This window comes from Anomalospiza imberbis, chromosome 12 (genome assembly GCF_031753505.1).
Source record: "Anomalospiza imberbis isolate Cuckoo-Finch-1a 21T00152 chromosome 12, ASM3175350v1, whole genome shotgun sequence".
Taxonomy (NCBI): domain Eukaryota; kingdom Metazoa; phylum Chordata; class Aves; order Passeriformes; family Viduidae; genus Anomalospiza; species Anomalospiza imberbis.
The window spans coordinates 1299456-1421351 of NC_089692.1; the positions used below are offsets into that span (position 1 = coordinate 1299456).

At 43.4% G+C, this 121896-nt stretch overlaps 2 protein-coding genes and 1 long non-coding RNA gene across 6 annotated transcripts; 2 read left to right on the forward strand and 1 right to left on the reverse strand.

Moving 5' to 3' along the window:
- The first annotated feature begins 21823 nt into the window (after positions 1 to 21823).
- CDH5 (cadherin 5) lies at positions 21824 to 35581 on the forward strand. Its single transcript, XM_068202440.1, has 11 exons — positions 21824 to 22047; positions 24264 to 24552; positions 24639 to 24755; positions 25453 to 25617; positions 26015 to 26202; positions 27934 to 28187; positions 28765 to 28907; positions 29881 to 30005; positions 31506 to 31614; positions 31894 to 32139; positions 32934 to 35581. The coding sequence occupies exons 1-11, from the start codon at positions 21859 to 21861 to the stop codon at positions 33425 to 33427; spliced, it is 2319 nt and encodes a 772-aa protein (XP_068058541.1). The 5' UTR covers positions 21824 to 21858; the 3' UTR covers positions 33428 to 35581.
- LOC137481001 (uncharacterized) lies at positions 24867 to 41501 on the reverse strand. Of its 4 annotated transcripts, none has more exons than XR_011003247.1 (3): positions 41093 to 41501; positions 32580 to 32764; positions 24867 to 25792 (listed from the first exon to the last, which is right to left on the reverse strand). It is a non-coding gene; the product is annotated as an uncharacterized lncRNA (long non-coding RNA). The 4 variants fall into 4 exon arrangements; XR_011003248.1 differs by having other exon boundaries at positions 32678 to 32764; positions 41093 to 41486; XR_011003249.1 differs by lacking the exon at positions 24867 to 25792 and adding an exon at positions 29926 to 29997.
- A 19244-nt stretch (positions 41502 to 60745) lies between these two features.
- Positions 60746 to 112542, forward strand: BEAN1 (brain expressed associated with NEDD4 1). The gene is made up of 5 exons (XM_068202600.1): positions 60746 to 61196; positions 62359 to 62433; positions 99314 to 99523; positions 101598 to 101739; positions 112278 to 112542. The coding sequence occupies exons 1-5, from the start codon at positions 61166 to 61168 to the stop codon at positions 112540 to 112542; spliced, it is 723 nt and encodes a 240-aa protein (XP_068058701.1). The 5' UTR covers positions 60746 to 61165.
- Positions 112543 to 121896: the final 9354 nt, after the last annotated feature.

Below are 121896 nucleotides of genomic sequence, written 5' to 3' on the forward strand. Positions count from 1 at the left end.
TGGGAGAAGGGTGGCATCAACCTGGGAGTGGGGTCCATGTGGTTCGTGTGGAGAGCCTGTGGAGTCTCACACAGGATGTGTGTGCAGCTGGAGCCCACATCTGGCACTACCCAGCCCAGCACAGCTCCCACACAGATCACAGGGTGTCTCAGCCACTCCCAGCCAGGGAAACACAGGGAACATATGGCAGAGAGAGCTGGGCACAGCGAGGTGACACCAGCTGGGCTGGCACAGCAGGCCAGGCAGGACCATGACTGTGGCACAGGAGACACAGTGGGTGTGTGTGAGTGTTTGAGTGTGTGAAGGATGAACTTGAGCCAGCAGTGTGCCCTGGTAACCAAGAAGGCCAATGGCACCTGGCCTGGCTCAGGAATAGTGTGGCCAGCAGGAGCAGGGAGGTCATTCTCCCCCTGTGCTTGGCACTGGTGAGGCCACACCTTGGGTGCTGTGTCCAGTTCTGGCCCCTCAGTTTGGGAAGAACGTTGAGACGCTTGAGCGCATCCAGAGGAGACAACAAGGCTCGTGAGGGGCTTGGAACACGAGTCTTGTGAGGAATGGCTGAGGGAGCTGGGGTTGTTCAGCCTGGAGTAAAGGAGACTCAGAGTGACCTTCTATCTCTACAACTCCCTGACAGGAGGGTGAAGCCAGGGGAGTCGGGCTCTTCTCCCAGGGAACAGCAACAGGACAAGAGGACACAGCCTTCAGCTGCACCAGGGGAGGTTTAGTTTGGACTTTAGGAAGAAATTCTTCACAGAAGGGGTGATTGGGCATTGGAATGGGCTGCCCAGGGAGGTGGTGGAGTCACCATCCCTGGAAGTGTTTAAGGCAAGACTGGATGTGGCACTGGGTGCCATGGTCTGGGTGACAAGGTGGTGTTGGGTCACAGGTTGGACTTGATAATCTCAGAGGTTGATTCTGTGACTCTGTGACTCCATGTCTGTGTGTGGTTTTGTGTGTTTGTGTTTTTGTGTGCTCCACAGCACAGCCAGAGAGCTCCAACCTCGCATGGCCACACCGGGGGAGGAGAATGAGCTGTGGCCAGGGCACACCAAAGTCAGTGCCATGACTTCACTTGGAATGCACACCTGGAGATTGAATCACCAGGGCTGGAGCAGCTCAGAGTGAGGAAAATCTAGAGACTTCAAGGGGCATCAAGGAAAGCATTTGAGATATGGGTCATGTCACGTCCTGTAAACACCATTTCCCTTCAGGAACTGGTTTATTGGCACTCACTGGAACAAAGCCCCAGTGAACCACAGCCCTTCTCTGGCAGTTTACAAGTGGATACAGCTCAGAGGGAGGGACAGTGGGGTGAGCAACAGCCCTGAAAGCAACCCCAACAAAGTGTGTGACCTGCCTGTTGTGGCACCCTACTCTTTTCACCCCACTACTGTAAAATCTTCCTCTCAAGAATAAACTCCTTCTGCACTTGAGTAGCCACATGAATCCCAGCACATCAGAGGTATTTGTGTGCTGCAGCTTTTGGGATGACAGCTCTTCTCTGCCTGGAATTGTTATTTAGTATATAGGTTGCAGTTCAAGCAATAATCTGACTTTTTATGTCCTCTGAAGCTCTCATAGAACAGTGAGAGGCATAAAAATTTGGGTTCAGACTTCTTTAAAATAAAAATAATCATTATTTCAACCAGTTAAAAATCTTTTCTGTTTTAGAGGTTTCTAGCAGACATTTAACTGCAAGACAATCAAAGAGCCAGTACTGCTGAGTGCAGGGACCTCTGCCCCTGGTCACCCCAGCACTGAAGCCAGGAGCTTGCCGGCTGAGCCATTAATGGGCAGAATACCATGGGAAAGCCAGGGGCAAGATGTGCAAACAGTTGTGTAAACAGTGCAGGAAGAAAAGGGAAGAGGCCATCAAACCCCTGCTTCTGTCTGATCCCTCACAGCCAGACATGAGCACAGGGTTTGGAGCAGCCACAGGTGGGGCTCACACAGGGAAGCTTCAGCTTCTGCTGCCCCAGGAGCTCCACATCATCCCCTGCACACTCTGCTTCTGGGGTTATTTTAATTAATGCCACGGACTTAAGAATGTTTGCACTGCAGACTTTACCAAAAATTAAGAAGGATGGATGTTCTCCCTCTGCTTTCAGATCTTGCATAGCAGAGAGAACCTCTTCTACACCAAAACGTGAGCCTCCCATTTCCACCAGCAGTTGGAGTTGAAAGCTGGGCTGCTTCAAGAACCAGAGTTCATGAATGAAAGGTGACAATTTTCGTTGTTTTTGTTTAGGAACAGATTGCCTTTGTTTGAGTTTATATTTTAAGGGGCATTCCAATTAAAACAGGTACGTTCTTCAGGTATGTTCACTGAAATTGAAGAATGTTTATCAAAAACATTTGTGGAAGACTTTTTATCAGTTTCACACCTCTACACTTGACCTGCTCTTCCAGCTGGAATCACGTGTAAAGGTTAGTGTGCTAGAGCTAGCCTGCAGGCTTGCTGTTCCAAACCCCTGTGGATTGTGTCTTCAGTGAGCACATCAAAGGGATTCATGATTCCTTCCTTCAGTTCACTGGTGACGCAGTTCCATTTTATGGCTTCTGCTCAGGCTCTTACAGTTTTAGTACAATATGGGTGCATTTTGTACCATCTATTCTTTCCTGGCATTTCCAAACAAGGCAACAATATCATTTGGTACCATTCCATGCTGAACATTTTAAGAAAAAACCTCTGAAGTCATTGGTCTTTATGAAGCCAGAGGTCTCATTAAGGAGGATGGGACTAACCCTTCCAGGAGAGATCTGGTGTAGTGAAATGAGTGTGGTACAGCCAGAACAGCGCTCTGGAAAACATCTCAGCAGATGCTATCACACCTCCCCAGCAAACACCCAATTCCACCAGCTTTAACTGAAATTCTTCAGCAGGTTTTGTTTTGTTTTGTTTTGTTTTGTTTTGTTTTAATTCACCTGAAATTAAAAACAAATCAGAGCTACATTGCTTTAAGAAACCTGACAAGAGGAAGCTGAGTCAGAGTGGCTCCAGGATGCGCACTTCAGGCTGTGACAGAAAGGAAACAAGGGACCAAGTGGAAATGACTGAGAGCACTGCACTGCCCTGATTAAAGGCCCAGAAATAACAACACGAGGTACTGCAGAGATTATGCCTTCCACACAGAGCAGGAATTGTTTTTTTTTAACCTTCAGGTAATGGTCCTGCCAGAGAGGCTGCAGACATCCGTCAGATACAATTGCACATTTCAGATGGGAGGGATTTTGCACTGATTAGCTGAGCTGCTGGAAATTAGCATTGGGGTTTATTTTTGTAACTGAGAGCCTGTGCTCTCCCCTACCCTATTTTCTAACTAGTCAGAAAAGTCCTGACACAGTATCACTGCTCTGACTGACCTCCCGGCCTTGGCACACCTTCCCTCGCCCAGCGCCTGTAACGTGCTGGGTTTAGCAGGACAGACAACTAAATCTAACTTTTATAACTGTTACAAAAGCATTCTTGGGCTGTACCGGTGAGGGTAAAACCCTTCCCCAGTGAGAGTCAGATAGTAGAATGAGAATTAAAAATTAGTTGCAGCTGTGTCAATAGCTGTCTTTGGTTTTGATAACTGTGCTTATCAAGAAGGGCTTATAAATCTTATGGAATTTCACCATAACTCGAATTACTTGAAGAAAAGGGAGAAAAGGAAAATTCTCACTTAGTGGAAAGTACAGGGCCACTTTGTCCACTTTGCTGGGACTTGTGCTGGTTAGGAAAGCAATGAACTTGTTCCTACAACTGTGTTTTCCATGAATTCTTTGAGGAGAACTTCCCAGAGCACTGATCAGATGAGAGAGTGAACAAGCGACACAGTGCAAACCTGAAACCAGCTGTAGCCACGAGTCAGCCTGCCCTGCTGGGAGAAAGTAGAGTAACTGGAAAGGAAAAAAAAAAAAAAAAAAAAAAAAAAAAAAAAAAAAAAAAAAAAAAAAAAAAAAAACTGGGAGAAAGTAGAGTAACTGCAAGTAGAGAAACTGGAACTCCTGATCACTACATCAATATTCTCAGCAACAGATACAATCTAATTCTGAAGAAAGGTTCTTTAATCTCACATTCATTCTATGCACTTATCAACCCAGTAACTTACACAAACCCCCCAAGGGTGTCTGTGCACAGCTAGCACAGATTTAACAGATTTAATGTGTAAGTGAGGGCTGTGTTTCTGCCCATTACAACACATTATTCCTCTCAGCAGTAGCAAGATGACAGTTATTGCTTCAGATTCCCAGGAATGTCAAATCCAAACTATGCAAAGCACCTGTAAAGCAAAGTTGAGTTCTACCCCATCATTCAAGAGAGGGAGAACTATTTTAAACTTTACTAGTCTGGCAAGTGGCTCAGACTGTATTTCAATAACACAGGCTGAACTCAAAGTTTCACAGAAAGAGATGCTGATCTAAACCAGACATATCTGACCCAGGTGCCACAGAGCCCCAGAGCAGCAGCTAATGAACATCTGTGGGAAAAGCACTGGAAAGAAGCAAATGATCCAGTAAGGGCAGCTGGATATAGCATGGAAGAAAACTCATAAAGCAGAGCTGAACTGAAAAGGGTTTGATGCCATTTGGAGACAGGAACGGCAGGAACACACCATGAAATGACGAGTAAATAATTACCACTCCTTTTGTTCTGCCACCATCTCCATCCATGAGTCACACAGACAGTGTGTCCTAATTCATTTTTTACCTGTTCCCTTCAATTCCACCAGTTGGACTGTTAAATAATATTTCATACCCAAAATCACACAACTAAAAGGTAATTATGTCTGCCAATGTTGTCTGATCATGCAAAGGATTTTTCTCATTAGCAGAACTTACTGTGAATTAATAATATTTGTGAAACATTACCCTCTGGCTTGCAAAAGGCATGAGCCACCAAGGAATTTTTCCAAAGTCTTATGATTTGGCCACAATGATAAAGTCTGAAAGTCTACGATCTATAAGAAATCCTGCTTGGCAGCATTTTGTGTCAGCAGCTTTAAAACACGGTGCTTTCACGGCCTAGGAGGGACAGCAGGGCAAATGTCTGGGATCAACCAGAGGGCACAGGGCACTCTGAACCACCAGGAGCTCTGCTGCTGGTGGGAAGGGGCTGCTAGAATTGCTTCTGCTTTCCATAAAATCTCAATGGATCTTTCCTCATAACCAGAAAGGAAACCTAAAGAACCAGTTCAGCAGAGATGAAATCTATAAAGCATCGTGGGAAAGTTTTAGATGGTAAATCAGTTCTCTAAAATTTCAGTGGAAGAATCTTCCTCTTCAACTTACACAAGGTTTTCAGTTTTCTATCGAGCTCTGATGCAGAGCATGTGAAAAGGCCTTTAGAAACTTTCTTACTTCTTGCCTTGAACTTTTTGGGGGAGAAGAAGCAAATCAGATAATAGGAAGGTAATTTAGCAGGCATTGAAACAGACCTGGACAACCTGAGCTGTGGCCTCAGGGCACACAGAGAGAGCCCTGGGGTCTCTTCTTTTCCCTCTGAGCAGAGGGATGACTCCCTTCCCTCCTCCTTTCTTGAATGTCACCCTCAGTCCCAGCCCCACACGGGGACATCAGAGGTACAAGGGGCTGGAAATGCAGCTGGAGCCACTTGTGAGGGCAAATCTTATCTGAGCCCCCTGTCTGCTGTGGGCACCTGATTATCAGGGAGCTGCATCCTGACCAGAGATCTGCACTTCCCTGGAAAACCCCTATCAGCATCTCCCTGCTCCTCTCCCAGCAGTGACACAGCTTATTTAACAGCTCATTTTCCTGCAAGGAAACTGGACTTTCTGAGCTCCTTACACAAGACTGAAAAATGTCTCCTTTTTTTTAATAATTAATGTAACAAATTCCTTCAGAAGCCACTCATCTTCACTGCTGTACACCGTGAAAAAGTGAAACAATCTGACCAACCTCAGCCTTCTGGCAAGGCAGGAAATCAATCCCACCACCTGTACTGGACTGTAATGACAAATAGGGGCAAGAGAGTGTTTAACTGTGGAATAATATTAAAAATTTAATTCAATAATTAAAATTATTAAAGTCATACTTAAGATACATTGAACATTTGCCTACATTTATTATAAGTGGTTCCAAAGACTGTGTTTTGAGTAAACCCCACACTTCTCAGTTTTCTTCTGCATTATTTAATGAAAAAAATCCTCTTTCATTTGTAGTGCACAATGCCAAGGGCTACACCCTTGTGTTCAGTTTAACACTGAAGCTTCCCCTTCTGAGTGCCCTGAGTGGTCTCCAGACTTAGAACTCAGCATAATCAACCAACAGACCAACTCTGGTGTTTCTCTCATGGGCAGTTTCCTTTTATTCAGTTCCCTCATTAGAGTCAGCAACAAATAAGTAGATAGAGCAATAATAAGGCTAAGTTTATCTTGTTTCCTCCACTCCCTTTTCTCACTGCATTACTAAGACTTGGAACAATAACAGGATGCCGGGATGCAGGATGGGAAAGGCTGACTCCCAGCTGGAAAACCTTGGAGACTGGAGAGCTGAACACTCCCAGTATTGCTTAACGAAAAGAGAAGTGGATTTTACTATTTGATCTTCATTTTTTGTATTTTGCTTAACATTTTGGGATACTGTTGGGTTTAGTTTGCCTGATTTGGTAGCACACCGAAGCTCCTCCGCCTCCGACTCGGGTAAGAGACAAATGTTATTTTCTGTCCTTCAGCCAAGAAGCTCATTTCAAAGGGTTTTTTACCTCCACCCAAATTATTTTCTAATGTCTTAAATAAGTTAAGAAATACCAGCAAATGGGCTATGAATTTTATACATATCCACCAAATCTTTTGGGCCTTACACTGATGGCACCCGCACCAAGTACAAACGGCAGAGCTGTTTACAATTGACACTGAAAGAGGAAAATCTCTGGCTTTGATGGGCTATACCATAACATTCCCAGATTATTAAAAAAAAAAAAAAGATAAACATTTCATGGTTTTTTGAGTATTGCTTTGTAATATTTAGATTGTGTTACTGATGTTCATATATAATGGAAAAGAGGTGGAGATTATGCTGCCAATTGCACCTGTAAAGCCTTTAGGAAGGGATTTTTCTCCTGGTGTGGACAGGTGCAGCTCCAAGGCTGTTTGCAGTGAGCAGAGGTGCGCTGGGCTGGGATTTGATGCAAATGTTTTATTGAAGTGGGGTGGATTTGGGGTCTGTCTGCAAGGTGGGTGACCTTCATGTGCCCAGGGCCAAGAGGCAACAGCCACCATGTGCACTGGCCAGCTCTGGCATATCTGTTTAAAACTGAGAGGGGAGTTTATACAAACTCAGGTCAGTGATTTGGTTTCCTAATTCCCAAGTTTAAAGAGTCCCAGGTACTTTAACACCATAATTCTGGAGTGCCAGGTTTTACAGACCCTGTACTAAAAGACCAGTAATTCTTATTCCAGAGGTTTCTTGATCTCAGTGGTTCAAAAAGACCCATCTTTTTTCTGATGGGTTATTTTATGAGCAGTGGCTTGACACAAAAAGTTGTTTGAAAAGGCTTTTATCTTGTCCTAGAGCAGGTGTAGCTGGTCCCTGAACTAACAAGCTCGCTGTGCAGCTTGCAGAGACAAAGCATTTATGTATAAGAGATGAGCTGATAGTGGTTTTTCTGTAAGAAATCTATTCTGCAATAGTGGGACTGTCAGTGTGCACAGCACCTCACCGTGTTGGCTGTCACACTGTAATAAAGATAAAGGAAGGAAAGAAATGCAAGGGGAAAAAAGATATGGAAGAAGATTAATTTCTGTGAGCAAATTTCTTCCATTCTTAGCTCCCAAAAACATTCCAAGTTGGCTGTTTCTGCAGTTAACAAAGGTATAGTTAATCAATGTTTCCCTGCCTCCTGTGAATATAAATCATTAGATCAGCATTTGTAAAAGCACACAGTATTATAGATGTTCATGCAGGAAAATATATTAGACAAAAGCAAGGATGCTCCAATGATTTACAAAAGCTTCTCATCTTAGGTTAATGTGTGCCTGGTAACAACAACCCATATACCAGAAACAAATCACAGAAATGCTGACTTGAAATTTATCTCTGGTATCTCCAGGAGTTACTTTTTGTCCTTAAATAAAGGGTGACCCATGGGAGAAAAGGACACAGGATGCATTTAGCATAGGAAAGCCTTAGAATAGTACAGTATGCTAGAGAGAAGAATGTGAATTTACAAGTAATAAAACAAATTAATTTGAAAGCAAAGGATAAACTCAATTAAAAAATCATTCCTGATTTGCCCACAAAGCCACAAACCTGGGTTATTTTTCAGACTGCTACACCTGCACTGCAATGCAACAGGAAGCATTTCCCAAAGCTTTGCTCTTTAACAAAAGACCATAAAAGTGTTCTTTGAACATTTTTAAAACAAATGTTAACACTGAAATTGAGTCCTGGACACATGGAGCTCGCAGGATGTGGGACACAGAGGCAGGGCAGAGTTAACAGCTCTGCTGCCAGCTTTGCCTCACATCCTGCTCTGCTGAGGGAAACTGCTCTGAAAACAGGATAGAGGTAAAAATCACGGGGCATGGTCCAGAAACTGCTCTGATTCACAGCACTTATGGAACAAAGGACTTCACTGTCCCTCCATAAATCAATTCCTTCAATTAATATTTCAAATTCAAAATAGAAAAAACTTTAATAAAACTCTCTTTTCTTTTCTGGGTATGTGTCTACAGAACTACAGGCATAAATCAGGCCAGAAAATACTTTTTGTTTTCTAAAAAAGCAGAGGTTCACAGAATCAAGATAACTGATTATTTCTGGCAGCTGAGCTTTCTGTAAGGAATCCTCATTGTATTTTCATCATAATTCCAGGTTTTGCTCAGATTCTACAAGTTTAATTCAGAGGTTTTGATGTTAGCACCAAGAAGAAAATAAGAGGTTCCCATTTGTGAGAAATTTGTTGGGCATGAAATTACTTTGGTGTCTTTTTCTTTTTTTTTTAACAAATGGGTTTCCCTTGTTATCCTTGTGAGTTTACAAACTGAAAACCCCTCAGAGTTTAGCACTGGTGTGAGTGGTTTCCCTGCTCCCCGGAGCACAGCAGACAGGGATTATTGGTGCAGACTGGAGATTTGCTGGGACAGAGAGGTGCCCAGCCCACAGCCACCAGAACAGTTCCCAAACAGGCCTTGGACATCTGCAGGAGAGCAGAGCTTGGTGAGCCCAGAGCTGGACACTCTTTTGAGTGATGATAAAAGGTTTTTTGTGGGCTTCCCTTCAGGGCTGTGCTCTGCCAAGAGCCGTGCAGGTATAGCAAACACAGAAAACAAACACTCTGGTGTCATTGTCATGGCCAGGAGCCACCAGCTGTGCTGCTGAGGAACTTCCAGGGATCCTGCAGCAGAGCCTGGCCCCAGCCCAGGCACAGAGTCCCTGCAAACCCAGGGGTCCCACCAAGAAATGCTGGGAATAACCCTGTGCAAAATGAAGGCATGGTTTAGAAATGAAGGCACACCAGCTCAGGAAACTCCCCTGTCCAGACATCCAGGGGGGACTCAGGCAGCCCCACTCCCACCCTAGACTGTCCCTGCTGGGGCTGGAGCCCCTTCCCAGCTCCAGGACCCAACAGGTCCCACTTGGATGCCTACACACACCCTCTGTCACACCAGGATTCCTTCCCCGTTCCAGCCCAGGTCTCCCATGGCAGTCTCAGATATCTCATTCCATAAAGCCATTTATTCCCAGTGCAGGAACACAGAACAGCCCGAGCTGGTGCCTCCCAGGAGGGATCCCAGCCAAGGAACCCCAGGGCTTTTATCCCCTCCCAGTTCAAGAGTGCCAAAGTCTGGCTCTCCCTGCTGAGCCCTGGGCTCCTGCCACATCGCTGGCTGTGCCACAGCTCCCTGTGCCCTTTGCTGTGCCCCTTTCCTAGGGCTCCAACCATCCCCAGGGCTCTGAGCTGCCCCCAGAGACCTGCACAGAGTGAATTCCTCATCACACCACTGCACCTCCTGAATTCTGCCTTGGAATATGAAAAATTAATAAAAAAATGTGAAGAACCTGTTTGCAGTTCTTCAGTGCAGGAATACAAATGAGCCCCTTTCATTTGATTGTCACTCCTCTGCATCTGAATTTCAGATCTGTCAATAAGAATGGAACTGCCTGGTTTTTGAATGCAAGCTTTTGCTGAATATGCAAGTTCTGTCATCTCCTGAAAGGGAAGTTGTTTGTGCCATGGCTCTGATCTGTGCATTTGGTGCTGTACGCATCTGTTGGGCAGGCAGGGATATCTGGGGCCCAGCCCTCCCAGGTGCAAATTAGGACATTCACAGAACCTGGAGCAGCTGAAGACCTGGGATTTCCAGGGCTGGCAAAGACAGGAGAAGGGCACAAGGGCAACCTATCCCTCCAGGGCACTGCCTACACTTCAGTTTTGATGCTCTGAGAATACCCCTGTAAAGGTTTATAATCTGTAAACCAGAGTCAAGAGCTGAACAGACACTCTGGAAGACTTTTCTCCAGACAAGTATTTTTGTGTGAGACAGAGAGCAAAACTCTTACAATAGATTAGCAGCTGCATTTGATAGCTTTATCGAGTAACATCCACAGAAATGCAGAAGTTATAGTGAAAAATGGCTGATATTTCAGAGACATGCAAGCATGGTTACCTGCACAAACTAGGGAAATGGCACAGGTACCTTCCCAAAGAGCAGCAGAGAGAAAAGAGTGTTCTTCTGCCCCAACATTGCTACCTGAAATGCAAGGACTTACAGAGCACCATCATAGTTAGAGGTAGACAAAAAGGCAAAAATGTTTTCAAGTCCTCATTTTTGAAACCCAAAGATGTCACTTTTATTGTCCCAGTTGTCACTAAGACCCTTCTGTTCCTGTTGTTTCCCCAGCCTCCTCTGCCACAGCTTGAGGCAGCAGAGGCCTCTGTTTGTGTCACACATCTGTTACAAAGCTACAAACAGCAGTGACACCTCTGCCTTTGCCCATTTCCCTGCAGCACTGTCTCTCCCAGCCCCACCAGCAGCACCTGGAGCGTGCCCCTGACACCTGGCAGAGCTCAGCAGGGACAAGGTGGGTTCATGCAGCACACAGGGCCCTTGGCCCCATTGTGCATGACAGTGGGAAGGGAAATTCCACTTCCACCAAATTCCTTCTCCTGCCTTTGTCCATGTTTCTAAGCCATGCTCTGGTAGCACCAGTCTTCCTTTTCCCCTTCCTTTAGCGATGCTATCTGCTGTGAATCTGTGCTCTGGAAATCCTCAAGGAGCACAAAGCCTGCTATACAGTTTGAGGAGACCAAGGGCCTGGTGCTGCTGTCCTGCAAATGATAGGAAATCCTGCCATTGATGGGAATGGTTCCTGTGATGGGTTCAGCTCCATCAGCAGAATCTCCAGTAGCACAGAGCTTTAGGTTGGCTTCTCCATTCTGTTGTGGGGTAGTCCCTGCCTCTACCTCCAGCCGTAGATCTGAATTCAGAAGGGATTTGCATGCTCTTTCTGGCTTTTGCTGTCATTATCTTTCAGATATAAACAGTCTGTCTGCAAGAGAATCAGTATACCCATGACTTGATGATCTTAAAGTCCTTTTCCAACTTTAACAATTCTGTGATTCTATGCTAGGATTAGGCCAAGCAATCAATATTAATCACAATGTATCAGAGTTTTCTACACCTCCTCTAGGAACCCAAAGCTACAATGAATTTGTGAATATTGTTAATTTAGGGGTTTAGGCTCTCATTAAAGCTTAAACAATGATTGCACATTTTAGTATCACTCAGATAGTCAGGGCACTCCAGACACTTACCCAGCACACAAATTAAGAAGGGAGGGCAGAAAGCAGAGCAGGAGAGCTGGAATGCTTTTTGCAGTGGGTTCATTTTACAAAGACAAAAATGTGTTCCACAGGGACAGAACTTTCACAGAGCTCCATCCTCTGTAGCACCATTTAACAAACCCTTTGCTTTGTACCCTGGACTTGCCAGCAGCAGCTTTGGTAAAAGTTTAGGATTAGAACAGATACTGAATTACTGAGTTGCACTTGGACATGACTTCACTCACAAACAGGAAGAAAGGGACCCATTCTCTGTGGAATATATTATCTCATTTTCCTGCTGTGAAGTGATGAGCTGCATCACCTGCCAAATATGGACTGACCTTCTTCAGATTAAGAGAAAGGGTTTAGTCACACCAGAAGGGGTTTTCAGTGCCTGTGATTAAAACGTGAGCTGTGGCAGAAATAAATGTTCCTCTTACACAGCCTCTGAAGAGAAAAAAAAGTTCCACCACAGCTTAAGAAATATCTTTGTTAAATCACAACCACTCCCACATAGAAACAAATCCACTCAGAAGAGAGTCACACAACTTACAACAGCTTTCCTCATCTTTTTAAGCTTACCTGTGTCTGGGGCCTCTATTTTCAGGCTCTCCAGCTTTCCTTTATCAGCAAATTAAAGAGGAAATTTGCTGCCCTAGTTTTATTTTGATTTAAAGATGGAATTTTCCCGAAGAGCTAAGCTGTAACTAAAACTAGTGGAAGACTCGTGGTAAATTAACAAGAGCAGTTATAATATCATTTGCATCATCTCACAACACATAATACAATGGAAGTCTTCCAGGAAAGGACTGTAACTATAGGGATGGACATAAAAGGTCTTAATTAAGCCTGGTCTACAAGTCTGTTGGATAAGGGCAGGAAATAGAGAAGAATGAACTGACATTTGAATGAGACGTTCTAAAAAGGGAGAAAAATACAGAACACTAAACAAAATCTATCCAGTCACACCCTGACTTTTTAGCCTCTTGCCCAGACAGACAACAAGAGATTTATGTATATGTGCATGCTTTCTTTATCTTCCACAACATTAACTTTCAGAGGAAATACTAATGAATTCAGCTACCCCAGAGAACACTTTGGACAAAGGAATGAGCACACACAGGCAGCTAAGCAGGGTTTCTCTGCTGCACATTACTATCAGGGCAATAAATGCCAGTTATTGTGACCTGGGTACAATGCTCATGTTCCACACAGGTACTTTTGCTCCTGAGCTTTTGTTAAAGAAAAACATGGAGAAAAAAATCTTATCTGCTGTAAACACAGCTACGTTGTACTTTTTAAAAAATCATATTTTTTGCAAGTGGTTCCTCAAAGGACAGGGACTTTTCCTTAATGAGGAAGGCTCAGCTGGACCTCTGTGCTAGGAGGCCTGTCTGATATTAAGGATTTATGTGGAAGCCAAGGGGAAGTGGAGAAAGCTCTTCAATATATTATAAGTACCTTGTATTCTTTCAACTTGTCCAAACTCTGGAACACCCAGTGGCAGCTTCAGCCAAGCTCCGTAGAGCTGAGCTAACCAGGGGAAGCACCGAAACAGACCCAGTCTGAAAGGTGCACACCATTTATTGTAGGCAGCAAAGCTCCTGGTCAGAGAGACTGGAGAAATCTTTTCAATGATCACAAACACCTCCAAGATGCCCAAACTATTCCACTTCTGCACCGGAATGAGCAAATATTTTTTGGAGGATCCTCTTGTCCTCCTGCTCCCCCAAAATCAAACAGCATCGGAGTGGGGGTGCTGGGGATGAGGGGGGCTCAGGAAGACTCCTGCACCTCTCTCTGTCCCACTGAGCCACCTCAGTCTGGCATAAGCAAAAGGAAATTGGCTCAGATGAAGCAAGAAAAAAGCTGGATCTACAGCAAGGTAAATATGTCACTGAGACTGAGAGAAAGCCCTGCCCAGGGGGGTACACCTGGTCATCCCTGGGATTTGCTTTTGGATACAAGGAAGGGAATAAATTCTTTGCCTGTCTACAACACTGGCACTTCATCACTATTTTCACCATCTGTTTTTATCAATAATTAATCCAGATGGCAAGTATCTTCCTCTTTATCTTGGACAAGGAATTTAGAGGGAAATGTCTGCAGTTCCAAACTATGCATGCAGGGTGATCCCACCCATCTTATCAGCTCACTTCAGAGCAGAAGGGCTGCTCTTAACCCAGAGTTAACCCCCACAATGGCTCTGGCTTCAAAAGCATTTGACAACTGTCACCACAAGACATGTGGCCAAGAGCAAATTTTCTGTCATTTGATTGTTTATTTCACCCCTGCAACATCTGCCAAGTAAATAAATCATACCAGTCAGAGGTATTTTGGGATTTCTGACTGTAATAAATGGAATGCTCTAAACCAGAGAGCACAGAATCTGTGTGACAGTGATGATGAGGTGAGAATATTCTGTGCCAACCCCCAAACTCTGCCTGTAGGTTTGAGCACATTCCCTAAACACCAGAACACCCCTGCTCCTCACTCAGCCCTCATAAACCTGCTCCCAGGGACAGGGGCTGTAAAAAGATACAGAAGAACAGGGACCTTAAACTCCATGGGATTAATGCTGTCAACAACTATGGGAAAGCCAAAATTTTCTGTTTATGGTGATATCTTTATTTGCTATGAAACAAAATCAAAAATTGGTTCAATAATTTAATCACAAATATTTCAGCAGCTGTGTTTATACTGGGCACTGTGCTTAAGCACATTTTATCCCTCGTTATATTTTGGACTGCCATATTTGTACATGAAGTAAAAGGCTGTATGCATGGGAAGACTGGACAATACCACTCATTCAAAGGACTCTAATGCATTTTGGGAATACTTCAGGGAAAGTAAAGCATTATGTCACTATAGGAGAAAGTGACAGAGCCCTCAAGCAGCACCAGAACATTTCAGTGCTTCGTGCTTTGTATGTGTCCCATTCCAAAGTGGTTCTCATCAGCGCCCAAGTGTCTCTACAGCTTCTGTGGTGACAGCTAACATTATCATGAACCATGAGCAAAGCCAGGGATTCTGCACCTGGCAGGAGACAGACCTGCCTGCTGAGAGTGGAAAACGAGGAAGATTGTTAAAGACTCACTCAGACTGAGTGTGGCTCTGACAGACCTTCACCTATTTCTCTTCTGGGCAGAAGGCCAGCAGATTTACCAAGATGGGATTTCTTGCTGGACATACCAGAATGATCACAGAAAAACAGTCATCCCCTAAAACACCAATTAGCTGCATCACCAGTTTAATGAGAAGAAAATCTGTACTGTCACTGCTCATTTTAATGACTCCAAAGCATTGTTTTACCTCCATCACATATGCCATCCACAGCAAACAACCCTCAGTTCAAGAGTGCACTGTCATCTCAACAACAGAAGTATTAAAGAATTATTAATTTACCTAGTCCAAAAATAGTCCTTCCTTAAGGTCCATGAACAGTCCAGTAACTGAAACATTAACATATACTTAATTTGCTTCTCAATTACCAGATTTACAAGAAAGAAACTCTGATTAAAAAGAGATTACTACAGATTGACAGGAAAATTATTTGATTAAAAATGAGAATAGGAATCAAAGCTTGTGCACGTGACCTGCAGGAGCAGCCCTGCTGGGGTGGCTCATTTTCCTGGGTAAGATTTTTGACATGACACAGAAAAATACATCCTAGATTTTCTTGACCCAGGTGGAAGTTGCACACTTTTGTACAGACTCTCCAGGTCTTCTTTTATTAGATCATGTAAGGGATTCATTTCCACAAACAGAAGAGTTTCAGATTCCCAGATATATTTAAATCAACACTATCCACAAAAGGCTACAGGTACTAAAACAACACAGGACAACCAGGCACAATCTATCATCCCATCTCTCCCAAATATTCCCAGGAACAGAAATTCTTTGAGGTTTTCTTGAATTCTAACAGAAGCCAATTTCAGAGCTGATTCTGAGCTGTACAGGTGTAATGTAAAGGGAAATCAAGATCTAAGCCAAGCAAATGTGTATTTGTGAACAGGAAATTGAATCTGAACCTACACCAGAAACACACATTCAATAAATTGTACCCATTCTTTATCAGATACAAATCAGGCAGGAGCACAGACAGCACCCTCCAAACTGCAAATATGCTTTTGAAAGTTTTTAGAAAATGCATATTAAGGGAAGGCTAACTAGAAATTGAGAGAAACCAGCAGAGGTTAAAAATCCTTCCACCTTTGAGATTTTGGGCTTTGGTACTTCACTGTCTGACAGGACCCTCTCAACTCAGTCAGATTTATCAGCAACGAACAAAAGGGATCTTCCTTCCTCACTCATTCTGTTTACAACCAAAATCTTCTTGGACCATACATTTCTGATTTTCAGCTCTCACTCTGCCTTCTCTCAGGATTCACTGCAGCACTTTAAACCAGCAGGGCACTCACTAAAATGTAAGCAGAGCTGTCAGGATCTCTGGGAGGACCCTTGGGTAGATTCATTTTTGCTGCTCATCCATCTTTAGGGCACAAGTTGTCACTCACTGACTTGGAGAGTGGCTTTGCTTCTTTGAATAGAAAAAGAAAATTAAAAAAAAAAAAAAAAAGAGGATAAAAATAAGGGGAAAAATTGAAAAAACCCACCAAATGAGGTCTTGCCTCCCTCATTTTCTTCCCAGTTCTGTGTCTGAGATAACAGAAAGACTTGGAGCACAATTTGGCTGCCTGCTTTCCACCAAGGCAATAAACATTTAATGTATACAAAGCAAGTATTTACAGGTCTTTTATAGTCAAATTTCTTCATTTCCAAAAGAGAAATCTGTCCTGGCTGAGGACTCCATCCGCCCATGAGGTCAAGTTGTATTTTGCATTATCCAGGAGAATCTTTCTGGTGAGCTGAACAGGCAGGAAAATAAGTCATTAATAAATTTTCCCCAGGCCTACCAGAAACTTGAAGCTCAAATCACAAAGCAATTTCAGATTAGAATTAATTCTCCTTTTCCCTGGAAAGAAAATATGAGGAGCCCAAATGGGAAGTGCTGAATTATGTCCTCACCTGTGTTTATACACTGCTGCAGCACCAACACCAAGAACAGAGCAGCACCAAATGCAGCACGAGTGTTCTCACAACACTGATATTTTTAAAGTAGCAAGTTTGCTTACGATATTGCTCAAGCGTCTGTTCATTCAAAGGTGCTATCCCAAGTAGAAAATGTCATTTTCTAATCGGCTTTCAGGCAGACATTTGCACTCCAGATTGTTTAGTCTTCACAGTGGCTATTTACTTCAAGGTACCATCACTGCATACAAAATGGCATTTTAGAACCAGTTCCAGGCAGGCATTTGCACTCCAGACTGTTGGGTCAGCAGTGGAAATCACTTCTCACATGCATAAATCGACACAAGGACAATCAAAAATCCAGCCCCAGGTAGTCAGGCACAAGGCCTGTTGAAATCAGCTCAACAACATGGAAAGGAACAAGCAGCAGAGTGTTCTCAGGAAAGAACACTGCTGTGCTTTGCTGGGACACGTGACAGACACAGAAACACCGAGTTCTGCCCGGCCACAAATTACATCTGAAAAAAAAAAAAAAAAAAGATTCCTCTGAGTCAAAATTGCACGATTTCCTTAGGCAGCTGTTCTCAGTGTCACTGAGGTTTGAGGACCTCCCCAGTTCCTGTTGTCACCGGGTGCCCTCAGCTCCTGAGCTCCTGTCCCATGGGAGCCCTGGCAGCGGCAGGAGCACGGAGGGGAGCGGGAGCAGAGGTAACAACACAGTGGGGACACAGTGGGGTCACACCTGATGACACAGCTGGGGACACAGCTGGGGACACCTCCTGCTGCTCCTCTGGGAGCTGGACACCACTGTGGGGACCAGTGCTGAGGGAACAGCCACAGCTGGGGACACACCTGGGGACACAGCTGGGGACACACCTGGGGACACCTCCTGCTGCTCCTCTGGGAGCTGGGCACAGCCACGGGCAGCAGTTCTGAGCCGAGGGAACAGGGACACCAAAACCTGAGAGCATTGTCACTCCTGGCCCTGGTCCCTGCCAGGACACCACAGACACATCTCAGTGCCCCTTCTGGAACAGATAATGCTTCTTATCTGCCTGCAGGGCTGTCAGAGACATGAGGAGCTTTATCAGCCCAGGTTTGCAGAGCCTCTATGGCCCCTGAAAGGCAACATTAAGTATTGCTAAGGCTATTTTCTTTGAATAATGTTTTGCCTGCTCACCAAAACTACAGCACTGCAAAGAAAAAAGATAATTTATCCCCCTCCTGTGTTTGGTGTGTTAACTTTCTGTTCCTTAGGGCTTGCTGCATTTGCTCATTTACTCTTACCCATCCTATAGATGAGAAATTAATGTTAAAATGGATTCTGTATGGCCAGGCTGTTCAGAGTCATTCTGCTCCCTGAGACCAGGTCAGGTTCTGCTCTCTGTATCTGCCATGGTTTCATTGAGCACAGCAATTTTGGAGATATTTAGATAGTGTATCAAAGTATATTTTTTCCATCTGAAAAATAATTTTTCAGTGCTGTCTGCTCCAAGAAAAATTATTTTTTTTGTATGGGGTTTTTAATTTTCAATTAGATGAATCATTTAGATTCTTACTGGAATCATTCAGATTCCAGTAAGAGAAAATAATCTTTCATTTCCAGCCTTTCTCACAATCAGTTATGCAAATGATCTCAACAACACGGACACGACCCTTTTAAAAGGTGTTGGTTTTCTCGTGCATGACAGCCACTTGTAGCAAATTTCTCTCTCAGGATGTTCATTATCACCACTCTACCATTATCCATTTGGGTTTTCTTGGACACTGAAAAATTCTCAAAGATAAGCATAAGGTTTTAGTATGATTGACCAGGAAAATACATAATTTCAGAGGCACCTGTCCCTCATTTCCTAAAATCTCTGTAGAGAAGCCTGGTTGAACTTTTGTTTAACATACAGGCACAGAACAAATTTCTTTGCCAGCTACACTAACTTTGCATAAGGATTAATACACACTTTTAGAGCTAGAAGTAAACTAGGTGAGAGGCAAATAGCAGAAAAAAACAAAACCAAAAAACTCCACAAATGTTCATAAGATTATTTCATCCAATGTGGTTTCATTATGTGGAGACTGTATTTACATCAGCTGTTCATCACCTTTACAGTTGATTACTTGCCAAAACAACCTGTAAAATGCAAACTTTTAATTAGTACAGTGTTGTCTCTATCTCCACCCGACATTTTTTAATAATTACTCCCAGTCTGGAAGAAGAAACTGCACTATATGAGTCATGTGTCACACAAATCACTTTGAATACTGGAATTTCTCAGTTAACTGTCTATAGTACCCTGCAGACCAAGAGTTATTTGCTAAAATAATTCATCTCATCAAATGAATAATATGGGTGGGAGAACCCATCATTTGCTGGAAGAAAATTTAAGAGCAAAGCAAAAAACTCAGCTGCTTGAATAAACCACTCCCTGCTAACTTTCAGGAACATTTATGGTCCCTGATTAGACTAAAAGAAGCTGGAGCTGTTGCACTAATCAGCCAGGGACAGAGGGCTAAGGGGGCTGTGTGAGGCCAGAGCAGGGCATGGACTCGTGGCAGCGCCCCAAAGATCCACCTGCACTCCCACCTGGGCTGGAAGCTGGGGGGTCCTTGCTTGAAGGGGTGAACCTGATTCCCATCCCTCAGTCCTGGCTGCCCAGCAGACACAGAAGAAAGGAAAAGCTGATCCCTACAGGAAAAAAGGAAAAGCTGGTCCCACCTGTTAATAACCTCAGAAACGTTCTTGCTCCTGGTTCTGTGGGAATGCTCAGGCATGGCAATGTCCCCTTCTGCTGCTGCCTCTGGCACTCTGGGAAGGAAAACTGTCATGGCCAGAAAAGAGCATTTAGTACAGCTCATCAGGAGCTGGCAGCCAGGGAAAGTGGCCTTCCCACCAGGACTGAGCCCTCATGCCACCGCTGCTCGCAGGGCCCGGCTCTGTGTGTGCTACCAGGGAAGGGCATTCCTGAACATCGTGAGGAATTCAGTGACAACAGCAAGGGCTGCCACGTGGAAAACGAGCACGGTGCCCTGGGAAAAGTGTCCTCAGGGTCAGCCTGTCCTACAGGGCAAGGCACTCCCATGTCCCTGCAGAAGAGTGAGCAAAGAGCTCCAGAGTGCACTGCCATTTTCCCAAAATGAGCAGCTTGAAAGTTGCCAAAGGTGAAGCAGAAATCAGGTTTTGCAAGCGGCTCTCCAAGCTCAGTCTGTGTTTGAGCTGCACTGCCAGAGGGCAGCCAAGGACCTCCAAACTACTGCCAAAGGAACCTTCACTTCCCAGGGAGGTTGGACAAATATTAACAAGGAATCCATTAATCGGGAGTTAAAGGAATTGAAACCTCCTTAAAACTACAAACACAAAGATGGGCATGCTGAGTGAAAGGGGCAGCTAAATGTCAGCTGAAATGCACATGTATGTAAACAGATTCAGTCAGCACTTTCTGTTTTAAACCTTCCAGGCAGCAGCTCAGCACTGCAGGACAGCTCCACTGAGCACAGGAACCACAGAAAAAGGTTCTTGAAACACTTCAGCCTGCTCCTTGGCAAAACCACAGCCTGTGCTGGTTGGCCTTGGCCAGTGGCTTCCTTTGGTTATTGTGTTTTGTAGTTTTATGGATAAAAGTCAGACTTATGCAATCAGAACAGAATCATATTGTTGCCTTCCAGTTTCCAGTTGCAAAATGTTCATCTACACAAGTAAAGTATAGAAAAACAACTAAATTTTACTCATTTTTCTAAAAATATTCAAAGTCAAGCTAGGGGCATAGAAAGAAAAAACTAGCTAAATCAAAAAGCTTTGTTTGAATCCAGGAAACTGTATCAAACACAGCTTATCTATCAAAAAGCAAATTCAAAGGCACCTTATTCACTTCCTACCCAGCCACAAAGGAGGAACGTTCCACAAGTTATGTACAACAATGTGAGAGAGAGAAAAGTACAGCAAAGCAACACTTCATGGTAAATAAAATCTTTTTTACTGACATTGATGCTGCACCATGGGATAACACTGATTGCCTGGTTACCAAAGAGTAATTTTGGAAACGTCTCAGCACCTTCCTGATGAAAATATTAATTTAATCTCACATCCAGCAGCCTGTGTGATGTCAACTTCTCATCACAATTAGCGGGTTTATTTTTGATGTGCATGCTGACAGCTCCTAAAAGCTAATGGAAAGTCATTTATGTGCAATTTAAAGTCTGATTGCTTGAGTGTTAAAGTTCCCTGACAGTCCTTTATATCGGGAATGGGAAATTTAGTAAGAAAATTAATCAGCTTTGATAACATTAAAATAGCTCCTCTGATATGAAACTCAGGCCTAAAGTTTGCTAATATTAACACAGGATGCAAAAATATGGTTTCACCTGAAAATTATTTCATGAATTATCACTTTGCAGATGTTAAAGTCTGGGAATAGGGGATAAAGGAACTTTAAGTCTCCAAAAGCTTCAGAAGACAAGGAGTTGATCAATAGATGAGCCCTTAAAGAAAGATAATTTGCTATACCATACTTGGAATGGATTGAAAATTTCACACTAATAACTTTTTCCACCAAAAAAATACCAGATTTTATTCTAAATCAATATTTTCCATGGCAAAATTTTGACTACAGCATATTTTGTGTCGGGGCATGCCAAAACACTGAATTTGGATTTGTCAGGCCTGAACATTCCATTTCAAGTGGAGTTAACTCAAGCTCAGCTGTGGTGCCAGGCTGCCCTGGCCTTGTGCACAACAGGGAGCTCGGCTCTGAATCTGCTCCTCAGAGCAATGACAGTCACTCAGGGGGATGCTGGCTCTTACACCAGCATTCAAAGCTCAGTTTTTAATTAATTGAAATACTTTGTCTTGGTTTTTACAGTTTTCATTGAGCTAAAACTATTTCATAGAAGGAAGAAGCCTTCAAATTTTGATGCTGAGGCAAATGAAAAGAAACAAAGTGATCAAACTTCCCTATAGAAGGAATGTCCATTTGCACTTCCACATGTGCTCCCTCTGCTGAATCTGATTCTGTTGTTATTTATATTTTTGTATTTCTATATTATTTTCTAGGCTACAAAGGAAGATGAGCCACCTTTTTCTGCTTTTCTCATTGTTCTTGGCTCCAGCATTTGCTGATGGAGTAAGTCAGAAATCAACCCAAAACCTTTGTTCAAATGATGTCAGCCACAGACGCCAGAAGAGAGACTGGATATGGAACCAAATGCACATCAAAGAAGAGATTGATACACCTTTGCCACACCATGTTGGCAAGGTAAGCAGCAAACTGTCAGCAGTGACTAAAAATAGCAAATGAGGATCTTGAATTGTTTGCAGTCTAGGCAGGAGAAATGAACAGGAAATAGAAATGGGACTTAATACCTACATATTAACATGTTAAAATCTTCAAAATGTGGGCAAAGAGTAAATGAAGAACAGTGCCGTAGGAATTTTAATTCCTTTGAAGAATACAGGTAAATTTAAGGGAATAGCAGGTCTGGAGATTCCAAATGCAGGAACAGCCACATAACCTGCAGGTGCATGGTTAGGAAGGAAGTCTGGTGCCTGATGCATGTCAGGATTTTTCTGGCAGCACGAGATTCTTTCAGAAACCTCAGAGATCAGCAAATAAAAACAAATGTATTAAAAAACAACAGTTTACATCTCTCAGCTTGTACTCAAAGCACGAGTGCTGTGTTTTGAAATACAGTTACACAATCAAAAAAACAAAGAATTTTTAAAAATACTAACAAGAATTGATCTGCTTGCAAACTCATTTTCCTCAGGGCAGTGCTCATAAAAGTCTATTATCAACTGCATATGGCCCAGGGAAAGTTCTCCCAATCCAGTCTTTCAAAGGGATGTGACACTGCAGATAAATGCAGCTGAGCATTTCCCTGTCCTGCATAGCACTTGCATCTGTCAAGGCTGTCTCAGCAGAGTCCAACAGGCCGTGCTGGCTGCTCTGGGCTGCCAAAAAAGCACCACAGAGTTAGCACAGAGGCCACAGGGTCCTCTCAGCTCCCACGGGGTATCTCTGCCTCGTTTCAGACCAATTCAGCCCCAGACTGAGGAGCAGCTTCTATTCCTGGAGCTGTCTTAAATAAGAGTAATTCTCTTTGTCCAGCTCTGGGGTGTTTCAGCAGCACCATCTCCTGAAGACTCCTGCAGTGGCTGCATCTGCAGCACTGAGCCCTTGATTAACCCTTTAACGAAAGGCCCCAGCAGCAGCGAGGCAGAGCTGAGTGACAGCTGCAGGAGTGTGCTGACACATCTGGATTTTATCTTGCACTACCTCAGTGCTTTCCTTTTGTCCTCAGCACCAGAAAAGGCATTCTGAGAGGTTTATGCTTTTTACACTAAAAGGTACATAAAAATTGATAAAGAAGGCACAGACTATCCCATCTTTGACACAAGGGTGGGGTTATCTCTCATGTGGCATCTCCAGACTTGTGAACTGCTCTCCAGCAGTTGCAGCAGCCAGAAGCATGGTTAAGGAATGAGGAGTGGAAATATTAATGATACACTTCAAAAGAGAAAACCGAAATTTAAACAACGCTCAACAGCAAATGACAACTACAGGATAAATCAAATCCTGAACACCCAACAGGTGACATTTATAATAACATCAGTAACAAAAGGCTGGAAGTACTTGGTCAAATCCAGTAACCCTTGATAGTTAGCTGGCTGAAATAAGAATGCTGATATAGTGCATGGGAAATTGTGGTTTAAACCTTCTAGCAGTGACCATGTATGTGTGAGGGTATAGAAAGGGAAGCATCATTATATTATCTGCAAATCAACTAGTGTGCAAAAGCATTTAGAATTGGATTAAACTGTATTTTAAAACTGATTAATGCTCATTCCTCTTCTCACATCCCCTTTTCACTGCATATAACCTTAAATTTTAAAATCTTGGGGTGGAAATGTAACCTTCCTGTCATAGCATGAGCCTGAAGACTGCCTATTAAAGGATTGTATGTGACTGAGCACAAGAAAGCTGTCAGCTATTGCAGGAATTCTGCTAAATGCTAAGGAATAGAGGCTAATGCTGAATAATATCAGGAGCTGTGAATACAGATATGCTCCTGTAATCCTGTGAAACTGAGCAAAACCCCCGGTAGGTCCAGAAAGTTGCAAACAAGAGTAACTCAGACTGAAGACTGAAGGTGGCTCATGTTATTTAATGCAGTTAATTATTTCTAAGTGTTGGCTGCATGAACAATTTATACCTTTAGGAAATATGAGGTATGATAAAAAAAAGCTTTGGTCTGTATAAGCAAGGAAGTTTCAGTGCGGGTGCAAGTGTCATCCTATAAACCCAGCTGCTTATAGGATGGTGCTGCTCAGTGCTGCCCCAGCTGACAGCAAAAGTCCTGAGGGTTCCCACTGGGATGAGGAATTCCTGACTGTGTGAATCCTCCGGGAGAGACTGCTGCACCCAGCTGCCAGAGCCCACCTTTGTCTCTCTGAATTACACTTTCCTCCCAGATCACATCCAGCGTAAGGAACAACAACGCCAAGTACATCATCGAGGGGGAATACGCCAACACCATCTTCAAGGTGGAGGAGACCAGTGGGGACGTCTATGCCTTCGAGAGGCTGGACAGGGAGAAGAAGGCAGAGTATGAGCTGACAGCCCTCATAATCGACAGAACAAACAACAGGTCCCTGGAGCGCCCCTCCAAATTCATCATCAAGGTGTACGATATCAACGACAACGCCCCCGTGTTTGTGCAGAAGATGTTCAATGGCTCTGTCCCAGAAATGTCACCAGTAGGTATGTCCTCCAGCACTCACCCCCCTTCATGCTGGCCTTAAAAAGCACCACTTATATTAATATGCACCTTGAAAATCCTTCTTTAGGAACCTCAGTCACCAAAGTGACAGCTGTGGATGCTGATGACCCCACAGTGTCAGGTCATGCCACGGTGACCTACGAAGTCACCACAGGAGGTGAATATTTCACCATTGATGACTCTGGTAAGTAAAACAGACAAATGTCCTTACACTTTGTTCATACCCTACCCTTTGAGGAAAACACAGTTTTAAGGCTTTTTCATTCTGGAAGAGAGGAATAATAATTCAAAAATATAATTTTAAACATAATTTAGAAAGGTTTTTCATTCACACTTTACAATGCCACTGTCTGCATCTGGAAATGTACTAATAAAACCAGGATATCAGCTGCCATGAACACAATGAGAAGATAAAAGGTCATTTTTTCCCACTTATGGAAAGATTGACCAGGAGCTAAGAGGAGTTCATGTTTTCAGTTTAGCATAGATACTGTTCCAGTGACCAAAAAGGAAAAGGGAATAAACAAATTCTGAAGCAGCATTCAGTAATCAATAATCATTTGCTTTCCTAAACTTTCTAGCTTAAATTTTGCCCAATTTTAAAACCAATGTCAGTATCTCTTGTAACCACACTAGTTTGCTAGAGCAAAGACCGCAGGTAAAGAGGCTAAAGATCCATTAAAAGGAATATTCTGCATGAGCTCTCCTAAATATTCCATCATGCAGAAAAATTTCTAACATTTCTTGAAAAATATCACTGTAAAATTGATACTTAAAGCTGAACATGTGGAGATTAAAAAAGATAAAAATTTGCCATCAAAATTGAAGAGCTGTTGGACATGCTGCAAAATCTTATTGTATATAATATTATTTTTTCACAGGTGTGATTTACACCAAAGAGCCTAATTTAGACAGAGAGACCAAGTCAACGTATGAGATTGTTGTTCAAGCCAAAGATGCTCCGGGTTTCTCTGGGGATTCCAGCACAGCCACGGTGATCATCACTTTGTCCGACATCAATGACAACTTCCCAGTGTTCAAACACCGTGAGTGCCACACAGCCCCTGAACCACCCTGGAACCAAGGGCTGGCACAAGCACAATGAGTTCAGCTCATGGTCCAGCACAATTCAGCTTTCCTTAAAAATGGCCAAAAGAACTTTACATGTTCAGAAGCTCTTCTGTGTTTCAGCCAGAGCCACTTTTCCTGGGCGATGCCCACCTAGAGCAGAAAATGAAAATCCGTATGAATTTCATCCCTTTGCTAAAGATCTTGACAATTTGGGATATTATTTAAACTTTTACATGTCTTAGAGATACACAATACTAAATTCTCAATGAAGTATTTTTATGTGCATCTGTCAAGTAAGAAGAGTTTTGACTAAGTCCTAACTTCCATGTACACATGTACACGTTCCTTATATATTTTTCTTTTTTTTAATAGCATCATTTCACTTTAAAGTTCCTGAAAACATTTCAGTAGGAGGAGAAGTTGGCAGAGTCAAAGTAGAAGATATTGATGAACCACAGCACAGAAATACAAGATACAGCTTTATCCAAGGAGAGTTCAGGGACACCTTTGACATTGTAGCAAACCCATACACAAATGAAGGAATCATCAGGCCAAAGAAGGTATTGTTCTCCATAACAAAGATGATTATTGTGGTTTTCCATGTGTAACAAGTGATTTTTTTGGTTTAGGACTAGCTGCAGGGAAAAATGGAAACACATGAAAGTCAACATGAAATATATTGATCCTGAACACCAGCTCTCCGAGCTCTGGGAGAAGAAGAGCTGGTGATATCTAGTTCTTCTCAACCTCCAGACCTGAAAAACTCCAGAATTACTGCAGAGGGCAGTGGGGGCTGTGTCAGATATTTAGGTTAGGTGCTTTGGGTTCCTCTCAAACTTCAAGTGGCTGGATGCTTCAAAGAGGCAGTGATTTAAGAGTTGAACCAACTGGCCAAGACAAAGAATCCTTCCCTTCTGAAGGCAACCTGAAACCAAAGCAGAAAATGTGAACAAGTCCACCTGACTTCCTTCCTAAAAGTCTTTTTGTAGTTTGGCATTTGCTGCAATCCAAGCCACAGCTCCCTTACTTTCCTCAGGGTGAGGAAAGAGCTTTTTTTTTTAAGAGCTTCCCACTAATTTCTTATGTCTTTAAGACTTTTCAAAGCCTTTATTAGGGTCTGTTCTTTGTTTTTTTTTAAATTCTCAAACCCACATGATTTGTACCAGGGGACTGCTGCAGAGCATTGCTAAACCAAGACTTCATTGATTTCATTGACTTGCTGTTGAAAAAAGAGGAGAGAGGACTATAAATCAGCTCCTGTAATCCTCACATTGACAGGAATGTGTTTTTCCCTTCCAAATGTCTCTCTGTAACTGCTAAAACTAGAAATGTCATTAAGAAGAGAAAACTTTCAGGAAAAACAGTACCAAGGATTTCAAGACTGGCAGTAAAATCCTTGGCTCTAGTCACACTGGGTATGAGTAGCTCTCCTTCACTGGGTGCAGCTCTTCCCCAGCTTCCCAGGAGTTGGGAATGCAGTGCCTGCCCAAAGGAGGAGCAGTCACAGACCCCACACACCCTCTCAGAGGGATTTGGAACCAGCTCTTCCTCTAGCATGCAGTGGGCAAAGTTCTCCCTGTTTTCAATGTGATTTTGGCTGTGCACATGTCATAATTTTAAATACACAGCTATGTGAGATAAAATGTCAGCTGCTGGAGAAGTCCCATCACTTCCCCTTGCAATGTCTACTCAAAGAGGAGAACAAGAGCCACCATAACTGCTGTGCATCTCAGCGTTCATAGAATCTCAGGTGGTAGAACAAAGGAAACTTTGAAAGGAGCATTTCTTACTGCCTGAGCTCCTGGCCTTCCTCCCATTGTGTGATTCCTTTTGTAGTCTCAGGCAAGGGGAAAAACAGGGAAGAGGATGTCATTTATCACTGAATGCCCCAGCTGTCAGCCAGTGCAGATCTGCAATCTGCCTTGAATGCCTTCAGAACACAAAGCATAGCCAAGAGGAGAATCTCTTCCCCAGCCTTTGGGGGACAGGAGCTAACCAAGTTTTGGGAGTTACAGATTCATGAAAAAAAATTATTTAACCCAAAAGAAAATTATTTTGCTGAAGTTAAACTACTGGATGAATCTGTTCCACACCAGAGGTACCTTGAGCCACGCTATGATAGAGAAGTTCAGCTGGGAAATGCTCTCCCATGAGTCCAGCCAAGATGAAATTTGGTGACATTGCCAAACATGAAATAGAGCACAGATCTTAAATCTGCACAGAGAGCCAATGGAAAGTTTGCTTAGACATCACCAATGAAAGAATATCTGTAACTGTCTTTTTGTTTTTAGCCCCTGGACTTCGAAACGGTGTCAGAATACAGGTTTAGCATCGAGGCCACAGACCCCACCGTGAACCTTCGGCATTTTAAACCCGGCAACCCCCGGAGTATCGCAACTGTCACCATTGAGGTCACTGACGTGGACGAGCCTCCTGTCTTCACCAAACCCTCCTACGAATTTAAAGTGAGGGAAAACCACGCAGAAGTAAAAACACTTGGTTCAGTTCACGCCGAGGACCCCGACGCAGCTAAACGGAAAATCAGGTAAGACAACACCAGCTTTAGCAATTCTATTTGAAAGTGCAGAATCCATTAAGAGCACCAAGAATTTGACAAAGAACCTAGAATTTGGCCCTATTTTTTTAGAATATGCATGCCAAACAACACCAAAAAAAATATTCAATTTAATTTTTCCAGCACTGCAGCCATGGATATATATGCTCACCAAAAGCTGAACATAAATTTCATTTACCCATGTAATTACCACATGGACTTACTGATTTAATATTTGCACATTTAGGGAAAAAATATAAAGTTGGATATTTTTACATGGTTATAATTTATTCTTTTTTTTTAATTGTAAGAGTTCTCTCAATCATCTGCTTAGAGAAGAAAATAGACTTCTAAAAGAGCAAAGTACAATAATATGGAATCTCTTCCAACAGATGTATTTCACTCTCCCAGCTTGCATAGTTTTAGGGCAATATTCTCATCCCTCCTGGTCAAGATATTAATGTAATTTGTCACACAAGAACTCTCTGACCTTCCTCTGAGAAGAAATGAAATTAAACACAGCATTACCAGCCATGCATTGACATATGTTGTGTTAAATAAAATCCAGATATATTCAACGTAGAGCAAATCCTAATGGAGACTACGTCAGGGTATCCAATAATGGAGTTATTCAACTTCCCAAGCCTCTGGACAGAGAATTCAGCTCCTCATACAACATCACTGTGGCAGCTGTGGAGATCCTTGAAGATGGTAAGTGCCACCCATTTCCCAGTTTGAAAGAAATCTGGGTACACCTTTCCAGCAGGGCTGTCAAAAAGGAAAGGCACAACCTGACAGTCTGTCCCTGCTGAGCTAGGAATGAAAGGAGTGCTTCAAGGTTCGCATCATCTTCTTCCCAATCAAGCAAGTCCCTACAAATAGGTCAGAGATCATTTCAAGATTTGACCCCTGGCTTTGCTTAGCTCCTGGGAGGCAGGCCAGTCCCAGCTTGGTTTGACATTTCACAATATAGACATGGGCTGTTCTGTGCCTGTTCCTTTAGTGTCAGAGAATGATGCTCAATCCATCAGCATGCAGTGGGAAGAATCAAGAAGCCATAATCTACAGTCATTTTACTCCTGAAAGATCCTTGATGATTTAACCACTATGAGAGGTTTTAGGAAAACATCTAAATCTCAGAGGAAAAGTTTAAGTTATGATGGAGCTAGAAATTCTTTATCATGTGGAGTATAGTAAAAAAGGCAACCCCAACAGGGAAGAAGAAATGATGATGTCTGGTTCTAGATTAGAAGGTGGAAGGATAGTTTTATTTAAACTACATTATATTACATTCATATATTATTTAAAGAGAGTATTTTATTCTCTATATATGCTTCTTATTTACTTATTAACTAACTGATAAACTAATGACTGCTTGTTGAGAGATTGAGATACAGCTGGATTTGATTTGTTATTGAATTTAAATAACTTTTACTAGAATTTAATTAAGTAATCACTTCAGGTAAACAATTTCTATATCAAATTCTACATGGGGAAAACAAAGGAGTAGAGATAGATTCTCTTCTTCTCTCTGTGTTTCTCCTGAGAGACAGAATTATGTCTCTCTGTCCAGAGAATGTGAATGCCATGTCTGGAGGGCACAGAAGGGGCACAAGGTGTGGGAAGGGGAGTTCAGCCACCACTGGGACTCCAGGCTGTGACCTGTACCCCGCTGTCATTCCAGGCCGACTTTCCGACAGAGAATCACACGCCCACGTCCACGTCATCGTTGATGATGTCAATGATAATGCTCCAGAACTTGTTTCTCCTGAGGAACCCCGAGTGTGTGAAAATGCTGCACCTGGAAAGGTGAGACAGGGAGAGTTTTTCCCTGAAACCTGAATTACTGCTTGTCAGCTCAAGTGAAAGATGTCATTTAATAAAAGTGAGTCTCAGTTTTCATGCCAAAACACCCAATCATTTCACTGATTTCCAAAACATCAGTGGTCAGGAATATCTCTTAAGGATATTGCACTGCTGGAATATTGACTTCTATCTGCTTGGACACATGGGCTGCACTGCTCCTCTCCCCCCAGGCTCTCACATCTGTGGATTAACAGTTGAGCCATGAAGGACAGTCAAGTTTGCACAGCAAGAATCAGCAACTCAGTTCTATCACACAGATGCTTAAATGTGATACTGAGGAGGAAACCATTTCAAACTAGTAAGAGAAACATTGCTGCATGGAACAATTTTTTGTAGTCATAGAGTCCATGGATCTGCACACACAAATTGTTACTACTTGGCACAGTGTTGGTATTTTGGATTTACGTGTTTGGCCTCAGACACAAGTGTTCAGCCCATACTGTAATACTTGTTTGATTAAGACACTTTGTGTCATGGTTTAGGGGAGGTGCTCCCCAGTTTAGTGTTCCCACTGAACAGTGGGAAGCCCCAAACCACACGTCATTCACTCACCCCCTTTTCCCCTGCAGCAGGACGGAGAGGAGAGCTGGAGGCACAAAAGGGAAAGATCATGGGCTGAGATAAGAACAATTTACTGGAAACAGCAATGAGATAAGAAAATGAACAGTAATAGCAACAATATAAATAACAAAAAAATATATATAGAAAAAAATAGAGTGCAGAGCAGCTACACCACCCAACGTGCTCCCTCTGGCTCAGCACCAGCATTATCCCACCACTCCCTCCACCACACCTGCTCAAACAGAAGGAACTCCTTCTCCAGGAAGAGTTCCTTTCCTCTCCCAGAAATGACATGAGATGTTCAACAACCACTGCGCCCCCTCCCAGCTACTGGGAAAAAAAAATTAACTCTTTCCTGGCCAGAACCAGGACATTTTGTCACTGCCTAGACTATCTGATAGAACATGCAAGGTATTAATGTCACCTTTAGTTTAATTTTTTAAATACCTTTGGGATATAATCAGACACGTTTTTTGTATTTTATACACCTAATGTACATCAGGTTGAAGATTTCAAAACCTAAGCATGTTCTTCAAGCATGGCAATTTCAAGGTCATTCCAAGAATGACAGTCACACCTCAGAGTAGGCTGAGGACTTTGGAAGACACCATCTTAGACAGTTCAATGAGCCATATGTTTTTTAAAATGAGGCTTTTTTGTGCTGTCATTATACAAAATTTGAAGAGGCAAAACTGGTCTTTTTGAAGATCCACAAAGAAATTTCTCACCTGGAAAAACTTGAAGAGGAGTATTCTGAGATGTCTGCATCCTGCCCTGAAACTGAAGGGTTACACAGGACACACAGCCCAGCTCAAATACTCCACATGTTTTTTCAGTGGAGGCAATGTACACTGAAAATTGTGACCTCTTCCATCCTCGCAGGTGATTGTCAGGATTTCAGCTGTTGACAAGGATGAAACATCACCCAGAGGTTTCTTCAGATACTCGCTGGCCACAGAAGACAGCAACTTCTCCCTGATTGAGAACTACGGTAGTGTATCCCTGCAATGCCCTTCCTCAGCTGCAGGACCCCAGGGCTCAGGAAAGAGAAGGTGTAGCACTGACCTGTAGTTGGTCTAGCTGAGCTAAGTAACTCTTTATTTTTAAAGGCTGAACATACTGAAAAAAAGTATGTTTAATGAAACTAAACTTTCACTACGTGCCTGAAAGGCTGGCACTGTCTAAGGGGAAGAGGCAGCAGCTGACTAGTAATCTGTGAGGACAGTCTGGTGGAGATTATCACCTAATGGGGTGTCCTTACTTCTTCCAGACAACACGGCTAACATCACTGTCAAATACGGACAGTTCAATCGGGAACTTGCCAAATTCCACTACCTGCCTGTCCTCATCTCAGACAACGGCGACCCTGACCTCACCAGCACAAACACCCTGGTCATCAGTGTCTGCAAGTGCAATGAGAAAGGCAACTTCACCTTCTGTGAGGAGAGGGCAAAGCAGGTTGGCGTCAGCATACAAGCACTGGTGGCAATTTTTATCTGCATCTTCACAATCATTGGTGAGTATCTGACTTTTGGAATGTTCTCTGCACTACAGTGTGAGGATTGTTTTGTTTCTTTAGCTGAGATCTACAAAAGCTTTGTGGCTACAAAATGATCACGAAGCTAGAAATGCTGTACCTATTTGATTCATCTCACGTGCTCTTCCTCTCTGGCCTGTTAGAACAGCTTCAGCTGCAAAGCTGTTCCTCTAGACAGGCTATTGCACACATGTATAATATACTTGATTTACTGGTACCAGCCTCATACACAGCTATAAAACAAGAAAATTAGGCTGGAGCAATAACAACAGGATTCCTGGTTCCTATAGCAGAACCAGTCTGGAAACCCTTGAAGCAGTACAGTGAACATAAATACATTTGTAACAAATCAGCAGACCAGTACCTGTTTGCTGCATTTGAAATCTATCAGAAAAGATAGATTCTATCTATCTGAGTACCTTTTCCTTGCCTGAGAACTTGCCTGTCTTACAAGTACCACATAAGCAGCATGTGATGCTTGGCATTAAGAGTTCAAGGCAGTAGTTGATTCAATGACCTTGTGACACCATGCATTTGTACTTGTGATTCCAGCTCAAGAGTCAGGGGGACAATTCCTGTCTAGACTGAACTCCTTCAACTAATCCTACAGTTAAATAGAAATTTTAACTATTTTTAAAATAAATATATGTTAAAAAAACACTCCAGAAAAAAAAAAAAACAGACACTTCAGACTATGTTATGTATCTTAAATGCAATTTGTTTTAGTGTGTTACTTCTCTATTCACACACACTCATCTAAGTTTCCTTTGCAGTAATTGCATTGCTGATTCTGCTGAGAAAGAGGCACAAGAAGGACCTGAGCGGGCTTGGGAGGAGCGTGGCAGAGATCCACGAGCAGCTGGTCACCTACGACGAGGAGGGCGGGGGTGAGATGGACACCACCAGCTATGACGTGTCCGTGCTCAACTCCGTCCGCAAGAATGGCCTCAAGGCAGAGGCCACTCCCTCTCCGTATGCACAGGTCCAGAAACCTCCTGGGAACATCACCCCTGGAGCTGGGGGCATGGAGATGATGATTGAGGTGAAGAAGGATGAGGCTGACAATGACAGGGATTTGCTGCCCTACGACACCCTGCACATCTATGGCTACGAAGGCGCCGAGTCCATCGCGGAGTCCCTCAGCTCTCTGGGCTCAGGCTCCTCAGATTCAGACATTGACTATGACTTTCTCAATGACTGGGGACCCAGGTTCAAGATGTTGGCTGAGCTGTATGGATCAGAACCAAGCGAAGATTTTGTGTATTAAGCTCAAACTAGCCATGAGTTTTCTCTCTCCCATTACAGATAGACACCAAGAGACTGCCAATGGCCAAAGAGGAACTCACAGCTCTTCCCTCAAGCCGTAGTAGGATTTCAAACAGGCATGGAAAAAAACTGCAGTAGGGTTAAAAAGACACACAGAGATCACCCATATTAACTTCCCCCAGCACTACTATCCTCGCTAACATTCATTTTTTGCCCCAAAATTCCTGCTCACTGATCTGCTCAAGTCTTCCAGAACACACCTCCTTACCCCATCTTCCCCACTTCTCCTTGTTTTGTCCCCAGTTTCTCCCTCTAATCCTCTCCTCCTGTGCTGTTTCCACTCACATGCATCCAAGGTCACCCTCCGCTGGGAGAGAGAGGCTCAGTGGCATGGGGAAGGGATGTTTTAACCCCCCTGTATCTCCAGCTGGCTGCTTTGCCTGCCCCTCTTGCAACATCTTTATTGATATTCCACACTTATGCTCATCCAGCAGAAGAGAGGAGGAACATATGGTCTATCACTTAGTATTAGAAATTACTCCATCACTCTCAAAAAGAAGCATTATTTTTTCCTTCTTTCCCTTCTATTAATTATTTTTGCTTTATAGCCTTCTACCACATCTATGAGTTACTCAAGATAAAATTAGACAAGATTTTTAGACACACAATCTGGTTTCATCTGTCATTTTTAACAGCCTGATGACAATTTCAGGCACATTTCTGGCATGCTAGAATTTGCTCTATCTAGCAGCAAAATTGTTTTTTCTCTCTGTAAACAGGATCTCAGTGTTACTCAATGGAACATATCCTGCAGGGCAGGAAATGTGGAGATCAGGGGAATGTCAAGAGTCCAACACTGTAAATCTCTCTAGATGGAAATATAGGTCTCTCTAGGTTTCTTAAGAGGTTGAATAGGGGGTTTATTCACCATTACTGAAGCAATAGCATTTTTTCAGGGACAAAAAATGAAGGGTCTCATTACTGTGAAACTGTTGTGCTTTTTTTCTAAGCAGGTACTGTAAAAGGAGTATTTTCCACCTAGGAAAATACTGTAGACTCCCAAACCAGAAGGCTACACTCCCACACACTGGGCTGCATAAAAGCACCACAAATGTAATGACGGTTTGGAGCTGCAGCCACCACGTCCCTGGAAAGGGACTGAGTTCAGTTTCCCACCTGGTGAAGAGCCACAGAATGACCAGAATGAAACTTCCCACACTGGAAAGGACCCAGCCAAAAACATTTTGAGAAAAGCGGGTCCCTTGGGACCATGGCCTGTCTCTGGCTTCCAGCAGTGCAGAGTCCTGTTGCCTCCAACAGGAACAGAGCCCTACTACACAGATCCTCCACTGTGCAGGATCTGTGCTAGAGCTGTATGTATTAGTTTAGTTGATTTGAGTATTAAAATCTGGTAGCTAACCAAATAATACTAAATCTTTTTTTTTTTTTTTCTTAAACAAGTATAGTGGAACCTCTCAAATCTGCTTTTTACTTGTTCACATCATCTCCAATTCACACTCCCTTCCCACAAAATGTTTTCTTAGCAGGAAATAACAATGCACAATAATGGTCTCACACTGCTCCTCCCTGCTGTAAAAAGTTGTCCAATGCAATACTTGTCTGGACACTAATACAACACCAACATGTAATCACTCAAATTTTCAAATACGAACTAAAGGAAAACTGAGGAGAATTCGGTCCATTGGTCAAATCAGCCTTAGAGCCTATCCTTTGTTTTTAAAAAGTACATTTTGGGGTGATAGCCTTGGTTTTATTTTGAATGGGCTCATTCTGTTTTGCTTAATCCAACCAGCAGTATGTGCTCCAGGGGTTCCACATATTTGTGTATTATAAGGAATGCTAACTAATAATACTCACAGTTTAAGGATTTTGTCAGTACCTGTGCTATTGGCTAGCAGCAGGTAAAGTTAGTTATAAAATTATTTAGTGCAGTAAGTCAAGTACTTTGGTAGGTATCAGCCAGATTCTATTACCTGGAATTGCTGTTTTTAAGCCTGATTTTTGTAAAGTTATTTTAAGGAACACTGTATCCATTTCCAATGTATATGATGTTTGCACTGGATGGTTTCTTTTTATATTCTTGTACTGTATTATGTTGTTTTTTTATTACATAAAAGCCAATCTCAAGTTTGGATTTTCTGTGCATTAACGAGTTTCACTCAGGAGACAGTATCAGGCTTTATGCCACAGTGCAGCCAGCCTGGGCACCAACTCGCCACCGAACTTTCTGCAAAGGCAGTTTTCTCCTGCTCCTGGCACAGCTGCTGGCAGAGAAAAGCCCCAGCAGTGGGTCGGAAGGCCGGCCCAGCAGAGCTTCGGGCTGTCAGCACCCGGGGCCAGGGCGGCTCTGAGTCACCGCGGAGCCTCCGCCCTGCTTTCCCGCCCCTCGCATGGGGCAGCGGCGCTCAGCACAGCCCCAGAGCCGGGGAGCGTGCGGGAATGGGAGCGACGGGAGCCCGGCTGAGCCCGGCCCGGCCCCTGCCTGTCCCGCTGGCCTAGACTGCAGCAGGGTACAGAACCCGAACCGAACCCGAACCGAACCCGAACAGAACCCGAACCGAACCTGAACAGAACCTGAACAGAACCCGAACCGAACCCGAACAGAACCTGAACAGAACCCGAACCGAACCTGAACAGAACCCGAACCGAACCCGAACAGAACCCGAACAGAACCTGAACAGAACCCGAACCGAACCTGAACAGAACCTGAACAGAACCCGAACCGAACCTGAACTGTACCCGAACAGAACCCGAACCGAACCCGAACAGAACCTGAACAGAACCCGAACCGAACCTGAACTGTACCCGAACAGAACCCGAACCGAACCTGAACCGAACCTGAACAGAACCTGAACAGAACCCGAACCGAACCCGAACTGAACCCGAACCGAACCCGAACCGAACCCGAACAGAACCCGAACCGAACCCGAACAGAACCCGAACCGAACCTGAACAGAACCTGAACAGAACCTGAGCAGAAGCCGAACCGAACCCGAACCGAACCCGAACCGAACACGAACCGAACACGAACAGAACCCGAACCGAACCCGAACCGAACACGAACAGAACCTGAACAGAACCTGAACAGAACCTGAACAGAACCCGAACCGAACCCGAACCGAACCCGAACAGAACCTGAACAGAACCTGAACAGAACCCGAACCGAACCTGAACAGAACCTGAACAGAACCCGAACAGAACCCGAACCGAACCCGAACCGAACACGAACAGAACCCGAACCGAACCCGAACCGAACCCGAACCGAACCCGAACAGAACCTAAACAGAACCCGAACCGAACCCGAACCGAACCCGAACCGAACCTGAACTGTACCCGAACAGAACCCGAACTGAACCCGAACAGAACCTGAACAGAACCCGAACCGAACCCGAACCGAACCCGAACAGAACCCGAACAGAACCCGAACCGAACCCGAACAGAACCTGAACAGAACCCGAACCAAACCCGAACAGAACCCGAACAGAACCCGAACAGAACCTGAACAGAACCCGAACCGAACCGAACCGAACCCGAACCGAACCCGAACAGAACCCGAACCGAACCTGAACAGAACCCGAACCGAACCCGAACAGAACCCGAACAGAACCTGAACAGAACCCGAACCGAACCTGAACAGAACCTGAACAGAACCCGAACCGAACCTGAACTGTACCCGAACAGAACCCGAACCGAACCCGAACAGAACCTGAACAGAACCCGAACCGAACCTGAACTGTACCCGAACAGAACCCGAACCGAACCTGAACCGAACCTGAACAGAACCTGAACAGAACCCGAACCGAACCCGAACTGAACCCGAACCGAACCCGAACCGAACCCGAACAGAACCCGAACCGAACCTGAACAGAACCTGAACAGAACCTGAGCAGAAGCCGAACCGAACCCGAACCGAACCCGAACCGAACACGAACCGAACACGAACAGAACCCGAACCGAACCCGAACCGAACACGAACAGAACCTGAACAGAACCTGAACAGAACCTGAACAGAACCCGAACCGAACCCGAACCGAACCCGAACAGAACCTGAACAGAACCTGAACAGAACCCGAACCGAACCTGAACAGAACCTGAACAGAACCCGAACAGAACCCGAACCGAACCCGAACCGAACACGAACAGAACCCGAACCGAACCCGAACCGAACCCGAACCGAACCCGAACAGAACCTAAACAGAACCCGAACCGAACCCGAACCGAACCCGAACCGAACCTGAACTGTACCCGAACAGAACCCGAACTGAACCCGAACAGAACCTGAACAGAACCCGAACCGAACCCGAACCGAACCCGAACAGAACCCGAACAGAACCCGAACCGAACCCGAACAGAACCTGAACAGAACCCGAACCAAACCCGAACAGAACCCGAACAGAACCCGAACAGAACCTGAACAGAACCCGAACCGAACCCGAACCGAACCCGAACTGAACCCGAACCGAACCTGAACTGTACCCGAATCAAACCCGAACCGAACCTGAACAGAACCCGAACAGAACCTGAACCGAACCCGAACCGAACCTGAACTGTACCCGAATCAAACCCGAACCGAACCTGAACAGAACCCGAACAGAACCTGAACCGAACCTGAACTGTACCCGAACAGAACCCGAACCGAACCCGAACCGAACACGAATCGAACACGAACTGTACCCGAACCGAACCCAAACAGAACCTGAACCGAACCTGAACCGAACCCAAACAGAACCTGAACCGAACCCGAACCGAACCTGAACTGTACCCGAACAGAACCCGAACCGAACCCAAACAGAACCTGAACCGAACCCAAACCGAACCTGAACAGAACCCGAACTGAGCCCGAACCGAACCTGAACCGAACCTGAACCGAACCTGAACCGAACCTGAACAGAACCTGAACCGAACCCAAACCGAACCCGAACTGAACCCGAACTGAACCCGAACTGAACCTGAACTGAACCCGAACCGAACCTGAACTGAACCTGAACTGAACCAGAACCGAACCTGAACCGAACCAGAACAGAACCCGAACCGAACCTGAACTGAACCCGAACAGAACCCGAACCAACCCTGAACAGAACCCGAACCGAACCTGAACTGAACCCAAACCGAACCCGAACAGAACCTGAACAGAGCCTGAACAGAGCTAGAACCGAACCTGAACAGAACCTGAACAGAACCCGAACTGAACCTGAACTGAACCTGAACTGAACCTGAACTGAACCCGAACCGAACCTGAACAGAACCCGAACTGAACCTGAACTGAACCTGAACTGAACCCGAACCGAACCTGAACAGAACCCGAATCAAACCCGAACCGAACCTGAACAGAACCCAAACCGAACCTGAACCGAACCCGAATCAAACCCGAACCGAACCTGAACAGAACCCAAACCGAACCTGAACCGAACCCGAACTGAACCTGAACCAAACCTGAACCAAACCTGAAAAGAACCCAAAACAAACCGGAACTGAACCTGAACCGAACCTGAACCAAACCTGAAGAGAACCCGAACCGAACCTGAAGAGAACCTGAACCTGTACAGAACCTGAACAGAACCTGAACTGAACCTGAACAGAACCTGAACCTGAAGAGAACCTGAACAGAACCTGAACTGTACCTGAACAGAACCTGAACAGAACCTGAACCTGAACAGAACCTGAACAGAACCTGAACAGAACCTGAACTGAACCTGAACAGAACCTGAACCTGAAGAGAACCTGAACAGAACCTGAACTGAACCTGAACAGAACCTGAACAGAACCTGAACTGAACCTGAACAGAACCTGAACCTGAAGAGAACCTGAACAGAACCTGAACTGTACCTGAACAGAACCTGAACAGAACCTGAACCTGAACAGAACCTGAACAGAACCTGAACCTGTACAGAACCTGAACAGAACCTGAACTGAACCTGAACAGAACCTGAACCTGAACAGAACCTGAACAGAACCTGAACAGAACCTGAACCTGAAGAGAACCTGAACAGAACCTGAACTGTACCTGAACAGAACCTGAACAGAACCTGAACTGAACCTGAACAGAACCTGAACCTGAAGAGAACCTGAACAGAATCTGAACTGAACCTGAACCTGAACAGAACCTGAACAGAACCTGAACTGAACCTGAACTGAACCTGAACAGAACCCAAACCTGAACAGAACCTGAACCTGTACAGAACCCGAACCTGTACAGAACCCGATCCTGCACAGAACACCCTGGGGTACACAACCTGTACCTGTACAGAACAGTCTGGGGTACAGAACCTGTACAGAACACCCCAGGGTACACAACCCTCCAGCTTCCTTCCCCAGGACTGGCACAGGACAGACACAACAAAACACATCGGTGCCAGAAAATGAAATCACCCCTAAATTTGCAGCTTTAGGCAGCACCACCTTCTCTCTTTGCTGCTGTGACTACCCCAATATATTCCCAAGACTAATCTAGCACTTTACAAAAGATCACATCCATTTTCCCCAGATCTGGCACTTATAATTTACAAAGCCCAGGATAAAGTAAAAAAGATCAATTCCTTCACTGCTAATTGCCATGAGCAAACACCAGATCAAACACACTTTAGCACAAGTTGTATTAAAAACACAATAGATGTGCTAATTATGCTATAATTAAATGCATTTTTCCATAGAAAGAATTTGATTAAACAGCTACTTGCAACTTGTGGGAGAGAATTTCACAAAGGTTTTCATTATTCATTTAATTAATATGCACTTGAATCTCTTATTCCTAAAAATATATCATAAATTATTATTTTATTACATTCAGATCCAGAAGTTCATGCCATTTAATAAAGGTTTTTTTACTCCCACCCCATTAGAACTTCTTATGAAGCAATGGATTGTGATGAGAATCCTTGATATGTATCAAAGCAGCAATGAAAAGCTGTTTGAATGTGAACACCTGGCACACAGTGGCACATCCCAGGTAGAGCAGGTGAGGTAAGGTCCCCTTATTAAGGCAAATTTACACCAGTCAGTACAAGAAAGAGCAATTCTGTGATTCATTATCCTACTGCACTCCAGTGCTACTACAACAGCAAACCTAGTGAAACCAGAAGGATTGGTTACCAGAGGAAGTATCAAATCGTCATTTCTGAGCTCTTTTTCTTCAAGAAGTGCATTCTTCCTTTCCTCCTTTCAGCCACAAGGGCTTGGAACATCCCCAGGAGGGCCCAGGCAGCTTGGCAGTGACACCTGCCCTGCACAGGAATTGTCACCTGCCTGGGCAAGGCCTCACTGGTTTTTGGAGCTCAAAGTTCAGGGTACAGATCCACCTCTGTGCATTTATTTTACATCTTTTCACTCCCTAGCATATGTCACATGCAGGGGAAATGCTCTGGAGGCAGTAAATATGGTGATGTACTCTCTTATTTGGCTAAAAATAATAGTTACACTTATATTTCAGGTGAGGTTATAATAAATAATCACCATCCTTTCTGACTGATTCTCCCTTTTTTTTTCCCTTTTTTAATAAAGGTTTCAAGTTTGAGAGAGTAAGAAATAAAACTCTGTTGGCTTTACTTCACAAACTTTCTGGAATGAAATACATCACCAAGGTGATATCCTTCTCATTGAAATCTTCCCATTTCCCAATCTTAGTGTACCACAAGTCATGAAGTCCTACCAGGAAATGAGTAAGAGTCTGATCAGATCACAGTGGAAGAGTTAGGCTGAATCCTCTCCATAGAAAAAACACAACAGAAAACAAAACAGCAAAGACATTCTTTCAGGCTGCATCAGAAGATAAGGAAAATAAAACAATACCAGAAAAATGTTTTTATGAGCAATAAACACACACAGATCTTTGCTGACCTCTCTCACCTTCCTTGGTTCCCGCCTGACCTAAAGGAAAAGGGAAAACCAGTAGCTCCTTCCACTTATCCTCAGTGAGGAGCTGTCCCACCTGCTTCCCCTCAAAACTCTCTTAATTCATCCGGTTAACCCCTTCATCAATGCCACAGTCAGTCCGAAATCTCTGGAACTCCTTAATTCCTCATTAAAAAAGGAAAGCCAGTGCTCTGGGTGAAGTCACCAGAACAACCAGAACAAAGCAGGACAGAGTTCCCCAGGCAAACACATCCAGCAATCGCAATCCCAGTGGAGTGTGCTAAAAGGCCAGAAACAGCTGGGCTGCAAATGGTCCCAGGAGCTCTCGTGGCAGGCTCAGGAGCCCAAAGCCTGGCCTGCAAAGCAGAGCATTCCCACACGGGGAGGGTCAAAGGCAGCCCCAGGTGCCCCCTCTGCTCTGCCCCACGGCAGCTGGGGCTCAGGGACCACAGACTGCTCTGCGCTGGGCCAGTGCAAAGAGCCTGAAACACAATTCCCAACTCCTGCATTTCAAAACGGCTTTTCTAAACAGCTGTCTGGGCTTCCCTCTTCCCCCTGAAATTCAGAGCAAACCTGAAGAACCTAAAAAAGCCAGAGGCCTGAGCTGCACTTGGTGTGTCCTACAGCACTAATGTGTGGAATCCCTGGCACTTCAGGGAACTTGAGCCTTGTCCCTGCTCTCAGCATCGGGACACTGCCCTCCATCCCCGCTCCTGGAACACTGCCCTTTGTCCTGTGACCCCGATCTTGGCCCCAGGACACTGCCCTCTACCCCATGTCCCTGCTCTCAGCATCAGGACAGTGCCCTCTATGCCGTGTCCCTGCCCTCGCACCCGGGACACTTCTCTTTATCCCGTATCTCTGCTCCCGGGACACTGGCCTCTATTATTTATCCCTGCCCCTCGGACACTTGCCTTTATTTCTTTATTCCTTTTTTCCTTTATCCGTTTTATCCCGACCCAATCCGCGGCCCCGCCGCAGCCACGCGGGCTTCAATGACCGCCGGTGGCCGCCAGGTGGTGCCCGATGGCAGCGCTGGGCACGGCCGCGTCTGGCGCTTCCTGATGGATCCCGCATGGATCCCCCTTGAATCCCTGATGGATCCCGCATGGATCCCCCATGAATCCCTGATGGATCCCCCACGGATCCCCCATGAATCCCTGATGGATCCCCCACGGATCCCCCATGAATCACTGATGGATCCCGCATGGATCCCGCATGGATCCCCCATGAATCCCTGATGGATCCCGCACGGATCCCCCATGAATCCCTGATGGATGCCTCATGGATCCCCCATGAATCCCTGATGGATCCCACATGGATCCCCCATGAATCCCCCACGGATCCCCCATGAATCCCTGATGGATCCCCCACGGATCCCCCATGAATCCCTGATGGATCCCCCACGGATCCCCCATGAATCACTGATGGATCCCGCATGGATCCCCCACGGATCCCCCATGAATCCCTGATGGATCCCGCACGGATCCCCCATGAATCCCTGATGGATGCCTCATGGATCCCCCATGAATCCCTGATGGATCCCACATGGATCCCCCATGAATCCCCCACGGATCCCCCATGAATCCCTGATGGATCCCCCATGGATCCCCCATGAATCCCTGATGGATCCCGCATGGATCCCTGATGGATCCCCCACGGATCCCCCATGAATCCCTGATGGATCCCCCACGGATCCCCCATGAGTCCCTGATGGATCCCCCACAGATCCCACAGATCCCCCATGAATCCCTGATGGATCCCGCATGGATCCCCCACGGATCCCCCATGAATCCCTGATGGATCCCCCACGGATCCCCCATGAATCCCTGATGGATCCCGCATGGATCCCCCATGAATCCCTGATGGATCCCGCATGGATCCCCCACGGATCCCCCATGAATCCCTGATGGATGACTCATGGAACCCCCACAGATCCCCCATGAATCCCTGATGGATGACTCATAGATCCCCCATGAATCTTTGATGGATCCCTCATGAATCCCCAATGGATCCCTCATTAATCTACGACGGATGCCTGATAAATCCCCGCTGGATCCCTGCTGGATTTCTAATGACTGCCTGCTGCATTCCCACTGCTGCCTGCTGGATGCCCACTCTGCTTCCCTGTGTGTCACCTCACATGGACCATGGTCAGTGAAATCAGGAACGCCCCAAAGGTCATTCCAAATGTTTCATTCTTTAGTGCTGACTCCACAAAAATCCTCAGACATTTGTGGAAGCCAGGGAGGCTTGGATTTCTGATGGAGAAGGCAGTGATTCATTCAGGCAGCAGTTCTGGAGGGCATGAAGGGCAAGGGAAGAGCTCTGGGGAGGATGCCATCTCCAGATGTCTCCTTTAATCAGCCTCAGTCCAGACCATCCTTCCTGGGGCACATTTGCCTGTTTGCAGGGAGGAGTCAGCACCAAATCCTGCTACTCTGTCACACGACACTGCAATCTGGTTTGGGTGATGAACATGTCCAACCCTACTTTTTTAGAATATTCTCTTTCCAAACCAAACTACAACTATTAAACAGGATTTTCTGAAGCAACACCAAATAATTTTTATCTTTGGTGACTCTTGGTTCTGTTTTGCCTTGAATGAAAACATTTGGTTAAAAGCACACACCCTTCCACTAGTTACAATTTTTTAATTATTTCTATGTTATAACCACACAGCAAGACATTCCCAAGTAGCCACAGAAACAAACCGGTAACAAAAAATGTACCAGGAACCTTTCAGTGATCACCTAGAAGTTGGAAGTATTCACAGAAATCCTGTCACACAATTACAGGTTAATAACTACCTGCAAGTCAAAGACTTCTTGCAAGTGGATCCAGTTCAGCAACTTAATCAGGCTCCATCCTCGCTCCTGCCCTCCTCTGCACAGATTAGTGCAGCCCTGTTGATCCAGCAGCTCTGCCAAGCTCTCTTTGCCTTTGGGATCCAGATCACCTGAAGATCATCAGGACCAACTCCAGCTGGTCAGCCACAAAGAACAACAGCAAACACCCAGGTCAGTTTAAGCTCTGTTTATGACATTTCACTGGGCTAAGGAAAGGACAAAGGTTACAAATTAAGTGATTGTGCCCCAAACAGCCCTGAACAGCAAGCAGAATACAAAGGGAGGAGGAAAGAGAAACAGCAGCAGGTGAATTTGTAGGTCAAAAACAGGAGAGGGGAAAAAATGTTATTTCTCCCTCTGATCCAAAAAGTTCTGCTGTACACAGGTAGCAAATTCCCTGTGAGCAGAGCCAGCCCGGAGGGACACAGCTCCCCCACTGTTCAGCAGCTGCTCAGCTCACACCTCTGCTCCACGGGTCCCATCCTGCCCCCACAGAGTGTCCATGGCCCGGTGAGCAGCACCCTGAGCAGGTCCCACCCTGCCAGAGCTCCTCTCCAGAGCAGCAGCTGCCAGCAGCGAGGGCTCCCCCCAGAGCTGCTCTGCTGGCACAGTGACAGCACAGCTGACACCTCCAGCCTGGCCAGCAGGTCCTGGCCCTGGTTGGCAGCCTGGGCTTGCTCCAAGGCCACCAAGGGCAGGTTCTCTGCACACGCTCCCTGACGCTGGGGTTTGCCATGCCTTGGAGCACAGCCTTCCTGGCTGAGGAATTCCTGCTGGAACAGGAGGGAGGATGGATAATGGCAGATGATGTGGGTGTGAGACACAGCTGGGGAGGACAAGAAGCTCTCCTCTGTATCACCCAGCTGGGCAAGGTCCATCCACACGGACACTGAAACTGCCCAAATGTCACTGCTGGCTGCTCCAGCTCTGGGGCTGGGTAAGCTCCCACTCCTGCAGCATTTTGCCCTTGCAGAGACAAGCGGGGCCCTGCTCTCCATGGATTTCCGAGCCTGGGAATAACGTGAGTTCTGCAATTGCAGCCAGGTGAGGACCCAGAGCAGCAAAACCCACAACTTTGTGACCAGAGCAGCCAGGACAAGGCTCAGATGCCATGGCCAGTCCTGCTGCCTCCTAGAACTCAACAGCAACTGCCAGCACAAGCAGAAGGCCAGGCTAGCAGGGATCTACCACGAAACTCAACTGTGTGAAAGAGCTGGCACCAAGGAATACACCTGGAAAGCCAAGGGATAGACACTGGGCAGTCAGAAATGCCAGGTGGCATGCTGGCAAAAAAAACCCATTTTGTCACTCTGTTTACTTGGCAGTGCCCACTTGTCACCAGCCTGAGAAATCCCATCTTGAACAGCCTCAGATCTGCCCCTCAGGGCCTGCCTGGATCTGGCAAAGCTGCTGCTCAAGCCAGGCAGAGAAATCACCTGGAGGAAGTGCAAAGCATTAAACCCTTCCTGAAGGACCATCAAAGAACAGCCAGCCCACTCTTCTTTCTTCACTGGAAGAGCTTCGAGTTAGCTGGGAAAACAAGCGATTCTCTTCAATCCTGGTAAAACAATCTCCACAATCAATTCCTTCCTATAAATAGGTGATTAAGCATCAACCCTAATCAGAACTGGGCTTCTTGGATTTCATCACCACTTCTGGATTTTCGTGCATGCTGATACAAGCCAGCAGACAAGGCTGCCTGTGGGCAGGGCTGGGCTGGGTGTGACCCCTCTGCTGTCACATCAGTCCCTCCTGAGGGAAGTGGAAGCACCACACAGCCTTTTAGGAGAGGGGGATCTGGCAGAACATTAAATGGTGACCAAACTGATTATGCCAAGCTGGCTGCCTTTGGTATTTTAGGAGGAAATTAGAACCTATAAACACTGTGCAATAATAAAGCTGTTGGCAAGAGCAGAACTTGGGGCTTGTACCCTCGCTGTGACACAGAATTTCTTTCCATCGCAGGTACATCAGGTAGGCCAATTTTTGCTTTTTCACATCAAGTGTTCAAAGTGGAATTCCCTTCTGAAAGGCCCTTCCCTTTCCTGTGCCACAGGAGCCACACAGACACACTACAAGGGTTAGTTAACATGCACCAAAGCATCCTGAATAAGGAATAATCTCTTATGTTTACTCATTTTACAGATGAAATTTTTAGTACCACTTATCATTTTAAAGCAATTTCCAGCCACAAGAGAATTTTGCAAAAGTTCTACAGAAACATGTAAGCAAGATACGCTCCTGCTCATATTTACAGCTCTGTATGGCATGTACAGCATTACTCCACTGCAATTAATAAAGAACCTACAGCACAACACAGGAGAGCAACCTGCACCTCCACAGGTCCCTGTGACCAAGGGTGAGGGGTAACAGTTCACATCAGGGAGTGTTAAAACAAGGCAGTCACACACACATCTGGAAGTTAAAATTACTGTCTTGGCCATTTATAATCCATGGCATAGCCACAAAGAGTATTTACAACATGCAGGAAAACACTGGTGAGAAATAAAGATAATAAAGATAATGAGATGCTAAACATATGAACAAAACACCTCATGTGGCTCCTTATGGGAGGGAAAAATATTTACTTTTAGTCAAGGGATTCAAGTTTCAGTGCCTTTTCACTCCTTTCATTCTGCCTCTAAGAATCATGTTCATCTTAGCTGTTTGTAGTACCACAATAAATAACCAACACTCACCTGTTTTTCTTGTGTAACTAAAACAATATTTTTTTTAATTTCTACCCACCTCTGATGTTCTCAATCACCAGGTTCAGAGGCCTTGTGTGATTTGCCTGTCCTCCTCTAAGCACAGCACAACCACTTCATCCCGCAGGAATAAGTCTCTTAATGAACTCAAAAATATGTGTTGGCTATATTGGTGTTCAGATGCTCATTTTCCCACAGGACAGTCTGCAAGGAGTCCACATGGCCACAGGCCTCTGGAATAAATACAAATATATAAATATATAGAATATATTATATATATATATATATATATATATATATATATATATATATATATATATATATAAAATATATATATATATATATAATATATATAATATATATATATATATATATAATATATATATATATATATATATATAATATATTATATATATATATATATATATATATAATATATAAATATATTACTCTACACAGCTGTGATCTGAACAAGCCTCCACGATTAGAAGAGCACAGTTTCACATCATGATGTTTGGACAAATGTTAAATCACAGCACAGCACATTGCAAGCACCAGATGAAGATCTGAAAGCTGAGTTATAGGGCCCTGAAGATGGGTTAGGCCCAGAAATGCTGGTGGAAGCTGAATTACAGAGATCCTGCTGTATGGAGCTCTGCTGGGCAAGCTATTCCAGTCCTTTCAAGAATGCTTTGCTGCAATGGGAACAGCCTGAGCTGCAACAGCAGTTTTGCAACACAGAGAACATTACAGCAGCTGATCCTATTCCTTCCAACAAACTAATTTCAAAAGTTTTTTTCTGCTGATCCACCTATCACTTGCCCTCGTCTCTAGAGACCACAATTGTCTTTTTTCTGCCATTTTCAGTTAGTTGTGATTTTCAGATTCAGCTTGGATGAGCTTCATTCAATATCAAATAAGTATTTGTTTCACATATTTCATACATTTGAAGAAACTGAAGGTTTCCTACTGAATGCTGTGCATGTGATTGCACTGCACCTAGGAAACTCTTCTCTTGCTAAGTAACAAAAAGCTGCAACACTTACCCTACCAAGGAGTCTGAGAAAATTAAACTCCCACCAGAAGCAGCCAAAGGAAGGAATAGACAGAATGAGTGGGGGACATCAAGAGAAACACATTTCATCAGGCAGTGGTGTGAGAAACAACACTCACTTTTAAAATTTCAAAGGTTTATTAAACCTTAACAAAAATACAATGAAAGGACTAAATAAGGAAAAATTACAGCACTGAGAGTATGGAATAAACCACCATGTGTTCATTTACAAAATGGATGTGATGCCTTGTAAAGGCTGACCTAGAACAGAGACTAGACAGAGCTACAGGATAAAGTAGGGATTTATTTAGAGGCCTCAATAGATCCACCTTGGGCAGCACTACCCTAAATAGCCAAAAAAATGGACAACCAGTCACGGGGTCTCTCACTTTTATAAGTTCTGCTCTATTTGCATATTGGAGTTAATTGTCCAATTACAGCTTTAGCCCATGAAGCCCCATCCTTCTTGTTTTTCTCTCTTCAGTCCATGTTGTTTGTGCTCTTGGGCCTGAGATCTGGATCAGCTGTCTTTGGGTCCCCAGCTGGAGAAGGAATTGTTTTGTCTCCCTGCACTGTGTAGAGAGCTCACCATCCCCTAATATGAAGATCAGACCCACACACTAAAGCAGCACAGAACCTGAAACATATAAAAGCTAAAACCTGAGGCATCAGATGCTCCACCTTTTATACCTCTAGCTCCTCCTAAAGTCTTGTCAGTGACTCCTTCCTTGCTGTCCAGGGGTGCAGATCACTTTCTCACACCTTGATTTGGTGCTGCCATAGTAAGAAGCCAACCCTCCCCAAATGCCCCAAATACCAAGGCCATCCCATGATAACAATGCAAGGGGGAGGACACATTGCAGTAACATATCTATACATCTACAAAACTTCTCTTAACCTACACATAATGTTCACCTGTTAATTGCAAGAGCAAACCATCACCTTACTCATCTGTAACAGTGGGAAGCCAAAAACGAATGAGAGTCCTTTCTTCTGAGAACACAGTTTGTGCTTGCGCAGCTTGGAGTTTGTTATCCCTTCATCCCACCTTTGCAAACAGGGAACTGTTCCCTCCACACAGGCCCCCAGCAACTTTCTCTGCCCTTACACCCCTGCCTTTTCCAAACAAGAGCCCAAACCCCTCTTCTTGTTGCACTCTACCCATCCCAATGAACATCATGAGGTTCTTATCTGAAGTGATTAAATCTCCTTTGTTTTTCTACATTCTACAGAAAGAGACACTCCCTACAGCTGAAAACTGGCAGCAGAGCCACAAGGAAGCCCTGCCCTCTTTGGCCACATCAGATCCCCAGAGTCAGTGACAGCAGCACCTGATCAGAGCCTCCCAGCACAGATTTGACCTGCAGAGAGCAGATCTTTTCAGTGTCCATCAGCTTTAATGTTCCAATTGACTCATCTTCGAAGGCAAGATGTGATCCAAGCTGAGGTTTGTATACAAACCTTCTCATCAACTGTCTGCATTTATCCTCAGCCTCTTAATGCCATGTTTCAGTATTAAGACATTTTGTTTAATCCCATCTCTAGCTACAGCTGTTCCAGGATTCTGATTTTTCTCACAAGTAATCCTGTTTTTCACCTAATGGGCTAGAGCTCTAGCCAAAAAAAAAAAAAAGGTAGATTATCAGCTCAACTAATTGCTTATTTTTTAATAAAGCATTCTAAAACATAAGTGATAATTGTGGGGCTATATATATACCTAAGGAGTAAATACGGTCATATCACTTGAATTTTTCTTAATGTCATTTATAAAACCCCTTTACTGGCTTTTGCATTTGTGACTGTTAATTAGCCTTTGCATTTGCAACCGTTTTAAAGTTACTAATTTAATTTATGAAAAGTGTTCAAGTAAATGAAATAAATATTAAAAGGCCACTATAAAGTTATACCAGTTAACCTGTATGTTCCAATTAAATGTTTAATAATTTTGTTAAAGTAGTTAACAATTTTAAAAAGCATGATCACTATTTTTATAAACGATTGTTCTTAAATGGATTACTGTTGATACATTATTTGTAAGTTTACTGATCTTTTTTGAGTATCTCACTTTCAGAGGTCGCAGTGCAGTTTCCTCTCACCACCAGCATGCAGCACTTTACAGAGGATTTCTCACCCCCTCCAGGAGACTTGTACCTTGACTCCATAGTGACTGTGCATGCTAATGAGAGATTTTCCGCGGAAAACCTCAGCGTTATCATCCACCCCAATGACAGTGAACTACTGGAGAGGAGATCTTCCCTCCCTTCTATTAGACCCAGTCACCAGAGACTATGGGGCCGGAGCTGCCAGCATGGGCGGAGGGCACCGAGAATATAAAAGGAGTGTTATATGTGTATATGATAATTCGTGCAAATAAAATTGTCGTATATTTTATAGTTATATACTGTTAAGATATACTCTTATAAGAAGTTTTTAAAACACACAAGCCAGGGACGGGGATTGCAACACAATGTCAAAACCACCTAGACAAGGGAGGGAGGACCTCATTTATAATCAAATGAACGTGGCCAGCCCAGAGATAGATCGTCCATCAAAGTGATCTGAGGAACACCCAGACAATGCATACGTGATAAATATCTGAGATTGAGATAGCCGGACCCATCGGGGAGATACATCTCAATACCGAATTCCGGAACGCGATCATGGGTGCTCATCACTCTCCGGACATGTTTCGTTCAACTTGCCACAGAGAAAGAGCTCCACATGAATATGTGCAGTCCAAAAAGGAAGAAAAGGGACTCTGCCTCGGACAAGAAAAAGTGTATAAAAACTGTATAAAAATCGCTCCGACAGGACAGTTGGCGTGAAGCATAGGGGACCCTCTGCTGTAGCGGTCAGACCTGTGTCTCACCCAGCGCCAATACCCAGGCTCGGCACTGACCCTTTTTATTAGATAGTGGCTTTTTGTTGTTATTTTCTAAATTTTTATTTGGACCATTTAATAAATTTTCTTTAATTAATAAATTGGAGCATTAATTTATAACAAGGAGTAACCTGACTGGAGGAACTGTCTCTTGTCTGTGGCTTTTAGGCTGTAAGCTAGCTACAGCAAGGGACCCGACACTGCAGGCTTCGGTCGATTTCTCTTTTTAGGGACATTTCCCACAGATTTGAAGGCAGATTCGCTGCATTCACTGCAGTGCGTCGGGTTCTTGCCTTGGGGCCAAACGCCAGTTCAGCCAGGGGATTCCTTAATCCTTGGACCCAGGATTTTTAATTTTTCTTTCTCCCTTTTTAATCCTTTCCTTTTATTTTTCCCCTTTTAATAAACACCCTATGTTAGTTCAAATCCCCGAAGTGGTGTCATTTTTATTGCACTTAACTTAGCAAAGTAAAGCAAAAATACATTATTCATATATTAGGTTGTCTCTTGTCTTGATACACCTTTTTTCTTCATTGGCAATTAGTTCCACTCAATGGCAGGAAGATAATTTTCATAAACTGATCACTTCAGTGAGGATTTCTCAGTGAATTAATGGAGCTTAGCTGTCTTTATATAATAAAACTTGAAAAATTGAATGTCAAAGAGAAATGTGTACTTTTCCTGTGCCTTGTGTATGCTTCTAAAACCATGTGCAATCCCACATAACAATGCCTGGTTTCCCTCTCTCTGGTGCCTATTTCAAGCCCTCCCAGGGAAGCACCATGCAATTCCCAAATCCAAGTTCACGTCCAGAGCCTCTTGCGTGGGGGAGGACTGTAAATAGATCTCTTTGCAGCAGCACTAGTCCCTTGGGAGCAATAAATTCCCCTTCTTTCCTCCCAACCCTCACAGGGCTGTGTCTGCACCATTTAAATGCAGCTGAATTTAGGTCTCCAGCGAGGGTAAGATCTACACCCAGTCCCTCACGTGGGGCAACTAAAGGAAAAAGAAAGGAAGAACATGTACAGAAAGCCCTAAGTGGGTAGGACACACTTTCATTTTGTTGCTAGTTTGTCGTAGATGGATAGAAGAATTCTAAAATAAAGGTCTTATGAAATCAGGCCTTGCTCTGCTCAAATTGCCAAAGCTGGCCTGGCATTCCTTCTAAGTGCAGCTCACAAGCAATTTCTAAGTTCCCATGTGAAGCTATTTTGCAAATGAGAAGTTTCTTTAACACACAATCTATTCTAAGGGTGAAAAACAAGTGCACCTGTGTAAATAATAAGATTTGACCCATGAGAACCCACAAAGTAAAACTGCAAACATATCTAGAGTGAGAGAAAATTTGATAGACATATACAATAGCCCTTACTGACCAATGAACTGAGTTTAACTGTATCGCTGACCAGTTAGGTTTAACGCAGTGCCTTCTGATATTTCCTACATATATGAGCTTTATGAATAAAAAATTGGCTTTCTGCATGACAGAAATGGAGTCTCAGCTGATTTATTCCAACACCAGTTCACATTGTCAGATAGAAAGTTATTTGGAAAGCAATAGGAAAGCACTGTAATAACAGTGTCCTCAGCGTGGCTCCCAAACCCATTCCTCGCAGCCCCACGGGTTCTCACATTGATCACTGCAGCCAAAGCTGCACTTAGCTCCAGACTAAACACCATCAGGAGGCAGGGTGGTAAATAATACGTTTTCCATGGGCTTTTGACTGAATATGTGATCATTTAATGCATTTCATACCCTGAGAAACAGCCACGCACACAGCAAACTGGCAGCTGCACTCTCCCTGTATCACCTGGGGCTTAACTCAGCCCCAGAGAACCAGCGTCAGTCAGGGGAACAAGGACCTTGGTGCCCCATTAGCAGCACGCTTTGAGGTTTTCCTGCTGGGCTCTGGGCAGTGCTGGCTCCCAGTCCTTGTGTTTATTTTCCAGGAGATCCACAAGCAAGAGTCATGGTCACTCTGCTGTGGCACTGCAAGCAACGTTAGCTCCACGTGTTCAACATAAACAAGGCCTTCTCACCTTTTTAAAGCATGCTCTAACTCTCTTCATGCACCTCTTCTTCCTCAAGGACAACCTCTCTACATATTCACAAAGAGTTTTTAAATTTTGACTTGAATATCAAGACCCAACACTGAAATTTTTATCAGTATTTGCCAAGCCAGGCATACATGTGTGTCAGTTAGAGAGGTGATATCAGCTATTCCTGGACAGCTCTTGTGAGAATAACCCTCAATTCAATCTCACATTTCAGAGCAGAGGGGAGACATATCCATTTTAAAGTATGCTCACTGGAAACTGGCTGAAAAAACTGCCATTACACCCCCTGCATTCATGTTATTAGTATTTGCTGTATTCATAAGAGAAAAAAGGTATTTTCCTTGCCAGGACAGCAAATGCATCTGGAATTTAAAAATCCACATGTTCTCTTTCCTTCTTAAACCTTGGGCATTTACACCAAATATTTCTGGAGGTAAAACATGTTACAATTGCTCAATAAATATTTATATTACATTTCACAATCTGACAATAGAGATCATGTAGAACCATTTTTGTATATATATATATATAAATAAATGTTTTCAGTTCTAAGATTTAATAGGTATATGGTTTTGATCTTGACCCTTACTCAGTACTAAAAGAAATGTGCTATCAACCTTTTGGCCACAGATATTACTTTGAAGATGGACCTGCAATGAATTTATTACATATAAAATACCAAAAGCTAGCATTGTTTAAATAACTTCTTCAGATCCAAACTGTTACTGGTGGTATCAGCAATCCAAGTGCCCCAGCATAAGCAAGACTTGACCTTCTTATTATATTCCAGCACCTGAACAATTGTGTTGGATTTTTTCTTTGTTATTTTTTAAGGCTCTCAAGCTCATTCCCAAAGTCTCACACAGTATCTGGAAGCAGAAGGCAGCACAGGTTGAGTGCTTTTCCTCTGCAGTGATGGGTTGGGTAAAGGTGACTTTCAGAAATTATTACTATTCAGAAATAGTAAAATGAGCTCTGAGTGTTTTATTAGCAGAAGCAGGGACTACTGTGAGATAGTTGTAGATGAGCATGTAAGTCAGCTGCTCATACTAAATTTTGTTTTGTTCCCTTTGCATGCTCATATTATGCAGATTTTCACCTGCTGGGAGGAGATCCAGGTAAGCATTGGAATCAAATTCATGCTAGAGTACAAAAACACGAGTAAATGTCATACTCCTAGAGACTTCTGGGCACATCAGCACTGGATAACATCCTTGCTTCTGATGCTGGATGATCCAAAAGAAGCAATACAGTCATTGGGACAACAACTTTTTTTTCCCCTAAGACACTTACATTGTTGCGTAGCAGACCTGAAAAACTAACTGCTGGTGTGTGTGTGTATATATATATAAATATATATAAAATTTAGCTAACATTTCAAAGACAAAGTAATATTTTAACAGGTCATAACAGCAAGACTCAATTCTGAAGCTTCTGAGGGTAAAGTGAATAATTTAGTATTTAACAGGTGCTCATTTTGGGACACTTTGTAGACCTTGAGAGCGGTTTATTTGTTAGAGATCTGAAGCAAAGTAGCATCAGAGCTCATGAATGAGAATCTGCACATTGTGTTCATGCTATACTTTAATCCTTAATGACAGATAGTTAATGGCAAGAACTTTTAACAACCAGAATAAAGGAGCCTCTAAAATATAACCTATTCCAAATAATAAAGTACAAAGCCTACACAGGAATAAAAATGAAATAATTTTTTAATAAAAAATCTCCAAAACCAAATTTGGTCTCTTTTCAAGCTAATAACCAACCAAAAAAAAAAAAATAGTTGCCCTTTACTTTTGCCATTCCCTGTTTGACACACAGCACATTTTCAGTTAAGCTTGGACCAAATCTGGGTCACTAAGAAGGGCGTGCTCCTCCATCCACCTTGTGCTGTAAAGTAATGAAAGCAAGAGTGGCAGAGACACATCTCTAGTGCTTGTGTTTGTACCATTCAATTGTTTCTATTGGGCTTCTGATAAAAGTCAATTGTCCTTTTATGGACTAAGGAACAAAAAAGTGGCTGTCCTAACTACAAATTACCACCTCAGGAAGCCTGTGTCTTCATTCCTCTTCAATTATTTCTCTTTGCCCACCTACTCCATCATCATTTCCCTCTGCAGACAGTTGTACTTGCTCTGGCTCACTTCTGCCTTAGAGTGCTCAATTCACAACTGCTCCTTTATAATTTTACCAGCAATTTTGGGAACATTGTATTCTGTCCCAAGCATACACAGAGGCTGACCAGAAATTGTTGCAGTCTGAGGGCTGCAGCACCCCAGGCCCTCTGAGTTGATTTTGATATCTCTTCATCAGTTTGTGCCACCCTGTTTGCTCTTCTCACTGCATTAAACACCTGCCCAGGCTGTTCAAGTTTTACCCCAAACCCCAGGACAAATTTTTTGTGTTGCAAACCCTCAGGATCTGCTCCTTCTCCTTTGCTTTAGTCTGTTCCTTCTGTCACCAAGCCTGCCTCATATTTCTCTGCAAAGGAATTGCACAACGCACCTGACTGCCCTGGCTTCCACCTTTCCACATCATTTATCGCAATGCTCCTCTCTCCTAGCACTGAACTCCTCTGCTCTTCAGGTTTTAAACTAATTGCCAGACTGCTTATCCTACTGCACAATTATTCCCACAGGGCAAAACTGTTAAACAAGAGAATAGGTTACACCCTTACTTTAACCATTAATAAATAATTTATAAAAATACATGTCTCGTTTCATAAATGCTGGGAGTCTGTCAGAAAACCTGGAGGATGCTGATTTTTCTTTTTTTTTTTTCATGTTTCATATAAAATCTGGCTGTATTTGCACCATTCCCTCTGCAAGTTCTATTTCTGTCACTGGTTTCTGCATCTCATGGCAGTTCCTCTGGGGAAGGAGCCTTCCCAGGGCCTTATTCTACCTTCCCTTTTGCCAGCCCAATGCCATTTAAACCAGTCTGGGGTTGCACAAAGGTTTCATGAGCCCTAAGTCTCCTCCCCAGGCATTTTGATCTCCAGTCTGCATCTCTTCCTTACTACCATGAAAAAGTTCACAGTTCCAGTGAGGAACTTTGCACCTCTGGTTATTTATAAAATTTTTACCGCTTTCAGAGGCTCTGCAGATTCACAAACACTTCATAAATAAACTAGTAATAAAATGGAGAGATACTGACTTGTACTTTCATTGATAAAACACAAACTATGAATTATGGGGTTTGTACTTCAAGGTGAATGAAGTATTTTTTGTTAGTACACAGTGATGTCAGAGAGATAAAATCAATGTTGGGTCACAATTACATTTTGGGCAGCTGCCAGGCTGCCTTTTCCTCACTTGTACTTTTGGTTTAGGTGAACAAAGGCATGTCTGGATTCTTATTCTTGCCTGTACTACCAGCACTGCAGGGCTGTCCTCTGCCCTCTATCCAAAGCCTCTTTTAAAAACCTTCCTGAGAGTAAATGACGAATACTTCAGTGTAAAAAATAAGAACTAAATCATAAAACTGCCAACCTCTACGAGGGTTACATTGACCAGCAATCTTTTAAATAGTCAATAAACTACTCTGCAGTGTGGAGCTTCCTTTCATTTCCCTTTTCTTTGCTCCTTCCTCTGACATCTGATGCACACACTGAGCTCTGCCAAAACAGGACGTGGACTCTGCACCAAAAAACCAGATTTTAAGTCTGGTCCCCCACAGGGCCATGGATACCCCTCACCTTAGGAACATGGATACCCCTCACCTTAGGTATATCCATCTTTCATGAGATACAGGTGGATCTGATCATCCAAACGTAGGATTTCCAGCACCAAGTGCAACATCCATGTCAAAGGGTGGACCTACAACATACAAAAGGGTTTTAACTATTCTGACATGCAGATTTACTGTTATTGCTGGTGGTAGTGGTGTTACCTAATTTTAAATCCTGTGCATGACATAATTCAGTATTTCTTTCCATATATTCCGGTATATTTATAGTTCTGTATCTCCAGGGACACATATGTTACTATTTGTTAGTAATCTTTTGGCCATCCTTAATTCTGAAAGTGCCATTAGCCTTTATAGCAAATTCATTCAAGGACCCATGGAAATAAACACAGACTCTACATTCACCATCAGATACTCTAAGGTCATTGAAAGGTCAGCACAAAATAAATTGCATAATTAGCTAGAAATTTAATTAAGGAGTCGGAAAATGGTAAGGAAAAGAACACTGAGATGAAATTTTCCATTCTACGTCCTTAAAATTGGCATTAGGAAGATTGAATGCATTTAGGAGAAATATTGAATTTTCAATAACTATCTTGGACCAAATTATTTCTTACCATATATACAGATAATCAAAAAAAAAAATGCACAGCAGGCACTGACAGAATAACTTACCATCTCCCTCAAAGGTCTGCAAGCAGGTGAATAAATAAATCTGGTCACAGAGCCCAAGAGCACTTTTCTTCCAGAGAATAAGAGAGTTGGCAAGTTAAAAATCAGAAAAACAGCCTCAGAGAATTTGGGCATGACATAAAATTCCTACAGAATCCTTTCCTGCCATGGCAGTTATAGAAAGAGAGCCTCTTCATTCCAGGTCTCATTCCTTTACGTGGCAGGTAAAAGAACAGGACTTCTGCCTTTGGGTCTTCAGGCTGCTGTGAAATATTTGTTACTGATATGTTTCATCTGTATGAATAATTTAAAGTTATTTTTCCTCTTGACAGATTTTATGCCTAAAGAACAAAAACACTTGATTTAAAAGTCTAGAAAATATTATTTTGAATAAATTTACCTGTCCTATAAATGCCAGCTGAAAAATGTCCTACAGTAAATGTATATCTTTAAAATTCCACTCTTTTCATTAAAAAAAGCTTTCAGAATGGAGGAAATTCCTTGGTTAGTAATTCTACAATAAGTCCAAACTCAGAAAATATTTAAAACCTGGCAAACAACTGTTTAAGTTTTTTCCGAAATTTTGAAAACTTTTCCTTCAGAGGACTCTTTTTATTACATTTCAGAACCCAGGGAGCTCTGAAAGCACGAGATGCTTCCCACCAAACTCCAGAGCCTCTTCCCCGACCTCTTTTGCTCTCAGCAGCAGGCACAGTTTTACTCAGCCAGCTCCACCACACCATGGAGACTCTAGCAAGGAATTCCCTGAGGCAGAGTGCCAGAGCACTGGGAATGCCCAGCCTGGTGTAATCAGCTTTTCCAGCAGTGCCAGAGCACTGGGAATGCCCAGCAAGGGGCAGGATGAGCCGGCCCAAGGGGACGCAAGGGCAGAAAGCTCTGCAGGCTACAGCAGTGATGAAATTTCACTGCTCCCAGATTTTCCATGCAGAAAAGACTTTCCTGTTCCCATAATCAATTTTGCTCATTTCTGAAGCATTTTATCTGTGACTTGTTGTATAATCAACCTGGCATTTACTTCATTACCACCTTATCCATGAAGCAAAAAAAAAGACATGGTGAACGGTATCCCCCAAAAGTCTTGCTATGAATACATAAAAATTCTCAGTCAAAAGTGATCTCATTATAGCAAGAAAATTTATTTTGCCTTACAAGAATTGGCTACCAGACTGCAGCTTCCACTCAGCCCCAAAGATCCCAAAGCAAACCCCAGGAGATGGGAAGATGAGCCGAGGTCTGTCACTGCGCTGACAGCAGCTTTATAATGAAGTCCCTCGACTGGAGAAAATGTAAAATCTCTAAGAATAGAATTATCTATCTGTGGTTATTTTCCTTATCAGTAAATTGGGCAACAGCCACTATGGACAGCAACTCTGTGCAGCTCCATCCATAAAGAATACCATTCCAGACTTTAACCTAAATGTGCTTGGGCTCCCAGTCAGTCACACTCCCCATTTCTGTAGACTGGGGAAGAGAGGCATGAGAACGCCATGAGAAGATGGCAGAATTCAGACTGGAACCACTCAGCTTCACACAGACCCTGCCTTGGTCTCTCCTGCTCTGTGATGTCCCAAGAAGGACAAACTAACCCTAAGTCAACAGATTGGAGCAGCAGGAATACTGAATCGTTTTTATTTTTGTTCCAGCTCTCCCAAATACTATCCATAAGCAAACTCCTATGTGTTAAATAATTTGTGGCGAGTTTTCTTTAATACCAATGTGTTTTACCAAAACAGAAAAGCAGATGCTACCAGAATAAGCAACTAATGATGTAAGCTACTCACAGTATTCCTGTGACACAACACAGCACTGCTGCACTGGCTGTGCAAATACGAGTTTGGCCCGAGCCCCACTCCACAGCCAGGCTCCACTCAGCTGCACAGCAGAAGGGGTGAAACCAGAAAGTCTAAAAGCTGAAAAACACAAAGGAAGAAGGGTAAAAATCTACCCCATTTCCACATGCATGTGACGCAGATTTGGAAATCAGTGGGGTGATTAAAGGCCACACCATTCCAGTCCATTGCAGCTGGGCACAGCGAGTACTGCTGGTTCCAGAGGTTCCTGGTAACTGTGGGGATGCTCCTGCAGGCTCTGATGGATCCTGCTGGGCACTGTGTTGTCTGACCCAGAAGCAAATGCTCTCTGTCTCAGAAGCAGTTGCAACTCCTACTGCAGCAAAAGGACAAGACTCTCACAGAAAGGACTCTAAATCCAAGCTGAGAGCTTTCTTCAGAACTGCAAACACTGAGCAATTCCCCAGCATCCAAAGTCAGTTACTAAGGCACTTTCCACAATTTATGAGCTTATTTAATTGTCTGAGCATGGATATCTCAGTCAAACTTAAGACCCTAATTCTGTCAGGACTAAATACTGATCCTTTGAGTAAATGTGAGGTGCCATTGAACAAAGATGTCATCATCAAAATTTGCAGAATTACTAAACATTAGGAATTCCTGAACTTTAAAGTGGAGAAAATATTTTGAAATCCTTAAGTGCAGTGTTGTACACATACATGATTCTTGGCAGGCAGAACGAGGCCAAGGGGCACATAACCAAAACCCAACACACAGAAAATCAGATTTTCTAATGCGTGTAAAGATTCACCCCTTCATGCCATAACCAAACAACAAAGACCCATAAAAGGAAGACATGCAGTTTCCATTTATTGAAATTATAAACAAGGAGTCTTTCAAGGAGTCAGACTTTCTGAGGGGTTGAAGAAATATATGACGAGGTAACTTCTGCAGCAGCATTCTAAGGGATGTTAGGGTAGCAAGGTACTGTAGTTTTGGCAACAGGTACAGGTTTCTGTGATCCCTAAGGAAACACACCTGTAAATTCCCATAAACCCTCATTTCAATTGCCTTAGATTCCCTTAATGCTCACCTGGATTTAAGAAGAAAAGCAAATGAAAAAAGGCAATCAGTGGCAGCAGGAAACTTTTTACCAGGGAGTCCACATGTTTTACATCTACCCCCAACTTCATTACAGCCCTGCATTCTTCACGGCTAAACCATGGAGAAGCTGAACAGCCACAATACTGACTGCAAAGATGTTCTGATTGTGAGAACTTGCTCTCCAGGCTACAAAACCACCCAGGGATAGGGAAGTAAAGAAGGCTGCCCGCACACCCGTGGAGCTCCAGCTCCATGCCCTACAAACAGGCTCAGTGGGACCACTCTGCAATGAACTGCAGAGCTAATGTGTGTGGGTGACAGAAACTGCCAATGGAACTTGCATCATAAAAAACCCCAAACTGCTGGCAGGACATTCAGAAAAGGGGCCTCACTTCACACATTCTTTACCTAAAGAGCTAACGATCATTTTCCTAGAGGTAAACAACCACTTATGAAAGCTCATACTCTTCAGTACCTGCTGTTCCCTCTGTATCCAGCACTAGGGCACAGTGAAGCACAGTGAGAAACGTGCCCAAGACCCCTGGTAACAAGTAGATGTTACTACTATAAACTGGCTTTAGCCCTCACTTGGACTACACGCCTACATCCTCCTCCTAGCCCCCATCCAGCCCCACGGAATTATATCCTCCGCACCGTCGCATAATCCCGTCCGTCCCCGTGGGTTTACTCCAGGCAGTCCCTCCCTTCCAGCCCAAGTGCTGGGCTGGACTCGGCTTTCCGGAGCCGCTGTCCGCCTACAGCTCCGCATGCAGGCAGCGAATCCCCGCAGCAGCCCCGGTACCGCCGCTCGCCGCTGCCGGGCGCTGCCGCAGGGGGGATGAGCGGCGGGGTCAGCCCCGGCATGTGCGGCCCTGGGCCCCCCCGCGCTGCCCCCGGCATGTGCGGCCCTGCCCGCGGGGCGGGGGTCACCCGCCCCCCGGCCCCCAGCCCGGGGCCGCCGGCTCCGGCCCGGCCCCGCTCCGGCCTCGCGCACGGCAGGAGGCGGCGGGGCCCCGTCGGCCCCCGGGGAGCCGCGGCGGGGGCGGATGGAGACAGCGGGCACGGCGGCGGGCTGGGGTAAGGCAGGGCAGGGCGGCATGGGGGAAGGTACGGGCTGCGCCGGGATGGGGCCAGGCAGCAGCCGGGGGAAGGCAGGGGCTGAGCCAGGATGGGGGAACGCAGGGGCTGGAGCCGAACCGGGCTGAGGGGAGGCAGGGGCTGAAGCGGGCTGGAGACAGGCAGGGGCTGAGATGGGGAAAGGCAGAGCCTGAACCGAGCGGGGAAAGGCAAGAGCCGAGCCGAGCCGGGGTAAGGACGGAACCGAGCTGGGAAAGGCGTGAGCCGTGCCGGGGTAAAGCAGGAGCCCAGCGGGCTGGGGCAGGCTCTGAGGGGCCGATCCCTCCGGCTGGGGCAGGCTCTGAGGGGCCCCAGCCCGTGGGCTGCCGCCCAGCCGCGGGTGCGGGGTGCGGGGATCCCACTGCCCAAAGGACCCTGCCCGAAACTTTGTGTGGGCCGGGCCCCCTCCCGGGAAGGGAGCAGCCCCTTCCCGGCCGTGCCAGCGGTGGGAGCGCCGCGGGCTGGGCAGGGCAGGGCAGCGCCGAGACCCCGAGCCGAAGTCTGTGAGACAGCGAGCGACTCTCGGGAGCCAGGCTTTAAATCCGTCCGTATCAGCAAACAGGCTCATCTTTTAAGAAATCTAAAGATTTGGTTATTTAGGACACGTTTTACTTGTGTACATTTTGTTGCCTGTAAATATAAATCTTTGAAGAGCAAGTTATAAATATTAAAGCCTAAGTGCATAGGGGGAGTATGTGTATCAGATTTTAGACTAAATTTATCCCAGTTTGGCACACACATGCCCGATGCATTCAAGCTGCGCTCGCACAAATCAGGGAAGTTACTTGGTTTTACAGTGGTAGGTGCCTGTTTCAAAGACTGGTGATGACTTAACAATAATTAGCATATTTATATAACACATTGCTGTTTATACGTGGGGTTTGGAATCTGAGAGGCATTCATATCATTTCCTGAACAGGAGGAATTCCTGGAAGTATGAAGCAATGGCTTGTTCGGTGTTTTCCCCCCATTTGAGCTGCATCTGTGTGTGCACTCTGGGTCTGAGATGTGCAATCCTGCCCAGAAAGAGCGGGTGAACCTTAACATGCCTTCGACTCATATCTGGTACCAAACAAAATCAAACTGCTATTAAGGACCTTTCTCTTCATTTTTCCCTTTTTAGTTATTTTCTTCCATATTCCTCTCATCTCTGGAAGCTCCATCACTATTGGGATAGGCAGCAATTATTCCAATCTCCGTAAGTAATCTCTCTTTTTTTTTTTAAACTGCTTTATTGGCATGCTTTGCAGTTGTGTACAGCTGCAGGAATATTATATTTAAAGTTCTCTAGCAGCTAAACATCAATCCAGTAAAAAGCAAATAGCTTCCTGACTGAGAAAAAACTGAGTTAACAGAAATGTCCTTAACCTTGTCATCTTTAGGCAGACCAAACTCACAGAAATTACAGAATTGTCTGAAATAAACAGTGTCAGGTACAAGTACTTCAATATTTTATTTAAAAAAATCTTCCTTCCAGCATTTTCTCCTACAACAGCAAACTAGCAAATTGACAAATGGAGCACACTGACATCAGTCAAAATTTATATCATTTTGGCACTCACTAGTGAAACAAATGTGGCTAAAAATTACTTCCAGTCATTGAAATAAAACAATTCCTGACGTTTGACTTCCTTCTACTCTCCTTTTTATGACTGCCTTTTGTAGTCATTACATGAAGGTTTCTTGAAAAGGAAATACAGCATTATAGGAGCCAATTATCCTCATGTCACTGGTCCTATTTTGGCAGAAAACCACGTGCACACAGGGAAGCAGGGCAGCATGTCCAGTGTCTTGAATGGAAGAATGCATCATGAGAAAAATACACAACAATTAAACCCACCAAGAGCCCTCTTAGAGCAAGGGCAGCAGGTCAAGAACAGCTGTGCTGGAATTTTATAATTAAACTGTGATTTTGTAACACTGTTCATGCCCATCATGGCTGAGAAATTATACAACTAAAGGTGCAGTTTAAAGGAAGAACAGACAAGAAGTTCCCTTAATTTACTTTAGAACATACATGGAGGAACACAAAGTCTGACAGCTACAGTCATTCACAGACCAGAAATCATACCCATTTTAATGTTTGCTGTCACAACCTATCATGACAGCAAACTTGGAGAAATTGTTCATAGAGTCAGAACCAGCTTCTGGCCACAGCAGGGATTTTTAGGATCTATCCCTAAGATAACTTTGGTAATTGAAAGCAACTTTGGTAAAGGTGAAGACAGCACAACACCAAGTAAATGCTAAGTGTTGTCTTTCACATTGTCTGGTAATCCCTTAAACTCCTCCAAAAAGCACATTAAAGCTAGATGGAAAAGCAACTGCAAAATAAGTAGCTGCTGCCTAATAGATGGCCAACTGGCATCACCCAAGTCACAGAAAATAAATAATAGCAGTACAAAAATGTGGACATTGGTATAGCTGCATTGGCAGTCTCCTCATTTGTTAGTGAGTTGCCTGTGGATTTGGCAAGAAAATCCCTGTGCTGTGCTGGTGTTGTTACAGGTCAGAATTGCAAAAAGAATGCTGAGATTATTTTCCCCAGAAATGTTTGGTTTACATAATGCACAAAGTGATGTTTCCCAGCACTTCATTGCAGGACAGCTTTGAATTGCATTGGGTTTAGATCAGCAGAGTTCTGTACTAGAACAATTGTAGCAACCAGTTCAGAGGGGTGTGAAGATTGCTCTCATTTCCATGCAGGTGCCTACAAAATTAAGTGGTTTAGACCATGGTTTTCCTTCAGCCTTAACTGAGTCCAGCTCAGCTAGGCCTGACACTCTGGCCCTCTCCAAAAGGGCTCTCGCCTTTAATTCCTGTAATGCATAGGCTCTGAAATGTTCCACTGACAGGAACAGATAATATTAACACAGCACCAGGTGGATATTAGCTGGAAATGAAACCGTGGCTCATGGGATGCTTTTACAGCAAATTTGGAGAGACCAGAGTTATCCCAGGCTGTTTGGAGGTACCACAGGAAGGGGACTCCACAGTGGCCTCTACAGAACTCCTGTAGGCCAGGTAACAAATCTGTTTGCTGCCCAAACACTGAATTTCCTAAGCAAGGGCAAAGGCCCAGGAGCAGGACTGCAGCTCTGCCCATACAGAGACAGCTGTGCCTTGAGAATCCTGCTCTAGTCCAGGACAAAGGGGAAAAGTGACCCGAGCAAAGTCCAGGCAAGAGAATACTCAGGGATGGAGCCCAGCGGCTTCAATGACACAGGGCCAAGGTGGGCTGGCAGGGTCAGCGTTTAACAGAACTTCCTAGTCAGAAATAGAATTTGTTTTGACTTTCTTGCTTTAGATGTTTCTTTCTGAGAGAACCATTGGATTTTCTTTGCAAAGTGTTTCTAGGTTTTGGTCAGCTCTGTTTGGATGGTTGGTTGGTTTTCAGAATAAAAAGTCAGATTTATCTCTAGAAAATAATGATGATGAATATAAATTATTAATTGGCAGTCATGAACTTCAGTCAGCGTTTCAAATGCTTAAATGAAGGGGTCCAAAAGCTGTCAGAGAAATAAAAAGGCAGAAAAATGTTTTTTTTTGCAAACTGCCTTCCCTTTCTGTATGTGCCTGCCTCCTCCACCTCCTTCCCAGCACTTCTGAGATTTATCTCTGAGGAAATTGGTTGTAGACACAAGTAAAAGCAATCAAACCCACTGATTATTCAATCAATTATGCAGATTGCCAATACATATGTGGTATTATAAAAAGATAGTTATTTCCAGCTTTTGTAGATGTCAATGTGCTTGCCACATCCAGCTATTTAGTGACTATGTATTCAAATATGAAGTACTTATGGTAGTCAAATTCAACTACATCTCTGCTTTTATATCTAAGAGCATAAGGAATGTCCAGAGATATGTAAAACATTCATTTAAGGCATGAATGACAAAAACCAAAGCTTTAAAATATACAAACAGCATTTTCAAATCCAGCACTAAGATTCCTGCCTTAGAATCTTTAGAGAGTCTACAAACTTGTCCTAAATAAACAGAATTCTCTCACCAAATCAAGAAGGAACAGAAGCTTTCCTACTGTGGCTGTCTGTGCACAAAAACCCACCTAAATCAGGCCCAGGGGACACTTCCCAGAAGGGAAAAGCACAGAAAATCCTCATCCTGGAATCAGTAGAGCCACTTAGGAGGCTGTCCCTCAGCATCTGGCTCAGGGACAGCAGAAGAGCACAGCTGGCTGCCAGCTGTGCTGCCACTGACTCCAGCACAGAGAGCTGCACCCTTGAGACCCCAGTGAAAGGATGAATAAACTTCTACTCATAAGCAAGGAAATCTTTATGCACACAGCAAGAATAAAATGCCCTCTCCACTGCTGAAGACTTGGGACCCTGCAGCTCTTGATGGCAAATCCTGTTTTTTTCCCACTCCAAACTCAGCCAGTTTAGTGCAGTTGTCTGAGGCGTGAACACAATCCCAATGACAGGAAGCACCCCATCAGCAGGAATGTAACTGCACATCCCCAAGCATGGAGCCCAGTGCCTCAGTCCAAACCAGGGAAGAGACTGGGTGATTTGGGGTCTCTGCAAGCACCTCCAGGAGTTCTCCTGTCTGTCCCAGATTTGAGACATGCAGAAAGACCGGAGATTGTTTCCAGCTTTGGTGGGAGCTGCTGGCCTGGGGAGGTACAAGATGCCAGGAGTTTAAGAGAGCCTGACAGATGTGCAGCCAGACTTGTGCACAGCACAGCAGGACATCCCCTTGCACTTGTGGGATGCCTTATGATGTGTCAGTGATCAAAGCACCAACATGCACCACTCATTATCAAAAATGCCAGATACCACATAGGTCTGTGGTGCCAGACAGTGAGGGACATGCACTGCAGTAGTCTCCTCTTCTCTTAAGTGCACAGCAAAATTTAATCCCCAGAATAATCTGCTCTTTTCTTCCTTCATTCTATTTCTTCTCCAAGTGTGGATGTTTTTCTGAAGCTGCTGAAGAGGTTCCCATCTCCTTTTCCTTAAGGGCATACCCCATACCCCATATCTCCCTACAGTTTTCCACATTGCACTTCATGATTTAATGACTCCAGCTGGGCAGGAGGGAAGGATGCTCAAATACCTCCAGAACCACACCTTGGAATCCTTTGTTCTTCTCCTCTACTAAGTAATAGCCAGCATCTTTCTGCCATCAATTTACTTTATGATGGCTTGGAATCACCTGTTACATGAAGAATAATTTCTTCACCTTTTTAGTGGAATCTGCACTGGGAAGGGATCCATATCTCTCCAAGCCTGACAGTTTCTCATCCTCCTGTATGAGGATGTAGGCTGGCAACTCCAATTCAATCATTTCCATTGTGCCTACTGACTTAATGCTTTCATTTCAAGCAGTTTCTCCCAACTCACACTTCTCCACTTGAAATAATAGAATAGGAAATAATAGATGCATAGTTCCCATGCACCTGCATTACAAACATGCAGAGTCTAGTCCAAACTTGCTCTCTAGCAAATAAATAAAATGATGCTTCAGTTTTTGGAGGGGATCTCATCAAGGTGCTGCAAGCAGCCTTATCAAGAGGGCTCCTCTCAGAGGGGAGGTTTGGTTTAGATCCTGTTTGAGCTGTGTGTTCAGGCACATGCCAAGATACCTTTATGCAGAGCATCTCTCCAGGAGAGATGGATTCCTCTGTAAAGCTTCCTTACAGTCTCTGTCCTCAGATGTCTGGCCTTCAGCTCAGAGCTGGCAGAAGCAATTCAGCTTTGACAGCATTTATGCAAACAGGGATTTTAGCTCCAACACTTAATACATTTCTTGCTGGAACTTCCTGAAATACCCCTGGCTTTTTTTTTTTTTTTAATTACACTATATGACATACGGAAGCCTGCAGTCCTCAAGAACCTGTGTGAAGATAATTCATTAAAGGACATGGCCGCTAAAGCTCCATGACCTCTGTCTACTCCTAATGCAAAGAGTTCTTCTATGACACTTCATTTCTGTGGGCTCTTTAATTCAAAGTTTCTTATCTTTTAATTGTGCTTTTTTAGTTGCAAGCATGTTAATCACTCTGTTTCCATCTTTAAAATGAGAATTTGTCTTTCAGCAGTTGTTTTTTCCTTCATTGACAAGTAATCTTTATTAGTTTTATGGTTTAAGAAAAGCAGCTCTGTAAGCATCTGATCCTTACAGGTTTTCAGCATCCTAGCTTTATTTTGATTAAGCTGCAAAATTGCTACAAGATTACTTCTACTTAAAAGCCCCAACTAAAACTGAAGCAAAATGGCCTTGTCCTTTCAGATGACAGATACCTAGAAAACACAAAAGGTGGGCAGAGGAAGAAAATGCTGCCAGAAAAGTCAATTGCTTTAAATTGCACAGGAGCTTAAGGAGAAAGCCTGGCTCTCCTGGCTACTGGGTTGGTGTCTATCCATTCCCTGGCACTGACTCTTGCTAACAAGAGAGGAATTCTCTGAATTCGGTTTCCACTTACTGAGGACCTGTAATGATTTTTGTGGTTAGATGACAAATGCAGGGGAGTCTCCATTCCACTGGGGAAGGGATTTCTATAGCAAGGCCTCAGGATTTAAAGAGATGGAACTTTACAAAAGAGGTCCGAGATCCTCTCGGGGAGAGAGTAATTGTGAGCTCTTTAGTCCCAGCTGGAAGACCAGTTCTTACTAGGACCCCCTCATACTGAATTTTGCTTCTAATCCACACTTTAACGTCTCTTCTTATTAGCAGAAATCAGTATTTTGGTTATTTCCAAGCTAAACTACCGAGGTACAGACTGGCTGTTTTCACTCTCCAAACATACCCAGCACATAATGCCCAAACATTTGGCAAAAAGTACCAGCTTTGTTAAAGAAGTTGGTCACAGAAAGCGCAACACAGAAGACCAGAGTTTCTAGAAATTTGCAAACCAGGTTTTCTTGTTGTAACCTCAATGTACTGCCCTGAAACTTGCTCCAAGGGCAGTGGTTATACAGGGAACCACAGAACCCTCACTCCCCGGGCAGCAGAGAAAGGGTAAAGCCTGCTGCCTTGACCAGACAATAAAAGCTTTGAGAGGTAAATTGACTGGGGGTTATTTTATTTTATTGTATTTTATTGTATTTTACTGTATTTTATTTTTTATTGAAAGACGAATTGCTGCTTTATTGCAGCAGCCATGTTGACAAGTAGCCCAACAATATCCAGTCACTGGATATTTTAATTCCAGCTCTGCCTCAGAGACACATCCAGAAAAGAATGTGAATCCAGAGTGGTTTCTGTTTGGCCTGGAACTTGGTATTAAGGGAGGAACACACAATCTGCAAAGAGGAGCAAAAAGGAGAAGCTATTTGGGATGATTTTTGTGCATCATTTGAAGAGTACATCAAACTTCACTAATGATCACTCTCCTCACAGTAAACACATTTGTGGAATCAGATGTTCCTTTAGAAAGAATGTGGGACATTCAATAGTAGACTGCATACAGTTCCAATGCATCCTGCTGGGTGCTCTGGCTGAACAGCACATCTCTGAGCAGCAATCCCAACCAAAAATGCCCAGGTGTTTAGGGAGAGCACAAAAGCAGAATATCACCAATACTTTTTAACTACACAGACAATTTTATAAAATACTTTCCTTTTAGAACAGCACAATCCTAAAAGGAAACATGAGTGGAAACTGCACTTTTGGCACTTGATCCTATTAATCAGTCTGAAAGAGATCTGAAAACCTGATAGCTAAAAATAGGAAAAAACTCACTCAATTTAGAGGTTTATTTATGTGCTTCTGATTTTAAAAAACAAACAAACAAACAAACACATTTCTACTGATTTAAGCAAGTTGCAAATTGTAAATTTTCCTACAGTTGGGGACATAAGATCTGCAACTCTTCAGGAGAGCTGTAGCATCTGTAGAGGTAAAAAGAACTTTTCCCCAGATTTTCAAATTATGACTCCCAAATACAGCCAAGGACAACGTGGTAAAATGCAGGGATAAAGGTGGCATCAAGGTACTGTAGTAGTAGAGAAATTACATCCTGTGTCGGTGCTCTGGTTTAAGGTCATTGTACTTTTCTTTAGTTGCCATCAATGCAAAAATACCGAGGAACTGGTGGGCACAAGAAGTCACCAGAGATGAGAATTGTCTTCCTTATATTGTGTTTGGCACAGTTTTCTATGTCATGCTCCTCTAGATCATAGATACAGAGCATTAAATGGCAACCCAACCTGGGCCATGAGTGGTTCATTCATTATCACTCACTGGCTGTGGTGACAACTGGGTACCCACTTCAGCAGAGACACAGTTCAGGGGACAAGTGGCTAAAAAAATTACCGACATAGGAAAATTAGCTGCAAACTATCAACTTTTTTTACTGTATTTTAATATTGATGCAGATTAGTTTTCAACTTGGGGGTCAATTTTTTGCATCACATCTATGTAATACTGCCCCTTAGCCTAAATTTGACATGGCCATTTTGATGTTACTAAGTTCCCACTTGCTAAATCCATCAGACGTAGGCTGATTTGGAATCCACACCCTGCACCCCATTGCATGGCCCTCTCTGATGGGAACAGGTGAAGAACCAGAAAGGGCTCCCCTGAGAGAGACTTCTTAGCTCCCTGTCATCTGTAGGAAAAACAGGTTTCAAAACAATTTTAGTTTTAAAACATGCTTTGAAGACAAAATATCTTTTGGCAGCATGTACTGGGACAGAAGGATCACCTTGGGAAATAAAGCATTTTTCCACCAGTGAAACAATCAGTCTCAAAAGAATTTTCATTGCAAAGAACTGAAAGCTCATTATTTGCTCAGTCAGTTTGTGATGCCTCTGTTCCTGCCTGCTGGCTGTGCCTCACTCTCTTCCTCAACAGAACACTGACATATTTTTCGTCTTCATAATTTTGGGGATTATTTTACAGCTCCCTTTGAGAACAGATGGGACATTTGTATCATCTGGATTCACAGAACACATCATTTGCACTTGCTACAGCTGGGATAGGTTTGCACACCCATTTTTTAACCATCATTGTACCCCACTGCTTCTCAGTCCAAAGGAAATTGGATCTGCCCATGTAATGTTTTACAGTTTACGATCTGAATGGTTCTCCCTGAGGCTAACAAAACATCACTTTGGGTTTCTGGTGTTCTCATAAAGGCCAGATCCCTAAGTGACTTGCCCAGTTCCACAACAGCTGGCAGCAAACAGCATTACCTCATGGGACATGAGGTGTTTGGATTAGAGTGGCCTTCAAAGTAGAGCCAGTGAAGCGCTGAAAGGTAAAACAGGAATTTTATGTTGCAGGAACTGTAGAGAACTTTCATATGTCCAAAAAGTGGAGACATCACAGCCAGTGGTAGAGGAGAATTGTTCTGAGCTGGTAAAAACAGGCACAGTGAAGATACAAAAGGGTGTAAACTGAAGCAACTTCATAAAGGTTTAAAATCATTAGGGCAGCTTGGAACTAGATTAGGAATTAAAAAGATTTATGGAAGATATCACCAATTACTTACATATGAAAATTAATATGACAATTATTACCAGGACCAATTACTCCAATAAATTTCCTAACAAATTCTTTTTCCCTTTGCATCATTTTTCTGTTTGACATTTGCAATGACTGTGCAACCAGTCCAACACCAATAAAAGTTGTTCTCATTTACACAAGGACTACCCTTGGCACCACAAAATATTATTGCTTAGCTGCTGCTTCTCTCATTTTATTAACTCTAAAAAAAAAAAAAACCCAAAAAAAACCCAAAAAAACAACAAAGCAACAAACAAAAAACACCCTTAAAAACCCACAAACAAACAAGCAAAAAACCCACACCCAGACCGGAACTCCCACAACGTTAATTGCTGGGAATTCCATGTGATTTTACCTGGAATTGTCTGAGATGCCTGCCAGAAATGTAGAGGCTGTTTGGGAGATGCAGCACGATGTTCTGAAGGTACACAGTGGTCCTGGGAGGTGGCAGAGCTGCCAGGTGCAAGGGCCCAGGCTGAGATGTGCTGTGGCAGTGTGGCAGTCCTGGTGATGTTTATGAACTGGGGAACTGCCATCTTCCCCTGGAGCAGCTGTGCAGGAGGGGAAACCAGGAGCAATTACCCAAACTGCAGGATTTTGCAGCTGCAAAGGGTGACAAAAGGTTCCAAATAAAAAATATTGGAGAGGTAACAAAGCTCATGTAGCAGCCAGGCCTGTGCTCTGCTGGGTGCCAGCCTGCACCTCTGAGCCTGTGTGCTCCAGAGCTCGTGCTCTTCAAGCTGGGCCTGAACCTTTGTTTGCCTCTGGAATGTTTTAGATTGCTCCCATGAAGTGGCCTGGATACAACCTGAATTCATAATACTCTGCTGAAAAGTAAAGCTGATTTCCAAAGAATCTTTCTGTTCAAAATTCTTCTTTACCAAACTTAAAAATATTCAATTTAGTCAATAATGAATTATTTTCTGTCTGGTTTACTTCTCTTTTTCTTTATTAGAAGATTTTACATGTGTCAGTGCACACTCAGATGCACTTGTCAGACAATTATTTGCTTTTTTGTACCATCCAAACAAGATCACCTTCAATAGCTCTTCTGGTGAAATGAGAAAAAATTATAAAATAATATATTATTTGAATAATGTAGGAGGTTTGTACCTCTCTTTACCTGAAGAATTTTCTGACTTCCTGATCTCCATGATTTTGTTTGTTCCTTATAGTATGTTAATAGATTTGTAACCTAAGAATCTGGAATATATTTACATTACAATTTCTTTTTTCAGTTATTTGCTCAGTGGTTTAGATGGTTCAGTGGGACACTGAAATTCCATGGGAATTCCACTGAAATTCCATTTTGTATTGTGAAGTGTAGAACACAGAAGAAAGCCCTGTATAATTCCTTTCACAGAGATACTCCAATTCCCATTAAACTTCATGTCATGCAGCTGCTGTTTGAATGTTGATGGACATGAAAAGCCAAACTGCTGCTGCTGCTGCATGCAAACCTTTTTGCTTTTGGTGTGGGAAGGGGTGGCCCTGCTCAGATGTGACAAGTGACACCAGTACCACCCACACTCCCATTTCTCATGCAAATATATTTTGTACAGGTGAATATTAGCATGACCTGAAACTGCTTTTCTGGCTGTTACCATCTCTCCTTTGAGAGGAGGAAATGTCTGTTCATTGCTGTCTGTGTGCAAAAAGATAAAAGGAACCCCAGTGCACTGTCAAAGGACAAGAGAAAATTACTTTTTTCCCCCACTCTAGGCAGAGAGGAGTGATTCAGTTTTCTACTCAGCCCCCCCAGAATCAAGAGTAACCCTGGAACACATCTTCAATCATTTAACTGAGGGGCCAGTAAAACATTTGTCTTCAGGCAGAGCTGCAGACCCTACTGGATAGGATGTCATGTCTCTCTCTGCAAACCAACCCTGAGTTTATGTCTCCATAAATTCACCCAAGGCTTTATTAAGAGTATTGAAAAAATCCTTCCCTACTCTGTCAGACTCAGTTCCTACCCTTAATTGTCAAACTGGAAAGGGACCATGTCAGAGTTACACTTATGGCTAAGGAGGTCTTAATCCAGTCCTTCAAGGTTTATAGACAATAACAGATCTCTTTTTTTTTCCCATTTAACCATTTTGTGTGTTCAGCTGGGGCGAAGATGCATTGTTTTGGTTTGGGTGTTCAAGCACATCAGGCAGCCAGAAGGCTCAGAGGCACTGCAGCCTTGTGACTTCCCTGGTGTGCTTCACCTGGACCTCATCTGGCTCAAGCCCACAGAAAATGCCCGGAACAACAAGACAGGAAGAGTTTGTTTCAGTCTGAGACCCTTTTCAGGTCTGACAAAGCAGAGAGAGCTGTCATCCAGCTGGGCCTTTCAAAAGCACCAAGATTGACTTTCAGAAGGAATTGCTTGTTACACAATCATCTATTGTTTCTCCTCCTTTCAGATGAACTGAGCCTTCTGCTGAGTAAAAATGAACCCCACTGTGGTGACAGATTCTGCCTCTTACACTGGCTGTGCTGTCACTAGAAAGGGGACTGTGGCAGAGTTAACATGTCCTTGAAACTCTGCTCAAGTGTGTTACCCTTCACTTTCCTGAATCGTGCCCCCACATTCTGTGAATGTGAATCCATCTGCTCACCAACTCAGTGTCTGCAGCAATAGGCTGCTCTGAACAATAGGTTTCATCTGGTTTGGCTGTTGCAAGGACATGGATATTTAGAGGCTTATTTATTCATCTGTCTAAATAATTTGTACTGAATGCTGAGTTCAAGGACCATGTGTGGTTCAGGCAGCAGTGGGAATGGAAGCTGTGGTCAAGCTCAGAGTGCATTAAGCTAATGTATTATGAAAGCTACTGCCCTGAAATGCCAGTTGAGGAGGGAGAAGGAAGAAAAAAAGCCTAAGAAAGACAGTTTCCATTGCCAGAAACAATTAGGCACTGGCAGCTCTGCAGAGCAGTGGCTGCTGGCTGGGCCTCTGCATTTGGAAGTGGAGTGTGAATAACCAAACCACCTCACAGCTGATTAAAGTGATGCTTGGCCAGGGGAGAGGGCAGAATTACTGCCAGGTCAGAGATATTCAGTGTATTTAAAGCAGTCATGGGGTACTTTTGATACAGAGTGCAGACAGTTTTAGCCATTTGTTTTAAAACCAGATTTGTTGCAAAGGAGTTGAAGGAGGTGTTGAAAGATCTGTGATGAACACACGGGTGCTGCAGTCTCAGCAGCTGCTGTTTACAAGCAAACTTGGAGATGTAACCACCTCAGCTTCTTCAGTTCCTGCCTTGTTATGTTTACACGTTAATGTCAAGCTACAGTTTTAACACTGAACCCTTCCTTTTAGCATACCCACTTTGTGACTAACAACATCTAAGAGACAAACTGCTTTTAGACCTCTGTTCTACACTCAAATAGCATTGATCACATGCTGTCACTAATCACTTGTGGATTTCAGTTACCATGACATTTTACACAGAAGAGTGTGGCCTCAATTGTGCAGAAGGACCAGAGGTTACAATGGCAGAGTGGCCTGTAAAGACACTTCAGGTGAAAGTAACCCAAAAAATGAGATTTAAGGGTGAGCCTAGTACCCCCCATCCTCGAATGGGCATGAGATACATGGAAGAAAAATGCAAAGTAAAACCCTCTGGACATGCAGAGTGTGGGCAGCGGGCCCTCATCAGCATCCCTGCTCAGCACCACCCACTCTCAGGCTGCCCAGAGCAGTTCCAGCCCCACAAAACACTCTGACAATAGAGCAGCATCCAGGTTAGATCCAAGGAGCACAAAAGATTATGACTTTACACTGAGAATTCCTGAGGTTTACAGTTAATGTGCATGGGAGGAACATGAGTCCTGAATTTAGGCAAGATCTCAGGTTCTTACACTCTGAATTCATAACCTGATCAGCAGAGATTACAGCTAGACATGGGGTTGTGGTTTTTCCTCTGAGAAGACATATTGGGTGCAGCTGTGAAAGGTTTAATGGGAACACACCAGTTTGGATGATCTTGCATTTTGCCAGATTTTGCCAGGATCCCATAATAACCTCGAATTAATTACATTGCACATAAGAATGTGTTATTTTCTGCCCTTCTATAAAGGTGTGCATAAAGTAGTGACTGGCAACAATCTTCTTAATATATGTAAATATATTTTTTTCTAAATGCAAAGCTGTCACTTCACTGCTAGTAAAAATCTACAGGAATGACACCTGACAAAATTAGAGTCAAGTACTCACAGGTTTGCTCTGAACACATTGCAGCCACTAAGAGCTCCAAACCACCAGAGCATTTGCAGTAGTTACAGGAGTGCACAGGACTCAGAAACTGCCTGGGGGAAATTCATTGTTTGTCAGTGCAAGGACTGATGATCTTCAGTCTTCACACCCTGACTGCTCATAAGTAACCCTGGGAGCAGTGTCACCCCTCAGACACAGACACCAGCAGCTGTCACCCCGCAGACACAGAAACACTCCAGACGAGGCTACGGCCAAAGCACCGTGCAAGACCTGTCAGCAGAGCAGCAGCCACAGCAAAGCTCCCCAGAGTCACCCTGGTGCAGCATTCCCTCAGTGCCAGCCTGCCCAGAGCAGCACTGTGGCTGCCCAGGAATGCAGGACAGAGCCGGACAAATCCAAAGGCTGCCAGGCACATTTCCACAGCAGCTGTGTCCACATGAGGGAGTCATCAATGAGCATGTGGCTAAATCAGCACATGAAAAAGTGCTTATGTATAAAACCCCCACCTTTGTGACTAATGGATAGGTAACATTATGTAAGGTATATAATTATATACCTTACATATTTTATAGCTATAAAATAGATGTATATATGATAAATATCTAGTATATATAATAAATACATATTATATGTATTTTATATCTAATATGTGGTATATAATTATATACCATACTTATTGCCTAATATCTTGGGGATGAGTATATGTCTAAATATATATCATATATATTTATCATATTTACTACTTTTCCTCCTGTATGCTGGATAGAGGCACTCCATTTGAATCATTCACTGTTCTAATTTCTGATTTTCTGCTTTTGTAATACCGACACCTAAACATTTAGCCCATAGGGTAGAAAACCCCTTGGTTCCTTCAGAATAGATTTGGTATTTGGTATATTTGATATAACTGTTTCATCCTAATATATTTTAGGACATTTAGGACTTCCTGGCAGGATCCAAGCCCCTTGTGTTGTCCTCTAAAAGCAACAATCATTTTAAAGAACTACATCCTTGAACCATAAAGCATGAATGAAAATACCTGACTTTTACATGTTAGTTATCATTATTCTTTCTCATCTTAGAGTTGTTACATTTACTTTACAGTTAATGGTATCTCGATTCAGAAATTTAAGTTTCTTTTTATTTTGGCCAACAAAATCTTCATCTACTTCTTATGAAACCCATAAATAATAAAAACGAGGAACCAAGAAGGAAGTATAGTTCCCTTATAGCATGTTTTTCTGTTAAATCATTATCAATAGATACCTTTAAAGCTTGTGTCAGTCATATCACTTATCCATTACTTGTGTGTCCTTGGACAATTTCTCATGCTGCTAAAGGGCACTGATTAAGCATACAAATAGATCTATCACCTGGGACTGTTGTTTATTTATTTAGAGGTTTTCAGGGACATGGGGATTGTCACCTTTTTTCAATTGAAAGGATTTTATACAGATAAAAGCAGGAATAGATAGATAGATAGATAGATAGATAGATAGATAGACAGATAGATAAAATTTACTTTCATATTATTACTTCAACAACCTAAAAATCTTTTGATAAATGGCTTTAAGTGACTTTAAATTTGTTTTTTAACAACAAGCAAGTGCAGCACTCTATAAAAAGTTAAAGCTATCAGACTGTCAGTACTAAAACCCTACAGCCATCATCTCCCCACATTTGTTTAGAGGTCACATCTGCATTCCCCACACTCACACACACAGATTCCCAGTGGAAATTGGAACCTTCTGCTAAATGGCTGTTTCCTCAAGGACAAGGAGTGACACAATATTTTCTGATTCCCAGTGCTGGTGGCCAGCAGTGCTCCCACTGCTCTGTGTGATTCTGACTCACATTAGCAGGGAGCAGCAGGACCTCTTACTCACTGCAGTTATGATGAATTAACTGCAAAGGAGGAGGAAGAAGACAGCTGTTGTTTAGGCTTATTTAAAACCCAAACAAAACCTGCAGTCCAAATCTCTGCCATGCAATATGGTGTTCCTTGACTCCAAGTGCCTCAATGGATGCTAAGCAGATGTTTAGAAATTAATTTCCACTGGGTTGGAAGTTTGTAATTCTCATCATAAATCATAATGTAAAACTAGTGCATTGATAGGTTAACATTTCCATTTTCAGTGTGTTACAAATAAATAATTTCTACACTGTAAAAATCTAGCAGAATAAAGCCATGTTCCACCTTTGGAGCTGCCTGTGAAAACAGTCCTTGTCAAAGTTCTTCACTAGCAGCCAGGAAGGACAGATTTGTATTTCAACAGGAGGCTGAATCAGGTACTCAGATCTTCCCTGCAGCTTATCAGGAAGTCTTCTGTGAACCTCAAGATTCCAGGGAGAATAACCCCCAGTAAAAGGGGAAGAACTATCAGGTAGAAGATCTTCACCAGCACCTATTCTTGCTAACAGCTTGACCCTGACTAAGTAGATTTGAGATTACTTCTTTGGCCTAAAAACGTGTGAGCACAGGAGGCCCGCACCTTGTCCTCTGCAGAAAGGGATGTGTCCCTAAGTGCCACTGGGATCACAATCCCTGCTTCTCATGGAAGGATTGGACACTGAAATATTGCACAGCACTCACCAGGCCAGCAAATGAACCCTTCAGGTACTACTACCAGACTGTGTTCCATCTAATTAGCAAAGCAATTTTGTGATAGAATCAATTAATTACAGTGCCAGGCAGATGGTGATAGAGCCACACGGTGTGCAGAACTCCGTCTCTTAAATTCATTATCTGGAATATTTATCAAAGTCACAAGGCCTTTCAATGCTGATAACATGCTTTACTGTGTTATTTTGGTCTGCTCTATTTCAATTTTGTTCCAATTCTTTCCTCCACCTCTGGCTTTCCAGAAACCCAAATATCTTTCAGTAAGGCTGAAACAGCACTTCTAAAACAGTTTGTGTTATGAACTGGTGGTTATGCAGCACCTTAAAGAACTCCTTTATCTTTTGGAACCCTGTTGAAAACTCTGTACAATAATTTGACTTTCAAATATACATTAAACTGGGAAATGAGGACCATTTCAGTGCTTCTGAAAAACTGTTTACTCCCCCAGCAAATGCCTACAAGCAGGACTTAGGTGCTTTTTGTTTCTACTTATAAGCAAATCTATCATTAGCTTTTGAGATCATGGAATTTTTGGTGAACTGCAGCTGTACATGGATTCCCAGGGAAGCTTACCATGTGCAACTTTATTTGGAAAAAAACCCAGCAGTTTAGTCTCAGCTATCAACTAACAGGACAGTCCAGTCACCCAGAGAACTGGGATAAAATACAGGAACCAAAGTATTGGGATGTATTTCCTGTTGCTCCAAGAAAACTCCCCCATCAGTCTGAAAACTGGTCAATCATTCCTGTCAATGCTGGAGTTCTTAAAAATTAATCACAGAAGCATGGTGGGGTTTTGCTTTGGACTGGACTAGATCCTCTCTGATGGTACTTAGGTTTAAACTACAGCTATGGTGTGATTATTCAGGCCCTTAAGCAAAACCCTAAATTCAGATTCTGGAATCCCAGTGCATGGAAGGTTGTGCTTTGTGCAGGTTTGAAAACAAAAAGCTTTCCCACTGTATACCCATTAGGAGGTTGTTAGTCCAGTTCCGTTTTTGGTCTGAGAAAGTTTTTTTCTTTAAACAGAGACATAAATGGCCAAGTTCCTCGGTCTGTTACATGTGTCCACAGAGCATTCACTGCAGGGGCTTCTGGATTGGCCTGTCACTAAAGAATACCCATGAGATCTGCTTCTTAAAACACTGGCAGCTCATCAGCCACAGAAGCAGATTAATGACAGAGGGAAAGGGAAATGACTTTCAAAAACCTCCTGCGCACTGTGCCATCAGTGCCTAATCCAATATCCTGTATTCCTGTTCTTGGGCCTCAGAGGGAATCAAACCCTTTGTTCTGGCAGTGATAAAATCAGATTCAATGGTGTCTACAGCAGTGACCAGGAGGCCTCAGCACTCATTAGATAAGAGATTGCTTTGTATCACCCATGCAGGATCTCAGAAATGAGAAAGGCAAAGCAAAAAGAGATGCTAAGGAAGGAGTTCAGAAATAAATCCTGAGGAAAGGGGAAACTCAAACCTGGCAGCTCTTTCTCAGCCATATCACACCAATTTTGTCACAAAACTCATGGAAATCTCAGGCCACAGCTGTGAGAATGAAGCCACGGGGTTCTGAGGAGGTCCACAACTGTTGGGGGCAGTCTGGTCACACGGGGGCTCTTGGCAGTGCTGTTTGAACAATCATGAGCAAATGGCAGAGACATCCCATGTGTTCTGTTTGAGACAGGGAGAGAGATTCCCCAGGGCTTACACAGAGAATGGTACTTGTAAAACAAAGAGGATCCACAGTATTTTACACATCCTTTCAGACCCAGGCATGTGCAGAAAAAGCTTTGTAGCCAGCCACAGTGAAGTAAATTTTCAGGGAAGGAAGAGAAGAAAAACTCGGGTCTTCAAAATTAGCATCCACAGTGGCTACTGAGAGTAAGAGTGGACTTCCCAGGGAGGCTGGATTCCAGGATGGATTTCCATCATATGTTCAGCATATTTCTGCAAGGTGTAAAACATCTGTGCTATTGCCACAAACCAGGCTGGCAGGAAGAGCCTGAACAAGTGGTGGAACAAACAAGAAGAATGTGGGAGGAGAGAATCTTTGTTCTTTTTGTAGCACCTCACAAATGCAGTTTCCCAGCCATGGCTCTTGGGCATTCTAGCTATGTAAGAATATCAGTCCTGGTGTGCTGAGCCAGGCTCCAGAATTCCTGAAAGGCTGTTTAGGGCATCACAGTAACCCACAACAGCCTGAGAAGCCATGTGTGTGACTCGTGGAAAGGATTCCAGTGCAGCCCTCAGTGTGTGCTTCCCACAGCTGAGTGTGTACACACAAACACACACAGCTCTGCACAGGAGGGGCTTCGTGCAGGAAAAAAAAAATCAAATATAACTTGATACTTCCCATTTTATTAGTAATTAAACACTGCATAGAAAAACTTAAAATAATTCTGTTGTGAAAATTTTACTTAAAGCTCACGTTAACAGGAGGTTTCTGTTTGTTCTAAGAGCTGTATCTCGACAGCAAAGCCCCCAGATTGCCTCTGGGAAGCACCTCAGGCCTTGGGGATTCATAACCTCCATCCCTCTCAGCAGCTTTATAGAAAGTCATGTATATAATTCTGGCCATGGAAAGTCCTCTGTAGGTGAAAAAGATAAAGAAGGGGGGAAAGGAAAAAAAAAACATCAGCATGCAATTCAGGGGCAGCTTAGGAAATAAATTCTTCTAATCATGCTGACTAATTTCAAAAGAAAAAATAATGTTGAAATAAAAATTTCATATTGCAGGATAAGTCCCCAGAATTCAGTTAATTTTTACCCTCCATAGCTGGCCTGGCTTTCAGAAACAGATTCATTATTTCCTATCTTACTCTGAGAGCTTAATTTTAGCATTTAGGAAGCAAAACCCTGATATAAAAGTATTGCATATAATGTGCACCTACCATGAAATTCAGCCTAATGGGAAAGAGTATTAACTCTTTCAAGTGCATATTCAAGTATGAATATATTTGCCTATTCCTTTCTTGCTCAGTCAACCAGAATCCCTAGACGAAAAAATCCATTCTTGTATTTTTCTTCCTCTCCCTTTCCCTTTCCTGTGCTCTCTTTTCTGATTGAAGGTGTTTTTTGCTGTTAAATCTTCTTGGATGGGAAGTAGAACCACTTCTAGGACTTAACAAAAGTACTGTCCTGCATGCATTCAGGGGAAGCTGCCCTCAGAAGCTGGATTTGTTCCAGTTGAGAAAACAAGCTAAAATTTCCCTGGCTGGAAGAGGAAATCAAAAGTATGACCTTTGCTCAAGGGTTAGCCACACATTTCTCAGAAATTACTCTTGGAAAAGTGGTGCTGACCTGTAGCACTTAAGATGTTCTTGCCTTCATCTCCCCTTTGTCTCCTCCTCCACCACTCATTTAGCATGAAGCTAAAGCACAAAAGATTTGAGCTTTTAGTGTCTCAGTTTACCTATCTCCCTTTTTTAGGCTGTATTTTCTATCTAGAGACTTTCCTGAAACCATGAGAAAGTAGATGGAAAGGGTAAAATTCTACTTCAGGTTTAAACATACATTTTCATGGGAACCAAAGAATTCACCCCACTGAAGCCAAAGAGAATCACAACCTGTGTAATCATTGCTCCCAGTCCCAAGGGTTACATTAGTGGAGGCTTTCATCTTGAAAAAAAATCTGGTTTATGTAATTTGACACTTCTCATTTTGTAAGTAGAGTAATTAAACACTGCACAAGAGCTTAAAATGATTCTGTCATGAAGATTTTATTTGAAGTTCACTTTAATAGGAGGTTTCTGTTTGTTCCAAGAGCAGCATCTCCACAGCCAAGCCCCCAGATTGCTTCTCTGGGCAGCACCTCAGGCCTTGGGGATTAGTAACCTCCATCCTCCATCCCTCTCCAGCAGCTTTATAGAAAGTCATGTCTATAATCCTGCCCATGGAAAATCCTATCTAGGTAATCCTGTCTGGAGTCAATCAGGATGGTGGACAGAATCGAGAAACAAAACAGGAGACTGTTGAGGCAGATATGTTTGAACACTGTCCAGACTTGGTTTTTGGACAGTTCTTGTCCAAAAAGCTGATTTCAGGAGAGGCACAGTACTGTTATTTAAACATCTATTGCATAAACACAGCAGAACTTGAAATACTAAATATTGAAAACATTAAATAGTAACCTAACAAATGCATTCTTTGTTTTCACTCATTTCGTTGCACACCCTTTTAGAGCTGGTCCAGCTGAAGAAAAGGAATTTGCAATTTCACAGTTCTCTGGCAAATTTGTACCCAGGTTTCTCCCAGTCCTTGCCAGGAGTTCCAGGGAAGGCACACAGACCTTCTCCAGATTGTCAGAAACAGGAAGGTACTCAGGAGGGGCATTCCTGGCTCTTCCTACTGTCCTAATGGGAGAGCCAGAAATTCCTGAAGCAAGCTCCAAAGGGAAGTTCCAGAAGTGGGGAATATTTGCTCTTAATCTGTGGGATACTCTCACACACCACTGAAAGAGATGGGAAAACCTAGTTTTCAGGAACCACTGAAGGATACACAAATGGAAGGGTTATCTGAGGCACTGACAGGAAAGAATCCCAACTCAAGAGGCCCAGACTGCCCCATGCCTGCCAATTTCCTTCTGAGAAGTCATTTCAGCTGCCTTTAATTTCACTCAGTAAATGAATGTAACTGTACTTGTCAGCTTGGCAAACTGCTGTATCATAGTACCCTAGCACTTCTATGAAGCAACAAAATTCTATTCCTTATATTCAGGAATACCTTTATTATACAATCTTCTTTATTAGGAAACGTACTCAAACATCCCAAAGAAAAATATAAAGGGATGGGGGAAAGTAAAAAACAACCCAATCAGCATCCAGTTTGGGAGCAACTTAATAAATCAGTTCTTATAAACACTCTGACTAAGTCAGGCTTTGTAAGGTATCACATTGTTTGTTGTACTGATAGTTTAAGCAGTTTTGTCAGGCAGTTAAGTTCTGAATACACTGCTACTTGCAACTCTTACTTCTTCACTTGCATAGTCCCAGGCTGTGACCTCCAGACAGGTTTCAGTTCTTTGGAGCATTCACAACATGTATCAGTGTTTAGTAGGAGAGTTTAGATTGCTGTGGAAATCACTATCTACTGTTTCCCTGCCACAAAATTCCTTCTGCCTACAAAAATCCTGCTGCTGGGCTGGTTATAAATTTCATAGAATACCTTAGTCTGGATTATCAACACTATTGACAACAATATCCTCTTCTTTTACAACTTTTATTTATCCTTTCTAAGGACACATTTGGAAGACTGCTTCTTCCAGTAGTTATGTTTATTCAGCATATTCTTCCTCTTTTATTTGCTGGCACTGGGTTTTATTTAATGAGTATTTTACTGCCTGCTGAGGGTCAGTATTTGTTGATCTTGCCTGATGCAGAAAATCACACTTGACACACTACCAACTTCTGTAAGCAGAAATGACAAAGGACATAATTGCAATAGCCCTCGAGTAACTGTCAATCAGAGCAGAACTTTTATCTGGTTTTGCATCTCTAATTTGACAGCTTATCTTTTCAGAGGCTAAAAGGAGCAGAGGGCTTAGGAATAACAACTGAGCACAGAATTCTGGCCCACACAAAACAAGAGAGAAAAACCTGCAGGGCTGTGGCCCCTTTGCCTCCCCATGGAAGCACTGACAGTGGCTGAGGGAAGCGAGGAGCCTTAACACAGGAGGAGAAGCAGGGAGAAGCAAAGATTGCAGTGCCAGCTCCTCCTGACATGGGACAGGCATTGTGATGATGACTCCCCTTGTCCCATGAACAGAGAAAATGCTCAGTTCTGCTAAATATAGCCATTTTCACGATAGACATAACCACAGTAAAGTATCTGACAGGATATAAAGAATGACCAGTTCTGTTTCATAGTGAGAAATGATCAGTAGTATTGTTACATTCTGAAATAAATATTAACATAGTTCTCTGAAAGGCTGCCCTTTTTCAGGGGAGAAGCCAAGGTTTAAAAGTTTCTACCAAGGCAGCCTGTGAAGATTGCTCCATAAACCCATAAACACAGCCAAGAAACTGTTCTTGTTAAAGGAGTTACCTAGCTATGCCTTTTCCTTCATCTTTCATATGAATCTATGAATTTCAGCAAAAGCACTTTCCAACATTCTGGTAATTTTGATTTTAACACTTCTATAATAGAAACTTTGAAAACAAGACAAGCCCATCAGTAAGGCAAAATCCTCTCCCACAATCTAAAGGGGTGGAACAGTGACAGTATTAGAACATGAATCTTAGTGCCGCCTGAATTGGAAAATTTTGTAGGAATAAAATCAAGGATGCATTTACAGAGCATGTATTATGCACATAAACGCCTTCCTGAACTGAGGCCCAGCTTCAGTACCTTTATAAAAAATAGCAGACTCCAGTTTTTGGCACATTATCTTTATGAAATATGAGTTAGTGGAAAACTCATATATGCTGTAGAACTGAGAATAAGATGAAAAATATAGAGTGAACAGAGTGAATAGAAAACAGCCAGCAGGGCCAGGGGACATAACACCTCCTTGAAATCCTAAATTCAAATCTACCTTGAGTCATAATTGAAATAATGCAACTGGTTTCATCTTGGTGGCTTCCAGAAGAGGCTTGTTCTGATTGCATTGCAAGGGAAGTGTTTATAGCTGCCAGGCTTTGTTCCCCAGAGGGAAGTGGCAAATAAATGCCTATTACATGTAAATACATAAACAGGGCAGGAGAAAAGTGTATGGAGTGGTAGACAAGGAAATATTCTGATGTCTTTTATTAAGCATCACTGGTGTCTCCCATTAACAAGAGCCATTCCCAGAACCTGTAAATGATGTTTAGAAATGAAAGGAAGCCTGAGGATGCCCTGTCTGAGGAGGGAAGTGGAAATACCTGCCTCAATCCTTTTGTGTGGGATAGCCAGGGAAATGCTCAAAGCAGGGTCTGGGAAAGGAAGACCAAAGAGATGAGGATGTAACTCAGATAATGCTCCTGGCACCGACTCCTTTGTAACACACACTTGGGAGTTAGACTGGAAAAAGGGTCTGGGAATTAAGCATCCTTTCAGTGCAGCTACAGGGATGAAAACAACTTATCCTTTCCATGGGTTCAGTTGTCTGGCCCCAGGAGATTCATCTGAATTCCTATTTGGGGTTGGAGCTGCTGGGTGCCCCGTAAGGCGCTCTGCCAGCCCATGGTGGTGATGTGTTCGTGCCTCTGCTCCAGAAGAAGGCCTGGGACCTGCCCGTGGTGCTCCAGGAGCCAGACCCAGGTTCTGATCCCAGGCTTTGGGAAAGGCCTCTGCTCCCAGCCTGGCCATGAAGGGTTGTGGAGGCAGAGCTTGGGGAAGGGAGCTCGGCAGGATGAGGCTGGCACCGTTCCCCGTGTGACTCCAAGTCTGCCACCAGGAACAAACAAAGCCGTTCTGGGGATTCTCCAGCGAAGAGAAATGTCAGAACTGACACAATGTTTGCAGTAATAAGCTGTGTTGGCAAAATTCTTGTAGATGTCACCCGAATGTAAATGAACCCCGGTGACTCAGGGAAGCATCTCCCAAAGAAAGAGACACAGAACTTATTTGCATTTAGCTCTGGATTACAAATATCACTGTTCTCTCTCTTCCTCTCAGACTGAAACTTCTGGCTCAGTATCAGCAGTGCACAGATGCATTTCTCCTTCTTGTTTCATAACTCATTTAATACCATGAGGATAAAGTGTGGATCCCCGAGCTTCTCAGGTGCCTCTTTTGCACACGTACTTTGCTGAAGGATTCCTGATTCTTGGTACTGGCAATATTTTATACAGCACAGCAGAAACACATTGAAGTGAATAATTGGTGCAGAAATACACAGATCAGTCAATGAAAATAAAAGACAGATTAATCACTTCAATAAAATACAGAGAGGTCAGTCCACAAGCTTCTGTTGGGCTTTAAACATTTTCTTGCTGTAAATACCACACTGGAGACAGTAGGCAGCAGGGCTTTGCAAAGTTCTACAGAACCTCCATTCTGGAAATACTCTGTGGAACATGAAAATAGTGCATGAATGAGACGGGCATAATGCAACATCTTAATTTTTGTTGCCTGTAGAAAGGAGACATCATCAGAATAAAAACAAAATACCCAAAGATAGTAGAGGAATGTCATTTACATTTCCCACGTTTTAAGGAATATAAAGAAAAATATGAAAAATCTAACAGACATAACTGTCATATTTTCACCACAAAGAATAAATAGCACAGTAATCCCCACTGCAGAAGAGATGAAAGCATCAAAAAAAGTGAAAAAAGAAAAACCTTTTTCCATAGCAAGTTTTTTTATCCCCACTTTGTATCTTCACATAACCCATGTAACATTCATTCCAAATAATTGCTCAGCTTAAGGAAACAGTGTACTGGTAATTCATCCCTCTTCAACAGGTCACAGCAAGTGCAGGAAAATGTGCAGAAATAGGATGTGACTGAACACAGAGAGTGACAGAGATCATGTGCCACAGAAAGGGCCACTGGGGTTTAAATTAAATCCCAAGGGAATCCAGGGAAAGGCAGAGTTAAGTCACCAGCAAAAGGACAATCCCTCAGAAATGCCTCCAGTCAGAGCCCCACTCACACAAGTCGGGTTGTGGTTCATGGTACCACCAGTGTCCCACTGCCCCTGCAGCCCTGCCAGTGCCTGCACTGCAGCCTGTCCCCACCAGACTGTGTCCCAACAGAGGCCAGTGTGGAATTTCAGGAATGAACAAGCCAAAAGAAGTCTGCATGTGCTAAAATCTTGCACATTTATGTTATTGTTTGGTGCTTGAGCAACTGCTTTGTCTCATGAGCTAAGCATCCTTGTGGATCCAGTGTGGGCTGGTGCTGGGCTGCTCCTGGGCACTGATACCATCCCTTTCTTCTGAAAAGGCAGAGAGCACTTGGATGCCAAGTTCCTGGTACATCCTCTGTTCTGCTGGGATAGAAAAAGCTCTGTTGGCTCTGCAGGTGATAAATTCCTTTAGTGTAGCCCAGCAAGGGCCACCTCCTCCCACTGAGTGGAGAGGTGTTGAACAGGGGAGCTGACACAAAATAAACCCACAGATTTTCCTGCTGGAACCCAGGAAAAGGCACGTGACTGGTTACACAGGAAACCACAGTGCTCTGCTCCATGTTCCTCAGGAAAAGGGGCACTTACAGCCCCCGAGCTCTGTGGGGACACCTCTGCTCCCAGCGCACTCCTCCAGGATGTTTAGTCCTGGCAGAGGGAAGGGCTGGGCCAGCAGCCCCTCCCTGACCCACAGCAAACTGGCATCCAACAAATGGAAATAAAACAAAGCCTTAAAGTCAAGCACCTCTCCTACCACATTATGGAAACTTGAAAATCCTGCTACATTCTACTAAGTCACAGTGGGAAAAAAACCCTTAATTTTATCAGTAGAAATTGCCAACAAGAATTAGAAGAGCTCTTCATTAAAGGCAAAATAAGGCCAACATTAGGCAAACTGATTTTGTATTAATCTTGATTTGGGATCATAGCACAGCAACTATTTGTGATAATAAAGATTTATACATGTTTGTAGGAGACAGAGATGGGTTTGACGTGCTCATATTGAATTATCTTGAGTCAGAACCCAAAGGACAATGTTTGTAGAGTAAATAAAACCCTTAAATTAGATTTCTCTGCTTAAAGTTGCTTTTAAAGTTTAGGGGAAAATATTACTACTAAAAACAAAAACAATTTTTCAAAATTTCAAGAAATATTAAAACCTCACTGAAAAAATGCAGCCATAACAAAAAAGTATAATTCAAATCCAATTAAATAAGATGGCAAATAATGATTAAAGATATGTTCCTAACTTACAGACGCATGCAGGAATAAGTAATTAATCTGGTCTCATACCATGATCATTCTGCACCTACATTGCCTGCCCCAGGACCAGCGTTGCCCCAGCTCATCCTGGGGACATCCTGCTCCCTTGGAATCCTTCCTGGCAGCTGCTTTGTAATTTCATCTCTGGGAGTAACTGAGACATGAGCAGATAAGAGCCCATGCAGTTTGACCAGACACTGTATTGGCTCCTCCTGCAATGACTCAGGAGCTGCTGGTGAGGAGGACTTGTTTGGAGAGAGGAGTAATATTGCAAAAAGCATTCCAGGGAACCTGTGCTTCATCAGGGGTATCCACCCCGTGGGTAGGGAAAGAATAAAAGTAGGAATCTTGTGCTAAATTAATCAGAGGAAATAGAACCATAATCCAGTCAGTAATCACCTTGACAGATGTAAATTAATGCATCAGTCATTGTTCATTCCTTTTTTTCTCAGGCACAGAGATTTTCTAGGGGTGATGCGCATGGTTCTCTTTGCAGAGCTTTTGGGTAATCAGACACTGATGAAGGGGCAGCACAGGGATAAACACACCCCTTGTTGGGCTATCTCCAGCCTCTCTGCATGCAGGGTTTCTCTCCAAGGGACATAGGAGGGGAGCAGGAGCAGTGAGTTTCCTTTCTGAACCACAGAGCTCATTGAAGACCCTCAGCACTCCCTGAATCCCCAAGGCTGCCCACACCTTCTCAAGGCTGCAGGCTCAGGTATTGTTAGCTCATATTGTTGAAACCAGGCACTTGCTTGTATCCTCAGCCATGCCTGCCTAGGCCCAGCCTGAAAATCTGGAGTTTCAGGAAACTCTGCAGCAGCTGCTACTTAGAAAAATCTGTGATCTCATTCCCAGAAATACTTAACAGGATAGCATTAACAAATGGCACAGTATGTATGAATCTATCCATTATTGTAATAATCCAAACAGCAGGGTATTTCTTGTCTCTTGTGCTGTCAGCACAAGGGACATCACCATTCCTGCTCCAGGTGCTGTGCAGAACAAATTGCAGCAGGTCAGCATCCACTGGCTGAACCTTCTAAAGCTGTAGATGTAGCCCCATAAAATACATTTCTCCAGTTAATACCAATGCAGGAGCCATCCAGAAGGCAGGAGGAGTTCAAACAGGATTTTGTTGTTGCAGAGAGTTCATACCTTCCTTGGCCAAGCATTGCAGTCCGTCCTTCATCTTCAGCAGCTAAAAGAGGCTTAAAACACACTAACCCCAACAAACAGAAACCAAAACCATACACAAATAACCAAAAACTGACCCAGAGAAGCTATCAAACCATAAGCACTGGACTCCACATCACGTTCTCTTTCCAGCTTGCAGTGGAAGGCAGGACCCTCCCTTCCCCAGGTCAGGAACCCACATCTCTGTAGCACAGTTTAAAGACACCACCACCACCCTCACTGGGACCCCTCAAAAGAACCTTGTGATGCAAAAGTCAAGAATGAGGAGTTGAAGGAACTGTTTGATACATGTGGACATTTGAAGCCCTTCCCATTCTCATGGTTTTCCTCAAGCTTCAGGACAGTGGGCACTTTGGTTTTTTAAAAAAACATAAATAACTAAAACAATCAAAAAAGTATCCACTTCCCATTGCCATTCTAACAGGGTATTTTGCCAGTACAATTATATTTAGGATAGACTGTGAAGTTTATTGGTTTATAACCTTGAAGGAGCAGGTGAAGAGCTACTTCTCAGAGGTAACACAGATTTAAACATTGCTTTGAGGCAACTGGTCATCCTAAATTCACACCTTCTCCACAGCAGATCCACACTGACTGTCAACTTTTTAATAATTAATGAGGCTCATCTCAGCTGCTTTACTATTTCACTTCCCAGCTACAATACCCACAAGGAGTCCCTGCTGACATTAAAGCACAAGAGCTCTGAAGAGAAAGCAGCCACCTTTTCTAGACTGATGTTTGTTGCAGCCCCAGCAAGCTGTCATTGCACTGCTCGTGCTTTAGGCACCGAGGTTCAAGGCTCCCACAATGTCTCAGCATTCCTTGGCTCTCCCATGCAGCCACCCCTTCCCCACTGGACACCTGCTGGAGGCCTCGGGTTTCAGCCATTCCCACCAGCCTCTGCTCAGGGGACCTCTGAGATGGCTGGGCTAAAGTGAATTCCTGCTTGGGGACTTGTTCTTGGTCCCCTCCAGGAGCCACAGCATCTTTGCACAGGGTCAGGTCCTTGCTGCTGTTCAGAGCCTGGGACTCCCCTGCTGGACAGGCTTTTCCCCCAGCCCTTCCCTGTAAGGTCATCCTGCAGCGTGTCCAGCTCAGAGCACATATCCCACGTGCTGTGCATGCCTTTGATAGCGCTCTACCAGCCCTGGAGCACCATTTTCCCTCTTTTATTCCATTCAGTGCTCCATCACTTCCATGAGCAAGCCTTTTACAGAACAGCACTCATTTTTCTGCAGCTCACACACCTGTGTTTCTACAGTGTCCTATGAAACAGGAGCTATTTTCATGCTGTCAGTTTCTTCACAAGAAACTCTTTGTCTACTAATGCAGAGAATAGAAAATTTCAGCTTGTTTTTAAACTGAATGTCTCTTAATCTGATTGTTCATGCACCAGAAACTGAAGAGGTTCATCCATTCCCACAAGAACTGAAGAGCAGTGTGTCCAGCAACTCTGAGTGCCCTTAACAGCTGGAGAATACAATTTACAAATCTGAGTTTATCAGTCTCTTTGAGATGGGGTTTATCAATCTCCTGATGCAAACTCTTTAGATTGCTCTCTTACTGAAGGACATTCTGATTCTCCTTTAATGCAAGATTGCCTTCAGGTAGGGAAGAAGAATGTTTAGGTAATTTGGATAGAACTACTTAACTGGCCACACCATGTGGGTCCTCTCAGCCTCATTAAGCACCTAACAAGGTAACCCAAATCTGCAGCACGGAGTTAAAATGAATAATTAAGGCAGGTGAGAGGAAACTGAAGAAGGGGTTCCATTTTTTCAAATTTGGTAATCCACAATGTAAAAGCCCTTGCTGTTAGCAAGCATGTGGATTAAAATCCCTTTGTGATCATGTGGGATCAGGACAACAGGGACAGAAATTATTTCCTTTTCTATTACAATGTTGTTTCTTTCTCCACGTGTCTACCCATGCACTTGAAAGGGGATAGAATATCAGCCTAGATACCAGTTTCTCAACCAAGAATCCCATAGCTTTGTTCAAAAATTCTCTATTTTTTTCCAGTGGGTAAATGGGAACAATTTAACAGACGCATTTCCACTGGGAATATTAATAGAAAGTAGCAATAGTTAGTGACCTTTAACACAGCCTGAACTTCAAGAAGGTGGGAGCTGGATGGTATCCCTGGATACATCCAGGCAGTATCCCTACAAGAGCTTTTATTTAGACAGTTTTATTAGAAGCACCCCTGCTGGGCACACTTATTTTCTGGGATCGAACCATTTTCTGGTGCCTTTTGTTCAAAAGGCCACAAAACCCAGCCAGTGTTCCAGGTTAAGGCATTGCCCAGGGTGCTCTGAGGACATCACAGGGGTTCTCATCTATGTGCAGCACCATTCATTACAAAGGGATTTATAAATCCTTTGGATTCAAAATTTAATCAAATTTCCCATCATGTATAATTATTTAAATTTAGTATAATCTCCAGAAGAGTGTGCTCACAGAAAAAGCCCAAGTTCTTGCTCCAGCCTGACTCTGTATCCCTCAATTATGACTCTCTCTCAGTCTGACTGGGTGGCAGTGTAGAACTATGCACACTGCAATTCCTGTTCCTTTAGAAATATTCCCTTAAATTTAAATCATCTTTGAGAACAATAAACAGCTTCCCTTTAAGAACAGTTTGGAATACCTACAGCCTGGACTGTCAGCTGCCTGGAGAGGGAACAGTGCAGCAAGCACAGCTGATTCTCAGGGATCTGTAAATCTCAGTCTTTCTCTGCTTGCCTTCTCTCTGGGGACAGCTCAGAGCCCTTCTGACTCCCAGCACGCACAGAGCTGCTGGAGCTCATGCAGATGTTTGTGGTAACTCTCTGCAGAAACAGGTCTTGAAGTGGGAACTGCGTTTCCTATTGTAAATATTCACATATACACACTGCAGTTTATATTGGAGATGAATATATGTCCTTTCCTGAAGGCTACACTTGGCTTAGGGGGAGTTTTTGGTTGGTTTTAAAGTCTTTCCCCTGCCACCTCAAATGAAAAGCAACCATCATTACATTATTTAGAGGAAGGAACTGTGTGGAGCCTGTAACAGGAGCTCTGTGTGCAAGGCAGCAGAATGTTCTGCTGCCCCAGGAGACACCCCACAGCCTGTCAGCTTTCCCTGCCAGCTTTGCCAGCCCCTCAGGGTGAGTCTCCTCTGCTCTGCCAGCCTGGCTCAGCCCTGCTGGACACACACAAGGCATGGTGGAGGGTGTGCATCAAACACCCCCAGACACTGCAGACATCAGAGAATGGTCCTGGGCCGTGTGGCCAGTTCTGCACTCCCAGTGACCAGTCCTTGCACCAAATGGGTGTTTGACAGTAGCAACAGGGATTTCCCCCCAGGCTTCTGAACAGTAATGTTTGAGTGTTTCATTTCCACAGATCTCTCTATGTCCTTGTATTTCAGTGGCTCCTTTAGCAACAAAGAACCCAGGTGACTGAAATTGTCTCCAGAATCAATATCTGACTTGCCACTATTGACATCCCTGCATCTGTCTAAGCACACATCCTAGTCCTGTTCAGATGAAATCTGAAGGAATTAAATAATTTCTTAATGGTATGAGAAAACCCCTTGATTTATGCAGACAGATACTCCTGGAGCTTTCACAGATACAAATGATGATATAAATCACACTAGAGGCTTTATGTACTCTGCAACACCATCACCATAACTCATGTGGGAGTGCAGAACACCACTGCAAACCATTTTAATTATTTTTAAAAATTCATGTCACCTTGAAAGAAAGGCCGAGATAGATCACATGTGATACCACCTCCTAAAGGAAGATCCTGGGATCCCAGTGTTTGTTAACAGGTTTCTATCTCAGCACCCTGTTCCTTACACAACCCCCTGGATCAGTATTCCAGTCATCATTATTATCTAAGCAGTAAAAATCAGTCATTCCTCTATGTGCTTTTTCAGTAGATTACTCCTACTGAAGACTGGCAAGGAAGCTGGAAAAAGAAACTGGATTAATTTTGATATGAAAAGCCCTAAATAAGAAACAGCACAAGGACACAAGCACTGTAGGAGGAGTGCTGGGGTTGTGTACAGAAGGTAGATCTGGTTCCTGAAGCTCAGTTCAGCCTCAACATTTAGTTGCAGATGGATCTTCATTATAGAGCTTTAAACCCTGAGAGCAGGGTAAGGATTGCTAAAGATGACTAATAGAGCCAGTGGAACAATTCATTGAAACACCAGGAAAATACAAAACTCCCATCATTTAAACAGTCATAAATGTGAGGCAGTTTAATGGTGATCAGAAGTGGATAACTGATTTGGAGATTCATACATGCACAAAGTGCACAAGTCAGGTGCTTGCCAGTTGTGACTGTTTGAGCTGGCAAGAATTTCACCATTCCTTCCCATTTTCTCTGTGGAGGTTGAGAGAAAGGTTTGTATGGAAAGGAACTTCTCTGTGGAAGGGTTTGGATTTTTGGTTTGGGTTTGGTTTTTTGTTGCCCCAATATAGATTATGTTTCCTACCTGGGCTCCATGTCCCATGAGCTGCCACCTACCCTCTTTAGGTAACATTAAATACAGTTCAGACAGAGCTCAGCCTCCTAAAGACTAGACATGAGACATCCAGATCATAGTTCAAGCAGACTGATAAGGTAAAATATAAAATAATTTGCCCATTATATTTTTTCAAACCTTAAAAATATTATTATATTGCAACATTTTCCCAAAGTTTTATATGAGAAAGTTGTGTGCCAAAAAACCCCGCAGTTTCCCACAATAAGAAAAACCAAAAATTATAGGGTTTGCCCTATTCAAGTCACTACCAAGCTAGGCTGGATCAGAGCTTATGAAAGTAACTTTAATGGATAAAAAAGAATTCTCATCATACCTATTTCCAAGCTCCAATACAGAGTTTCTGAGAAAAGTAATAGCTTTGGGTCCTGCTTATAAAACTGTATTAGTTCCAAGTTGTTTGAATATGAGAAAACAGGGGGAAAATATTCCTTGTCCATCAGAAAGCGGGCTGTTATATTTGCAGAGTAATTTGTTTCCCTACAGTGGTATTTATCATGTTGATAAAAGAGACCATGGATCTGAAAATTGGAAGATTTTTCCTGTTAATTTGAAACAGCACCTATACAAGCTGCTGTGATATCAACATAATACCCTAAAGCCACAGCAGCTGAAAAGATTTATCTCCTGAGCCCTTCTGCAGCCACATTCTCTTTGCTTCTGACATTCTCAATTTGCAGGCTGCTGGTGATCCAGTCTTCCTCATTCTGGCTCTATAATAAGGATGTCAGTGCAAGAAGAGAGAAAGTCATTATCTGATAGGCATAAGACAGGATGAAAAGCAGAGTTTGCTGTTTCAGGGGAGAGACCACCCTGTCTGCCTTGGAGGAGCTCCCCAAGGTCATGGGCAGCTTTTGTACCTGGAAGGATGTCCCACATTCAGATAAAACTGAGCCATCCCTAGCACAGTCTCAGGTCTGAATAAGGTTTTCATTTTTTACTATTAATCAGTGAAAAGTTTTAATTCTGATTAGAAGCTATATATGCAGTAAAAAAAAAAGTTCAAATACCCTTGAACTGCAGAGAGCAGCAGAGAAACTGAGTGTGAATTCACAGGTGCTGCCTGGTTAATGGCATTTGTGGGGGCTTGGATTATGCTGAGGTATCTCCCACAGCAGCAATGAACAGGCAAGATTAGTTAACCATTTGTATAGGAAGATTTACCTCAAATTTAGAAATAATAATGAATATCATCTGCTTTGGAAACTGTTAAAATGTCATTGGTGCAGCAACTGACAGGAAAAAATTATCTATTCATTGACTTTGTCAAATAACTGTTAAGCGTCATTTCCAGCAGATAAGAAGATAAAAGGTAAAAGTTTGAAGCACTCCCTATAGAGTTATTATTGAACATCCATTGTAGCTTAAGAGGCAGTTTAATTTTCTGTGTGGAAAGCAGAAAAGCCTGAAGAACAGAACTGTGTTTGAGAGAACCAAACATGCTCCTGGGCCTCCTGAACTGAAAATTCCTTTTCCCATACTATTTGTCTGGCTGGTGTAAAACTGCTTTATAGAGAGGGCATTTCCCAGACTGTTCTGGTCATCCACTCATTTCTCAACTTTTCTATAAGAGAATAAGAGAAATACAAAAGGACAAATAGCCTGCCCTGTTCTGAGCATCCTCATTGCTTTCTTTTAGACCCATAAGCAGATGACACCCTGGCATTTATCAAGCCTAAGTGGTGAAGTTTCAGCCTTCCTCAGGAACCAGTGGAATAGCTCTGAATCCAACAGAGACATTTCTTTTTAGTTAATTTAAGGTTCAGCTCCTGTGGGCCCTTGGATTCAATGCCTGAGTAACATTCCTCTCCCCTGGCTGCAGGAATGCTCCTGTGATCCAAACCCTTTTTTTTTTTTTTTTTTTTTTTTTTTTTTTTTTTTTTTTTTTTGTTCTACACCTCTCTTACTCCTTTCCTGTGCCACAGAAACAATCAGTGCAATTTCTGCTGATTTCCAGAGATTTATCTCCCAGAGTAGCAGCAAGGGCAGGGTCCAGCTGGTCAGTCTTGGCCAGACTAAACCATCTTCAAACAGGAACTGTTCATAAAGGCAGAATCAACAAAATCATGGATCATTGCACTGATTTGGTGTATCTGCTCTCAGCTCCTTCCTGACATCTGTAACTCACCTTCCCTGGATAAAGAGACTGCATAATCCAAGGGAATGAGAAAGGAAGGATATCAGAAACGTGCTTTGAGTTGATTTGGTGTTTGAGATGCTTTGCTGCAATCATTTGAAGACCAAAGGATTACAGAGGGTGCTGTGCACAATCCTAAACTGACCTTCCCACTGCTCCTTCCCAGCCCTGTGCCCTGTGTCAGTGCAGTGCCTTTAAGGGTGCTGGGAGGTGCTGGATCACCATCCCAAACAGTTTAACTGACCAGCGGGTACAAGGAATACTCCTGTTCTGTCCATGTGCTTCAGCTCTAGTTCAGCAAGGCAGCACCAAGCCCACCCTGCCCTCAGGAAGGAGAATCCCAGGCTCACAGGGATGAAGAGGTGGATGATTCTAGACACAAAATCTTTCCAGAACAACACATCAGCACTCCTTCAGGAGCTGGTCATGCACTTTTTAGCCTGGGAAACAAAACCACTCCACGTCTCATCCTCTCCATCAGTCATAACATGAATTACCATCCTTATTAAGATGATACATTGGAAACCAGGGGAAGAGATTTTGTTATCTTAGCAGGATCCAGCTCTAAAATCATCTCAAAGCCCATCAGTTCCAGAGGCCATTGCAGCCTCACTAGAGCTGATGTGCCTTCAGGACAAAAGGAAACAGAACAAGACGCCACCACCAAACTCAACAAAGTGTGGAGAGAAGAAACTCATTTGTGTGGAGGTGCTTCCCTTCTCTCTCCTCTGAGGTACAAGCAGGTGAAAGGCATTGAGGAAGGGAGAAGCCACTCCTAATAAAGGGCTGCATGTTGAGTGAGCCAAGCTCCCAGGACATGTCTGCACATTTCACCCTGCCAAGATGTGACCCAGCTGAAACTTCCCCATTACTTATGGCCAAGTTAGAGAGGGGTCACTGTCCCTTCAAAGACAGGTTAGCAGAACTAAGAAAGAACAATATGCACCCAGAAAGTCAGCCTGTTCTACACCTCCTTCACTTACTTTCCAATTGATTTGTTGAGATGCAGGACCACTGAGTAAAGTAATATATTGTGATATTTAAGGGATTTTTGAAAATGCTAATTTATTGTCTGACACTGAATGGACAGCTCAGGAATTATGCACTAGTGCTCACTCTAACGTCAGCGTTCTGCCAACCCTGTGCCAGTGGTGTACAGTAGTACACAGCTCCTATCATGGGTAAAAGCCATGGTGTGTATATCCAACATAATTCATATTTAGAGGATTAGATATAAAATATACATATTTATGTATATATTGTTTATAATTTGCAGTTTCATGGGAACAAATACAATTAACCTCAAAACAAAAGTGTTAGCCTTCTGTTACTGGTATTGTATTTATGGACTTCACATATATTTGCAGATACTTATATTCTGAAGGAAAACCATAGCATTTTTACATGGAGAAATGCACAGTTTATCAAAAGAATATGGTTTTGGATAAGAGAAGAAAAATTACAATGTGTTTTTTGGCCAAAAGTAATATAAACATCTCTCTTCACGCCCCCAAAATTCAAACCCAAAGGATTTATATCAATGCAGCATCTCAGTCTGCTGTTTTTTGTCACAGTAGTAAAGTCTGGAGGATCAGACTCACAGTGTCAAACTGAAAAAGGTGCCACCGGAGAAGTTTATCAAGTACATTTTGTGTTAGGAGCTGGGCTAAGGGGACCCATTCATTTCTTCTAATAAAAGCAATGTTGCACTATAACTTGTCTATATGAGGGACTGGGTTCAGATAGATTAAAAGCATAAAAAAACCAGAAAGATTCACACTGGTGAGAAACAATAGATAAAACAGACAGGACTTGGGACAGCCAAGGAAGCCCTGAGAATGTGGTGGGTAAATGGGGTGCCTTGAACTAAACCACACCACCTCAATACCAGTGCAGGAGAGTATTGTTTGTCTGAAGTAATTTGAAGCTGTAAACTTCTATAATGCGAAACAGGTCCAAATATCAGTGCTCACACTGAGGGGCACCACAGGAATCTCCCAAATAGTCAGAGTGTAGATATTCCAGCTGGCTTCCACAACTGGAAAAAATAAATCTCCTAACCCAGGCCCTTCCTGTTTAGAGGATCATTCCAAATTTGTCCCAAGTTTTTAAAGATCTGAAAGCACTCACTGCAGCCTCCTTCCTCCCCACCTGACAGCAGTTATCACCAATTCCATTTCATTGCTATTTGACATTAAATTGATGACCACAAGCCTGACAGTGTGTGGGGCATCCTCACACCCCAGGCTCACATTCTCATCATGCTGATAATGAAGGTGATTCTTCTTTTACCTATAAAGTCAGCCAAAATTACCAATAAATTACCTGCCACTACTTCCAGTTCAGGTGTTAATCCCTGCAGCCAGGATTTAAACTGCCACTGCTGTGATATTTGCATGTCTCAAAGGCAGAATTTGCAAAAATCTGAAAAAACAAGGCCATGGAAAGCCAGTGAGGGGTGTTGGGCACCTTACCAACAGAGATAGCTAAAAAATGTACAAATGAGAAACACAATTCAAATTCTGTAAAGTTTTGGGAACTTGAGTTCTAGCACAAGGGCCTTATCCCCCAAACATATCCCACACCCAAAACTTCTTTTCACTGAGAATTAAGTAGGACATTTGTCCATAACCTTTGATTTAACACTACAGCATCAGATCAGTTCTCAGAAAATTCAGTCTTGGTTTTTGGCACAAGATACTTGGTGAAAGCTCAGCACACTTCTTGGCTGTCTGTCCTAAATGCCTATGAAGATCCTCAGCTAACAGTCAAGTGCTTCCAGAAAATTAACAATACTCCTCTACCTGCTAATTCCCCTGGTGTCATGTGTTTGTTTCTAGTTGGTTCTCTCAGGCTCAAGCATCAGCCAATTATAGTATACACTGGCTTGGAGCCATTGTCTTCTTTCTAAACTGATTGTGACTGCAAAACATCAAAAGGTGTCTCCCAAAGGAAAAGAGCAAACCTTACTGAGAACTCTCTGATAACATCTATCCTTGTAAACAGCACTGCACTTCCTTAAACACATACTCACTCCACAGAATACTCAAAAGAGAAAATTTTGTTATCCTTGATTTCATCAGGAAATAAATTCTGTATCTGTTCAACTGGCACATAGCCAGATAAAAAAATACATCCAGGCCAGATTCAACAGCCAAGCTTGGTATATGATATCTCCTGCAATTTTTCTGCATCAATAAAATTTTGGTTTACTGATGCTGAGCAGCTAATGAGAAGTTTTTTTTTTCTTTTTTAGGAGGTGAGAGGGGGATTCTATCTGCTAAAATCCTGAATCATTTTTCCCATAATTTCTTCTATTTACCTTCCCCTCCATTAGCAATGCAATCTCCCATAAATACATCTCTGGGCGATTAATTCCCATGTATAATCATGCTATCAGTTGTTTCTCTAAGGGAATGCTATTGTTTAATCTTTGATACTGTCTCTGTGGCTTGTCTCAAAAGCATGTTTGACTTGGCAATAAATTACTGGAGTTATTCTCCTTTAAGAAGATGTATTATTGAACACAAATAGTACATTTAAAGATTTTTTTTTTTTTTTTACCAGAGTAAAGCAGTTGCAACCAAACAATCCCACTCTGGATGAGTCTCCCTCACTACAAATCAGTTTCTTGGGATGCTGACTCCCCTCACAAACCAGAGCAAGCTGTCTGCCACAAAAGCAGGCTCCTGTGGCTCATTCTTGCCCAAAACTTTCTCTGCAAAACCTTGGAGCCTTCTTACACCCCTGACAACAGGCAATTCCTCTGTTCCTCTTGCAGCTCACCTTTTGGAATTTCCACTTTGCTCCTTGTGCACTTCAGTTCTCTCAGCGTCAGTCAGTCCATGCTGCAAGGAACCTTGGCAGGAAGAAGCCATTACAATGACGGATCATGCAGCACTGGCTCCAGCACGATACCCCCAGTAAGCAGGGCAGCTACTGCCCGTGTCCCCGCTGGAGTCAGCTCCTGGCAGCCCCAGAATCAGGGAATGGCCGGGATTTCCTCACGAGCAGGGCTCGGTGGCTATGTGTGAGGCTCTGTGGACCCCTGTGACAAGTGACACATTTTTCCTCTCTCTCTCATTCTTTGCACAGCAATTGCCTCGAACCGGAGCAGCGCTTCCAGCGCCTTCCCGAGCCGCGGGGAGCACGGCGGTGACGGCAGCCTGCTGGTGTCCCCGCTGCTGGTGGCAGGGGTGGTCATCGGGCTGGTGCTGCTCCTGTCCTGCGCCACCATCGTGGTGGGCAGCCTGCGCAGGGACAGCAGGGCCGGCCGGCCCCGCCCGGCCCGCGGCGCTGCGGACGGTAAGGGGCCTGAGCGGGGCGAGGGCCCCAACACACCCGGCCTCGGGCAGGGGTGGGAAATGGCCTTCAGCCGTGGGATCGGCCGCGGCAGCTCGGCACGGGAATGGCAGCTCTGCGCTGGGTTCCCACACCGATCATGGTTAGCAGAACTCAGCCAGTGCTGACAGCACCTCCTGAACAGCTTATTTCCCTCGGTGTGGGATGAGATTTATTCTCTGTTGCATTTTCACATCCCCCTACAGCCTCGGTGCAGCATTTGCTGTAATTTCTATTTCTTGTAAAGGCAGAGCTGTTCTCATTTCAGCCAAGCTCACCAGCCTACAACAATCACTGGGCAGATGCTGTTTGCCTGAGGGCAAAAGTGAGTTTCTGCCTGGAAACAGAACAGGGCACCCAAATATCATTAATTGTCACCATCATTAACAGTGTCGTTGATGACATCCGTGTTACCACAGCCATCATCGTTAGAGACTCAAAAAGCTGCCAATTCCTACCTCCTAACCAAAATAATACCCATGAAACAAATCCAACACACAACAAAAAACCTTAAAGATAATTTGGGAGTATCAAGGAGTTAATTTTAGAGTCGTGTTTTCAGCCCTTTTGGGCTTTGCTTTGTCAAGAAAATGACAAAAGATTGTTTCTATTTAAGGGAAAAACAGTTTTAAAAGTCACTGTGTAATTCTTCAGACAGTAAAAATTCCAATGATAAAGGGTGGAGCATCAACAACCACATCCACTGTGAGCAAGCTCCTCTACCTGCAGCTTGTTATGGGTGCAGTTCTGTGCATATCATTGAGGGGTTTTTTATTTATATAGAAAAGCCAATAATAGTGAGCCACATAAAAATGCATTGGCTTAAATCTTGTTTTCACTGAGGTAAATTAAGCATCCATTGAAGTCAATTGAACTTAATTTAGTTATTTGGACCAGGAATTTTTATGTCTAAACTAAACAAATCTCCTAGGATCAGTTTGTCCCCTTAGAGCAAGGAATAGTTTCTTTTTTGCTTTTCCAGAAATATTTATCCAGAAAAGTTTATAATGTCTGTATTTTGGGAATAAAATTTAGAGTCCAAATAAATTGAAATGCAAACTCCCATGGCAACCTACAGAGGGAAAATAAAAACAAAATCCAGAAAACTAATGTCTACTATTACAGTAATATCAATTTTCCTAATTTTCAGCAGCTACATTGAGGATTAAATTGTTAAACCCAAACTGGAGTTACTGTTTGACCCAATATTTTGGCATGATAAAATACTGACCATTAAGCTTTAATCACTGTGTTTAAATCTACTACTCTGATGATTTCATCTCCTTGAAAAAGCCTAGAGCCAGGTAAAAACAGAAAGGAAAACTTTCAAACTCCTTGTTAGATATAACGATGCTAGAGAAATGGAAAAGAAAAGCATATTTGGGGAGATATTCAAAAGAATAATCCTAAACTAAATTGTGCCACACTATGTTACATGGACACACACATACACTAATTATCCTCCAACACAGAAAATAGCACTAAACTCTCAGTATTTGTGGAGCTGGGAAGCTCTTGCATGGAAGCATTAAGAAATCCCTGGAGCAGGCAGCAGGATGATTTTTCTGTGCTAGTTTTCACCTTTCCCCATTTTTGTCAGTGTTTATTGAGAGCAACATTTTCTCAGCAATTAAATCCCTGCCCCTCCTTTTACACCCCTCCCAGAATGGACAAACTTCCCACAGATGCAACTGCTGGAATTTCAGTTACCCCCCAAACATCTGAAGCTGCACATGGTAGAACCCACACTCCTTTTCAGCCTTTGAGGCCCAAGAAAGGCTTTGGAACTTCCAACTGCATTGAAGGACAGCACTAAAGCCCTGTGCCACAGCCTGAAACACCACAGTTCATCTACAGATGAGCTTCATTTACTCTTAAAGAAATAAGAATATCCCATGAAAAGTGATTGTTCCAAAATACCCACAACTCCTTTGCCTCAGAAAGGGTTTGTTTTCTGACTTGTGGCAATGTTATAAATGAGTGACAGAGGATCAAGCACAGAGGAGAAGAGCAGACAATATAAATTCTTGTTTTGCAGCTCCAGACGGTTCCTCCCACGGCGGCTCCTCTGCAGAGCTGAGATCCACCTGCAGTGAGGAGTTCCCCCCAGCCTGTGATTTTGACTCCTACCTGGATGTACTTTCTCAGGTGAACATCATGTATCCTGATCCACCTCCATGGTAAGCACTTGCCTGACATTCTCAGGGTTACAGTCCTGCACTGGAAAAGCCTACTACAAAAATTCAGCTGACACAAACTCTGAATACAGACAGACCTTGTTTAGCTTGAGTGTAAGTTCAAGTTTTCCTTAGCAGAATATAGTTTTACTAAATAAAGATGTGGACAGAAATCCTCATTCAGTGATATTCACATTAACATTTATCATAGTGATGATATACTAATGAAACACACAAGTAGAATTACTTAAAATCTTTCTTTGAAAGAAATGCATTTACAGGTCAAAGTTTCAAAGTCAAAAATGCATACTTTTCCCAAGATCTTCCAAGTTACATTTATTACTGACCTTGAGAGTGTTGAGATCAGACGAAACAGAAAAACAAAATTCCAGAAATTATACAGCAGCTCCTAAATGGTGTGTTCACGTACACAGGGTACAGGAACAGCCTCTTGAGCCACAGGAGCTGCACTTTGGGCCATGGGTATCTCCTTTTTGGGCCTCAGACCCCTTGAGGTCCAGAAATGAAGGAATTCAGTTACTCTCTCCAGTGAACCAACAGAAATCATTTTAAGCAGAACATCACTTCAAGCTTTCTGTAGTGCTGTGTCTTACAATCAGCTAACAGACATTGAACAGCCATGTCCCCCTTTCTTTTTCTTTTTTTTTTTCCTTCTTCCTTTTAAGAAGACTCTTTTTGAGTCAAAGCACTATAAGACCAGCCCTTTTCTGAATGTGATATAGAGCAGCTCAGCACTATGAGCACACCAGACACGGATCTTTGCTTTGTTTATTCTATGCGTGTTCTACAAGCAGCAGTTATGTATTACCAACTCATCCTATATAATTAATGGTCTTTCAGGGATTGTGTAAATATTTTAGCAGAAAGCTCACATGTGAGAAATTACTCTGGGCCTGCCTGGCATCTAAATGTGTAGAATTTCATATAAATCCACTTAGAAATTTAGACTGGATTTTGGACCCACACCTACGAGTCTTTACTAATAAAAGGCAACCAGCTGACACCTAAGCAAGAATCTGAGTGGGCAGCTGGCCAGATTCCTTAGAACAAACTGAGAATATATTTCTTTAGCAGAGAGATCATCAAAGATTATACCAAAGGATGCTTCCATTTGTAGTTTGAAACAGACGCAGAGAAGGTTTTTCCATTTCTACGGGGTTGTGTTTGAAGGAGATGAGTGACACAGGACAGCACAGATTACCCACAGTTTGCAGTAAATTCTGCAGTGGCTCTGTAACAAGACTGGCAAGGGTTAATTGTGTCCTACCTGTTCTCAGAATATTCTGGGACACATAAAGGTCACTGCCTCCTCCAGGTTCCCTGCTGGGCTGAGTGGACTGTGTCCCTGAGGATCCACTCTGGCCACACTGGAAAACACTGCTCGCCCCAGTAATTACAGCTCTGCATCACACGTCTAAAGTAAAGATTATTGTGAAAGGTTTGGCTGTTTTCTCACTGCCATTGCAGTTAAATATTTTAGAAAAAGTAGCTTTGGCAAATCATCAAAATCTTAGTAAATTTTATATCTTAGCAACACAACTTGGGGAACTTCAGGGAAAGCAGATGGCTGAAAGCAAAGCTACATGGACACTTTCAAACTTGCTAGTAATGCATTCTCCAGACCATTGTAACAGTTTAGAAAAGCACTGGGTGAGAGGCACTGTCTGAATTACTGCATTATGTAAAGCCTGAGAAATTCCTGTACATCTCCTTTTATATTCTCTTGCATGGCATAACGTAGCCTGGAAGCAGAAACAAGACACGCCTGACCTTGTGCATTTAAAATATTAACTCCCTGGGATCAATCTCATTGCATATGATAATATTTTGAAGAGTAGGTTTACTGAAACATAGCACTGCCTAAATGAATGTAATTCCTCCTCCTAATTCCTGGAGGGCAAGATGTAATTTAAAGCTAAACTAGCATGGCCAAATGCTAATAATGCAGCTGTGGCATCAGCAGAATGGAAATGAAGAGCAGTGAGGAAAGCAACTGCACTGGTAAATAACCCTTAAAAATCTTTGAAGTGAGAGAGTTCAGTGACTTAAAAGCAGTGGGTGCTGCCAGGATAATTTCCTTCATCCACCTGGTGCTTCAAGGCCACCTTTATTCCAGCACCCAGACAGGAGTGTGCAGCTCCTTACACCACTCCTGCCAGACCACACTCCAGAAATGTTTCAGGAGAAAGCACAACACCTTTATTTGGTCAAGGGGTGGTTAGTTAGATTTTATAGCTGAGCTTTAAACCACAGAATTAGTGGAAAAGGGATTTAAGGGCAGGGCTGATGAAACACAGAGTCAGTCCCCATGTCTGTGGCTGAGGGAGAGCTCCCTGTTCAGGCCTGCCCACTCCCAACTCTCCAGCTGGAAGTCCAATAACTGTTTATATAAAATACTATTTATAGAAAAAAATGTAACTGGTAAATCAATCTATGAAAATGCCTTGGGATATTAGTATTTGCTCTGATCTCTGAATCACAATTTTCATTTGTGACTCAATGTGATTATCCCCACAGACACTTCCACTAACCCCTTTCTTGCATTAGATTTAGAGGGATGTCAGGCATGGAATTTTGTCATTAGCCTGCTGTAGTTGCAGGGTGGTTACAGAGAAGCCATTTGGTCAATTTGTTTTGACAGCCCAAAATACACAGTGCTGCTATCTATAAACATCCCTTTAGGACAGTTAATGGCTTTTTAATGAATCTCAGATCTGTGCTAGCATCTGTCACATTGATTTTACATGAGATGTAGATGGGAAATATAAAGACAAAATACAGGGGGTGTGAACCAAAGAGTTTCAGAGTATGAGGGGTTTGTATTTCAGAGCATATTTCTGATATGTACAGATACTTGCAGCAGGGCTGGAAGTTAATGTTTCATAGTCTGTGTCACCAGACATGGCAAAGCTTTTGTTTCTAAGAAACTCAGTGTGAGAAAGATGATCCAAGTGATCTCCCAACAGTTCTAAACCACAGAATTCTAATCCCTCCAAATGAGCAAACTGAACACATCCAACCAGGACAGAAGACAAGCACAATCTCCCTGCCACATCTTACCTATCATCAGGATCAATATGGCTTGGAAAGAAACACTGGAAAGCCTGTAAATCCATTATCTGCCATTTTGTTCAATATTCACTGTGCTGGTGTGAGTAAAATCCCACTGTTGACACTGTGGGGATGAAACTTTTATAGACAGAAATCATGAGCTCATGTTCACTCTGCTGAGTTCTTTGTTACACACACTTCTAGAGAGCGTTGCTAATTATCTTCTTACAAATATGTAATAAGAAAGCTGGTTAAAAATAAGTTGAGCTCACATGCTTGAAATGGATTGAATTACAGTACCAACCAAAGTCCAAGTAAATTAAAAGCTATTACATTTTCTTTAGGAGAGTCAGTAAAATCTAAGCAATGAGGAGATTTCACAGCAGGAAAGGAATTTTATCAACTTCTCACCTTGTAGCCAGGGAAAATGCATCTCACCCCACTGCATAAGTGCTTTTTCACTCCTTAGTGATTGGATATTAAGGGCATGTACAGAGCTTTAGGCAACCATGATTGCCTTTTGCATCTGAGACTCATGAGTGTCTGACACAGAACATCCCTGAGGAATGACTGCTCAGGAGGATGCAGGGATTCACCTGCAGGAATGGTTTCAATGGAAGCCACAGAAATCCTCTCCAAACTTCACACTCAATGTTCCCCACAGGGCACACAAGGATAAAAACCATTCAGCCCCCTCTATCCCAGCATTCATATTAAATCACATTGTGTGAGGGTTTGTTTGTGGGTTCACTCTTCCTCAGCTGGTCAACCTGCCTAATCTACATAGGATCTGTTCTAGAGAAAATTGTCTTATTTAGTCTTGATAAATACCAGTATTCTCAATAACCATGGTCAGCCTGCATTGTTTAAATGGGCAAATCAATTTAAAAATTACTTTAAAATGGCAAAAGGAAATGCTCCTGTCTTAAACTCAGACACTAATTTACCTTTAAATATATTTTTTTAAAAGCCTACTTAAGGGACTTTCTTTTTTAAGACATTCTTTTCCATCCCCCACTTCTGATGATCCAAGTTAGCCAAGCCAGCCTCCTGGATTTTCTTGAAAGGCAGAATTAGGCTTGCAGGGAACTGGCATAACATCTTGCTGAATTGTGCTGTATTCCTTTGCTAAGGCTGATTTCCTGACTGCAAACCAGATGAGGAGCTTTTGCCACATTACAGTGACAGCTGGCAAAGCATAAGATGGACATTTGGGGTTAAGTTCAGCTCTTACTTCCATACCCCCACTGAGATTTTCAGTTAGTAAGGTAAAAAATGCCACTGGAAATATGACAGGTTTATCATTCCATTAGATATCATGACATGAGCTAAAGCTCTCAATTCTTTTAACTCCAAATCCCAAACACTCTAAAGCCCCTCCCTTCACATCCCAGTGCTGTTCCTCATCAGTATTAGGGACAGAAACAAGTAAATTCCTAATTATTCTGGCAAACTTCTTATTTCAAGCTTAACTGTGTTTACAGCTGTTTTATGAGCGTTTCTTTCTTTGGCGTTTCCATTCCTCCTTATTATCCACACCTTTCTCTTTTTTGTCTTTGTAGTCAAAAATGATCTCACACCTCAGCTTGTGTGTTGGGAGGCTGAGACACAAAATTCCCTTTGCTTTCTGTCATCAAAAATATCTGTGGGGAGGCTGCACCTTCTGACCAGCCTCTCTTTACAGTTCCACTCTGGAGATGCAAATTATTGCTGCATAAAAACCCCTGCAGCAGTGAAAGCAGCAACCCCTGATGGAAGGGAAGCACCAAGGATTTCTAACCAGAAATCTACAGTGCCATGCAGAGCAACCACAACTTAAAGCTGTCAAATCTTTAATGACTGTACTTAAAAAACAGAGTATTTTTCTCTGATTTCCCAGTTGCATATTGCAGCCAGTATTTCCTTCACCTGCTCAGAATTCATTCCTGAAATAATTAAAGCAAAGCCCTTTATAGGAATATGATCCTAAAACTTGTCAAATGGAAAACTTCCTCAGACATCAGCAGGTTCTGGTGATGTGCAAGAATTGGTGATGGTGTTCAGAATCCTGTTTGTGAATTAACTCCATGGCTTGGGAAGCTACAAATTTTTACTTAAATGATTTTTGTTACTCAGTCAGTGCCCAGCATCCTTTACTGTATAATGGTTACAGAAATCCAGAGACCAAACACTGATGATGATCAAGGAGTTCTTACTGTGTATAAAATTAATACCAGGCTGAATTGTATCATATGAAATCTTCATCCTAGAATGACTTGTTTTATTTAAAACATTTATTTCAATCCTTTAAAGCTGCACAATTATGATGAAACTGCATTATATTGATTCCAAATGTTGTCTGATATATGTTTTCATGAAAACAGCTTACACTGAACTTCACATTTCCTCAGGAATATTTATCCATCAAAGTAATAATTTCCTTAAGACTATTTTGACACAGAGTGCAGAACAGAGATGTAGCCTTTTTAGTCCTCATTGACACAAACAGTCCTATTGTTGTTCTGAGGAATTGAAAATTCCAGAAATAACTATGAACAGAAAAAAAAAGACAGAAAAACCTAAATTCCACCTTTCCTGTCTCTTCAATAGTTAATTAAGCCCTAGATGTTTACTTGAACAACACCTTGGGTTACATTTTTTACTATTTAAAAACATTAAAATAAATATGTATCTAAATATGTATATAATTTATACATATAATAATGTATAATAATGTATATAATGTATATAATCTAAATATGTATATAATTAGAATCTCAAATGGAAAGTGTCAGGATCAAAAATAAACCTAGGAAAATGTCCTAGCTCATTACAATGTCATTAGAGAAGCAGTTCTGTCAAAACTGATACATTTCCCCATGGTAATAATAAATCACCAAAGAAAATATGCATTCTAGGAAAACACACCTCAAAGGACACATGGACAGATTTCCAGGGTGCTCTCCTACAAAGCTGGCTGTGAGCAAATTGTGCCATCACAGAAGCAGAGTTCAGCATCATCAGCTCAACGGCCTACATGGGCATCAGACTCATCGTTATGTTTTTCATCTGAACCTTCTTGCAGAGAGTTACAGCACAATTGTTCTAATTTCAGGTTTTCTGGTGGGTAACAACATCATGGAAACATCCTTTGTGCTGTTTCGTCACAGCTCCAGCCTGACAGCACACAGATGTTCCAGCTTCAGGTGTTCTGTTTGCCTTTTTCAAAAGAACGCAAAATGGAAACAGTGCAAGAGGAGCAATTTTAGCAGAGTCAGAACGTACAACAAATGAACAAAGTGAACCACGAGATATCTAGTGCACAAAGAATTCTTCATTCCCAGCTCTGCCTTTTTTCACTTCTTGTTTGCATATTAAAAAGTTCTGTCAGCAGAACCTTCTTCCTGCCCCAGAGAGGGGCTCCTAATTTATGAATGACAGCCAGTTAAAGAAGCTCTTTGGGATTTCCCTGGCAATAAACCCATCCTGATACTTACTGCAATGAGACCCAACAAATTCACAGTTATTGCCCCTCCTGCCATGCTCTGAGTCAGCAAGGTCATCTTAGAGAGCTGCTGCCATTTTTGAGCACCATTCCCCTCCCTGCAGATCACATTTACCTGCACTAGGATGCTCACAGACATCAGCCTTCCTTGCTTTTCCCAGGGAAATTATCCCTTAAAAACTCAATAGTGTATCTAAACGCAGCAGTGCAGGTATTATAACAAAAACAAGGCCCAAACCCATGCAGACAGCAGCACATTTCATGGTCAGTAACCCCTTCCTTCTCCCCCCTGCCTGCTGATACTGAACCCCAGATAATTATTCCTCCAGATAATACAAGTTTTAGAAAGCAGTGGATTAAAGTGGATTTACTACAAGTACGACAGCCAAGGATTTTTTCAGGGCTGGTATCCACAAGACGCAGTGTAATGAGTTCCTGTGCTCCTTTATTTATGTTATGGTAACACAAGACTTTCCAAAAGCATTTTCTTTCCTGTCTAAAAGGATTTTCCTGTGACTGCTATAGTGAACTTCAAGCCTGAGCTACTTGTTACACGTCCAGTATCTTCACAGAAGTGAATCTGACAGATAAAATATAACTATTGTGGTGGGTTTTATAAAAGATGAACAAGTATTTTTGGTTTTCCACTTCATGGTCCTGCACTTTCAGTTGCAAAACATATATATATGTGTAAATGTACATATAGAAACATATAAATATACCTATACACACATATATATATGTACACACACACATCACACACCCCTTTGTGGGTATCACTCCCTTAGAAGTTCCTGAGTTTGCAATTTGATGATTTGTGAGCTGCAGTCTCAGACCTCCCCCCTTCCTCTGTCTCCTCCATTTCCACTTCCCTGGTGTTCCTGGTGCTCCCCAGCTAAACTGGGAGCTTCTGACTGAGGCAGCCAAACCAGGAAAAATCTGGCCCACAAAAAACTCACACATAAAATACAAAATAAAAAACCAAACCAAAACAAAACTCCCAACCTCCCCTCCACCACCACCCCCAAATCTTTTTGCCTTTTTAGCTCCAGATTGGGGATCAAGGTTTGGCTTTATTTTAAAATAACAGTAAGGTTTTAGTCCAGCATCGCTCACATCAATATTTGCTAATCATCTGCAAGAAATTATTGCTATTGAAATTTTTTCTAAGTAATCCTTCAAATCTTTTGAAGAATGGTTGTGGATGCCTGTCCGACTTGGTGTTACTTCTTATAATACTTGCTTAGATTCTCTTAATAAAAAAGATCTTGTGAAGTCATATAAGTTTACATATTGAAGTCTCCTTGAAGGAGAGACTGCAAAATAAAATTCATGCTCATAGAGTTGATAATGCATTATTTATCCTACAGGAATGCCTCTATAACAGCAGTCAGAAAACACAACCAAAGTACTAAGGCTGTTAAACTTACAGGGGGAAAAAAATCACACCACAAAACAAACAAACAAAGATAAACAAAAACCCCAAACCAAAAAAAAAAAAAATTAAAAAACCCACAAAACACTTGGAAACAGAGGAAAAAATACAAAGTTGAAGACTCTTTTTTGACGTTAATTCATGTCCATTCTGCTCTCACCAAAGAGTCTAGGAACCTTATCTGCAGAAACAGAGCAGGAGCTGTTTGCAATGTCAGCTCTACAAGCAAAGATCCCATGCATAGAAAAGAAACAGGAAATGAACATCAAGATCATAAACTGATAATGAAATACAAAAGGTATTAAAAAAAGCCAAAACCCACAACTATCTGAATTATTTGTAATTCTCTCTGTGGCCACAACAATCTGTAGGCACAGCTGTGAAGCTGCCAAAAAGCTGTTTAATTGAAAGTCTGGCATGTGTTTTTTACTACCTTACTCAGTTTTTAAAATGTGATCTTAATTGCCAAAAATGAGAGGAAAGAACATTACTTGCTTTTGGAGAAAAAAGAGATAATTATTTTTATTCATCATATGTATGAAGAATAGAATGCTCCAACACAAATACATTGATATTTAGAACTAAACACTAAAATGCCAGCTCCTCAATAACATAACTCACAACCATTTACTTGACCCTTCAAAGTCTCCTTCCCAAGGGATCTTTTCCCTGTTTATTCCAGCCAGCAGTTCAGTTCTACAAATCTGAATTGTGGTCCAGGAAAGGCATTAAATTAAACCCAAGGCAGAGGAATCATCTGCAGATGATCAGGTAACAGCAGCAAGAAACAGTTCCCACTGTGCCCAATTCTCCTTTAGGTCAGTGGCAGATTTCCCAGAAGCAGGAGACAGAGAAGCTTCTTCCCTTTTGTGTCTTGGCAGAAGGCTTCCACATTCTCCACCCTGAAACTCCCATTGCTGTGTGCTTTTCTGAATGGAAACTTTTCCCCTGTGCTAACAGACCCAGTGAGTGCTCTCTGTTAGTCTGATTAAGTCAGTCAAAACCTGAGGAGAGATTTTAAATAAATTCACTGGGCTTTGGGTCAGCAAAATGTAAGTTAAGTAAAGATGCAGCTCATAGGAATCCTGCAATAAGTGGCTTTTCTTTACCCTCATGGAGCTCAAGGAGAGTTGAGGACATCAGGTCCTCAATCTCTGAAGGAGGTCTAAGAACTTTTCAAACGCTACCATGTATGTTTGAAAGCTTCAGTGTTTTCAGTAGAGGCTGGAGTGACATCTTTTCCACATGCTGTAAAAAAACCCAATTCTACTTCCTAACATGCTGGGAGTTTTCTGAAATATCTGGCAGCCCTATTCAGGGTTTTCAGAACAGACTTGGGTTCTTAAATGTTATTTTCTGATTGGGAAATCGAAATTTTCTAGTCTTAATTTAAAGCCATTGTCCTGATAAATATAAAAGTAAGATGAAATGGAGGTAAAAATAAAAACACCCATGGATATTTGAGTTTAGTTATGTATCACTCTGATTTCACTTTCTTACCTCTCCCCTCCCCAAGAACCACTTCCATCACCCAGACTGGGGTTTGGGACCTTGGTGTAGCCTGTCAGTAACACAGGTACAGGGGCACACTGCCTGCAGTCTGCTGAGAAGATACATGCTCAATAGTCCAATTTTCAGGAAATATCCCAGATCTTAATTGCTCTGCAGTTAGTGTGGCTGAGGAAATAGGTTCTTAATTTGTCTGGCTCCAGCAGAAACATTTTTCAGGTTAACTCAGTAGAGGAAGGGTTTATTGGGGTTTTTTTAATAGGAAACATTTCCTTCTTCAGGATTGGAGTTAAAATGATGTTGGAATGGTTAAACATCAGCCACAAAGCAGGTCTAACATTTAATATCATGATATTGTGACTCTTTAGGGCTCTTGCCTGTAGCCAGGGAGCCCAGAGCAGAGTGAGCGGGGAGCATTTTCCTGGCTGAGCCTGGTGGCACACACAGAACCACAGAGCCTGGGTGCCCCCGAGCTGGCTCCACATGGAAACTCCCCAGTCCACCTGCCCTGTTCCTGCTCTTTGGGAGGAACACGATGGGCACCGTGCCCAGTCCCAGAGTGACCAGCCCCAATCTGCCCAGGTGATCCAGCACAGCCCCTGGCAGCACTCACCTCCCACCCAGACTGCCCACCCAGGGCTGCTGGCTGAGCTCCAGAGACTGCAGTCAGGACAGCACAGAGTGGCATCTGCTAGAGAGTCCATCACGAGCTCTCCATGCCTCATTTCACAACTCAAACAGCAACACCACTTCCTTTCCCCTAGGTTTTCCAACCCAGCTCTTACAGGCAGGTGAGAGCAGGAATGAGCCCTGGCTGCTCTGCACTTACGGTGACTGTGCCCCTCTGGGATTATCTCTGGGTGGTTTTAAGTGCTATATTCTTGAGTATCTGACATAGCAAGTTCAGCAAGGATGTGGGCTGAGGAACAAAACACCAGACACTCTCTTTCTTCTCACTTTACTTGCCTCTGTTATGCTGAAATAATGTACTGTGACATATTTTTCCCAGGAATTTAATGAATATTTCTTTTTTTCTTTCAGCTACGATGAATGTGTGGGGCCAGGAGCAACACAAATATATATTCCCACAGATGATCCTCCCCCATATTCCCTTATGGACCCTTTCCAAAGAAATGAAATACCCAGAAATATCTGTATCGGGCAGGAAGAGGAGGCAGCCTGTGGGACTGCAGGCCGGGCTGCACGTGCTGCAGTGAGGCTGCAGGACTTGCAGCAGCCCAGCCCAGCCCTCGTGGTGATCTCGCAGTGCGGAGGCTGCTCCCCTGTGCGGGACAGCGGTGTGTGAGCACAGCCTGCTCCGACAGGAACGTGGAACATGCTCCCGCTGGCCCCGGGTCACGGCAATGAAAGTGGCTCTTTCCTTCAATTCTTCTGAAGAACTCAGACCAATGGAAGAATAAAACCTCTGCAAGTTTTACCAAATTTATATCTTTAAACAGGGATACTATGGGATTTTTCTTTTTACAGTGAATTTTGCAAGTTTACCTAAATTTCCCTGTTTGTGCTTCAAAGTGCTCCTTGGCATCACACAGCATAAAAGTGCAGCAGAGTCAAGCAGTGCATCTGACCTTTCTGAAGCATTGCAGAACCCATTGAAATCAGCCACTCATAATGAAGATAAATGTTATCCAGTCAAGCCTACTTGTTGATTTTATGATACTTTGCATGTTTGAGAACAGAAGGAAAAAGAAGAGGCTTTTGTTGTCATTGTAGGTGTCACTAGTACAGCTCATTCAGTGTATTGACAACAAAGCATTTTTAAATTACTCTTTGTCTGTGTGTTTCAGTAGGCAAAGCACTGCCTAAAAAAAAGATTATCAGTACCATGTAGAAGCAAAAGAAAATAATAATAATAATAATAATAATAATAATATTTTCATATTCACATTATTCCTTTGGTAGCAGGCTTTCCAGGTCATTGCAAAGCCTGTTGCAAGTCTTCCTCAAACGAAGCCATCCACAAGTGGTGGAGAGGTGGCAGTGGGTGCCCACAGTGCAGCTGGCTTTACCGGCAGGAGCTGTGCGCGCTGGAGCTGCGCGTCCTTCACGGGCCTTGCTGTAGCCAAGGGAAGGCACAGCAATCCTGGGGGATGCTGCAGGCCGGTTCCCACACACGGCTGAATTTCCAGGCACAATCCAGTCTCTTTCCCCACAGGGAGCGCGGGTGTTCCTGTGTGACCACAGGGACCTCTAGGAGCTGTGCGAGTGCCATGCAAACCAGAGACGCTGGGCTGGGCACAGTAACAGAGCCTCAGGAGCCTCGGAGCGTTCCCAGCTTTAGAGAAGGACCAGGAAAAGGAACCCAACGAGTGAGCCCAGGACACTGGGACGGGAGTCCGTGGGTCCCCAGCCGGTGTGCCAGGGCAGTGGGAGCTCAGCTCGGGCACAGCAGGGCCAGGGCACAGCAGCGCCTTGTCCCCAGGGCCGGCCGGGGCTGCACTCGCCGCTCCCGCGGAGCCTCCCCTGCACCAGCCTGGCCAGAGGAGACCGAGTGTGGCACCGAGGGGCTCCCAGAGCAGGCGCTGGCTCTGGGGCGGGCAGGGCAGCAGGGACCCAGCCCCTCATGGGCATTCCTTGCTCCTTTTCCCCTCCCGGGAGCCGCTGGCCAAGCCCTAGGCACCGGCTGGGCACAGCTCCCAGGGCTGGATCCGCGTTTGAAAGACAGCGCATCCCCCGAGCTTCTGTCTGCTCACCTCGAGCTGGGGAAGATCCACGTGTGGGACAGGAAGATCTACTTCCCCCACTTCCTTTGTATGGCCCAGCAAAAAAAATGTTGCAAGATTCAGACTAGCTGCCAGTCCTGACATCCAACAGCCTGAAACGAAACAAAGTTGGGATCCTGTTGCTCACTTTTGCCTGTGAAGTCCTATTCCTCATCTGAAGTAGTCCCAATCCTCATCTGAAAGCTTCTGTGTGTCTGGTTGAGGACACACAACCCACAAGAGAGCAAGGAGAGCTCAAACCTGTGCTTTCCTTGGGACTTTCCCCTGGAAAACTTTGCTGCGTTGTTTTGAAACGTGTTGTTGCAGGAAATACTTGCACTCTACATTTTGAAGTAATTTTTAAGTTCTGTGTGTAATGGAAAACCCCTGGGTGAGTCTGGGTGCTAGCAGGAAGCAGAACTGACTGCCAGCACATCAACAGCAGGGATGGAGCTCCAGGCAGCCCTTGGGGCATCCACAAGCCTGAGCTCTCTCTGGGACCAGGACAGGAGCCAAGGAGCTGTGGCAGGGGAGCAGAGTTATCACAGGCTCAGGTCCAGGAAATTTCTTAGAGGCATTTTTACTAAAAAAAAAAAAAAAAAAAAAAAAAATTTACACAGAGAAAATGGACTTCATTTTCTATCCCCACTAAAGGATACGTAAAGCTGAGTATAGTAAATATATAATGGTGTTTAAAAGGAAGCAGCATCCAAATTATTACCATTGCACTTGGATTTTCTGTAAATACTGAATAATTTTCAACTGTAATCATCATTCAACACTCCAAAGATTGACACAATTATAATGAATATTTAGATGGGAAGTAATTATATGGTTCTTACTGCTATATAAATTATACCATTACTGAGAAATATGCACACGATGAGATACAAGGTAAGCATGCATTTTTTGCTAAGAGGATGACAGTAAATATGTATTTTGCTAAAATTAGACAATTCTTTTGCAGTTCAGCAAGATTTTCAATACTCTCAGTATGCTATACCCAAAAGAACAAAAACTCACCATTTTGCATTGCAGAACTGCTGGCAGGCATTGCTAGAAGGTAAGGCTCTATTTCACATTTGTGTTTTTAACCGAGAGAACTGCTCCTCTCCATAAGTATTCCTTTAAACAGTTTTGTGGTATGCAAAGCACCCTGCAATGAGAGAAACAACCCTCTACCCCACCTCTGAGGGGGCAGAGATGCACAAAAGTGCCCCAGTCGGGTTTACTGGCAGGGGAGTCAGCAGAGAGGGAAGCACAGGGTGGTCTGTGCAGAATGGGATTGGTTTCAGGGCCTGCGGCTCCTGCAGAGCTGTTCCTGCCCTGGAACAGCAGGGCCAGGCTCTGGGACCTCGGGCTGCTGCTGGGGGGGCTGGGGGAATCCAATTAATCCAAATTAGAGGGGAAATGGGATTTTTTTTCCCCTGAAAGTGAGGCTCTTCCAAGTAACATGATCTAGCTGCAGGCTTTTCTGCAGACAGGCACAGAGTGCTTTTCACACATGGCAGACAAGTCCCTACCCCGTTACTGATGCTCAGTTTCTCTGCACGGTGGGAAACCCTTTGGTTTGACTTTTAACCTTTTTAGCAGGGATTTCCTGCCCTTCCACCAACTCTGTGGTTTACAAAACGAGCTGACTTTAAGTAGACTTCTGATGAGAATGGGAGGTTTACGTATTACCTCATGTTAGCAATGCATTGGTAAAATTGTAAAAAGGAATTCAAGTCTTTCTTTCTTCCTTCAGTAACAGTGAAGTGTCCCTGACACTGTGCTCTGGGTTTGGCAGCATTTCTTACACAGCTCTGCCTGCTCCCTCTGGTGGTGTGGACCACTCCATAAAATTCTGTCGTCCTGTTATCACAGAATAATCCAAATCATCCTAGCTGCTGTCACATGGATATGGGACCCAACCAAAACATGCACATCCACACTGTAGCATTTTTCTGAATTACCACTGAATACTTGGGTTTTGTGATTCATTACAAACATATATAATTAAAAAACAAACTGTGAATTGAAGGCAGAGTGCGCTTCCTTCTCTGATATCTTACCACCATCACTTACAGGAGTGGTTTAGCATTTTCTGCTCTTGCTAATCTTTTTAACTGAGTGATATCCAAAAAAGCTTGCGGGAGGGGGGGAGCTTATAAATCCAAACAGACAGCACTAGAAAGGAAAAAATTAGCTGTGAAACACTATAGAGAGTTTGCAGCTCTGAAACTGCTCCAACAGCTTCCAATGCTGCTACTGCAAGTGTTGAAATTCCTTGCTGAAATTCAGTAAGAACACTCTTTCATTTCTTGAAAATATTGTAGATCTTGCATAAATCTCAGCAAAGTTGGCAGAGTGATGTTGCTCTTGAGAAATTAATCTCCTGCTATTATCCTAAACCCTTGCATAATTCTAATACCAGTGCTAAAACCCAGGCTTAACATAGACCTTTGCTTTATTACATGGGTAAAATCAGAAAGAAGACATGCTGTTTCTTGCTACATGATAACAGCCCTGTATTTCTGTAGTCAACTCTTCTGCTTCAATTTTTAGTATACTGATCTTGTACAGAACTTTTAGTAAAGTTCTGAGCAACTGCTAAGGAAGCAACTCTGTGCTTCAGTCACTTATATTTGGATTTTACTTTTGTCAGAGGCCACAGGAATAAGCACTGGAGCAGTCAGGTCCCTCCTGCTCTGGGGGACAAGTCAGTGTCCAAGCTTAAAAAGGGCAGAGTCAAATTACAGAAGTCAGGACACTGAAAATGGCAACATATCACCAAGGGAAAAGATGAAAAGTCAGGAAATAATAAACCAATCATCCCAGAAATATTCAAACAGATCATTTTTTAGCCCAGCAAGGTGAGTAAAGATATATTTCCTGAATGGAAACTACATCCAACTGATCTAAGTGGTCTTGGTACAGTCTGACAAATTATTCCCCTCCTTATTACAGACATAATTTCTATGTGAAATTATGACTATAGACTTCTGTGAATTAAAATAATAATCATCATATCAGAGAACATTTCTCAATTTGTGAAGTCACACAGGAGCACAACATCATGGTGGCCACAGGTGGTGACTTGAAAATTCAGATTCCAAAAATCAAGGTTAGAAAAGCACCTGGATAACAGGTGTGTTTTCCAGCTGCTGGATCCAACCTCCATTTAACCCAAGTGCAGGGCACTTGTCACCCCCACAGCAGGCACAGTTCACATTTAACCCCACAGCAGGACACTTTTCACCCCCACAGCAGACACAAACCTCTGCCAGCTAGAGACATAACCAGCAAAGAGGGGTCTGAGGACTAATCAACACAGAAGTTATACCATTTGTGACCAATCACTGCTGATACCTCTGGTAAAATGTACAAATAGTGCAAAGTTTTTGTTGCCTCTGCCAAGGCGTGACGACCTGGTTCAGGAACGGCACAGCAGCCACCTCAGACTGCTTGGGCCAAGTACTCACAGACACCAATGTGGTGGACGGTAAAATGGCATTTATTTCCAAGTTACACAGCCTTATATAACTTAGGGTTATATCACTTCTGTCTGCTTGTGTCACAAGCCGCTCAATCTTGGCTAGCTCAGTAAATAGACAGCAATACTAACAAACAAAGGGGAGATCCTATCTTTCCGTACAGCACATAATCTTCCAATAATCTTCCGATCGCCTGTCCCTATCTTCCCACATTTCCCCCCTCTTCTATGCCTAACTAAATGCATAAACACGTATAGAATGAGTACTATTAATTTGATGCTATTAAACTGTGAGCTATTAAACTATTAAAACCTAAACTATTAAACTTTAGTATCACTGTTAACTGTTCAAAAAGCTTTGCTTAAAGCAGTTGCTGGCATTCAACTAGCATGATGTTAACTGACTCTAAACGGTTTTTAACAAACGACACTAATTTATTTAAAACACAGGGTCCAAAGATTAATGCCAAAAGTATCATGATGAAAGGGCCTATGAGAGTGGAGATAAGAGTGGTTAGCCATGGGGACTGGTTGAACCACGACTCAAACCATCCCTGTTGGCTTTCTCTTTCTTTCCTCCTTCGGGTCAGTCTTTCTTTCAGTTCAGCCATTGAGTCCCGTACGATTCCAGTATGGTCTGCATAAAAACAGCATTCCTCTCTCAGGGCAGCACACAAACCTCCCTGTTGCATAAGCAAGAGGTCCAAGCTCCATCCGTTCTGTAAAACAACCTCTGAAAGCTAAGAGAGGGATTTTTCTAAAAGAGAGATGGATTCCTCAATTTTTTGTAACTCCTCGTCAATGGTTGCCTGCAGCTGAGAAAGTCCTTGACGCTGGGTTATAAGGGCCAAAATGCCTATAGCTGTGCCGGCAACTCCCAAACCGAGGAGCATTGCAAAGGTGATACTTGTTATTACCTCCCTTTTGTGGAGCCGGTAAGGTTCATCGGAAAGATGATACATTTCTTCCTCTCGAGGATATAGGACCCTAGGGACAATTAGAACTTTGACACAGAATTCAGTGGAAGAATTGAAATGATCAAGGTACACACAAGGCTGACCCCAGATTGCTGGCATACCCACATCCCTGGCTCAAATGGGATCGCCCATTTGCCCAATTTTTGGGGACAACAGTTTCTTTGATTGTCTCATCACCTGAAAGGTGACACAGGACCCACCTGAATGGCTGATGAGGGTAATGCCTGGCATCAGTGGTTCCGACAAACCCTAAAAACAGGATCAGGAGTCATCGGGGCATTTCCTCTTCTTCCATTACGAGGGCATATGGGTTACAAGGACGACCGCAGATCCATTCCTGTAAGAAGAAACTCACAGCTTTCATTAACTTGATTCCGCAGCTCCGGCTTAATGGACCTGAGTGGGCACCACTTAACTCTATTGTCTTTTTTAACTGCGGCATACCCCCGCCCCATTAGGACTATTTTCCACCCCTGTTCCTGTTCCTGATAACGACCGGCGGGCCTTCTTCCAAAGCTTGGGTGGCCCAATGTTTCTAGGTTGGGCTTTTTGCCTCATGGCCTCTAGAGAACTGGTTTAATGCTAGCATTGCAGTAGCTAGTAGGCTTCTGGGGGAATAGCGTTGGTGAAGCCCTCTGCTTTAGCTAATACCTCTAGCTTGTTTTTTAAGGTCTGGTTTGCTCGTTCGACTATGGCCTGCCCTGTGCTATTGTACGGAATGCCATGTACCAGAGTGATGTTCCATTTGGAAACAAATGCTTGGACAGACTTAGAAACAAAGTTTGGGCCATTGTCTGTTTTAATCTGGTTCGGGACACTGAGGCACGCCCTGGCTGTTAGCCAATGCTGGATGGTTGCCTTAGAATTGGTTTTGGAGTGTTGTGTGGCTACGATCACTCCACTGTATGTATCTATGGTTACCCCTAACCAGGCTCGAGGCTTCAACAGTTGGCAAAGGGTAAAATCCGTTTGCCACACCTCGGAGGCTTTAAGGCTTCTAGGATTGACTCCACTGGACCATAGTGGGGTCTTCTGATAATGTGGGCAAGTAGCTACAACATGTTTTGCGTCAGTGATGGGGATTCTGCACTTCTTGGCTAACGCTTTGGCTCCGATGTGAAGTGTTTCATGGAACTGATGGACGTCTCTAAGTGTCCATAGCCCCTTTGCTGCGGCATCCGCTTTATCATTGCCGATTTGGAAAAACCCTTTAATTGGGTCATGGCTGTTGATACGGATAACTGATATGGTGCCTTCTCGGGAATAAAGAGCTTCTTCAATTTTCACCGCCGTAGCGGATGTTGACACACCGGGCCTAGACATGGCTAGGCTGAGCTTGGCAACGAACATCAAGTCAGTCACCACATTAAGATGCTCTGTTGTGAACAGTCCACATGCCAGTACTAGGGCTGCCACTTCTAGTTGCTGGACTGAGAGTGCATGATCAGTCATTTTAATGCAGCACCATTGTTCCTCAGCTTGCCATACCACCGCTGCGGTCAAAGTCGCTGAGGATGTGTCAGTGAAAACTGTCAGTCCCGGCAAAGGTCGGTCCATCACTTTCTGTGGGAGGTCAATGTCTATGATTCTCAGCAGCTTAATCCACGGAGGTTTCGCGGTGTATCGGATCTCACCAGCAAACCCAAGGAGAGCTAAGGCCAGATGTTCTGACATTGCTGTTGATAGAGTGGGAAGCTGCTTGCAGAAGGGTAGATATATTCCAGCAGGTTTAACACTTAGGTGACTCAGGGCGAGCTTTCTACCTTTCATGATGAGGTTGCCGAGACACTCAACCTCCGGGGAGAATGTGCGTAGTGGTTTTCCCAAAACTACACACTGTATGGGCCTAGCTTCATTGGGAGTTCCTTGAGCTAGCGCTCCTACCCCTCCTCCTTCTGTGAAGTGGACGTACAAATCAAGCAGCACGCCTGGATTCCATCTCGAGAGCGAGCCCGAGGACATCTGACGTTCGATGAAATCAAGCGAGCTTATTGCCTCTGGGGTTAGGGATTTTTTCTCCCATGGCTGCTTCCCTTGCAAAAGAAAATATAGCGGGGACATGAATTTGGGGGGAATCAAGACAATGTTGCGAAGCCATTGTAGAGATCCCACTAACTGTTGTGCATCGTGGAGCATCTTGATGTTCCTACGGATTTTTATTTGTGGAGGGGATACATAGGAGCCTGTGATTTGCACTCCTAAAAAGGTCACGCAGGGTCCCTTTTTTATTTTAGCATCTGCAATTTCAAACCCATTTGCTTGCAAGGTTTGTGAAACAGAAGACACTAATCGGTCTACTTGACCTGCTGGCATGGCAATCAGGATCTCATCCATATACTGGATGATGGTAGCGGTTGGGTCTTCACCTCGGACTGATATCAATGCTCGATCCACTGTGATTTGGCAGATAGTGGGGGAGTTGACCATACCTTGGGGTAACACTGTCCACTGAAAGCGCAGGTTGGGGCGCTGGCCGTTCGGGAACACGATGGAAAAGGCAAACCGCTCTTTGTCTTCTTCATGCAGTGGTATTGAGAAAAAACAGTCTTTGATGTCAAGCACTGTGCAAGGCTGTCCTTCCGGTATCATGGAGTTTGCGGGCAGCAGCGTTTGGACAAGGCCCATCAGTTGAATTTTCTTGTTTACTTCAAGCAAATCATGAAGGAGCCGATAGCCTTCACCACTTCTTTTGGGAATCACAAAGACTGGGGTGTTCCAGGAGCTGGTGGAGGGCTCTATGTGACCTTGTTGCAACTGACAATTAAGTAACTCAAGAAGGACGGTCATTCGAGGCTCTGGCAAGGGCCACTGCTCGACCCACACTGGGTCGTGGGATTTCCACATCAGTTTGATTGGGAAGGGTGGGTGTGTGGCAGTGGCCCTCAGGCTAAATTTGTCACCCTGACTTTTATATGAGCTAAAGCATCTCTTCCCAATAAAGGTGGAACTCCTGACATGACTTATGGGAAGAGAGTGATGGTTTTTTCAGGTCCCTTCTCCATATGGAGCGTTATGGCTATTAATTGGGCACTCTTTCGGGCTCGGGACAATCCTCCGACTCTGCCTACCAAAGGAGATTCTTCCAATTTCCAGTGTGGAGGCCAGTTTGTTTCTGGGATAACCATAACATCCGCTCCAGTGTCGATCAGAAAAGGGACGTTGATGGTGATGTTGTCCGAAGGGGAATTCCGGGGGAGCATGAAGAAGTTGTAAAGGCAACAACTTCCCCACACTATGGGAGGGTTATTGCATTCTATAGCCAGGGCCACCCAGGGGTCTCGTTCCCTGAGAGCGGTTCTTGTTGATTCGAGGTTGTTCCCGAATTTGATTGAGTCATCGGATAGGTAGCAGAACTGGTTGCTATTTGGGAGGGTGGCAGATTCGGGAGCCCCCCGTTCCATCCGGGGTAGGCATAGCTGGGCCGCTTCACATCCCAAGTGGGAGGGGGCTGCACACGGCCTGCCTGCCCCCTCACCCTCCCCCTC

Coding starts and splice junctions, on each gene's coding strand:
- CDH5 (XM_068202440.1), top strand. CDS start 21,859: ATGAGCCACCTTTTTCTGCTTTTCTCATTGTTCTTGGCTCCAGCATTT. Junction 24,756..25,452: donor TTTCACCATTGATGACTCTG/GTAAGTAAAACA, acceptor ATTTTTTCACAG/GTGTGATTTACACCAAAGAG. Junction 28,908..29,880: donor TGTGGAGATCCTTGAAGATG/GTAAGTGCCACC, acceptor CTGTCATTCCAG/GCCGACTTTCCGACAGAGAA.
- BEAN1 (XM_068202600.1), top strand. CDS start 61,166: ATGGAGACAGCGGGCACGGCGGCGGGCTGGG. Junction 62,434..99,313: donor CAGCAATTATTCCAATCTCC/GTAAGTAATCTC, acceptor TTCTTTGCACAG/CAATTGCCTCGAACCGGAGC. Junction 101,740..112,277: donor TATCCTGATCCACCTCCATG/GTAAGCACTTGC, acceptor TTTTTCTTTCAG/CTACGATGAATGTGTGGGGC.